The 144,179-nt window shown below is 37.2% G+C and overlaps 2 pseudogenes; both read left to right on the top strand.

The window, feature by feature from the left end:
* Positions 1-61,711: 61,711 nt before the first annotated feature.
* On the top strand, positions 61,712-116,413 carry LOC149160642 (putative leucine-rich repeat receptor-like protein kinase IMK3; annotated as a pseudogene).
* Positions 111,297-112,025, top strand: LOC149160643 (uncharacterized; annotated as a pseudogene).
* Positions 116,414-144,179: the final 27,766 nt, after the last annotated feature.

Genomic DNA, 144,179 nt, shown 5'->3' with positions numbered 1-144,179 from the left:
GATTAATTTCATATATCTGTCAAAAACCTCCCTCAAACTAATGGTTCAAGATGTAATGGATGAGATCATAGACAACCACATTATTTGAATCCCACAAAAAGTTCTATAGTGAAGAAAAAGCTTAAATGCATCAAATTAGAATCTGAATTGATGTAGACTTCATCCTTTTCACCTAGAAAAGATATATTCTCATAATATTTTCCCGATGAACAATTCCATATCAAGATAATTCTCCATGAAACTCCTAAGGCACCCTTAAAAGAGGAAGGCAATTGTTTGGAAGAAATGGCCCACAAAGCTAAGAATTGATAGTCCTTTTCTTAATTCCCCATAAAATAATTGGAGGAAACCAAGATTAAAAATATTTCACATTTACCCTTGTCAAATTTTCATAGTCTCTCAAAAGAGAATCTCTACACTTTTATTTTCAATTTCAATGTGCTTTGTAGGAGTGACGACTACGTCTCTAATGCATATTAGTTGAAAATATTTTCTACTACCCTTAAATACACTACACTATGATGGTTTATGGACTTGGTGCAAGAGAGTATCATAACATGGGTGCAAATGAAAAAGAAGTCCTTAGAAAAATATCAATATTACTACAAGGACAAGGAGTAAAAAGCAAACATCTTTTGAATGACCAAAAATCAAGACAAAATAATTGAGGACTAAGTTCAGAGATGTGGATATAATATGCCAAGAGAAAGGAAAGAGGACTTCCCCTAGAGACATGTTTTGTCTTATTATTACGAGGGATTAGATATGAATGTATGGAACTCCTCAACCTAATGACTAGAGAAGATATCTTATAGCAAGATTATGATGGCATTGTGGACCTCTATTAGCAAATACTCTTGAGGAACTTCCAAGAATAGAAAATGACCATAAGACATGTTGTCGATGATGAATAAGATGACTAGTGGGGGAATCAAAAGACAAAAAATTAGTCACATACTGGAAAAATTCATAGCTAATATATTAAGCACACTGGTCTCTGAGCTAGACACTTTGTAGGAGCAGAAAAATCAAGAGGAGGTAGAATTAGCACTAGAAATATTTTGCACAAAATGTAAAAGAAATCATGCACAAAAGGAGTGTCCATTAGATCTAATTAAAATTTGTTCCACATGTATAAAATAGCATCCTATGAGTATCTTTCCATATCTATCTAGACTAAAGGTTGTCTATCAAGAAGTGGAAGAGTTGTAACAAAAACAAATCATTACATATTGTGGTCACAAAAGATAGAGGGCATGATTTAAGATCCATCTCAAAGTTATAGTTCTTATTGGGCTAATAATTTAATATTATGTCCCTCTCATCAATCTTATCTTACCAACCTTGGATGACTCCTCCTATCCCTAAGTAGATTTGGAAGTAAGTGTGGAGAAATATTATGTATGGAGGCCCTTAGTAGGCCCCGATGTAGACAACCATGCATATCCTCCTTTCTCCTTAATGAAAGCATCTACATCTACCCCTTGGTGATTTCAGTTACTCAATCACTCATAGATAACCCTAATAATTATAGGTTGACTCAACCAAAAGATTTTTTTTGTGATTAAAACCTACCCAGTCTACTCCATACCTTCCCTAGACTACCATAATATTCATCTTACATCACAAATGACACCGACTAAAGAGAAATTTCCCATGCCCATTGAAGATATTGATGATAAAGCTTGAACTCAAGAACCTAAGGAGTAGTTATCTTCTAAACCGTTAGGATGAGATAACATAAGACCTAAACTCCAAGATATTACCTTGAAAGGCTAAGCAAGAAAAACTTGTAACTCAACTAAAAGTTAATTCCTTGTGTGAGCTCAAGAATGTGTTTCTTCACCATCTAATTTTTTCAATCTATTAAATACATTCCATTTCACTCAAAATTAGTTATGGAACTCTATTTAAGAATGATTGTCTAATGAATAAAAAATCTCCATATATTCTATGTCATGGGAAAAATATTTGGTCTAATAATAGGGGGAGTCGTTGAAGAAAATATTCCAATCTCAAAAACCTAGTTTTTAACATGAAAATTAATAATATTATTATTCGAAACTCGTTAATCAACATGGTTCCCATCATTAATGTTATAATACGAGAAATTATGGAATCATTAGGGATTTTTTGCCTCAGAAAAAACCCCATTGTGTTACAAATAGCTTTTGGGTTAGTAATTAAACTAGAAGGAATTCTAGAGGACATGGTCATATCCATACACTGATAGGAATATCTCATTGATTTGATGTTCCTCCAACCTAAATCCTCCCTCGGGGGATATCCTATAATTCATGGGTGGCCATGTTTAAGATCACAACGGCTAATTTTTTTCCAAAGTAGATGGTTTATTACATAGACATAATATTTTCAAAGATAGATTATGACATATGGAGGTGAAATTATAGCAATATAGGATGGGTATGAGATACATAGGTGCTGAAATATTCCAACATGACTCATTATGGTTTTAAATAGACTCTGTGGGACATAATGGTGACTCATCTCTAATTCTTAAAAAAATGGTGACTTAATGATGTTGACACTAACTGAACCAAGTATAGGTAGTACAAGGTCATCTTTTGGTGGACCAAGAGGCTATAAGAGGGGGGCATCTAGGGGGACATGAGTTTTCATCATGAAAATGAAATTGAAAATGAAAATGATGCTGTCTTGAGTATGAAGACAAACTAGACTCCCAATTTGGAGGGGATTGAATGCCATAGGAACCAAAATGAAAAATGGTATCATGTTGGAGTTCCCATGTGGTGAAGGTTGTAACACTTGATAGGTGGAAAATGCAAGAGATGAATGGGCTGGTCCACTTATTGAATTTTTGGGGCCCCTAAGGTGATATTCATTGAAAGATAGGAAAGTTCATAGGGAATGGGTTCAAAGGATATGTCATAAACATGATTAATTATTGGTTACACGATATAAAAATAGACACATGAGTCGATAGGTGCAAAGAAAAGGTGGCGTGAAAGTATGAGCAAGAAATATGAAAAAAAATTATTTAAACAAGAGGGGATTTGACAAATCTAAAAAATATATGATAAATAAATTATAGAACTGGAAAATAACTTTCCAATGATGTTAACAGTGTATTAAATAGAGCTAGGATGATCCTATAAAGCCTAATTGAAAAATGGTGGATTTTTATTATATACAGTGTTTTCCTTCCAATACCAATTAATTTGTGCATTTCGTTGGTCGAGAAATTGGAGGAGGAGAAGGCCCTAAATATTGATGAGATCATAGTGGAATAGCTAATTGTCATAATTCATATATGTTGGCCAGTGGTTGTCATTGGTGTCAACCAAAGAAGCACCAGGGGCTCTCGCTATCTTGCATGGGCATTTTGTATTGACAACTCATTTTATTATGAGTCAAGGATCTTTTGGATGGATTCTAATCATCGAGATGCTTTCATTGATATGTGGCATGCCATGTAGTTTTTCATGGTTTGGGATATATTCATGTTTGAAGTTAGCAACCCGAGTTGGTGGGCTAAAACCCCATGGGGTTGTGGCATGGAAATCATCATTGGTTGTGGTAATTGAATAGTCAATAATTAATAATTTTTTATGCTCCTAAAATCCCTCCAAAGTTGACTTGTTGAGGACCCTCTCAACTCAAGGCATTTCTATAAATAGTGACCCTCATATCCTCCTCTAGCAAGCACTTTTCAACGAACTATCTTGTGAGAAGACCTCTATAAATTTTCAGCCCTCATGGGATTCTAATGCAGGACTTGTTGTAGGGAGTTTAAGGTTTCATTGAGGTCTAGTTAGGGAACAAAATTATGATAAAGTTTGAAGGTTTGTTTTGAAGCAACTTTAGACCCTTCGATTCTAGGATTTCGGTGCTTCAAACAAGTCATCATGGAAGTGTCGCTATAAATTTTCTTCTATGAAGATTATAAAGCGTAAAACAAAACCCATTTGCGAAGAAATGTTGATGGGCCTCATGATCACATTTAAGATCTTGGTTCACTATATTTTATGGGATATGATCTAAGGAAGTTATGGTTTTTTCAGGCTCCTAAATTCCATGTAAAACATGTCACCTTGGGAAAATTGTCATACCTTTCTCTCTGAGAATTGTATTCAAATTTCATAAATAGTGATAGAAATAGGATGGACTATAGTTTTTTGGGGATCGTTTTCAGGGTCAAAGGTCAAAACATTGAGATGTGACACTTTGCACAAATTCGCTCTACTGAACTATTCTATAATCATGACTTCATGGGAGATTGGGCATAACTAGTTCTTGAATGATCCAATATGTATGAGAATTATGGGGATGGAAAGAGGACTTAAAGGGCCACCATAAGACGAAATTCCAGACCTTGGAGATCCAAAATTACATAGATACAACAGATTCACTATAGAGATCCTAGAAGGCAAGAAAAAGGATCACTGTAGTAAGGACCAAACATCAGCAATCAAGGGTAAGTCTGCTACAACAAGGTATGCATGATTAGTGTTTGCATTTGAATTTTGAATATCATCTTTGACATGTGTTTTTACAAGACATTGTAAGTATTTTGTTTGTGTATTGGTTTGGGTCTTCTTCATTAATTCATGTGTAGGAAGGAGGACACTTGAGGAAAACTCAGACACATACTAGAAGGACATGTAGAACCAAAGTACCATTACTTAAAGAAAACACAACAATACCTCAACAGCTGAAAGTGATCCAAGAAGCCGTATCAAGTCAAGGGCCAATTCTTGTCAAGACTTAGTATTGTAAAAGATCATCATTGTAAAATTTTAAAAGAGTCATTATTATAAAAAGTCAATATTCCTAGAGTTGAAGAGGCATTGTTGGGAGGTATAGGATTTGTTAGAGTCGGTCTGGTCATCCCTCCGTCAGAGATCATTTCTCTTATTGCATTTCATTTTTAGGTGTCTCGCTCGATTCACTCGGCTGCATTCCACTAGGATCATGCCATAATCTGACGGAAGGGCCTTGTCACTCATTTCCCTCATGTTATCTGCCTTCTGGCTCTTCATTTAACAATCTTTTCATCAAAGTTGCAAAAGTTGTCTTTAGGGTTTTAGTGTCAAGTAGGTCTATGGTTTCATTAGGGTTTTGTCAATAAATGCTCAGAGTGTCCGATAATCACCAGCAGGCCATGAGGATGTTCTATCGCCAATAAATTTTCTTAAAATGTGTTCTAAATGTTTTTTTCCTCAAAACTCTGTTTTGAGGAAAAAACAGAGTATTCAGCTTTATTCGTACAAAATCATGTAAATTTTTTTCTTTTCATTGTAAATTTCTTCACCTGTACCCTGGTTCTTTTCCTTAGCCTAAGAAGCTCCCTAACCTGAAAAAACAAGCCAAGCTTGGGTCATTTTTCTCATTACAAAGTGAAAAAGCAATGAAAAAGTCCAAAACAAAGGTTGAAATAAAGGTCATCTGCAAAACATTACAAAAACGGGTTTTTGATAAATTAATTTGAAAAGCCAATGTATAAAGCATGTCTCCATGTTTTGAAAATTCATTTTCTTTCCAAGAACAAAGAGGAGGCAACTCAAAGTCATTTTGTAGAACGAGTGAGAAATTGGGCAAAAAATCGTTGCAACTTACCGGCGCGGCGCACTGGGTAGAAGGCGCGGCGCACCGGGGAGGCGCGGCGCACTGGGAGCAATCGCGTAGTGCATTTTTGAACAGGCGCGGTGCACTGGGAAGGTGCGGCGTGTTGGGCAAGCTGTGCGACGCATACAGCTGAGTGGCCCAAAAAGTTCCAGAACAGTCTCCAATTGCCAAAACCGCATGCATTCTCTTGATTTCAAGTAGGTTGAGCTCCACTTTTGTTGTTCATCCATCCAAGTTTAAGGTGTATATTATGTGGTTTGATGTGGTGAATGCCTAAACAAAAACTCAAACCCTACCATGTCAAAATCCTCACATGAAGATTGTTGTTTAGGGTTTCAAATTTATTGTTTGTCACCAAATTCATTCCCCCATCCCATTTCTCCCTTATTTTCATCATTCCTAAGTTTCCCTACTCCCTAAAATCATCAAACCCCTATCCCAAATTCTTTGTCCCAATTCTCAAACTCCAAAACCCTAAACCATATTCCCACATATAAATCCCAAACACTCTCCCATATTTCCCTAACAAATCTATCCCAATAGTCCCTAATCACTTACTATTTTTCCCCTTCCTAACAGTCCCTTGTTTCATTTGTTTTCCCCTTGGTGGCAGCGTTTAGGCACATCACAAAAGAGCAGTCCAACACAGTTTTTATACATCAGCAATCAGTTTTCTCCAAGGCATTTTGTACAGTAGTCATGTCATCTGGTCATTCATCTCATTATGGAATGGAAACCCAAAGTGACTCACCCATGGAGGAACATGCACCCCGAAGGCCTCATAAAAGTGGCAGACATATCAGAGAAGAACCAATCACCCTCACTGAATTACAGGCCTGCCCTCTAGCCATCTTCTATTTTTAGCATCAGTCATGTTATGAGTTTTGTGAGAAGGTGGCTAATTTTCAATTTCATCATGAGTTGGCTCATCTCTTTGTATTCGATTTACATGGATATCATGTTACTTTGGCTGGTGTCACCTTCACACTTACACTAGAATCTATCTCACTCGCAACCGGCATACCAAACATTGGAGAACCATGGAACAAGAGGAAGAAGATTGACCGACAGCATTATGAGCCATATATTAAAACCAGTTTCTTGAGGCAGCTCAAGAGAGTGTTTCCCTTAAGATATCTTAAGGACGAATATGCTCCACTAATGAAATTAATCATGAAGTATTTCAGCTGTGAGGGACAGTTCTCTCGTTTATATGCTTATCACATCAGGTTGCTCATGCATTTCACCCGGGTAGGGATGATGAACATTTCGTATTTCATTTGCCGGAACATAGAGAGGATGACCACCCTTGTGCAGTAGAAAACCCCTCAGCAGCAACTTAACAGTGTTTATCATTTTGCTCTTATTAAGATTTTGGTGGTTCATCAGCTTGGATTACAGGGCATCACTTGGGATGATTTCATCTCCCGTGATTTATTTAGAGCTTCACATGGGCTTTCAGAGGTTGGGAATGAGACAGCTAGACCTTCTCATCAGTATGAGCACCATGAGACCGTTAGTGTGCCGGTATTCATCACATATCAGAGGGGCACTAGACCTTTGTTTGCAGCAGCAAAGTGAGTGTTATCTCCACCCGATGTGGAATGGGCCTCGCTTCCACATTAGCACCATAGGTATAGGACAAAGGCAAGAGGCCAATGCAGGATGAGGGGCCCTCAGGTGAACGAGAGACCGACTTCATTCTCATTCATGATGATGACACAGGCATGGGCCCGGAAAGTGCCAAACTAAGAGATATCATCCAGGAGCAGCAGACAGAGATCAAAGCCTTGTCCCTTGACTTGGAGAGGGCTAAGTGGAATATTAAATACTTGGAGCAAAGGAATAAGCAGCTTGAAGATCAGCAGGTGATTATGGAATTACAAAACATCAGGGAGAATCGCCAAGCTGCCCAAAGGAGGAGGATTGAACTCTCTTCATTGGAGCAAGAGATTAATGATGATCAGGAGTCTTGGCTCGAGAGAGTCAACATCCACCTAGAGGTACTTCTTCTGATAGAGACAAAGCATTTCTGAGACACATGGCTTTCCACTACATGGCGTGGAACAAGGTTTGCAAGGCACGAATAAGGAATTTAAAGGCAAAATTAAAGAAGGCAATAAGGAAGAAAAAGAGGCAAAAGGAGCATGATCGTCTTTGGATATTGGCCGAAGCCTCTTTAGCCTAGCATGACACTTGCTAAAGAAGGTCCAGCCCAAATTTCAAGAAATTTGGGGCAATTTTTGACATTTTGGAATTTTTTGCACTAAAAAACAAGTTTTGCTTCCCTATGCGTCGCGCCACGTGGCGCTCGCTTTTGCTAGGGGGCTCCAAATTACAAAAACTTTGAATTTTTGGGTTTGGCATGAAAATTATGGTTTTTGTGCATGGCCAAGAAATTTGGGCAAGTTTTGAGTCCTCAAGAGGCCACAAACACTAAAAAAATGACCTCACTACCCCTATTTTGACACACAGGAAGCAGTCTTCGGAGATTGTTGTTTTGGAGGGGAAAATGACATCCAAATTTAGAAATTCCACTTGGGTTGGAAAGTAGACAGGAAGGGCTTTCCAACAAGCACACTTGGGCTCAATTTGGAATTGAGGAAGTGCCTCAAAATTAGCTCCAAATTGGCGTGACACATAGAGAATCAGGCGCGACGCATAGAGGATTTTTGCCTATTTTTCACTGTTTAGCTCAGAAATTCGCCCAGTTTTGACCAGTTTTTCTTTTTGATGTTACTCTTGATCCACCATGATGTAATTTCATAACCATGATGTAATTTTTGTACATTTTTACTTGTCCTAGAGGATTCATTCACTAAAAAGTGAAAATTTAATGAATGAATCAGTTTCCTAGCATATAGGGGTAAGTTGTTTGACTACATAGATTTCAGTTCCTTGTTTAGAATTGGTTCAAACAGCTCCTAGAATGATGAGCTTGACCCCTAGAGTCATGTGAAGGATTTAGTCTTGTCTATATCATGTAATTTCTCAGTCATTTTCAGGGTTGGACACTTGGGATTGCTTGGCACTCTATTGTACATTTCATTTCTACAATTTTGGCAAAGGAAAGACCAGGGTTTTGTAGCACTTGTTGGGATCCATGTGGCTCTGTGTTTTGATGGTGTGTTTCTCTAAGTAATTGTAAGTTCATTGATGTTTATGTGTATCATTTTCTCTTCTCTTTTCTTCTGCAATTAAACAAATGAGTGATTAAGGTAGAATTCATTGGATTGTTATGCTCTGCCTTGATATTTTGTTTAATTCTTCATGTTTTCATCTATTTGAGGAGGAATCTTGAGACCTTCTTACCCTCCTTGGCTCCTCACCAGTCTAATCCATCCATTCTTTCAATCCAAAGCATCAAAACTACTGCCTATCTTGCCCCTACCTAAACTCTGCAAAAATCTGGCCTCATCCCCGAACCCAAATTTGCCTTTCCCTTTTTTCCAACAAAACCCTCAAAAATCAAATCAAATCCTTTGCACTTCATACCTAGCCTAAAATTAGTTGGTTTTTCAGTCATCTCCAACCCCATTGATTATCTTTCGCTGAGATTGACCCAGAGAGAGCCCTCTCCTGTCCTCGTAGGGCTAGCTATGAGGCTGAGTGTGGTTTGATGTGGATCTAGAACCTTGCCTTTTCAGCCTGAGGCAAATCTAGGCTCTATCATAGTGGCGACTCCACTGGGGAAGAAAATGGTTTGATTGTTGATGTCATTTGTTTTATAAGCTACAAACAGAGCCTGGAGTTATGCCAGGTAGCCTTTGAAACGATTTTTCTTTACATTAGCGCGAGTAGATAAATGCTACTTCAGTCAATCTCCAATCTAGCTTTTAATCGTGACACTTGACTTGTAAATCACCCTAGTACATCTGAGAATTCTAAGCTTTTGGATGATAAGTTTAGAATTTGAAAGGTTGAACAAGTTGTTTATGTCCCTTTGATTTCTTGAAATAATATCACACTAGCTTCCAGAAGACATACCAGAGCAAATCCAGTTCCTGATCCCCCTCCTATTTACGAAAATCCCAATCTGATTCCAAGAATTGTTCGCCAAGGAAGTTCTATCATTCCCGTGTTCAAAGCTCAGTCGTGTCTTGTCAATTTTGAGTATCTTGAGGATCAATAATTTGATGAGCAATTTGAGTTGTCTCTATTTGAAACCAAATCTGAAAGTGTTGTCACTTCCACTGCCTTAAATCCTGAGTTTGTTTGAAATCTTGAAACTGAAAGGGCTAATAAATCCATTGATGATTACATTTTAAATCATCTCCAAACTTCAATTACGGCTTCTAATATTGTTGATTTCTTAGAGACTGCTTCTGCAACCCTTGGGTCATCCGCAATTGCGTCTAGTTCAAGAATTCCCACCAAACCTCCCTTCATTCCCACCCTTCCCCCACAACCTACTATTTCTGATAAAAAATGTGCAGTTGTATCGCCTCCGTCTACTCCTTCTACTCCTAAAATACCCAAAATTGCTTCACCTCTGCATACACCTCCTCGCATACCTCACACATCAGCTGCATCCACTCCCCCAACTTCACCAAGACCGATTGCAAATGCACCAACAGCAATGGTTGCTCGATTTGCACCTCTCGCGCTGCCTCAAGTTTTGGGTGACATGCCCGCAGATTATCAAAGTAAAATTCCTTTTTTTGATGGCATTCCTCATGGAACCACAGTTCAGCAACATGTCGAAAAAATGACGGATTTCTTTGAGCTTCATGAGATTGATGCAGAAAACGTGACCATGAGATTATTCGTGCAGACTTTCGTAGCTGAGGTAAGAAAATGGTTCAGAGCTTTGACAACTAGAAGTATTCCCACATTAGAAGAGCTTCAAAGACATTTCTTGGATCGTTGGGAAGTAAAGAAAGATCCTCTTCAAATCACTTCTGAATATACCAAGATCAAGCAGAATGCTGGTGAGTCCGTGCAAGACTATTGTATTAGATTTAATGCGGTTTATAATGCAATTCCTAATGATTTAAGGCCATTTAGAAAGTTAGCTTTGCTTAAGTTCCCGAATGGTTTTGATCCGGACATGGCTTATCAATTAAAAGAGAGAGATCTAGCTACCTTAGAAGAAATGTAGAAAATTGTCGTTAGTGTTGAGGCAAATTTGAATGACAAGAGAGCTAGATTGAAAGTTGAGAAGAGAGTCTCAATAAAGGAAGAAGCTTCTACCTCAAATCAAGTGCTCCACAAGGTAGAAAAGATTATTGTAATGTTAACACTTGATAAGCATGAACTGCAAATTCAGAATCCTAATTTCCGTGGACAGTAGAAACCTCAATTCAGGATCAAACAACATGAGCAGCGAGCACAAGAACCAGCATCACAATAGCAGCAAGTAAAGACACCTCTTCAGCAGAATTTTGTTGGGCCTGAATCTGATGATGAAGACAATGTAATAGGAGAATAAAATCACTTCTTTACTCCTGATGATATGCCCACCTTTATCACTGAAGATGATGAGTATGCAGAAAGTCCAGTTGTGCAGTACGATGCAGATTTTATCTTGGCAAATGACACAACTCTTGAAGAAGAGTTGGATGAGTATCAGAGAGGTTATATGCATGCTTTGTCCACCCAGCAGTGTCAGTATTCACTTAGAAATAGAAATGTCCCCATCAATCCAATCCAGAAGAGAAAGGAAGTTCCAGCATCTAAGAATGAGCCACTTGTTGTACCAAATAAAGGAAAAGAAGTTGTTGATCCTACTCCTAGCAAATCTCCACCAGCAAATGAAAGAGTCAATCAGCCAATTGTATCAAAAGATAAAGCTGAAAAGAAAGATGTTCCAGCCAAAGAGGTAGAAAAGACTTCTGCTTTTAGTTTAGAAAATGAAATTTCTAAATTGAAGGTATCCATTCCCTTGACTGAACTGATGAGGAACAACAAATATAGAGGTCAGGTTTCCAAAATTTTGAATTTTGATCCAATGTCTGATATGGAGAGTGTGGAAGATGATCAACCTTAACTGATTTTTGGACCAGCATTAAACGGTGAGTCTCCAGACAGTGATGTGTCTCCTTTTTATATCAGTTTGAGAGTGCATGATTTTGTGTTGCACAATGCTATGTTTAACTCCAGCACTTCCCACAATCTTATGCCGAAGGCTATCATGGAGAAGTTGGGTTTGGACATCACTAGCAAATACCATGATCTTTATTCATTTGATTCTAGCAGGGTGATATGTATTGGGCTCATTAATGACTTGGTGGTCAGTTTGGATCAGATTCCGGCAAAAAACGTTTTGATGGATGTGGTGGTAGTAGATATACCTCCTAGATTTGGAATGCTTCTTTCCAGATCTTGGGCATCAAAGATTAAAGGAACAATGCAACTTGATTTCTCCTATGCAACGATTCATGTGTTTGGCCAAATGAGAAAACTTTATCGAGAGCAAAAAATGAAATACATGATTACAAGCAAGGAGAAACCAATTAATCATCCGATTAATTATGTACATGCAGATTTAGAGTCTTTTGTTTTGTATTCAGATAGTTTCAATGAGATTGATAGTCAGTTAGTTGCAGTAGATGATATTCCAGAAATAGCAGAGAATTTCAGAGAAGTTTTGAATAAAGAAAGTCAAGAACAAGACAATACCATTCAGCGATCAGGAAAAGATAATGGACAGCAAGAAAAAAAAATATAGCAAACAGAGTTTCAACACTTGGAAGAAGAGGAAGATGGTCTATGGACCATGGATTTCGATGGAGCAGTGGGAAATGATGGTGTTGGAATTGGTATTTGGGTACGTAGTCCTTTTTCTGCTCTGAACAAAGTGCCTAGTAATGTGCGGGTATGTTCTTACAAACTTGCTTTTGATTGCTCAAGCAATGAGGCTGAGTGCGAAGCTTTGATTGTTGGCTTAAAAATCCTAAGAAAGTTGAATGCTAAGAGGATTGTTGTATATGGCGACTCCGAATTGGTGATTAAGCAAGTTAAAGGCGAATATCAAGCAAAGCATCCTTGGATGCGGGCATACTGGAATGCTGTTCTAGACATCTTGAAGCTATTTTCAGATTATACCTTGACGTGTGTGCCTCGTATTCAAAATAGTATTGCAGATGCACTTGCTAAGGCAGCGAGTAATTTGAAGATTCCTATGAAATCAAGTAATAAATTTGAAATCCATGTGAAACATCGTCCGACTGTCCCGGACAATCAGAGATATTGGCAAGTTTTCCAAGATGATGAGGAGATTGATGATTTTCTGCAAAACAAAGGTAAGTTTAAAGACACCTCAATTGATGTAGAATATAGCGATGGAAAAGATGATGTGCAAATCAATCAAATGGAAGTGTTGCAGCTCAAGGATAATGTGATTCCTAAAGGCTTGATACCTTTAGAAGAACTCTTTGATCATGATGACGTATCCCGCAAACCAACATTGCAGCCAACAGAGAAGGGAGTCGAAGAGGTGAATATTGGAATAGATGAACATCCGAAGATGGTTATTTCAGGTATTTACTTGTAATTGTTAAATGGATGGATGCAAGACCTAATTGATGATATAATAGTTCAATGGAGAAGGAGGCGATCCTTCTAGTTATGTTTCATAAGTTCTTTCAGTCATTTATGATTTGTCTTATATCCTAGACTTGTCGGTTACATTGATGCCAAGTGTTTGACAGAATGTCAGTCCTCGTTGGGGATGCTCAGGCCTAGTCCTGAGGTTGATTTTTTATTTTTTAATATTGTCATCATGTCTTCAATGGATACTAAAGGTTATAAAAAAATTTGGGCAAAGTTGGGATTCTGGGCTAGAAAAGTGGCTCAAGTCTTGGGGACGCTAGCATAGATCTGTTGGGAAAAGTCCAGGGATGTTGGCACACAGGCATATGAGAGAGACTTTGGATTTTTGTCATTGTCTTGCATATAGCATTAGAGTGACCATGGGTTAAAATGCTTAAATAATTAGTGAGACTTAAGGTCACCAAGGAAGTTGAATCCCTAATTGTAGCCTCTCTCATCGTATGTTTACCCCGGCTGACCGGTTGCTTGGGTGGAACAATGATCCAAGTGGATGTTGGTGGTCACCCACCTATTCCACTGGCACCCTTGCCACTATCTCTTTCAATTTTCTAGTTTCCCTTGCCACTATCTCTTTCAATTTTCTATTTCCCTTAATTGTAGCATAGTTTACTATTTTTGGCAGTTGTTCGATTCTTGAATTTTTGGAGTCGTTTTGAGGCCCTAAACAACATTTTTTGGGGAAAACTGAGGGCTAATGAGATTTTTTTCCAGCGTTGGATAGTCAAGTTGTAGTCCTTGGATAGATATATCTAACAATGTATTGTGTACATCAAATAGAGATCTTCTGCCAAAGTTACGACCTGGGAAGTTGATGTACCGATTTACTTAAATGGGGCCCATAGTTTTGGTGCTTCATCTCCTAGGGTTATGGTTTTTGATGTTTAGGGTTTTCCATTGTTTCTCAATAATAAATAGGCCTTCGAGCCTCATTGTAACATATTTCTGAGGCATTTAGCCTCCACATCTCTTCTCAGAGATAAGTTACCATCCCCCAATCTAGTCTTATTTCCATTCTATTTGTAAGCAAATTTTAGTATTTGATATTAATGAAATGAAGTATTATTTCTACTTCATCTCTCTATTTATGGTTATATTTCTAATTTTTTGTGTTCTTATTTAAGTTCAGATCAACCTAGGAGGAGGGGGTGTTACAGATTGGTATCCGAGCGTGGTTGCGCTCTCCTTGGGTGAAGGTACTTGGTCATGCATGCATGTCATTTGCATGTGTGTCTCTTACAGTTTCATTCCATGTGCTTGTTGCATTTCATCATGTTGATCATAATTGTAGCAAGCTTGTCATGAGCAAATTGATGTGATTTTGTGGGTTTCATTGTCAGAAGTATATGACTCGTTTCATATGGTTATATGTCGATTACATGTTGATTATATGTTTCTTGAATATTTCATTGTATGTCAGGTGCATTCTTGAATTCTTTGATTACATGTATCAGTCTTGTAGGTTGATTACCAGAATTGGTTGCTTATGCTTGACTACATGCATTGATACGTATGTGTAGTTGATCAGGCATTACTTATGCATGTTGATGGTTGCATGTGGCAATGTGTACATTGGAGTAATGGTTGTTGTCATGCTTGAAGTCATAGCATGCATTGTTGATATGGCCTTGCATTGATCACTAGACCCTAGCTAGAATGGTGTTCATGCATTGATACACGTATTCAATATATGTCTAGATGTTGTTATGAATATGTTATACATGTATCACACTGATTTTTTGATCTTACAAACAAGGCATCCTCCCCGAATTATGCTAAGGTATGTTGGGTTATTGTGATTTGGTTTTATTGACATAGTATGCGTTGCAGGAAAGAGATCAGATGGCTAGCATGGTGGTAGACTACATAGAATCTCCCTATGCATCAGATGGGCAGTGTGGTGTGGGGCACTCTTCTGACCTGACAGACACATTGAGAAGCATGAAGGAAAAATAAGGAGTTGAAAAGTAGGCAATGATAAAATCAAGGAGGCATAAGAGAAACAAGTAGAGGTGAATGCAATACTACTTCAGAGTTTGTCATATTCGTAGCGACAGGGACCACTTCGAATCAGCCATGGACATGAGGAAAAAACTAATGTGGCATATGGGAATAGTTCGTCTAGTAGACATGGGTCAAATAGATCTGAGACGATCAAATATGGTAGGTTGTTGGACACTCCAAATAGGAGAGGTGATCGATACAGGTGTTATTCTAGTTATGGCTCTAACAAGCATCATGGTCATCATCATTATCATCCTTATAGGGGGAGTGATAGGGGATACTTTCAAGGTGAGTTTAATACGACAAAGAAACCTACCTTTTTTGGAGAGATGAAGAAATCATAGGATGCAGAAGCATGGTTGCTTGGTATGAAGAAATTCTTTTGATTCCATGATTATTCAGAAAACATGAAATCAAAGATAGCCACTTTCAGTCTCAAAGGTAAAGAGGATATTTTGTGGGAAGAGGTGAATAATGTCAAAGGTATACATGAGGAGAATTTCACTTGGCATGCATTTGAAAGGCTATTCAAGAAGAATTAATTGTCTGAGAGGTATTATGGTGACAGGGCTAAGGCATTTTATGAGTTGTGGATGGGTTTTATGACATATGATGGGTATACTAGCATGTTTTTCGAGCTGTTGAGGTATGTCCCTTACCTCAAGGAGGAGAAGTCCAAGGTTCAGAGATTCATCAATGGATTTCTCACTACATAGAGATATCGAATTGAGTTCGATGAGCCTAGATCATTGCAGGAGGCCATCCGAAAGTTGAGACATTGTTATGAGCAGTCGAAACGAAAATTTGAGCCCAAGAATGACTTGAAAAGAAATGAGAAATCTAAATGAAAATTCCCACCAAAGAGAGGAAGACCTCAAGATGCAAGTGAGAAATAAAATACAGTTCCTTACAATAGGTTGAATAGAGCTGAGAAGAGACATGGAGAGAAGAAAGCTAGAGGCGGTGGTAGGGAACCATTGCAGTGTTGGATATGTGGTAAGGATCAGTGTAAGAGGGATTGTCTATAGTATCAGGGTGGTGGTAGACCCAATATCTACAGTGTTCAAGAGGTGCATATAGTTGGTGATGTTGGTCATAACATTCCTAAGATCTATGCAGTTGTGGACAATAGGTAGGCGGATCACCAGGCATGAATCATTGAGATGGACGGTAAGCTCTATGATAATGTTGTTTCTATTTTGATTGATCCTTGATCTAACTATAGTTATATTAATTGTAACCTAGTGGATAAGTTTGGTTTGAGAAAATAAGTGCATGCACAGTCGTCGTTGGTACACTAGGCTACACGTACAAAGAAGCAAGTTCACCATTCGGTAACAGCTTGTGCATTTTAGTTAAATGGTATGCCTACAACAACACATTTGAATGCATTTCCATTGGGATCATATAGTATTCTTTTAGGTATGGATTGGCTATAACTTCACAAAACCAAAGTGGATTGCTTCGGCAAGGCCATTAAGTGCATGGATGATAGTGTGGAAAAGAGGAATTTGTGAGGGAAGAAGAAGCATACATCAATGAGGATGGTTACCGCTATGCAGGCTAAGCATAGTGGTAGAAAAGGTTGTGTGATTTTTGTAGTACACATTTCTATTGACAAGGGTAAGGAGGTTGAGGGTGTCGATGTGTTATTCACGTACCCACTTTTTCAGCAATTTTAGGATGTATTCCCCGAGGACATTACAAAGTTTCCACCTTAGAGGGAGGTAGAATATTTGATTGTAGTGGTGCTAGGGGTAGCTCTAGCATCAAAAGCACCTTATAGGATGAGCACACCTGATTTGGTTGAGTTAGAGTTGCAACTGAAGGAAATGTTGGACAAGCGATACATTAGGCCAAGTGTATCACCTTTGGGCGCACCAATGTTGTTCATGAAGAAGGAAAATGGTAATCTCAGATTGTGCATTTTCTACAGGCAGCTGAACAAAGTAACGATCAAGAATATGTACCTTCACATCTGAACAAAGTAACGATCAATAATAGGTAACTTCATTGCTGAATAAAGTAATGATCAAGAATAGGTACCCTTTGCTGAGGATTGATTATTTTTTTATCATTTGAAGGGAGCAACAATGTTCTCTAAGGTCGACTTGAGATCAGGATACCATCATGGCCACATAAAGGAAGATGATATCTTCAAGGATACGTTCATGATTGAGTATGGGAATTATGAGTTGGTTGTTGTTCCATTCTATTTAAATAATAGTGTGTTGCGTCCTTATCTGGACAAGTTTATTATTGTATTCATTGATTGGATACTCGAATGTTCTAAGAATGAGGAAGAACATGCCAGGAATTCAGCAGTAGTGTTGAGATTTCTAAGACAACATCAATTGTCACCTAGACTTAGCAATTTCATCTTATGTTAGACTAAGGTACATTATTTAGGGCATGTTGTCTCCAAGGATGGCATAGCGGTGGATCCAGAAAAAATAAAGGCCAACATGGAGTGGGAAGCTCCTAAGAATGTGGATGAGGTGAGATCATTTATGAGATTAGAAGGTTACTACGAGAGGTTCATCAGGAACTTCTCACGCATTTCATACCCTATCACATCGTCATAGAGGAAATGTAAAAAGTTTGAATGGAAATAAGAATGTGAGGCTTGTTTTGAGTAGATGACGCAATTGTTGACGCATGCACCAATGCTAAAGGTTGTGGATATGAACAAGGAGTTTGTAGTGTGTACAGATGCTTCAAGAGAGAACTTGGTGGAGTTCTCATGGAATAAGGACATGTAGTGTGCTATGAGTCACGAAAAATGAATGAGCATGAGCATAGCTACCCGATGCATGATCTTGAGCTAGGACGAATTATACATTCATTGAACATGTGGAGACACTATTTTTTGGGTAGGAGGCTTCCATTCATGAGCAATCACAGTGGGTTGAGATATTTGTTTGATAACCTGAATTTAAATTCTAGGAAAGCTAGATGGTTGGCTACCCTGAGTGAGTTTGACTTCGAGATAATATACATCACAGAGAAGGAGAATTGGGTTGTAGATGCTCTTAACAAGACAGTAGAGGTAAATCATATAGCAACAATGAGCCCTTATGGGATAGAGTTATAGGATAGGATCTTTGAGGAAGGATAGTGGGATGAGAAACACATGGATATTATGCATAGGTTATAAGAGAGCACAAGTTTTGATATAGGTGCAGGTACATGTACTGGTGATCGGGATGCAAACTATCACCTCACGACAAATCGTTTGGTGAGATTTGGAGACAAGATATATGTTCTGAATTGAAGTGACCTAAAGAAGATTATCTTGAGTGAGTTTCACTCCAATCCATACTTGAGTCATCCAAGATATAAGAAGACGTTGAAGACAGTAAAGAAGTTCTACTATTGGCTAAATCTGAAGAAGGAAGTGGTAGAGTTCATGGCTAGATGTTTAGATTGTCAGTTGTTCACGGCAAAATGTAAGCATCCAGGTGGATTACTACAAATTATAGTGATATTGGAATGGAAATGGGAGGGAATTTCCATGTATTTCATTATAGGTCCTCCAAGGATAGTGATACAGCATGATTCTATTATGGTCATGGTCAATAGGTTAAGAAAGGTAGCTCACTTCATTCCAGTAAAGACTACATATTCAGCTGGTGAGGTAGCATAGGTATTCATCCGAGAGATAGTGAGACTACATGTGTTCCAAATAAAATTGTGTCAGACAAGGATGCAAAGTTCACTTCCAAGTTTTGGAAGGAGCTATTTGAAGGCTTGGGTACAAATTTGGCCTTCATTACAACTTATCATATACAAAAATATGGACAAACAAAGAGGGTCAATAGGATCTTGGAGTATATGTTAAGGATGTACATGATGCACCAATAGAGGAACTGGAGGAGTATCTTCCATTGGTTGAGTTCACATAGAACAATGGTTATTAGGAGTCATTGAGGATGAGTCCTTTTGAGGCATTGTATGGGCAGAGTTGTAACACTCTCATAAGCTAGAGTGATCCAGTAAACAAGGTACTTATTGGACTGCACATGTTTGCAGAAATGGAGCTAGAAATGTAGGTTATAAATAAGAATCTAAACGCAGCACAAGATAGAAAAAAGAGTTATGAAAATCAGCACAAGGTGCTCAAGGAGTTTCAGGTTGGGGAGAATGTGTATTTGTGCATCAAGCCCAAGAACATAACTTTGACGATTGTTTCATGTGCCAAGTTGGAAACATGGGATTGCAGACTTTCTGAGAGCCTTGAGAAGATTTCACCAATGGCATATCGACGTGCACTGCCTCCAACATTGAATGTTCATGATTGTTTCTATATTTCCTTACTTAAGAAGTATATAAAGGATGTTGATCATTTTATTGATTGGTTTGTATTGCAGGTGCAATAAGAAGGAGAGTTCCATTCGGAGCATCAGTGCATATTGCAGCAGAAACATCTCATGCTCAGGAATAGAGCCGTAAAGAAAGTTAAATTGGAGTGGAAACACTTTGGGCCTAAAGAAGCTACATGGGAGATGGAGGATCATATGTGGGGCCTATATCCTTCATTGTTTCCCGGTTGAGGGAAAGAAATTTTATTTGATGTTGGTAGGTGTTTCGCATATGTTTTGTTGATGTTTAGGTATGTGTACGTATATTTATATGGATGTAAATACTACCATGAGATATGTTACAAATATCCATTAAGAGGTATGGGTGTCATGTTATTATGGCTGTTATATTTGCATCTTGTCATGATGTTTTTCACTTTTAGCGGTGTTGTGTTCTACAACAACCCCCCATTTCATACCATTTTTATTCACAAAACTATAATATGAAATGGGTCCCTTTTTATTTTTTAATTGGTATCAACTTTGTATCATTCAAAAAGGTCCGAAAACAAAATGAAAACATTACAAAAAACCTTTTTAACAAACCAATTATTTGGTCTTATAATATAAATGATTAATCTTTTATCATTGCGATAAAGCGATCGCAAGATCGCATATAGCAATGACAAAAGAGGCATAACTTAAAGGCCCATTTGGTTTTCTTCGAAGTGATAACATGCAATAGGCTATCGGATATCGGCAATCATAAGTTCCCATAACTAAAATGCCTTTCGCTCCGACGTTATGCGATAAAGTCCCGTTCGCCTCGATGCGATGCGATATCGCTATCGGCGATTGGGGATATACCATGCATGATTTTTAAAATGCCCCAGTCAATACTCCCGATGCAATGCGATATCGCTATCGGCGATCAGGGATTCCAAAAGGTGTCAATATAAAGATTTAAGTTTTCCTCGATGCCGGATTGCGATAAAGCCAAAAGCGCAAACTTCAAAAAACTGTTAAAGCAGGGATATTACGATTAATTCGTATTAAAGGCCTTATCTTTCAAACAGTGATTCACCTGCGCTCAACCGCCAAAACATCCAAGGCACGCTTAAACAAATCATTCGGCCGATAAGCGATATGATGGGCATTTAAAGGATTGGCAGGTTTTAACGGCCATTTAATGAAATAGTAAATTTAAAAAAATCTTCTCATAGATTGTATCCGCGGCCACTTTAAGTTAATCCTTCATCGTGCATTGATCAATATATCTCACTCGTATTTGGTTTTCGCTACCAATTCTCTGTGTTACGCTTATTTCCACTACTGTGCAGAATTCTTCCGAAGTAATAGATTCAAGCAGAATGGGGAAGAAGTCTAAGAAAACCGCAATCGCTTCCGCTGCACCAGCCACAGGACAAGCCGTCGCTGATCCAGCAACTAAAAATAAAGGATTGATATCTGATACTACATGTTTAGGACTTGGCGAGCCCACTTGGCAAAGTACCTATAATTTGATCGAGGTCGAAGAACCAAAGGTGACGGCAGTACAAGCTACAGCGGGTTCCAATCGAAAATCTGATGGTACTTTAAAAGACTTGGCCGACTCTTTCCTTCATCGGATAGCAGCTCGGGAACAAATTCTCCCATATACGGATGTAGTGAGGTGGGCAATTGAGGAAATCCCAATCACAGACAATACCTTCTGCACCAGAGATGGGAGAATCTTCAGTTCATTCAAGGCTAATGATTTGAGGAAAATGTATCATTTTCCTGAGCCAGAGAAGAAGTACAACAAGGAATTTCTGAAGAAATTCCGAAGTGAGAACAAAACTGAATCCGAACCCATTCGGGATTGGAGGCAAAATCCAACGAAACACAAGCATGAAACTTCCGGTAAGTACTCTGTTGATTCTCTATGTTCTCCGTATTGTTATGCTGGGATAATGATGTGTAGATTATGGGGGTTGCACGATTCCGCTAATTTCACTATAGAAATGGTTCCCTTGATGGAAGCGGTGTGTAACAATGAAATAATGGATTGGGCACTTATATTGTTAGATAATCTAACGACAGCAGTTCTTAATTTTAGAACTAAAACTTCCGTCTCCGAAAGGCTTATTCCCCCATTCTACTACAATGCTTATATACTAGATACCCTGTGTTTTAATTCTGAGTTTTCTGTACTCGGCTGGAGGTGGACTGCTCAAGACCCCACGCCTACTCACATATACCATCAGAAATTGTGGAAGAATTCCTATAAGAACCATTTATACCAAGTCTGCAACGGCTTCATGTTACCCGTTCATTACTCTATTTTTAATAAACCTGCTCCCAAAATTTCTTACCAAGCAGGGATTGATTTCACATCAATAGGAAGATGGTTCGGAGAGGAGAGATTTACTTATATAAGAATTTTCGGCAGCCAAGCTGAACCTCATGTCCTTCCTTTGTACATACCTGATAAACTGCTGGCAAGAGAGATAGCCTATCAGATTATTGCCGAAGGAGTTACACAAACTCTGAAGAAAAATAAGAAGCAGGTCTGGCCCTCTTTTCCTCTGAGATGTGGTGTCTACACTTTGCATGATTTCAAACATGCAGAAAAAGAAGCTACGAAGATGAAGTCATTAACTCTAGCGACTCTCCCTAACAGGTGATTTGATCCCAACAAAGTCGCCTATAATGCACTTGAACAGGCCAAATTGACAAAGTTTGATCATATAGAAGATAAATTTGATGACCTGTTCTCCTCAGGTGAATCAATGTATCAAGTTAGATCGTTGGCCATAATGGAATACAAAGATGAAGGGTTAGTTGAATTCAACAGACTTAGAGAACAGAGGTTGCAAACTCTGCCTCTAGATCTGTTACCGACAACCCCAGCAACAGGAAAAAGCGAGCCTGAACAACAACATCCTAAGGAACCTCCGGTTACAACAGAAGAACAGGAGAAAGTGCAAGAGGAAACCCAGACTAAAGAGCAGGAAGGGCAATATAGAGGCAAATGTAGACACTCAAATTGATCCCAAATTGCTCCAGGAATGGCAGCAATTTGACTCAATTATCAGTAGTCTTGAATGCTCAAAGGACACTGAAACTTCAAAAGCGGCAGATACACAGGAGACCACTTCAAAACAAGTTCCAAGTGGAACCAGCAGCCTACCCAGTTCGAAGGAAGCATAAATAATCCCAAAGGATCCCTCCGATCAAATTATTTTGCAGATAGAAGAAATTCCTCCCTTGGATGTCTTCTATAGCCCAAGACACAAAGCTGTGGTAAAACAATAGAGGAAGAGGAGAAGGACTGATCAACCTTCCCTATTCCCAGAACAAACGATCACGGGCAATGTGGTTTGGAAGGAGGAATTTGACCCCTCCGATGACCTAACAAAACAATCACAATATGATGGAGCCTATTCGGCAGCAACAATAGATAAGGCATCAGAGGTGAGTCTTTTATTAAAAGCAAAAGACCAGGAGATATTTTTATTGCAAGCACAACTAACAGAAGCACAGTAGAAGGCAGAGCAGGAAAAACGGCAATTGTTGACACAACAACAAATAAATAATCAATTAACTCAACAATTGCAGGAAGAGAAACAGAGAATTGATCACAGCGCAGTCCAGAAGCAGAAAGAGTTGTCTGAGGCATTGGCACAACTGAGAATAGCGAATGAACAAATGCTGAAATTAAAAGATGAGCAGATTGCTCAACTATCAGCCCAGCTAGAGAAGACAAAGAATCTTCCACAGATAGCCGAATTCAAATCAGAAGCATTACAGATAAATAAGGCATTAATAACACAGATCAAGCTTTTATGCCAACAAATCACCCAGGCGGAACCATTATGCGATTTAACGACATCAATAAGTAAACAATCAGAAAAATCTAGAACAGACTTGGATCAAGCTGATGAAACATTAACTGAGTTTCTTGAGTGGCAAGATACTGATCAGGGACAGGCGGCAAATTTACCAAGGATTTTAGAATCACATAAAGAAATATTATTTACAGAATGGCAGTCCCAGTTAATGAAAGCAAAGAGGGCAATTTCAAGATGCAAATCAACCACAAGTAATTTGGTTGAATTGGTTAATAATACTCTCTACTTGTCTAACATGATTTCCCAATGCACTCCAGGTAAATTGACAGCGGAAAAAACATTGGAGCAGTCATGTTATCCAGATCTAGAGAAAAATAGGAGATTAATCGCTGGAATTAACAGTTTAACATGGGACGCCTATTGGTTCTTCTTGGTAAAACCGCACAGTCAAAGAGCCGCCCTCAAAAGCCTTACAAATGCAATCGGGTATATTATTCCCGATATTCAGGATGCCACCTATGCCGCCCAGCTCAACTCTCGCCTCAACAAACCGCCCGAAGTGGAGCCAATGCTTGCGATAAGTCAGCTCAGGTTTAAAGGAAAACAGCCTACATGATGATTCATGCCGCCGACTGCCAGATTGCTGAGAAGGAGATATTCAAGATCATTTGATACCAATTAAGTAGGATTTCAGTTTCATAGATAGTTAGTTTAATTCAGTATTTATAGACCCTTTCATTGTTTTGGAAAGGGTCGTAAAGTTTTGTACTTGACTTTAAGCCTGAAGTTGCACTACTGTACTTCAGGCATATTCTTTTATAAAACTGGACCAATTATTCTAATTTTGGCAAGGAAACTTTTATGCAAATGTGCACTATTGTCTTTTTTTGAAATTATTTCTGCGTTGGAAGAAGAATCTCAAATAGCGATTGATATCGGGAGTGACTAGCAGCTCATATGGTATTATTATCTATGTCTGAATTCATTCCTTTTATATGAATTTTCGTTTGATCTCCTTTGCTATTATCGAATATATGTATGTGATTTAACAACATTTCCTTATTTCCTCCACTATTGGATGTTTATGGTGATGCTTTTCTTTTGATCATATATGTATTGATGATATAAATGATAAGTGTAGCAATGTTGCGTTAATCACTTTGTTTAACTATTTAAGCAAAGTAATCCTTGAATGAATAAATTTCCATGTTTATTAGATGGAATCATCTATATGCCTGTCAATATACATAGATCATCAAGCGTTATACTTCAAAGTACAATAGTTCCCGGGATTAGTAGTAGCTCTTTTATTTTGTTGGTAGATTAATTTATTCGCCTATCATTAGATTAGAAAATCAATCATTCATCCATCCCGTTTATTCATTCTGGGAAACTGGTCCCATTATCCCCAGTTGGAGCCACCATTCCAAACGGAAAAGGAGTTGTATTAAGGTCCGTACCGGGTGGTTATACCCCAATGTTGATACAACGATTTTCGGGGCATCAACATTTCTGGCGCTAGAAGGAGGGCCTCAACTGTGAATGGAAACCAAACCCAAATCTACAAACCATTCTAAGAGTAATTGTCCCTCAGTATCACCTCGTACTTCCCAATTGCATGCTGGTTCTCTAGTATCCATACAAGAAGAAGAGGAATCAACTACCACTGCTCAAACCCATCATACTTCAGAACAATTAAGTCTTGAATCCCCTGAAGTCCAGTCTCTTATCCATAAACTTCAGAGCTTTTCAATATCACCACAGAAATCTGAAGTATCTCAAAGCAGTGCGACTTCGCAGTTCAATTTACCTCACCCTCTCTCCAGACTTCAGAGTGGAAAGCTCGGTATTGAACCTATTGATTTCCCTTTACCCAAAAGGAAAAAGGCAAAGAAAAACACTGAAGGATCTGACAGTGAAGAACTTTCATCCACATCCTCCATCTCACCTTCCCCCGTGCGAAGTCAAACATCCACTCCCTCATCACACATTGTTGTTCATCAGGGATTAGCAACTGCAATATCCCAAACTACGCAATCCTTAATATTAACTCCTTCCCAGGCTTCTGTAAGTTCAACAGTAATATCATCCACTACTGCGGTTACAATGGCAGATCCATGGACCAGGCCTGGTGCAGTCAATATGCTTGCTCCATTGCATGCATTACCTGATACACCTGAAAAATGGCTGCCCAAGTTTAATCTAGATGATGGAACACAAGCTGAGGAACATATTAATAACTTCATGTTGGCAGTTAATTTGAAGGGAGTAACAGAGCAAGATGTTGTCGTTAGGCTTTTCCCTTATACCTTGCAAGGATTAGCAGGATCCTGGTATTTTTCTTTACCTTCTGGTTCCATTACCAGTTGGACGACTTGCCAAGAACAGTTTCTTACTAAATATGGTGATGATAGGTCTTTGGATACACTAATAAATGATCTCTCCAATCTTAGGATAGAGCATAGGGAACCAATTAAAAAATTTAATGCACGATTCAATAAACTCTTGAACAAAATCCCAACGGCCTCCAAATCAAGTGAGCAAATCCGAAGCGAGTGGTATATAACTGGCCTACCTACCAATATAGTTATTTTTGTAGACAGGGCTGGAAAACCAACTTTAGCTGAAAACATGAAAGAAGCACTTGCTGTGGAGAAACGTATTAATGCTCTAGAGAAGAAAGCTGCTCTTGAAGATAGAAAAGCCAAAAATGTTTCTTTCAAAGATGATTCAAAAAAGAAAACCCCTAAAGATCCGTATGACATGGAGGGTCTACAAAAGGTCCTCAAAACTATGTCAAATGAAATGGTTGAAATCAAAAAACAGGTAGCTGAAACCTCAACCAAAAGACCCTTTAGGAATTACAAAAAAACTGAATCAAAACCACCAAATGTTATATCAAATGCAGATTCAGATCTTGAAGAAGGAGAAGAAGAAACAGCTACACCAACTGATGAATAAGAGGAATTTGTTGAATGTCATGGAATGTGGGATTTTATATTGCCTAACTCCGATACATAAAACAAAGAAGAAGCATTTCCTGTCACTACCAGGAGTAAAGGTACCTTCGAACCTGTTTAGACAACTTCGAAGAAAAGAAGTGTAGGTGCTGCTACAACAAAGGAAAAGGTACCCCCAAAGAAGCCACCTGTAACAATCCCACAAAACCAACCTTCAACCCAAAAAATCCCATCAACATCTAAGACATTGGTAGTGTCTGATTCAATGGATTACAATATTGTTGATGACATGAAAAAGACCAAGGCAAACATTACCGTGTTTGAACTTAGTAAATTGAAACATCAGCAAAAATTGATTCTCAAAGAATTAAATGCAGTTCCTACTTCTCCCCTTCCCAGTGCTAAAGCTGCAAATGATACAGGTCAACCACCTTCTGGTATGGTCGAAGCTACTGATGCAATTTTAATAAGAGATAGATCAAATTCTCATACTCCATCTTTCCTTCTAACCTATGAGATCTACAATAGAAACCTGCATAATTGTTTGATCGACTCAGGGGAATCTTCTAACATAATGCCAGCTTCAGTTTGTTCCAAACTGAACATTGAACCCCAGAAGTCCGCTATTCATATTGTGCAGTTGGACAGAACTAAAGTACAGCTTTTGGGAGAAATCAACTCCGTAACTATCAGGCTATCTACTGATCCCAGAGTAGTACAAAGGATTGATATCTTGATCGCCGATATACCTGAATTTTATGGTTTGATCTTGAGTAGGGATTGGTCTAAAAAACTACATGGGTATATTTATACCGATTGGTCACATATGTGGCTTCCCTATAAGGGTAAGCCAAATCAAATAAGAATCGATCGGGAAAAGCATATGACCCATACAGTTACTAAATTTGAACAAGAAAACCAACCAATAGCATTTAATAACAACATTTTGGGGAATTATTCATCAGAGTCATTCTTTGGCAACTTCGCTGCCCAACCATCCCCTTTCTCAGTAAACCATTCTACATCTCAGATTGAAAATTATTCACAGACAGATAGGTCAAGATGTTTTAATGATACTGAGGAAACTGTAAATAAAATTGTTAATACTTCTTTATTTTGGTCATTATATTTCGATGGGTCCAAATCTAGTGAGGGCTCAGGAGCAGGATGTATTTTGATTAGCCCACAAGGAGAAAAAACAATGCTATCTTGTAGGTTAGAGTTTGAATGCACAAATAATACAACAGAATATGAAGCCTTAGTCCAAGGACTATATAAAGCTATTGGCCTCAAGGTCCAATATTTGAAAGTGTTTGGAGATTCTGAAATTATTATCAAACAGGTAAGGAATACAATTCATTGTCTTTCCACCCATCTCAAACATTATCAATCGCTGGTGCAGGAACTCACCTCCCACTTTTCGGCATTCAATATTTCTTCCATTCCCAGGTCTCAAAATTCGGCAGCTGGCCTGCTAGTCAATGTTGCTTCCAAGCTCCTACCCTCCGAAGACTATAGCCCAAATAGATTTTCAGTAGAATTACTTTTTAGGCCATCGATTCCTGACAATGTCACTAATTGGAGAGTATTCAACCACGATGAAGACATTTTATAGTTTTTAACTTCCGAAAAGTCCTATGATGATCAAATCATTGAGGAAAACAAGCATGACCTTCAAATGAGAGGTAAACCGGAGGAGAATTCAATCCCTAAGCCTGTGGTGAAGCTTGAAGATCTTTACGATATTAAAGACAAGTTTAAACCTGTGACCAATACAAAGCTCCAAAGTTCTACCTTAAGGTTTGAATTGATAAACCTTGGCACTGAGCAAACTCCTCAAAACATTAATTTAGGATTAGGACTTTCCGTCGAAGAGAAGGAAACATTTATTAGACTGTTACGAAAAAATAAACAGGTTTTTGCTTGGAAATATGACGATTTAAAGACATATGATACATCCATCATCCAGCATACCATTCCAATGCTTCCCGAACAGAAACCAATTCAGCAGAAGTTGAGAAAAATACATCCGAACTTAGAGAGTCAAATAAAATCAGAACTTAATAAACTCTTGAAAGCTAAGATTATTTTTCCCGTTCGGCACTCAAACTGGGTCTCCAATATGGTGCCAGTCAGAAAGAAAAATGGCAACATTAGGATTTGTATATATTTCAGAAATTTGAATAAGGCAAGCCTAAAAGATAATTTCCCATTACCTACTATGGAGCAGATACTCCAATCAGTAGCAGGCTCTGAGTTAATGTCCTTTCTAGACGGTTTTTCAGGATATAACCAAGTCTTGGTCCATCCTAATGACCAACTTAAAACCACATTCAGAACAAAATGGGGAACATATGCGTATCAGAAAATGCCTTTCGGACTTATTAATGCAGGAGCCACATTCCAAAGAGCGATGGATATAGCTTTTAAAGGATTGATTAACAAAACAGTAGTCGTCTATTTAGACGATATTATTGTATCTTCAAAAGATAAGTCCAATCATTTGCATGATTTAAATCAAATTTTTCAACACTGCAAAAGGTATGGTATTTCACTTAATCCTAAAAAATCTTTCTTCGCTTTTGACCAAGGAAAGCTCTTAGGCTTTATTGTTTCTAAAGATGGCATTTATATTGATCCCAGTAGGATCAAAGAAATATCTGAAATCCCTTTCCCTCATTATAAAAAATCCATGCAGTCATTTTTAGGCCAAATCAATTTTGTCAAAAGATTCGTTCCAGACTTTTCTCAAATCATTTTTCCACTTCAAACTATGATTAAGAAAAATTCAGTCTCTAAGTGGGGATCAACAGAAAAGGAAGCGTTTGATTTAATCAAACAATCAATAATTAATGCCCACGCCTTAAATACCCCTAATTTTTCTAATCATTTCACATTGTATACTATCGCATCTGATTTTTACTATGCAGCAGTACTCACACAGATTAATGATCACAATTCGGAAGCACCCATTTCATTCTATAGTTCAAATCTTCAGGGTGTTGAGTTGAATTACTCTGAAGTAGAAAAACAAGCCTTTGTTGTATATAAAGCTATCAAACATTACAGACCCTTCCTTTTAAAAGCCCATACAAAAGTTATAGTTCCTTTCCCTGCAGTAAGGCAACTATTAATCCAAAGAGAGCTAGGTGAAAAAAGGGAAAACTAGGTTACAGCACTTCAAGAATATGATTTAGAAATTAAACCAGCAAAGATTGTTAGAGGCCAAGGTTTTTGCACGTTATTGGTAGGAGCATCCAACATTCCAGAATCAGGTGATATAGATCAAACAGAAGAAATCAACCAGATAAGTATTGCTAATTCTGAATCACAATATGCTGACTTAATCTTTTATTTGAAAAATGGATATGCACCTCCTGACATGTCTTACAAAAACAAAAGGGCCATTAGATTAAAAGCAAAAAATTTCACAATTATTGATGATGTGCTTTTTAGGCAAAATTATGATTCAATATTATTAAGATGCCTAGAAAAACCTGAAGCACAAAAGGTCTTGCAGGAATTACATGATGGACCAGCAGGAGGACATTTTGGAGCTGATACAACAACCCACAAAATCATTCATGCTGGATATTATTGGCCCACTCTGTTTAGAAATGCTCATGAATATGTAAGGAAATGCCGAAACTGTCAAACTTCTAGTGGAAGACAAAGAAAACCAGCTTTCCCTTTGCAACCAATCAACATTGAACAACCATTTGAGCAATGGGGATTGGATATCATTGGGGAAATTACTCCACATTCTTCCAAACAACATAAGTATATCCTTACCGCCACCGATTATTTTACTAAATGGGTTGAAGCAATTCCTTTTAAGACAACAAATTCTGAGGTAATCATTGAATTCATAGATCAATTCATCATTACCAAGTTTGGTGTCCCAAATTCTCTTGTTTTTGATAATGCATCTTATTTCTTAGGCAATTCTATGTTTGATTTCGCTATTAAAAGGGGATTTAAATTAAAATATTCTGCTAATTACTATCCCCAGGGTAATGGTTTAGCAGAGTCTACAAATAAAAATCTGATTAAAATTATTAAGCGAACCATCGAACAGAATCATAAAAAATGGCACAAATCCTTAATATTCGCACTATGGGCTGATAGGATAACGCAAAAGGCTTCCATAGGTTCTTCTCCGTTCAACCTTGTGTATGGAAAAGAAGCAGTGCTACCAACAAATCTTGTTCTTCCTTCTCTAGCCCTAGTTCAGTTTATTGAGGAAAGCCCTTCTTCTTCTATTCAACTTAGACATGACCAAATTTTAAAATTAGAAGAGGAAAGAGAAAAAGCCAAGGTTATTCATGCAAAACATCAGCAAATCATCAAGTCATCCTTTGATTCAGTCTCATCCGGTTCAAAACAATTTCAAGTCGGTGATTTAGTTCTGGAATGGGACAAAGCCCATGAGGACAAAGGAAAGCACACCAAGTTCCAGAAGATGTGGCTTGGGCCATTTCAGATCTGTGAGAAGATAGGCCATTCGACCTTTATATTACAAGATTTATCAGGTTTGAGAGATTCTCTCCCTGTTAATGGCCTCATCTTAAAGAAATTCTTCAGTTGAGAAGGTAACCCCTTCTCCCTTTTTTAGAATTTTTTAGTTTGTAGGATCATTAGAAAATAAAGTTGTGAGATATCCTCCATTGACCTTCGCTGTACTTGAAAGTTGCTCAAAACAAGTAGGGTTGATATTTACTTTTAAAATAATAGAAGTCTTAAACAAAAAGGATAATTTCTGGGAAATTAGGTGTAATTGCATTCTGAAACTACACTTCAATTTTTGTGAACGCTTCTCAAAGTTTAGAAATTGTGTAAATCATTTTATGTTTTCAAATTGGTCACAAGAAGGTTATCAATATCAAAATAGAAACTAATCCAACTTCAACATCTTTAACTCTTGCCTTGTCATCCATTTACTCTTAAGGATAAAATTATCCATCCTACTCACCAAAGCTTATGATTACTCAAAGTGTAATTCTAAAATATTTGATATAAAAGATAAGAGGTCTTATTACAAGCCTTCTTACCATGATCATAGGAAAATAGTTTAACCGACATTACCAATACTGCATACCAAAACAGGGTAATGGCTTAAAATTATAAGACAAGGGGTCTCATCACAAGCCAGCTTGTTCGGTTAAATTACTACCAGTGAATGGCATTGTCACTAAGCTGGTCACCAAACCAGGACAATGGCTTTTTATCTTACAAAACAACAGAAAAGTGGAAAATAAATGCAAAATATGAAAAGCATTTTTTGAATTCATTCTGTTAATCATACTTTGAAATGAGCAGGACAATGGACAATAGCATGGTTAAAAAGGTATCCCTATCGAAACTATGGACATTTGCTGGCAGTAGAGGCTCTACCTATGACAAAGGAGTCAATTCTAAAAGCTAATTTGGAAAGGTTTTCTGTTTTATCACTATCAACCAATGAAGGCCAATTTAAAACTTAGAATGTATCTAATTTTAAAACAAGAGAGGAAATTAGCAAAGATAGTTTCATTTTATTTGGAATGCATATATACCTAGTTATATTAGAATTTTCCCCTTTGATGAGAATACTATTTTGAAAAAGTTTAAGTATTTCCATACTTTTCAGAGATAATTGTTTCTTCCAGCGAATCGCCAATTGTTGTGTTCTACAACAACCCACCATTTCATACCATTTTTATTCACAAAACTATAATATGAAATGGGTCCCTTTTTATTTTTTAATTGGTATCAACTTTGTATCATTCAAAAAGGTCCGAAAACAAAATGAAAACATTACAAAAAACCTTTTTAACAAACCAATTATTTGGTCTTATAATATAAATGATTAATCTTTTATCATTGCGATAAAGTGATCGCAAGATCGCATATAGCAATGACAAAAGAGGCATAACTTAAAGGCCCATTTGGTTTTCTCCGACGCGATGACATGCAATAGGCGATCGGATATCGGCAATCATAAGTTCCCATAACTAAAATGCCTTTCGCTCCGACGCGATGCGATAAAGTCCCATTCGCCCTGATGCGATGCGATATCGCTATCGGCGATCGGGGATATACCATGCATGCTTTTTAAAATGCCCCAGTCAATACTCCTGATGCGATGCAATATCGCTATCGACGATCGGGGATTCCAAAAGGTGTCAATATAAAGATTTAAGTTTTCCCCGATCCCCGATTGCGATAAAGCCAAAAGCGCAAACTTCAAAAAACTGTTAAAGTAGGGATATTACGATTATTTCGTATTAAAGGCCTTATCTTTCAAACAGTGATTCACCTGCGCTCAACCGCCAAAACATCCAAGGCACGTTTAAACAAATCAATCGGCCGATAAGCGATATGATGGGAATTTAAAGGATTGGCAGGTTTTAACGACCATTTAATGAAATAGTAAATTTAAAAAAATCTTCTCATAGATTGTATCAGCGGCCACTTTAAGTTAATCCTTCATCATGCATTGATCAATATATCTCACTCGTATTTGGTTTCGCTACCAATTCTCTGTGTTACGCTTATTTCCACTGCTGTGCAGAATTCTTCTGAAGTAATAGATTCAAGCAGAATGGGGAAGAAGTCTAAGAAAACCGCAATCGCTTCCGCTGCACCACCCACAAGACAAGTCGTCGTTGATCCAGCAACTAAAAATAAAGGATTGATATCTGATACTACATGTTCAGGACTTGGCAAGACCACTTGGCAAAGTACCTATAATTTGATCGAGGCCGAAGAACCAAAAGTGATGGCAGTACAAGCTACAGCGGGTTCCAATCGAAAATCTAATGGTACTTTAAAAGACTTGGCCAACTCTTTCCTTCATCGGATAGCAGCTCGGGAACAAATTCTCCCATATACGGATGTAGTGAGGTGGGCAATTGAGGAAATCCCAATCGTAGACAGGACCTTCTGCACCAGAGATGGGAGAATCTTCGGTTCATTCAAGGCTAATGATTTGAGGCAAATGTATCATTTGCCTGAGCCAGAGAAGAAGTACAACAAGGCATTTCTGGAGAAATTCTGAAGTGAGAACGAAACTGAATCTGAACCCATTCGGGATTGGAGGCAAAATCCGACGAAACACAAGCATGAAACTTCCGGTAAGTACTCTGTTGATTCTCTATGTTCTCCGTATTGTTATGCTGGGATAATGATGTGTAGATTATGGGGGTTGCACGATTCCACTAATTTCACTATAGAAATGGTTCCCTTGATGGAAGCGGCGTGTAATAGTGAAATAATGGATTGGGCACTTATATTGTCAGATAAGCTAGCGACAACAGTTCTTAATTTTAGAACTAAAACTTCCGTCTCCGAAAGGCTTATTCCCCCATTCTACTACAGTGCTTATATACTAGATACCCTGTGTTTTAATTCTGAGTTTCCTGTACTTGGCTGGAGGTGGACTGCTCAAGACCCCACATCTATTCACATATACCATCAGAAATTGTGGAAGACTTCCTATAAGCACCATTTATACCAAGTCTGCAACGGCTTCATGTTACCCATTCATTACTCTATTTTTACTAAACCTGCTCCCAAAATTTCTTACCAAGCAGGGATTGATTTGACATCAATAGGAAGATGGTTCGGAGAGGAGAAATTTACTTATATAAGAATTTTCGGCAGCCAAGTCGAACCTCATGTCCTTCCTTTGTACATACCTAATAAACTATTGGCAAGAGAGATATCCTATCAGATTATTGCCGAAGGAGTTACACAAACTCTGAAGAAAAATAAGAAGCAGGTCTGGCCCTCTTTTCCTCTGAGATGTGGTGTCTACACTTTGCATGATTTCAAACATGCAGAAAAAGAAGCTGCGAAGATGAAGTCATTAACTCTAGCAACTCTCCCTAACAGGCGATTTGATCCCAACAAAGTCACCTATAATGCACTTGAACAGGCCAAATTGACAAAGTTTGATCATATAGAAGATAAATTTGATGACCTGTTCTCCTCAGCTGAATCAATGTATCAAGTTAGATCGCTGGCCATAATGGAATACAAAGATGAAGGGTTAGTTGAATTCAACAGACTTAGAGAACAGAGGTTGCAAACTCTGCCTCTAGATCTGTTAGCGACAACCCCAGCAACAGGACCAAGCGAGCATGAACAGCAACATCCTAAGGAACCTCTGGTTACAATAGAAGAACAAGAGAAAGTGCAAGAGGAAACCCAGACTAAAGAGCAGGAACAGAGCAATATAGAGGTAAATGTAGACACTCAAATTGATCCCAAATTGCTCCAGGAATGGCAGCAATTTGATTCAATTATCAGTAGTCTTGAATGCTCAAAGGACACCGAAACTTCAAAAGCGGCAGATACATAGGAGACCACTTCAAAACAGGTTCCAAGTGGAACCAGTGGCCTACCCAGTTCGAAGGAAGCAGAAATAATCCCAAAGGATCCCTCCGATCAAATTATTTTGCAGATAGAATAAATTCCTCCCTTGGATGTCTTCTATAGCCCAAGACACAAAGCTATGGTAAAACGACAGAGGAAGAGGAGAAGGACTGATCAACCTTCCCTATTCCCAGAACAAACGATCATGGGCAATGTGGTTTGGAAGGAGGAATTTGACCCCTCTGATGACCTAAAAAAACTATCACAATATGCTGGAGCCTATTCGGCAGAAGCAATAGATAAGGCATTAGAGGTGAGTCTTTTATTAAAAACAAAAGACCAGGAGATCTTTTTATTGCAAGCACAACTAACAGAAGAACATTAGAAGGTAGAGCAGGCAGAACAGCAATTGTTGACACAACAACAAATAAATAATCAATTAACTCAACAATTGCATGAAGAGAAACAGAGAATTGATCACAGCGCAGTCCAGAAGCATAAAGAGTTGTCTAAGGCATTGGCACAACTGAGAATAGCGAATGAACAAATGCTGAAATTAAAAGATGAGCATATTGCTCAACTATCAGCCCAGCTAGAGAAGACAAAGAATCTTCCACAGATAGCCAAATTCAAATCAGAAGCATTATAGATAAATAAGGCATTAATAACACATGTCAAGCTTTTATGCCAACAAATCGCCCAGGCGGAACCATTATGTGATTTAACGACATCAATAAGTAAACAATCAGAAAAAGCTAGAATATACTTGGATCAAGCTGACGAAACATTAACTGAGTTTCTTGAGTGGCAAGATATTGATCAGGGACAGGCGGCAAATTTACCAAGGATTTTAGAATCACATAAAGAAATATTATTTACAGAATGGCAGTCCCAGTTAATGAAAGCAGAGAGGGCAATTTCAAGATGCAAATCAACCACAAGTAATTTGGTTGAATTGGTTAATAATACTCTCTACTTATCTAACATGATTTACCAATGCACTCCAGGTAAATTGACAGCGGCAAAAACATTGGAGCAGTCCTGTTATCCAGATCTAGAGAAAAATGGGAGATTAATCGCTGGAATTAACAGTTTAACATGGGACGCCTATTGGTTCTTCTTGGTAAAACCACACAGTCAAAGAGCCGCCCTCAAATGCCTTACAGATGCAATGGGTATATTATTCCCGATATTCAGGATGCCACCTATGCCGCCCAGCTCAACTCCCGCCTCAACAGACCGCCTGAAGTGAAGCCAATGCTTGCGATAAGTCAGCTCAGGTTTAAAGGCAAACAGCCTACATGATGATTCATGTTGCCGACTGCCAGATTGCTGAGAACGAGATATTCAAGATCGTTTGATACCAATTAAGTAGGATTTTAGTTTCATAGATAGTTAGTTTAATTCAGTATTTATAGACCCTTTCATTGTTTTGGAAAGGGTCATAAAGTTTTGTACTTGACTTTAAGCCTGAAGTTGCACTACTGTACTTCAGGCATATTCTTTTATAAAACTGGACCAATTATTCTAATTTTGGCAATGAAACTTTTATGCAAATGTGCACTACTGTCTTTGTTTGAAAGTATTTCTACGTTGGAAGAAGAATCTCAAATAGCGATTGATATCGGGAGTGACTAGCAGCTCATATGGTACTATTATCTATGTCTGAATTCATTCCTTTTATATGAATTGTCGTTTGATCGCCTTTGCTATTATCAAATATATGTATGTGTTTTAACAGCATTTCTTTATTTCCTCCACTATTGGATGTTTATGGTGATGCTTTTCTTTTGATCATATATGTATTGATGATATAAATGATAAGTGTAGCAATATTGCATTAATCACTTTGTTTAACTATTTAAGCAAAGTAATCCTTGAATGAATAAATGTCCATGTTTATTAGATGGAGTCATCTATATGCCTGTCAATAAACATAGATCATCAAGCGCTATACTTCAAAGTACAATAGTTCCCGGGATTAGTAGTAGCTCTTTTATTTTGTTGGTAGATTAAGTTATTCGCCTATCATTAGATTAGACAATCAATCATTCATCCATCCCGTTTATTCATTCTGGGAAACTGGTCCCATTATCCCCAGTCGGAGCCACCATTCCAAACGGAAAAGGAGTTGTATTAAGGTCCGGACCGGGTGGTTATCCCCCAATGTTGATACAACGATTTTCGAGGCATCAACAAGCGGGTATTTCATTGTAAATATTGCATCGAGCTAAATTATAAATCTCCATGGGTAGTATGTTTACTTTTCAGCAAATTTTCTCAGGTCTTGGTGTGGTTTAACATCGAGGAAAATGTTCCCTAGGGGAGGTCTCTCTAACAACCCTAGTGAAAATTTCATGTAATAAAAGTTAATAAAGGAAAAATAAGACCATGGTTAAGGAACACTTATTCTAAGTTGAATGTTGGGAAAATATGTCCTAGTGGGAATCCCTAGATGTGTATTTTGGCTAAGGAAAATAGGAAATGGCTAAGGACAAGGAATTAAAAGGAAAAAGGACATTTTTGGCACATTTATTTATGAAAATAAGGAAATAAGGAGAAAATTAAGGTATAAGGTAACAGGAGAGTGTAATAATTATGATATTTTGGTAGAGTGCTCTGATAGCAGACGCAGGTGAAAAGTTAGGGTTTCCAGGCTTCTGCAGGTGTTGATCTCCATGGAAGGGTGAAAAGGAGGGAGCTCCACTCCCTCCTACAAGCAGGTTGTGGCCAACAGAGGCAAGAAACCAATAGAAAATGATAGAGGTCCTTCAGAAGAAGGAAAAAGGAACATTAAAGAGGAGCAAGATTGTACCAAAGCAAGGAAGAATAATAGCACAAAAGACAATGGGGAAGAAGACAACGAACAGGGAACAAAAGACAAAGCACAAAAGGGACCATGTAAACCCAAAGCTGAGATCACACCCAGAGTAGTTTTAAATGATCCTGCTCTGCAGGCGCACAGTGTTATGAAACCAGCTCACAAAAAGATAGAAAAGATAGATCAACACCTTAGAATTCAACCTCTTCGAGGGGGCAACCTCCTTTACATTACACAAATGAATTATTCCTTGATGATTCAAATGACAAAACCTCCTTTCTATATATAGGAGTCTAAGGAGTCACAATATAACCCATCCGACCTAACAATAATAATATAAAGGCACAAAAATAACAATAGAGGGATTCTATGGGGCACAGTAATAACAATATGGGGACAATAGGGGCACAACATTATTAATAAGGGATACAAATACAATAGTAATGGGGTAATCACTAGTATTATAGGGACCTAACATGCCCCTCTCCTTCAAAAAAGTGTTGTCCTCAACGCTTGAGTAGTTCTAGATGCTTCTGTATAAAATTCTCATCCTCCCATGTGGAATCTTCAGCGGATAAGTTCTTCCACTTGATGAGATACTCCGAAATTGATCGATTTCGTAGTTGTCGAGTTCTTGTTTCTGTGACTGCTTTCGATTCCAATATAATTTTTCCTTCCTCGTTAAGTTCTGGCAATATTGTTTGAACTGGGAGCTTGTCGCCTATAACCTTCTTTAAACATGAAACATGGAAAACTAGGTGCACTCGAGAAGTTGCAGGAAGCTCCAATTTGTATGCCATAGTACTAATCTTTTGCAACACCTTGTACGGACCATAATACTTTGGTGATAATTTATTATCCTTCTTAGCTTACTTGAGGGACATTTGTTTATATAGTTGTAGTCGTAGGAATACCCAATCACCTACATTAAAACTTCTTTCGTTGCGATGTTGATCTGCCTGTTGTTTCATTCTATTATGTGCCAACACAAGGTTATCCTTTAAGAGTTGGAGGACTTGTTGTTGATGCTTGATGTGATGTTCCACTACTTGAACCTTAGAATTTTCTTTTAAATATGATGTGATGGATGGTGGCTAATATCCATAAAGTGCCATAAATGGGGTCATTGTTGTTGTTGTATGGAAGGAAGTGTTATACCACCATTTAGCCAGAGGCAACCATTTGACCCATTATGTATGTTTATCAAATACAAAGCAACAAAGATATCCTTCCAAAAATTTGTTTACTATCTTAGTTTGCCCATCATATTGAGGATGATAAGATGAGATATGAGCTAACTGAGTATCGAGACAAGAAAATAATTCTGTCAAAAAATTTCCAGTGAAAATGGGATCTCTGTCACTTACAATAATCTTTGGGTTTCCATGTAGCTTTTGAAGTGTTCCCGTAAATGAAGTAGAAACTGTACTGGCTTTAAATGGATGTGATAATGCACAAAAGTGTGCATACTTGGTAAGTCTATCAACTACCACCATGATGACACTCTTTCCCTCAGACTTGGGTAAACCTATATTAAAATCCATTGAAACCTCCTCCCAATGTTGGCTTGGAATGGATAAAGGTTGTAATAGACCCAGGGTCTTAATTGTTTCAACTTTATTTTGTTGGCAAACCAAACATTCTGCCACAAACTTTTGAATAACCGATTTAAGGCCATCCCAAAAAAATTCCTTCTTAACCCTGTGGTAAGTTTTTAAAAATCCTGAGTGCCCTCCTAAGGGAGAAGTGTGCAATTCCATAAGAATCTTTTGCTTGAGTTGGGAATTCTTACAGAGGTATAAGCGATCTTTGTACCATAACGAATCATTTTTCCAGCTAAATGTATCATATGTACTGGAATGTTGTTGTAACTTTCGAATAAGTGCCCACACTTCTTCATCATTCTTCCATTCCTCCCTTGCTTTGTTTATCCAATCTAGTTTGATAATAAAAATGGTGCACAATAATGCTTCCACATCCTCATCCTTTCTTGAGAGTGCATCTGCCACCACATTTTGCTCCCATTTTTTGTAGATGATTTCAAAGTCATAACCCAACATCTTTGTGACCCACTTTTGTTGCTCTTTATAGGATAATCTTTGTTCTAAAAAGTATTTAAGGCTATCATGATCCGTTTTTACCTTGAAGTGTCTTCCCATTAGGTAGGGTCGCCATTTTTTAAGTGAATGTAGTATTGCCAACATTTCCTTCTCATAAATAGCTTTGTGTAAAAACTTTCCCTTCATTGGATGACTTTCAAAACCAATGGGTCTTTCATCTTGCATTAAAACACCACCAATTCCATTTCCTGAAGCATCACATTCCACAATAAATGTTTTTTTGAAATCTGGTGTAGCTAAGACCGGTGCTTGGACATTGCCTCTTTAAGATGTTCGAAGGCCTTTGTTGCTTCTCGAGTCCATGAAAATGCATCTTTCTTCAATAATGTTGTTAGAGGTGCTATTATTCTCCCATAATTCTTAACAAACTTGCGATAATACCCTGTCAACCCGAGAAATCCTCGCAGATGCTTTATGGATGTGGGGATTTTCCATTCCTTAATGGCTTTAATTTTGCTAGGGTCTACCTTAACTCCTTCATGAGATACAATATGACCCAGATATTCCAACTCTTGTACTCCAAAGAAACATTTGAATCTTTTTGCATATAATTGTTTATCCTCCAATATTTGTAGCGCCCTGTCAACATGTTCAAGATGATCCTTTCAAGACTTGTTGTAGATTAGTATATCATCAAAAACTACTAACACAAATTTTCTAAGGAAGGGTTTGAAAATGGAATTCATCAAACCTTGAAATGTAGAAGGTGCATTGGTAAGGCCAAAAGGCATGACCAAAAATTCATAATGACCCTCATGAGTTCTAAATGTTGTTTTTGGAATGTCTTCAGTCTTCATTCTGATTTGATGATATCCTGAACGAAGATCCAACTTGGTGAAGTAAATTGATCTATGCAACTCATCTGGTAATTCATCAATGACATGAATGGGAAACTTATCTTTAATAGTGAGCTTGTTGAGCTCCCTATAATCCGGACACATGTGCCATGATCCCTCCTTCTTGTGCACCAATACTACTGGAGCAGAGAAAGAACTTTGACTAGGTTGAAGTATACCAGCCTCTAGCATTTCTGTAACCATACGTTCAATTTCACTCTTTTGGGCATAGGGATATCTGTACGACCTGATGTTTGGAGGAACACTTCCTAGAATCAGATGAATAACATGATCATGATCACAAATAAGTGGGAGACCTTTGGGAGTCTCAAATACCTTGGAATGATTGTCCAAGACATTTTGGAGATCTAGAGAAATATATGATTTCGATGTGGAAACATCTAGCGAACATAATTGTGCAATTACACCTCTTTGTTCCTTTTTTAGAAGCTTTGTCATACCGTTAGAGCTTATTATCTTTCCTGGTTTCCCTGCAATACCCCTTAATTCAACTTCCTTTCCTTCCACAGAAAATTTCATGAAAAGTTCTTGAAAATTAAAAGCTATTGTACCCAAGGATTGTAGCCATTGGACTCCTAGTACAACATCAGCACCTCCCATTGGAATGGAAAGCATTGGGATAGTCAATATATATTCTCCCATGGATAGCTTGATATTATGGCACCTTCTAGAGAAATTTATTGTTCCTCCATTTGCAACCATCACTTGACACTCTGGTGCTAGATATAGGAATCAATTCAATTCTTTTGTTACCTTACAATGAATAAAATTGTGGGTACTTCCTGAATCAATCAACACTATTACCTTTTTCTTCTTGATTTGTCCTTATATATTGATGGTTTGAGGAGTGGTAATTCCAGCCAATGCATTACAAGATATGGTTGGATTCATTTCTTCTTTATCTAGGCTTTGTTCCTGGATTATATCCTCTTCTTTTGACCTTTCTTGCTCCTTTTCTTCTTCCTCTTCACAATCTATGTAGAATAATTTCTTCTCAGCACACTTATGACCTTTAGTGTATTTGCTATCACAACTGTAACAAAGCCCTTTTGCTATTTTTTCTTCCAATTGTTGTGGTGTCAACCTTATAGGTTGTGGAAGACTAGGGGCAAAAACACTTCCATCTTTATAGTTGCGAGTGGTATGCTTCCTGGTTGCCATAATTTTGCTTTCCATTTTTCTTGCTAACCTGAATGCCTTCTCTAATGAATCAGGTTCCCAAAGGCGAACATAATGTTGGATATTATCCTTTAAAGTCCCTAGGAACACATCAATCATATGCTCCTCTAGAATATATTTTACCCTTATGTTCAATTTTTGGAACTCCTCAATGTGCTCCATTATTGAACCCTTTGTTTGAGACTTATCAATTGGCTAAAAAAAGTGTTGCTTTTTGTATCCTCATAATGTGCTGTCAATTCTTTCATAAAAATTGCCCAAGTGATAATTTTTTTACTAGAGAAAAGCCATTGATACCATACACACTGATTTGGTTCCAAATATAAAGTTGCAATACGTACCTTTTGTGTGTGTTGCACATTATTGAGATTGAAAAACTGCTCCATCTATAATATCCATGTTGCGGGATCCTTGCCATCAAACTTCCTCATATCGATTTTTGGAATATGGTGGGTCTTCAATCCAACATTAGAGTCTATTAAATCATGATTAACATTCCTTTTGTTCGCATTATGAGTTTCCTTTACTACCCTTTCACCATTAGTAAGTATTTCTTTTAGAAAATTTGTCAAATTTGTCTTCAAATCTGCCATGCCTGTCTTCAAATTTGTGTTCAAATCTATCTTCAAATTGTCCATCTTAGCTTCCATGCCATTCATCTTAGCTTCCATGCCATTTATCTTAGCTTCTGTTATCTTTTGTGAGAGTGACATTTGTTGCACTTGGTCTTGTAATTTTGATATATCATGTAGCATTTCTTCCTCTTCTTCATGAGTCATGCTAGAGCTTTCAGGTTACTTACTAGGTGTTTGAATTTTCTCTCCTACGGGCATTAGTTACCGATAATAATGCTCTACTATGCCCTTTGAATTCCTTCAAAATAATTTTTCAAACCAAGCTTAAGCAAGAATTTAAAAAAATCTACACACCTTTTTTCACTTTGTAGGAGCTCAATATTCCCTCTGATGTATCTCTGTAATTTCGGATCATCCAGTTTTGAAATTGTGACCTATAGTATCCCTCTGTGTCCTCTTTCCAATTCCACCAGCCTAATCCAAATTGGATTCTCCAAGGAAGAATTATGCCAAATCTACCACAGTGACCTGATTATAGACTAGTTCAGTAGAGTGAAATTGTACGACGTGCCACGTGTCCCTGTTTCGACCTTTGGCTCTGTTGTGCCCTACAACAACCCCCCATTTCATATCATCTGTATTTATAAACAATCAACATATGAAATGGGTCCCTTTTAAAAAATTAATTGGTATTAATGAATTTGTTCGAAGAAGGAATGATAATCAAAAGTGTTTGTGAATTGGAGCCTTTTTCGAATAACAATGTTCCCAAAGTAAAACAATCTTTTATTATTGCGATAAAGCGATCGCAAGATCGCATATCGCAATAACAAAAGAGACGCATTTAAATGACACTTCGGTCTTTGCCGATGCGATATCGCTATCGGCGATCAGCGGTATTCAATGCATACACAAAAAAAAGCACATATCTTATACCCCGATGCGACGCTATATCGGCAATCGGCTATCGGCACTGCCTCCTGTGGGAAAACCCTATAAGTGACAAACCCCGACCCGATGCGCTATCGCTATTGGCCGTCGGTGGTATCCCATGCACTCTCATAAGGCGCTCAGGTCTTTCCCCGATGCGATGCGATATCGCCATCGGAAGTCGGCAAATCACTTAATATGCATCTGGTAATGTGTTCACATGCTAGTCCGATGCGATGTCGCAATCGGCGTTCGCCAAGACTACTTTCAAACGATAATGCAACTCTTTCCCCGATGCGATGCGATATTGTTCATCGGTAATCGGCATCTTCAAAAAATGATTGCTTTAAGCTTTAAAGTTATATTTAAATCCGGTTGATAAAGCGCAGATTTCAAAATGCCGTTAAATGCAGGGATAAGGTAATGCATGCGTATTTAATAACTTTGCCCCTTCGATTAACGAATACTTGCGTCTAAGGCATTATCATATCTGTTGCACGCGTTAGGAGGTCATTCAACTGAATAACAGCGTAAAGGTCATTTAATGGGTAGCAGGCCTTAAAAACACCATTAATGCATATGCGATCTCTTACCAGTGATTGGATCCGCAGCCACTTTTTGAAAATTAATATCACCACGCTTCAAGTGATATATATCTTTCCCTTTATGCTTTGTCTTGATTATTTCTCGTGTTACGATTTCTCTTGCACTTGTGTAGAGTTCGTTTGTTGAGAAAAGCCTGAACATGATGGGGAAGAAAAATAAGAGGAGTTATGGTTCTACTACAACACCTATTGCAGGTCAAGCTGCTTCAATTTCGAAGAAAGGCCTAATCTCGGACACTACGTGCACTGGTCTTGCTAGGACCACATGGCAGGGCACATATAATCTATTGGAGGCCGAGCAACCAAAAGTGACAGTGAGAACGACTAGTGTAGATGTACTAAGGAAGTCTGATGCAACTCTCAAAGACTTAGCCGACTCCTTTTTACACAGAATAGTGGCCAGAGAGCAGGTTCTCCCTTATACAGATGTGGTGCGCTGGGCAATTGAAGAAATCCCCATCACTGATAGAACTTTTCATACAAGGGACGCAAGGATTTTCGGGTCATTCAAGCCTGATGACCTGAGGCGAATGTATCATCTGCCTGAACCGGAGCTAGTCTACAACAGAGCCTTCGTGGAGAAATTCGCAAAAGAAAATGAATCACCATCCGAACCCCTCCGAGATTGGAGGCAGAACCCAGCCAAGCACAAGCATGAAAGTTCGGGTAAGTACTCCAACGTTTCTTTGGCTTCTCCCTATTGCTATGCGCGGATTATGATGTGTAGATTGTGGGGATTACATGACTCTGTTAATATCAATATTGACATGGTTCCCCTAATGGAAGCGGCTATCAATAGTATAATCATGGATTGGGCCACTTTTCTTTTTGATAAGTTGGTCATAGTTGTTCGTGAATTTAGAGCCAAAACTATAGTCACCGAAAGGAAAATCCCGCCATTTTATTATTCTGCTTACATTATGGATACCCTGTGTCTTAATTCTGAGTTTCCTGTCCTCGGTTGGAGATGGACCACCCAAGATCCAACACCCATTCATTTATACCATCAGAAATTGTGGAAGTCCTCTTACAAGGACCATCTGTACCAAATTTGTAATGGTTTCATGGTACCCATTTACTATTCTATTTATGACAAACCCATTTCCAAAATTTCCTATGAAGCTTCTTTTGACTTACCAGCCGTAGCAAGTTGGTTCGGGGAAGAGTATTTCACCTATATCAGAGTTTTTGGGAGTAAGGCTAGGCCACATGTCCTCCCTTTATATATCCCAGACAAGCTGTTAGCCCGGGAAATCTGCTACCAGATTATGGCCGAGAGTGTCACACAAACTCTCAAAGAAGAGAAGAAGAAAGGTTGGCCCTCTTTTCCTTTAAGAATTGGGGTTTTTACTCTACTTAATTACAAGCATGCAGAAAAAGAAGCGACAAAACTCCAAACTTTATCCCTGGCAACTATCCCAAGCAGACTCTATGATCCAAAGCAAACTGCCTACATTTCCCTAGAACAAGCAAAATTAACAAAAGTTGATCATCAAGAGGATATGTTTGATGACCTGTTCGTAGGTGCCGAGACAATAAGCCAAGCCAAACAGCTTGCAATAATGAAATACAATGATGAGGCGTTGACAGAGTTTAATAAACTTAGGGAGCAGAGGTTGCAAACTCTGCCCCTAGAGTTATTATCCACAACCCCATCGTCTTCCTCAAGCGAGCCTGGTTGGCAACAGATACATTCACCTCCTGTTACAACTAAAGAACAGGATAAACAACAAGAGGAAAGACAGAAGAAGCTGCAGGCTGAGAAGCAAAGAAAAGAGCAAGCAGAGAGGCAGAGAAAGGAGCAGATAGAAAGGCAGCAAAAGGCACAGAAGGAAGAAGAGCAGAGGAAGAAGAAGGAAGAAGAGAAGCTAAAGAAAGAACTAGTAGATAGGCAGAAAAAGGAATTGGAGGAGCGGCAGCGAAAAGCACTTGAAGAACAGCAGAAGTTAGAACAAGAAAAAGAACAGAGAAAAACCCATACAGAACAACATAAGCAAACCTCCATCGATCCTGAATTGATTAAACAATGGAACCAATTCGATTCCATTATTAGTGGTAAAGAAGGCTCCAAAGACACAGACGCCTCTAAAACAAGCAATGCACCCGATACCACTTCTTCTCAGGTTCTTGGAGGAACCAGCGGCCCACCCATTTCACAGGATGTCGAGATAATCAATAAGGACCCTTCCGATCAAATTGTTCTCCAGGTGGAAGAAATTCCTCCCCTGGATATTTTTTACAGCCCAAAGCATAGAGCCGTTATTAAGCGCTCTAAGAAAAGACGAAGGCTTGATCAACCTTCTATCTTGCCTGAGCAAACAGTCACGGGCAATATCGTTTGGAAGGAGGATTTGGATCCCTCCGATGATCTAACAAAACTGTCTCAATTCGCGGGAGCTTATTCTGCAGCAACTATCGACAAAGCATCGGAGGTAAGTCTTCTGTTGAAGACTAAAGATCATGAAATATATGCATTACAGGCAGAGGTAATTGAAGTGAAAAACAAAGCAGCACAGGTGGAAGAGCAGTTGCTGGCTCAACAACAGGAAAACAATTTGTTAATCCAGCAACTGCAAATTGAAAGACAAAGGATAAACCAAAGTGAAACGCAAAAGGCAAAAGAATTGTCGGAGGCATTGTCACAGTTGAAAGCATCAAATGAGCTGATGATGAAATCGAAAGATGAGCGAATAGCTCAACTATCAACACAGCTCGAAGGTATCAAGAGCACACAGAATGTGAAAATTTTCAGAGCAGAGGCAACTCAAATAAATGGTGCATTACTGTCTCAGATCATACTTCTATGTCAACAACTTGCTAAGGCTGAGCCATTATGCGAAATATCTACAACAGTGTGTGAGCAAATAGAGAAGGCCAGAAATGAGCTAGATCAGGCCGAAGATGCCATATCCGAATATGTTGAGTGGCAAGACACTGAAGAAGGGAAAGCGGCGAATTTGCCCCGAATCCATGAAACGTACAAGGACATACTCTTCACGGAATGGAATACTCAGGTAATGAAAGCAGAAAGGGCGGCTTCCAGGTGTAAAATAATTGCCAGCAATATGATCGACCTAGTCAATGATACACTTTATTTGGCAAACATGATCTCCAAGTGCACACCTGGAAGCATAACAACGGCGGATATGCTTGAACAAGCAAGTTATCATGTCTTGGAGGAACAGAGGAAGTTAATTACCGGAGTAAATACTTTAACCTCTGAAGCATATTGGCTCTTTCTAGTCAAGCCACATACTCAAAGGTCTGCTCTCAAGTGTTTAACAGATGCCCTCGGATGCCTGATCCCCGACATTCAAGATGCTACATATGACGCCCAGCTAACTTCGCGTCTCAACACTCCACCAGAAGTAGAGCCAATGCTGGCGATATGTCAGCTAAGGACTAAAGGCAAAGAACCCACCGAATGAAGCATTGCCGCCAACTGCCAGATCACCTAGAAAGATGGAAAAAAACATTTATTGATGCCAATTTAATAGCTTTTCAGTTGTTTAGATATTTAGATTACTATAGTATTTATAGACCCTTTCATTGTTTTGGAAAGGGTCGTAAAATTTTGTAATAGACTTAAAGGCTGAAGTTTGCACTATTGTGCTTCAGTCTATATTTTTTTTGTGAAATTCGACCAACGGTTCTTAATTTTGATTAGAAGGCTGTTTTACACAATTGCGCACGACTGTCTGTTGTTTGGAATGCTTTTCTGATTTGAAGGAAGGACTGCGACATAGTGATTAATATACTGGATTGATCGAGCAGCTTACATTGTACTATTATCTGTATCTGTGTTCTCTCTTATTATATGAATTACTGTGTTATTATCTTTGCTATTGTTGAATGTATGTATGCAATATAACAACGAATCTTCATTTCGTTTCACTATTGAATGTTTTGATGATTTGTTATCTCTTTCACCCATGCATGTATCAATGATATGAATGATTAAGTGTAGTAATTCGCTCTAATCGCTCTGCATAACTAATTATGCAGAGCAATTTTAAATGGTTTAAACATCTATGCTTAAAGTGTTAGAGTCATCTATATGCCTGCCTTAAAGCATAGATCATCAAACGCTACGCTTTACCAAGTGATAAGTCCCGGGATTAAATTATAGTTATTACATTTCGCTTATAGTTTAGCTGTCCGTTTATTACCATCTTATGTCATAAGTCATTCATCCATCCCGTTTACTTATAATTCTTGGGAAACTGGTCCCATTATCCCCAGTCGGAACCACTATTCCAAACGGAAAAGGAGCTGCACTAAGGTCCGGACCGGGTGGTTTCCCCAATGTTGTTGCAACGATTTTCGGGGCATCAACATTTTTGGCGCTAGAAGGAGGGCCTTGACTGTGAATGGCAAGAAGGCCCAAATCGGCAAGTCATTCTAAGAGTAATTCTCCCTCCAAACCTCCTCGTTCTTCTCAATTACATGCTGGTTCGCCAGTCCATAACCAAGAAGAAGAGGAATCTACCACCACTGCTCAATCCCATCATATCCCAGAACAGCTAAGTCTTGAATCTCCTGAAGTCTAGTCTCTAATCCATAAACTTCAGAGCTTCTCGATCTCACCACAGAAATCTGAGATATCAGAAAGCAGTGCGACTTCGCAGTTCAACCTCACTCATCCTCTTACCAGACTTCAGAGCGAAAAACTTGGTATTGAACCCACTGAGTTTCCTTTACCCAAAAGGAAAAAGCCAAAGAAAAATACTGAAGGATCTGATAGTAGGGATTTTTCTTCCACATCCTCCATTTCATCTCCTCATCTGCAAAGTCAACCACCCACTCCTCCATTACAAATTGTTGTTCATCAGGGAACAGAAGCCTCAATATTCCAACCTATTCACTCTTCATCTTTATTACCTCACCAAACATCTGGAATCCCGACAGTAGTGAGAACCACTGTCGCTAGCATAATGGCAGATCCATGGACTAGGCCGGGTGCAGTCAACATGCCTGGACCATTGCACGATCTACCAGATGCTCCCGAAAAATGGCTGCCTAAATTTAATCCAGATAATGGAACCCAAGCTGAAGAACACATCAACAACTTCATGTTAGCAGTTAACCTAAAAGGAGTGACAGAGCAAGATGTTGTTGTAAGACTTTTCCCCTACACTTTACAAGGATCAACAGGATCTTGGTATTTTTCCTTACCTTCTGGTTCGATAACCAGTTGGAATACATGCCAGGAGCAGTTTCTCACCAAATATGGAGATGATAGGTCCCTAGCAACTTTAATAAATGACCTCTCCAATTTGAGAATAGAGCACAGGGAACCAATAAAGGAGTTTAATGCCAGATTTAATAAACTACTGAATAAAATCCCTACCACTTCTAAACCATGTGAGAAAATCCGAAGCGAATGGTACATCACTGCCCTACCTGCCAACATAGCCATCTTTGTAGACAGGGCTGGCAAACCTACCTTAGCTGAAAATATGAGAGAAGCACTTGCCGTTGAAAAGCGCATCAATGCTCTTGAAAAGAAAGCTGCTTTAGAAGATAGAAAAGCTAAAAAAGTCTCGTTTAAATAAGATTCCAAGAAGAAAACCCCAAAGGACCCATATGATATGGAAGGTTTACAAAAGGTCCTTAAAACTTTGTCTAATGAAATGGTTGAGATTAAAAAGCAGGTGGCCGAAACTTCAAGCAAAAGACCATTTAGGACTTTTAAGAAAACCGAATCAAAGCCACCTAATGTTATATCTAACGCCGATTCAGACCAAGAAGAAGAGGAAGAGGAAACACCTTCACAGACCGATGATGAAGAAGAAGTAGCTGAATGTCACGGAATGTGGGATTTTATACTCCCAAACTCTGATACTCAGAATGAAGAAGAAGCCTTTCCGGTTACTACAAGAAGTAAAATTACTTCTGAACTTCCCCAGGCAACTTCAAAGAAGAGGAGCGCAGGCGCTACTACAGCAAAGGAAAGAGTTCCCCCAAAGAAGTCACCTGTGGTAGTTCCTCAAAACCAGCCTTCAACTTCTAGTTCTCCTTCAACATCCAAGACTCTAGTGGTATCCGATTCAACGGAATATAACATTGTTGATGATATGAAGAAAACCAAGGCAAATATAACCATGTTTGAACTTAGTAAACTGAAACATCAGCAAAAGCTACTTCTCAAAGAATTAAATGTTGTTCCCTCTATTCCCCTTCCCAATGGAAGAGCTGCCAACGACTCAGGCCAGCCTCCTGCAGGCATGGTTGAAATTACCGATTCAGTCTTAATCGGAGATAAATCAAATTCTCACACTCCACCCTTCCTGCTCACTTATGCGATTTATAATAGAAACCTACACAACTGTTTAATAGATTCAGGGGCCTCATCTAATATAATGCCAGCTTCAGTTTGCTCTAAGCTGAACATTGAACCCCAGAAGTCTGCCATTCATATTGTACAGTTGGATAGAACTAAAGTGCAGGTTGTGGGAGAAATTAATTCTGTAACCATCAGGTTGTCAGCCGACCCCAGAATTGTCCAGAGAATTGACATCTTAATCGCTGACATACCTGAATTTTATGGTTTAATATTAAGCAGAGGTTGGTCCGAAAAACTGCACGGGTATATTTCTACAGATTGGTCACACATGTGGCTTCCCTACAAGGGAAAGCCAAATCAAATAAGGATCGATCGTGAGAAACATATGACCCACACAGTTACTGAATTCGAGCAAGAAAACCAACCTGTGGCATTCAACAACAACATTTTGGGGAACTATTCGGCAGAATCATTATTTGGCAACTTTGTTGCCCAACCATCTCCTTTTTCAGTCAATCATTTTACATCTCAAATAGAAATTTTTTCACAAACTGACAGGTCCAGATGTTTTAATGATGCTGAGAAAAATGTAGATACTTTTGTTAATATTCCTTTATTTTGGTCTCTGTATTTTGATGGCTCTACGTCCTCTAAGGGTTCAGGAGCTGGATGTGTATTGGTTAGTCCGCAAGGAGAAAAGACAATGTTGTCTTGTAGGTTAGAGTTTGAGTGCACTAATAATACAGCCGAATATGAGGCTTTAATCCAAGGATTATACAAAGCAATCGGCCTGGAGGTGCGATATCTAAAGGTATTCGGCGATTCAGAAATCATTGTCAAACAGGTTAGAAATGCAATTCATTGCCTTTCGACTCACCTTAAACATTACCAATCGCTCGTCCAAGAGCTTACCTCACACTTTTTGGCATTCAACATTTCTTCTATACCTCGATCTCAAAATTCAGCCGCAGATTTACTAGCCAATGTAGCTTCAAAGCTTCTGCCTTCTGAAGACTACAACCTTGATAGATTTTCTGTAGAATTACTTTTCAGACCTTCAATTCCTGACAATGTCACTAATTGGAGAGTATTTAATCATGATGATGATATTTTGCAATTTTTAACTTCTGAGAATTCTTATGATAAGCAAGTTATTGAGGAAGATGATCATGATTCCCAAATGAAAGAAGTGCCCAAAGAAAATTTGATCCCTAAACCAGTGGTAAAATTAGAAGATCTTTATGATATCAAAGACAGGTTTAAACCTGTAATTAATACAAAGCTTCAGAGTTCTACCCTTAGGTTTGAATTGATAAATCTAGGAACCAACGAGTCTCCTCAAAACATCAATTTAGGAACAGGACTATCTCAGAATGAAAAGGAAGCATTTATTAAATTGTTAAGAAAAAACAAACACGTTTTTGCTTGGAAATATGATGACTTAAAGACATATGATACATCTATTATCCAGCATACCATTCCTATGCTTCCTGATAAAAAACCAATTCAGCAAAAATTAAGAAAAATACACCCAAATTTGGAGAGCCAGATTAAGTCGGAGCTTAATAAGCTCTTGAAAGCCAAAATTATTTTTCCAGTCCGACATTCAAACTGGGTCTCTAATATGGTGCCAGTCAGAAAGAAAAATGGCGACATACGAATTTGTATTGATTTCAGGAATTTGAACAAAGCGAGCTTAAAAGACAACTTCCCATTGCCTACTATGGAGCAAATTCTCCAATCGGTGGCAGGTTCTGAATTGATGTCTTTTCTAGATGGTTTTTCAGGGTACAATCAAGTTCTGGTACATCCTGATGACCAGCTTAAAACTACATTCAGAACAAAATGGGGAACCTACGCATATCAGAAAATGCCTTTTGGTCTTATAAATGCCGGAGCGACATTTCAGAGAGCTATGGATATGGCCTTCAGAGGGTTAATTAATCGATCAGTAGTCGTCTATCTAGATGATATTACTGTGTATTCTAAGAAGAGAGATAATCATTTGCACGACTTAAATCAGATCTTTCAGCGATGCAAAAGATATGGTATTTCTTTAAACCCAAAAAAGTCCTTCTTTGCTCTTGACCAAGGAAAACTCTTAGGCTTTATAGTATCCAAAGATGGTATTTATATTGATCCTGATCGGATTAATGAAATTTCTGAAATCCCTTTCCCACATAATAAAAAATCAATGCAGTCATTTTTGGGTCAGATTAATTTTGTCAAACGATTTGTTCCAGATTTTTCGCAGATTGTATTACCACTTCAGACAATGATCAAGAAGAATTCAGTCTTCAAATGGGGATCAGAAGAAAAACAAGCTTTTGACATTATCAAATAGTCAATAATCAATGCCCCAGCCTTGAATACTCCAAATTTTTCTAATCATTTTACACTATATACTATTGCATCCAACACTTCATATGCCGCAGTACTCACACAACTGAATGATAACAACTTAGAAGCACCCATATCATTTTTCAGTTCAAATCTTCAAGGTGCCGAATTGAATTATTCTGATGTGGAGAAACAAGCCTTTTCTGTGTTCAAAGCAGTCAAACATTATAGACCCTTCCTTTTGAAAACCCACACGAAAGTTATAGTTCCTTTCCCAGCGGTAAGACAACTATTAATTCAGAAAGAATTGGGTGAAAAAAGAGCCAATTGGGTTACAGCGCTTCAAGAGTATGACTTAGAAATAAAGCCAGCAAAGATTGTTAGGGGCCAAGGTTTTTGCAGGATATTGGCAGGAGCATCAAATATTCATGAATCAAGCGATGAGGATCAGATTGAATCCATCAATCAGATAAGTATCACTGACTCTGATTCTCAATATGCTGATTTGATATTTTATTTGAAGAACGGTTATGCTCCTCCAAATTTATCTTACAAGAATAAAAGGGCCATTAGGTTAAAAGCTAAGAATTTCACTCTCATTGATGATGTGTTGTTTAAACAAAATTATGATTCTATCCTGTTAAGATGTCTTGAGAAACCTGAAGCTCAAAAGGTTTTGCAGGAGCTACATGATGGACCAGTTGGGGGACATTTTGGAGCTGACACAACAGCTCATAAGATTATTCATGCTGGATATTATTGGCCTACTCTATTTAGAGATTGCCATGAGTACGTAAGAAAATGCCTTAATTTCCAAACATCTGGTGGAAGACAACGAAAATCAGCTTTCCCTCTGCAACCTGTCAACATTGAACAGCCATTTGAACAATGGGGATTAGATATCATCGGGGAAATTACTCCACCATCTTCCAAACAACATAGGTATATCCTTACCGCTACTGATTATTTTACTAAATGGGTAGAGGCTATTCCTTTGAAGGCGGCAAACGCAGAGGCAATCATCGAGTTCATTGACCAGTTCATCATTACCAGGTTTGGTGTTCCAAACGCTCTTGTTTTTTATAATGCTTCCTATTTCTCAGGAAACGCAATATATGATTTTGCTATTAAAAGGGGGTTTAAACTGAAATATTCTTCCAATTATTATCCCCAGGGAAACGGTTTAGCCGAATCTACTAATAAGAATCTCATCAAAATCATTAAGCGAACTGTTGAACAGAATCATAGAAACTGGCATAAATCTTTGGTCTTTGCATTATGGGCTGATAGAATAACACAAAAGGCTTCTATAGGGACCTCCCCTTTCAATTTGGTATATGGAAAAGAAGCTGTGTTGCCTACAAATCTGGTTCTTCCATCTTTAGCCCTAGTACAGCACATTGAAGAGACTCCGTCTTCTTCTATCCAACTTAGACATGACCAAATTCTCAAATTAGAAGAAGAAAGGGAAAAGGCCAGAATCACTCATGCCAAACATCAACAAATCATCAAAGCATCTTTTCACTCAGCATCATCCGATTCCAAACAACTTCAAGTTGGTGACTTAGTTCTCAAATGGGACAAGGCCCATGAGGATAAAGGTAAGCATACCAAATTTCAGAAAATGTGGCTTGGACCATTTCAGATCTGTGAAAAGATAGGCCATTCAACTTTTATATTGCAAGACTTATCAGGGTTGAGAGATTCTCTCCCCGTCAATGGCCTGATCCTGAAGAAATTCTTTAATTGAGAAGGTAACCCCTTCTCCTTTTGTAGATTTGTGTAGTTTGTAGGATTGGTAGGAAATAAAACTGTCGAGTATCTCCATTGACCTTTTGTTGTGTTTGAGAAAGCTGTCTCACAAAAAATAATATAAATATTTGTTTTTAGATAATAGAACCCTCAATCAAAAGAAATAGTTTCTAGGAAATTAGATATCCTTGTGTTCTGAAATTATAATCTAAATTTTGAAGACTCCTCTCAAGAGGTAAAAGTTCTGAATCATTTTCTGTTTTCAAAACTAGTCTCCAAAGGTTATCTGTTAAAAGATAGAAGCTAACCCATTTTCAGTATCTCCAACTCTTCATCTGTCATCCATTTGCTCTTAAGGAGAAAATTGTTCACCCCATTCACTAAAGAGTATGATTATTCAGAGTGTAATTCTAAAATATAAAAGATTAAAGATAAGAGGCCTTATCATAAGCCTGCTTACCATGTTCATAGGGAAATAAGTTAACTGACATTACCAATACTGCCTATCAAAACAGGGTAATGGCTTGAAATTTCAAGACAAGGGGTCTCATCACAAGCCAGCTTGATCAGTTAAATTATTACCAGTGAATGGCATTGTCATAAGCTGGCTACCAAACCAGGACAATGGCTTTTTATCTTATTAATTACAAAGAAAAACAGATGAAAAAATAAAATATGAAAACATTTTATGGATTCATTCTGTTAATCACACTCTTATGTGAATGGAAAAGTAGACAATACTATGGTTAAAAGGTATCCCTGTCGAGACTATAAATGTTTGCTGGCAACAGAGGCTCTACCTATGACAAAGGAGTTAATTATAAAAGCTGATTTGGGAAAGTTTTCTATTTTATCACTATAAACCAATAAAGACTTATTTTAGAAACTTATTATGTTTTCAGTTTCTTGAAACTAAATGGGACGAAGTTAACAAAATGGAATTCACTTAACTCAGAACACATGAATATCTAGTTATATTAGAAATTTCTCCTTCTGATTGAGTTTCTATTTTTGGAAAAGTTTGAGTGTTTATATTAATTTCAGAGATAACTGGTTCTACCAACAAATCGCCAATTGTTGTGCCCTAGAACAACCCCCCATTTCATATCATCTGTATTTATAAACAATCAACATATGAAATGGGTCCCTTTTAAAAAATTAATTGGTATTAATGAATTTGTTCGAAGAAGGAATGATAATCAAAAGTGTTTGTGAATTGGAGCATTTTTCGAATAACAATGTTCCCAAAGTAAAACAATCTTTTATTATTGCGATAAAGCGATCGCAAGATCGCATATCGCAATAACAAAAGAGACGCATTTAAATGGCACTTCGGTCTTTGCCGATGTGATATCGCTATCGGCGATCGGCGGTATTCAATGCATACACAAAAAAAAAGCACATATCTTATACCCCGATGCGACGCTATATCGGCAATCGGCTATCGGCACTACCTCCTGTGGGAAAACGCTTTAAGTTACAAACCCCAACCCGATGCGATATCACTATCGACCGTCGGCGGTATCCCATGCACTCTCATAAGGCGCTCAGGTCTTTCCCCGATGCGATGCGATATCGCCATCGGAAGTCGGCAAATCACTTAATATGCATCTGGTAATGTGTTCACATGCTAGTCCGATGCGATGTCGCAATCGGCGTTCGCCAAGACTACTTTCAAACGATAATGCAACTCTTTCCCCGATGCGATGCGATATTGTTCATCGGTAATCGGCATCTTCAAAAAATGATTGCTTTAAGCTTTAAAGTTATATTTAAATCTGGTTGATAAAGCGCAGATTTCAAAATGCCGTTAAATGCAGGGATAAGGTAATGCATGCATATTTAATAACTTTTCCCCTTCGATTAACGAATACTTGCATCTAAGGCATTATCATATCTGTTGCACGCGTTAGGAGGTCATTCAACTGAATAACAACGTAAAGGTCATTTAATGGGTAGCAGGCCTTAAAAACACCATTAATGCATATGCGATCTCTTACCAGTGATTGGATCCGCAGCCACTTTTTGAAAATTAATATCACCACGCTTCAAGTGATATATATGTTTCCCTTTATGCTTTGTCTTGATTATTTCTCGTGTTACGATTTATCTTGCACTTGTGTAGAGTTCGTTTGTTGAGAAAAGCCTGAACATGATGGGGAAGAAAAATAAGAGGAGTTCTGGTTCTACTACAACACCTATTGCACGTCAAGCTGCTTCAATTTCGAAGAAAGGCCTAATCTCGGACACTACGTGCACTGGTCTTGCTAGGACCACATGGCAGGGCACATATAATCTGTTGGAGGCCGAGCAACCAAAAGTGACAGTGAGAACGGCTAGTGTAGATGTACTAAGGAAGTCTGATGCAACTCTCAAAGACTTAGCCGACTCCTTTTTACACAGAATAGCGGCCAGAGAGCAGGTTCTCCCTTATACAGATGTGGTGCGCTGGGCAATTGAAGAAATCCCCATCACTGATACAACTTTTCATACAAGGGACGGAAGGATTTTCGGGTCATTCAAGCCTGATGACCTGAGGCGAATGTATCATCTGCCTGAACCGGAGCTAGTCTACAACAGAGCCTTCGTGGAGAAATTCGCAAAAGAAAATGAATCACCATCTAAACCCCTCCGAGATTGGAGGCAGAACCTAGCCAAGCACAAGCATGAAAGTTCGGGTAAGTACTCCAACGTTTCTTTGGCTTCTCCCTATTGCTATGCGGGGATTATGATGTGTAGATTGTGGGGATTACATGACTCTGTTAATATCAATATTGACATGGTTCCCCTAATGGAAGCGGCTATCAATAGTATAATCATGGATTGGGCCACTATTCTTTCTGATAAGTTGGTCGTAGCTGTTCGTAAATTTAGAGCCAAAACTATAGTCACCGAAAGGAAAATCCCGCCATTTTATTATTTTTCTTACATTATGGATACCCTGTGTCTTAATTCTGAGTTTCCTGTCCTCGGTTGGAGATGGACCACCCAAGATCCAACACCCATTCATTTATACCATCAGAAATTGTGGAAGTCCTCTTACAAGGACCATCTGTACCAAATTTGTAATGGTTTCATGGTACCCATTTACTATTCTATTTATGACAAACCCATTTCCAGAATTTCCTATGAAGCTTCTTTTGACTTACCAGCCGTAGCAAGTTGGTTCGGGGAAGAGTATTTCACCTATATCAGAGTTTTTGGGAGTAAGGCTAGGCCACATGTCCTCCCTTTATATATATCCTAGACAAGCTGTTAGCCCGGGAAATCTGCTACCAGATTATGGCCGAGAGTGTCACACAAACTCTCAAAGAAGAGAAGAAGAAAGGTTGGCCCTCTTTTCCTTTAAGAATTGGGGTTTTTACTCTGCTTAATTACAAGCATGCAGAAAAAGAAGCGACAAAACTCCAAACTTTATCCCTGGCAACTATCCCAAGCAGACTCTATGATCCAAAGCAAACTGCCTACATTTCCCTAGAACAAGCAAAATTAACAAAAGTTGATCATCAAGAGGATATGTTTGATGACCTGTTCGTAGGTGCCGAGACAATAAGCCAAGCCAAACAGCTTGCAATAATGAAATACAATGATGAGGCGTTGACAGAGTTTAATAAACTTAGGGAGCAGAGGTTGCAAACTCTACCCCTAGAGTTATTATCCACAACCCCAGCGTCTTCCTCAAGCGAGCCTGGTCGGCAACAGATACATTCACCTCTTGTTACAACTAAAGAACAGGATAAACAACAGGAGGAAAGACAGAAGAAGCTGCAGGCTGAGAAGCAAAGAAAAGAGCAAGCAGAGAGGCAGAGAAAGATGCAGATAGAAAGGCAGCAAAAGGCACAGAAGGAAGAAGAGCAGAGGAAGAAGAAGGAAGAAGAGAAGCTAAAGAAAGAACTAGCAGATAGGCAGAAAAAGGAATTGGAGGAGCAGCAGCGAAAAGCACTTGAAGAACAGCAGAAGTTAGAACAAGAAAAAGAACGGAGCAAAACCCATACAGAACAACATAAGCAAACCTCCATCGATCCTGAATTGATTAAACAATGGAACCAATTCGATTCCATTATTAGTGGTAAAGAAGGCTCCAAAGACACAGACGCCTCTAAAACAAGCAATGCACCCGATACCACTTCTTCTCAGGTTCTTGGAGGAACCAACAGCCCACCCATTTCACAGGATGTCGAGATAATCAATAAGGACCCTTCCGATCAAATTGTTCTCCAGGTGGAAGAAATTCCTCCCCTGGATATTTTTTACAGCCCAAAGCATAGAGTCGTTATTAAGCGCTCTAAGAAAAGACGAAGGCTTGATCAACCTTCTATCTTGCCTGAGCAAACAGTCACGGGCAATATGGTCTGGAAGGAGGATTTGGATCCCTCCGATGATCTAACAAAACTGTCTCAATTCGCGGGAGCTTATTCTGCAGAAACTATCGACGAAGCATCGGAGGTAAGTCTTCTGTTGAAGACTAAAGATCATGAAATATATGCATTACAGGCAGAGGTAATTGAAGCGAAAAACAAAGCAGCACAGGTGGAAGAGCAGTTGCTGGCTCAACAATAGGAAAACAATTTGTTAATCCAGCAACTGCAAATTGAAAGACAAAGGATAAACCAAAGTGAAACGCAGAAGGCAAAAGAATTGTCGGAGGCATTGTCATAGTTGAAAGCATCAAATGAGCTGATGATGAAATCGAAAGATGAGCGAATAGCTCAACTATCAACACAGCTCGAAGGTATCAAGAGCACACAGAATGTGAAAAATTTCAGAGCAGAGGCAACTCAAATAAATGGTGCATTACTGTCTCAGATTATACTTCTATGTCAACTACTTGCTAAGGCTGAGCCATTATGCGAAATATCTACAACAGTGTGTGAGCAAATAGAGAAGGCCAGAAATGAGCTAGATCAGGCCGAAGATGCCATATCCGAATATGTTGAGTGGCAAGACACTGAAGAAGGGAAAGCGGCGAATTTGTCCCGAATCCATGAAACGTACAAGGACATACTCTTCACGGAATGGAATACTCAGGTAATGAAAGCAGAAAGGGTGGCTTCCAGGTGTAAAATAATTGCCAGCAATATGATCGACCTAGTCAATGATACACTTTATTTGGCAAACATGATCTCCAAGTGCACACCTGGAAGCATAACAACAGCGGATATGCTTGAACAAGCAAGTTATCATGGCTTGGAGGAACAGAGGAAGTTAATTACCGGAGTAAATACTTTAACCTCTGAAGCATATTGGCTCTTTCTAGTCAAGCCACATACTCAAAGACCTGCTCTCAAGTGTTTAACAGATGCCCTCGGATGCCTGATCCCCGACATTCAAGATGCTACATATGACGCCCAGCTAACTTCGCGTCTCAACACTCCACCAGAAATAGAGCCAATGCTGGCGATATGTCAGCTAAGGAGTAAAGGCAAAGAACCCACCGAATGAAGCATTGCCGCCAACTGCCAGATCGCCAAGAAAGATGGAAAAAAACATTTATTGATGCCAATTTAATAGCTTTTCAGTTGTTTAGATATTTAGATTACTATAGTATTTATAGACGCTTTCATTGTTTTGGAAAGGGTCGTAAAATTTTGTAATAGACTTAAAGGCTGAAGTTTGCACTATTGTGCTTCAGTCTATATTTTTTTTGTGAAATTCGACCAACGGTTCTTAATTTTGATTAGAAGGTTGTTTTACACAATTGCGCACGACTGTCTGTTGTTTGGAATGCTTTTCTGATTTGAAGGAAGGACTGCGACATAGTGATTAATATACTGGATTGATCGAGCAGCTTACATGGTACTATTATCTGTATCTGTGTTCTCTCTTATTATATGAATTACTGTGTTATTATCTTTGCTATTGTTGAATGTATGTATGCGATATAACAACGAATCTTCATTTCGTTTCACTATTGAATGTTTTGATGATTTGTTATCTCTTTCACCCATGCATGTATCAATGATATGAATGATTAAGTGTAGTAATTCGCTCTAATCGCTCTGCATAACTAATTATGCAGAGCAATTTTAAATGGTTTAAACATCTATGCTTAAAGTGTTAGAGTCATCTATATGCCTGCCTTAAAGCACAGATCATCAAACGCTACGCTTTACCAAGTGATAAGTCCCAGGATTAAATTATAGTTATTACATTTCGCTTATAGTTTAGCTGTCCGTTTATTACCATCTTATGTCATAAGTCATTCATCCATCCCGTTTACTTATAATTTTTGGAAACTGGTCCCATTATCCCCAGTCGGAACCACTATTCCAAACGGAAAAGGAGCTGCACTAAGGTCCGGACCGGGTGGTTTCCCCAATGTTGTTGCAACGATTTTCGGGGCATCAACAAGCTCTAAAAAATATACACAAGAAACTAAATTCCATCCTATTTTTGTACCTTCTTATGAAATTTCAATCTGATGCTCAGAGAGAAAGTTATGACGATTTTCCCCAGGTCACCTGTTTGGAATGTAATTCAGGAGTCTGCAAAAAGACAAACTTCCTCAGATCATATCTCCGCAAATATAGCGCGAAAAGCTCTAAAATTCAGACCCAAGGTTCAGTGTGATTTCGTCTCAAATGGGTTTGTTTTTTGCCTCTAATACGTTGCAGAAAAAAAAATTATAGCGAAAATTCCCAATGACCTATTTGGAGTAGCGAAACCCTAGAATCCAAAGGCTCTAATACCAAATGTTATGAAACCAGCTCACAAAAAGATAGAAAAGATAGATCAATGCCTTAGAATTCAGCCTCTTCAAGGGGGAAACCTCCTTTACATTACACAAATGAATGATTCCTTGATGATTCAAATGACAAAACCTCCTTTCTAGATATAGGAGTCTAAGGAGTCACAATATAACCCAGCTGACCTAACAATAATAATATAAAGGCACAAAAATAACAATAGAGGGACTCTATGGGGCACAGTAATAACAATATGGGGACAATAGGGGCACAACAATATTAATAAGGAATACAAATACAATAGTAATGGGGTAATCACTAGTATTATAGGAACCTAACACACAGGGACCACATGCGGACATATGCAATCATTTGTAAATTCATGGGATTATGGCCCACTGAAAAATCTTTACAGACATGGATTAAATACCACTGGAAACCAAAAGGAAGCATAGACCTACATCTTGGGTCAAAGGGATTCTTTACTGTGGTCTTTACAAATATTGAAGATAAAGACAGAGTGTTTGAAGGAGGGCCCTACTTCTATGCAGCAGCAGGCCTCTATATGCGGCCATGGATTATGAATTTTGTCCCAGAGTGTGAGACTTTTACTTCGGTCTCGGTCTGGGTAAGACTCTACTCTCTACCTCTTGATTACTGGCAAACAGAATCATTATCTGCCATAGGAAATAAATTAGGGCATTTTGTCAAAGCTTCTGAGGCCACCAGAAGGGGAAAATACACTTCCTTTGCAAGAATATGTGTGGAGATGGATCTCTCTGGAGCTCTACCGGATGAGGTAATCTTGGAATTTTTTGATGAATAATGGGTGCAAATAGTAGATTATGAACATATTCCATTTAGATTCCACAGATGCCATGAGCATGGGCACCTATTCAAAGACTGCCCTCTTAGTAAAATAGAGAACAAGAGTAAGGCTAACACAATGAAAGATACTGAAAGCTTTCGCAAAGTGGTACACAGAGGAAAAGGGGGCAAAAGGGGGCCAAAGAAACATCAAGCAGCAGGGCAACAGGCTAGTGAAAGCAAGTTCCAAGTACTCGAAGAAGAAGAATCGATACCAAAAGTAGATCAGGCAATGGGAGGAAGTCCAGTGGAGAAGGAGAAAGAAGACGACCGTGAACAAACATAGGATATTAATAAATAGAAAGACACTATGATGAGAAATGTAGAACTAGAAATGGACCAGGAAATGACCCAGAGTGAGATGGAAATGGAGGACCACGAACTACAGGAGATTCTTGATAGAGAACACCTAGATCTGGAAGGGTTCTTGAAACAGGGAACCATGGGAGGGGTAGACTCGTTACCTCAAGAAGATTTCAATAGAGTACAACAGCTGTTCATATGGAAAACTTAGGCTAAAGGGCTGGAGAGGCAAAGAAACAATGAAAGGCAGGGTAACAAAGGTGTGAAAACTATGAAAACCACACCAGGATTAGCACCTAGAAACCCAGGAAAGAAAAGAGGCAAGAAAAAACAAAACGAGCTATTGATGGAATGTGGAAAGCTGATGATAGATTCAGGTAAGATGAAAGACCTAACTAGCTACTCCTTTACAAATCTTTAATAATGAAGTTCACATCTTGGAATATCAGGGGTCTAGGTAGTAAAAGAAAACAAAGATTACTTAGTAATAGAATGAAACAAGCAGCTTCGGATATGATCTTCATCCAGGAAACTAAATGTTCCATTCAAAAAATAAAAGAAATACATAGCAAATGGCTCAATCGATTTGAGTTTCTAGAAGTCAAAGCAGAGAATACAACAGGAGGCATACTCACTCTTTGGAACCCCCAAAAGATTGGCATAATAGATGCTGAGGCATCTAGGAATTATTTATCAGTGGTTATTCAGCCAGTGGGAGATAGTGAGACCTATCTGGTCATGAATGTTTATGGCCCTCAAAGAATGGATGATAAACTCAGGTTTCTAGATTCTCTTGTGGATCTCAGAGACAGACATGCAGGAATACCATGGATCATGGGGGGGGGGGGGGGGGACTTCAACATGATCAAATCACAATAATGAATTGTAGATTTATGTGGTTCGGTTTTTTAGAATTTACACTCAGAGAAAAAAGGGGGAACTAGAACTCTAAGCAAAGACTCTTTAGCATTTCAAACTTTTATAGACAGTTTGAAGTTAGCTGACATTGATATGAGTAATGGTCTCTTTACTTAGAACAATAAAAGAGGAGGAGAGTCTCAAGTAGCATCAAAGTTAGACAGATTCATAATCTCACAGGCCCTTATGCTCATTGACAAGGAAATGATAGCTAAATTTCTCCCCTTTGGAGGCTCAAATCACTGGTCGGTTCAACTAGAGGTTCAGGGCATTGGTACCCCTAGGAATAAACCTTTTAGATTTGAGAACATCTTGGTCACCCACCCAGATTTCATTAGCAACATTGCAAATTGGTGGTCGGAAGATTTGCATATTCAGGGTACAAGAATGTTCCTTCTACACAAAAGACTAAAGCACATCAAGCTCAGGCTCAAAGAATGGAACAAGAATGAATTTGGCAATATTTTTGAAGAAAACAAATCTATTGAAGATAAAATGCAGGAACTCAACCAAGCCCTTATCACGAATGGGTTTGGTAAAGTCAGAAGTGATCAAGTCACCAAACATCATCAAGACTGGGAGAATTTATGTAAACAAGAGGAAATTTTTTGGAGACAAAAATCTAGAGTTCAATGGCTAAAAGGAGAGCGAAACACTATATTTTTCCATAGATCCACCATGGCAAACAGAGCTCATAATAGGATCTCTTCGATCAAGGACGAGGGAGGGAATCTTCTTAATTCCCATGAGGAAATAGAAGCTGTGTTAGTTCAGCACTTTCGAGGTATAGCAAAGGAAACCATTTCAGATAGAGGGCATTTCATTAGGGACTTAACAAGATAGATACCTAGGCTAGTGTCTAGAGAGGATAATTTCAACCTTAATAAGCCAGTGACTAAAGAGGAAGTTAGAGAGGTCCTCAAAGAAATGCAAAATGGTAAAGCGCCAGGCCCTGATGGTTTCAATGTGGATTTCTTTAAAGCTTGCTGGAATATTGTTAAACAGGACATTCTGAATGTAGTGGAAGATTCCAGGATGAACAGAACTATTTTGAAGGTGCTCAATACCTCCTTCATCTCCCTGATCCCTAAACAGGACAATGCTCAAACTCCAGACAGGTTTAGACCCATAGCTTTGTGCAATGTGGTATACAAGATAATATCCAAGGTTGTGGCCAATAGACTCAAACCTCTTCTTCCCACACTAGTTTCTGTGGAAAAATCTGGTTATGTGGAAGGCAGACAAATTCTCAATAACATCATTCAAGCACATGAGGTGGTGCACTCATTGACTAGCAATAGGAAGGCTGGAATGATCATGCAATTGGACCTAGCCAAAGCTTATGATAAGTTGAATTGGACCTATATCAGGAAGGTTCTTATTGCTTTTGGGTTTAATCATAACTAGGTTATATGGGTCATGGCCCTAGTAACTTCTTCCAACTTTTCAATATTGGTTAATGGTTCTCCCTCCGAGACTTTTATTCCTTCAAGAGGCCTCAGGCAGGGAGACCTACTCTCTCCCTTTCTCTTCATCCTCATGATGGAAGGACTTGGTCGGTCTATCAAGCATGCAAAATAAGTTGGTAAGATTAAGGGTCTCCAACTTTCTAAGAATGGACAGGCCTTGACTCATCAACAATTTGTTGATGATACCATGCTACAGGGAATCCCCACATTCAAAGAATCTCTTGCGTATAAACAAATCCTGAGTGACTTTTCCATGGCTACAGGTATGGAAGTTAATCTCTCCAAATCTAAGATTTTTTTCTTTAATACCAATATTTTTATTCAGAGGAATATCTCTAGAATTCTAGGCTTTCAAAGGGATGTCCTCCCCTCAAAATATTTGGGAGTTCCTCTAACTGCTAAACCTTTGCACAAGAGCATTTGGGAGCCAGTGATTAATAAAATGCATGATAAAATCAGGAAATGGACTATTAGAGCTTTAAACTTGGTTGGTAGGTTGGTGCTTACAAAGGTTGTTCTTCAATCAATCCCAATCTTCATGCTATCAGCACTCCCAACACCAAAGGGAGCCTTGCAACAATTCATAACCATCCAAAGAGATTTTCTTTTGGGTAAGGGGGAGGAAAGAAGGAAATGGGCCTTGATAGCCTGGGAAAAAATCTGCGAACCCAAAAATGATGGGGGTCTTGGTTTGGATGATCCAGAGATTCTAAGCAAGGTTTTAGGGGAAAAATTATGGTGGCAGTGGGTAAAAGACCCAAAGGTTCAGTGGGCTAGTATCTGGAAAGAAAAATATGGAAACACTTGGAAAAACAATGATCACATAAGGATTTTTGGAAGTATAAAGGGCTCACACATCTGGAATAAGGCCTGGGAGAACAGAGGCCTTGTACAAAACAACAGCTTCTGGGAAATCAGAGAGGGAGATCTAGCTTTATTTTGGGAGGATAAATGGTAGCAAGAACCTATACTATTAAAAGAGGACTTTCTAGACCTCAAGAAAGAGACAAACACCAAAGGGTTATCTAAAGTAAAATATTTTTGGGATCAAACCAACAGTATAGGAAAATGGGAACGTGGAGGAATATTGAGTACAGGGATGACAGCCCCTTGAAAGAAAAAGCATAGGCACTTATGTAAATGTTGGAACAAAGGAAGATTTTAGTGATGGGGGGCATGACCAACTTAGATGGGGCAACAATAATGAGGGTACCTTTAATCCTAAGGAGGCAAAACGCATTCCCCTTGAGCTGGATTCCCATGTTCCGGATAGGATTTGGCAGAACCTATGGAGGCATCAAGGTTGGATGAAGATTAAACTATTCATGTGGCTGGTTCATCATAAGAAAATTTTGACTTGGGATAACATTAAGAAGAGGGGTGTTCTGGGGCCTTCCAGATGCCAGCTCTGTGAAGCCCAAGAGGAAACAATGGAGCACCTTCTCAATAGTTGCATTTTCACCTCCAAGTTGTGGGATACTTTTGCCACCATTTTCCAACAAACCGACAAGGACAAAGGGAGTATTATCAATACCCTAAACAATTGGAGATGAAACTTTTCTGATTATGAAATTCTTGGCTCAGCTTGGGCTCTTACACCAAGCTTCATTATATGGAATGTCTGGAAAGAAAGGAACAATAGAATCTTCAAAAATGAAAAGAGTCCCTCCCAACGCCTTTTTGAGTAGATCTTAAAACAGCTTAAGGAGACAGTTGGCACTACAGTGCGAAATCCCCCTAAGAATCCACCTTCAGAAGCTGAAATGTGGATTCTCCGTCAGCTGGGTATGCAGGGGCTTATTCCTCAGGGCCTGGATAGGAAGGTAATGAAAATGGATACTGAGCAGGATTTTTGGCATCCTCCCCCTCAGGGTTTTTTGAAATACAACATTGATGGGGCTTCAAAAGGCAACCCGGGTACTGCTAGCTTTGGAGGGGCGTTAAGGGATGAAGATGGAAGTATTATTTTCATCTTCCATTTCCATTTAGGAAGAGCCACTAACAATATGGCAGAATTAATGGCTCTGGAGCAATGTTTAGATTTCCTGGAGCAGGATAACTGCCAAAATGTGATTGTCGAAGTTGATTCTGAGTTAATCATTAACTCGATCAAAAGAATAAGTTGTGGCACGGTGCTGGAAAAAGTCTCAAAACATTGGAGGCTGATCCAGGTCTTTCAACGGATTCAGCTTCACCTCCAGTGCCTTCGTACAGTAAGTTTTAACCATGTGCGAAGAACAGCCAATAAATTGGCGGATATTCTGGCCAATCAAGGAGTGATCTGTTCTGAAAGTAGGGTCGTGATGGGTTGGTAAGAGATGCCTTAGGATAGATTAAAGGCGCATTGTCACGACAAGGCAGATGAAGACAGGATGGTGTTTCGAAATAGAGCCATGGAGGCGGGGTCTAGATGACTTGGATTCATTATGAATTGCTGTTTTTTTCACAGACTGGTCTTTTGTGGGATGCAGGCCATTGTCGGCCTCTGCAACCCTGGTAAGTACAAACACAGAGGCTCCAGGTGGAAGCTGCTCGACAGAATCTATTTATCTGAGGTTTGGCCGGATGGATAGAGTATCATCTTACAATGCTTCAAGTACAGGAGTAGAGGGGAGGGTGCAAGGGGCCAGAATCCTGGCTTTCTCGGCGGCCTTAACACCCCCGATTTTCTTTCTATGGACGTAAAACCACTCTCGTGGTGGTATATGGTTCATCGCAGGCCTTTCAAGCGGGAAGCATTTTTTCCGAAATGGAAGCGATTCCACTTATCAAGCTACACATGGCCAAGGGGAAGGATTAATTACCGCCCTCATTATGTGCTATTGTTCGGTGCTATAGACCCGTGCGATATGATCCTCGGCCATCGAATTAAGCAAGGCAAATCTATGGTCAGGAACGATTGAGCATGTAGGTGGGTCCAGGTCGTTAAATGTTGTGCTGCTACACACTGCAAAATCTTCCACTGCCATTGGATCAGGCGTGGAAATTTGACGGTTGAGATTAAGGATGCAAGTCTGGATGAGGAATATATTCCGTGCTCGTTTCGTTTCATGGTGGGAATCGATGATTCTCGCACGTTCTACAAGTTCATGGGATAATCCCCTTTTGGACCCAAAATCCTTTTAGATTGGTTCCTTTTTCCTCTTAAGGTCTGATTCTAAATTTAAAGTGTGTACTTGTTGTCGGCCCGAGTTGAATCTCATTCGTAGGTTTTATGTGGCAAAATCATACGGCCTCAGCATGGTCTATCTTTTGAGGGGGCCTGAGCTGAATAGTTTTTCCTTGGTCCACAGTTCCTCATGGAATAGTGTATTCTATGTAATTTCTTTTCCGATTTAATGAATTAGAAGGTACGACTCTTGCTTCAGCAAAAAAAAATAAGGTATAAGGTCACAGGTTGCATGTGAGGAAGAATTAAAGGAAAATAATGGAAAATGAAGAAAATAGAGGCCTCATTAATAAAAAGGCTTTTGAAGATCACTTGGTCACCTTTTCTCAGTTAAATTTTAGAGCTCTCTTATTATTCACTCTCTCTCTCTTACTCTTGGTCACTTGGCACTCTAGATTTGGATCAAGAAAGGAAAAGCAAGGAAAGCGAAAGGAAGGAAAGAAAGGATCAAGGAAAGGAGATAAGGATCAAGCAACTTCAACAGGAATACTTGCAAGTGACCTTTTTCATATGTGATTTCCTAGCTGGTTTAGACATGCATGGATTTTCATGTTGGTGTATGGTTCTCTTGTTATCTGTGTCATGGTTTTGTCAGGTTCTGAAAGTGATTTTCAACCTAGCCTTTCCTCTTTCCGGATTCCATGTTATGTTGGCATTTTTATCTCAGTTTTAAGCTTTGGTTTTCCATATGGATTGTGTAATCGGGAAGTGGTCTCTCATTTCATTCCCAAAGGCCTACGAATCACTTGACTATTTTTGGTGGGATACATGGTAAATCCTGAGGGAAAAGCCTCCATTTAGGACCTAGTGATCCATGTTTGGATTGTGGTAAAGACTGAGAGATTGGTTTCATTTTATGGCCTACTGATCTGGGATAAGATTGATGTAAGTTCTAAGAGACAAGGGGATGAAAAGTTTCTCAATGCTAGTGATGGATTCCAGATGAAATTCCAAGTTTGGTTCAGTTGTGATTGGAGCATCGGTTTTGGTGTGATCATAGTTTGATGAGGGTGGAGATGGTTTAACCTCTCGATTCCCTTGGTTTTTCATGGATGGGTTGTGTTATGAGATCCCACATTCGTGCTTGCAATATGGCATGGTGTTGCCTGGCTGAAAGAAATATTTGGTTCGGCCATGTATACGGTCCAGTGGTACGTGGAAGTCCCAAACCTAGTCAGACTTGAGTATAATTAATAAAATCTAAGTTCTCTTACATTTTCACTAGTTTATATGTGAATTTAATGGCTATCACATCTCTGATATTTATATGGTTTTATGAGGGGAATAAGCATGGTTAAATAACTGGTTCATATCATGGTTATTTCATGCATTTACCTGTAATTGTTAAATGGATGGGTGCAAGATCTGATTGATGATATAATAGCTCAATGGAAAAGGAGGTGATCCTTCTGGTTATGTTTCATAAGTTATTTTAGTCATTTATGCTCTACCTTGTATCCTAGACCTATAGGTTGCATTGATGCCAAGTGTTTGACAGAATGTTAGTCCTGTTTAGGGATGCTCAAGCCTAGTCCTGAGGTTGATTTTTTATCTGTTTATATTTCATCACGTCTTTGATTGATTTTGAAGGTTATAACAAATTCTGGGCATAGGTTGGGACTGTGGGCTAGAAAAGTGGCTCAAATATTGGGGACGCTAGCACAGGTCTACTGGAAAAAGTCCAAGGACACTGGCCGTTATAGACATTTTTGTGCCTTACAGCATGAAGCATGAAATGTCAATAATCTAAGGGATCCAAAGTCCCTAAACATGTTGTTCCTACCCCTAGAGGAACAAGGCCAAGTAACCACAGCAATCCAAATAAGTTCTCCACTGAAAATTACTCAAAAACAAGGGAATTCTGGATCATGTCAACTGCTACACTGGCTACCTGCACTGAATGTCAACTGCTACACTGGCTACCTGCGCTGAATGTCAACTCCAACACTAGCTACCTGCGCTGAACGAGTTTGGACATGTGGCAGACTCATTCCTCAAGGTGTCAGAGCCCAGGAAGCTTCCAAAGTGACACTTGGATCAAGGAATTCGACTGGTGATGAGTAAGAGGGTCTAGATCTCCAAGTGGAAGCAAGAACCTCCAAGTGGACTCAAGAACTGAAGAATAACTGAAGTGGGAGAGGACACTAGTCAGCTTCATGCCAGCCTCAAGCTGACTCATCCTTTCTCCAAAACTCCTATATATAGAGCTCTCTCATGAGGTCTATGGAGGCTGGAATCTTGTGACTGTAAGGAAGTGTTGTTGGTTTGAGTATAGAACTATAGGGTGATTGCTTTGAAGGAGGTGAAGAGGAGATTTCTTTCTGCTGGGAGGTGTTGCTGGATTGGGCCTCTTATGGTTGTAACACTCTCAGAACATTACTTCTTCCATTAATAAAGCATTTGAGGTTCTTCTATATGCATGTGTCTCCATGGCGTATTGATACTTGTATATTTGATTTATTCTAATCCTTGAATCAATTATGAATGTATGCTTCTTGTAGTTTCCCTCTCTTGTCATTTTGCAGGATCTTGGTGTAGCTGGGCCAGTAAAAGAGCAAGGAGCTGGGAGCAAACAGCAAAGAGGGAAGATTGGATCAATCATTAGTGGAAGATAACGGTTAGTGGATCTCTTTCCCCCCTCTCTTACATCTCATAAAGAAGTAATCTCGAATAGCTTTGCTTTGATTGTTGCTGAGGTACTATCACCCTTAGAGTGGTATAGGGTCATTCTGTATTGGATACTTTACCCAACAACAAATTTGCGACTCCACTGGGGATCGAACCCAGAATCTCTCCTAGAGAACAACCATATGGGATTTTACAACAAAGTTCAGGTCAAACTGGAATTACATCCAGCGGTTGGGTACCAATACTGCCTCGACAACCAGGGGTTGTATAGTCAATGCAACCAGTACACCCTGTGTCGGATATTCCCACCACACCTGCTATGGTGAATGTGTCGCTAGTACAAGCGCTACCTGTTGTATGTCAACCCCAAGTTTCTCAGGTTGCAATACAAAAGCCTCTTGTCTCAACGACTCAATCACAATCTCAGGGTAGTGCCTCCTTATCTGGAGCGACTCAGGCTCAAACAAGTACTGTGACTCCTCATCTTGGTCAATCATCCAGTATTGGTCAACAGCAAATGGTCCAACAACTAGAGCTGGTTCAATCTCAACAACCGCCGTTCCAACAATCATATCAAGGACCTGAGCAACAAGTCTTTGTAAGTAATGGGCAACCATGCTATAATGGTTATGCCCATCAACCTTGTCAAAGTTGCCAGCATTATGCTGGTCTGCAAAGACCCATTGCTCAGGCGATACCATCTTATCCTGGATATGCTTCGCCTAACCTGAACCAACAGTTTCCCTTTGCAGCATCTCTAGAATTACCAGATCTAAACCGGCTGACGAATAATCCAATTGCTTATGCTCCTTGGTGGCCAGCAATTCCGCATAAAATTCCGTCAGATATTCCTAAATTTAATGGAAATCCGGGTGAAGATCCGTCGAATCATGTGATGACATTCCATCTATGGTGTTCATCGAACACCCTGAATGATGATTCGATAAGACTTCGCCTCTTTCAGAGGACGTTAACGGGTCCAGTGGCAAAATGGTACATTGAATTGCCTAGAGCTTCGTTCGACAACTTCACTACCTTAGCCACAACCTTTTTAACCCATTTTCAATTACCGATAAGGTATGAAATGGGAACAGAACTCCTTACCAACTTCAAACAGACGACTGCCACCCACATATCTGATCATATACATGAGTGGCGTCGTCGTCGTAGGATGGTGAAAACATATGTTCCCGATCAGCTGTTAGCTGAATGGTTTATAAAGTCGTTACTTCCTGCTATAACGGAAGATGTGGCCAAGGGGGGAGTTGTAACAGAGGAGCAAGTTATCGCTCGTGCACAGTATTTGGACTTAGTTTATACTCAGTCCGGCATGCTCTACGACAAAATACCCGACGCTCCTAGACCGGAATTTTCAATTCCTCCTCCTCCTAAATCAAACAATGACTCTCACGTCGGCGATGGCGTGATTGGCAAGCACAAAATTTATAGTCAAAATGAAAATGAAGAACTTATTACCTCAGAAGTAAACGCCATGTCGACCGACAAGGGCAAACAACTGAAGCAACCAGGGGGCAAGAAGAAAAAGAAAGGGAGAAAAAGGAAAACCCCAGCAAGGTGTCATATATGGGATGAGGATCATTGGACGAAAGATTGTCCACATATAGCTGAAGTTAAGAAACTCTTTAAGAGTTCAAAAACCCCAGCAGTATTGACTGATCCGTTTCCTAATCCAGGTCAAAATCTGGTTGCTAATCAAAATGCTTCCCGATCCCAAGTGCTTATGTTGTCTACCTCAAAGCAACAGAATGATGCTTTGACAAGGAATAAAGATTACGGGAATCCACAGCGGTCGAATAACAAGGCTGATGAACAACCTAGTAGTTCGACGACAACTTTGACCAAAGTTGTGCCACCCATCGTTCTTGAACAGATGATAAAGTCGCCAAAGGGAGTAGTACCCAAATTGACACTTAATCCTCGTGCAAAAATAGCACAGAATTATAATATAATAGAGGACCTGGCTCAATCGTCGTCCGCTATGTCGACACTCGAGGTACCGCAAAATTACCCCTCCCAAGAGCAAGCTTTATTATCAGCAATAGGTGCCATTGGCCCAATGGATTCCAATCTCGTGGCCTTTGATCATAAAGGATATGACCCTCAGTTACCAGCTCAACTAGCTTTCCTTATTCAAGTGAAAGCCCTCAACAAAACTGTTCATCGGACAATTATTGATGAGGGGGCATCTACATGTCTTATGTCGATGAGTTGCTGGAAAAATTTAGGCTCACCACCCTTGTCGAAATCGTTGACGATGTTAAAAGCATTTGATGGACAATCATACACTCCATACGGGATTTAAGTAACTTGCAAGTTGAGCTGGGGGGCAAAACAGTAGAAGTTGATGTTGAAGTAATCGACGGAAACCTCGATTACAACATCCTACTGGGAAGGCCCTAGATATATGCCATGGCCGCAGTTGTGTCGACCTACCTCCGGAAGATTGCATTTCCCTTTCAAGGAGGAATTACAGTCGTCGACCAACAAACTTTCCTCCCCGATAGTTCACAAGTTGCAGGAAGCATTCCAATGATCCATGGAAGCAATCATTCGCTTCAAAATATTTGAGTAGGCCTCCTAAAAGACCCTGCCTTAATGGGTACTTTTGCCCTACCGCCTGCAAGTAATCTGATGCAAGTGGCCACAGTGGAAACCTACAATATGAAATCTTCTATATCTAATGGATATAAAAATACTGTAAATAGAAATATTGTAAATACAGTGGGCTCCGAGGACGGCTCTTATCTCGTGTCAACCTCGTTAAAAAATGAAACAAGGAGTCATGAGGATAGTTCATTTACTATGTCAACCTCATTAAAAAATGAAAACAATCCCCTTTCCAAATCTCAAAGGTAAACCTTCATTCCAACCACCAAGTTGAATGCAATGAAGCTTGGGGGGCATGCACCTCGATTTGCATTGTTATACTGGGGGCATGCAAACATTCGAGCAGTTTTAGCATAAAGTTCATGCTTGTTAAAAAATAAACGCAAGATCCGAGCAGTTTTAGCACATAGTTCATGCTCGTTAAAAAATAAACATAAGATTGAGCAAGGTTTTGGCGCATTCAAGCTCGTTAAAAAATGAACCTATCCCGGTAAATAACCACTGTGATCGTAAATTTATCAGCCATAAAAAGCCATTGGTCGTGTTTTGCACCTGCCACCTCCACTTTCATTTGGCCGATCGTTCACCTCCATATGATTGTTTACCCATTTTGAGGAACAACTGCGAAGAGTGATTTCACCTAGCCATCCTTGTGACACTGCCGTTATTGGAAAATTCCAACCTGTACCTGGAATCTGCTGCTATCCCTGTTTATCACTCGTTCCTCAAAAGAGGAGTCTTCTTTAAGCTCTTTTCAACTGACTCGTAAAATATGAAAAGTTTGCCGAGTTTTGGCCCTCCAGCTCATTAAAAGGACTGGAAGAGCTATCCCTCCTCTAGATTTTAATCTTTTTGGACCTGAGGGATTATTGCACAAAAAGGTCGAACGCTTGTTTTATTCGGCTCGTTAAAGTTATCGAAAACTCATCCCTTTTGTATTGTTTTATACTTTTTCGGACTTAAGGGATTAGATGACGAAAAAGGAATTTTGGAGTTAACTTTATGTACCTTTTCAGACTCTCTAAAAATGAAAAGGACCGAGTTTTCCTTGTCGTTAGACTCGTTAAAATGATTAAATAGCGACAAACTTGTCTTTAGATGAGAACGAGTTTCCCTATCGCTAGGCTCGTTAAAACATAGCGATGGGCTTGCCCGAAGGGTAGGTTATAGAACAAGCATATGTTATCCTCCTCAAGCTTGACAAAAATAAAGAGGTACTGGTCAGAAATGATTGGGGAAAAATTGGGAGAACCTCAAAGCTTTAATGGTAGCAAGTCGCTCTTGAACATGACACTTTTTCTCCGCATCGCATCGGGTTGGGTTGTTTCATTCACCGGTCTCATCACCATGGTCTCGCCAAACCATCCACATTTGGGGTAATGCTACCGATCCATCGCATCAGTGTCGTTATATGTTCAAGAGATGTTGTTCAGAAAGAGTCAACCGTGTCCCATCCACTGCCATACATTATCCTTCATCCATTCATGACCGCCACCCTGAATCATATGTCACAGATTGTTTTCACCTCTGCTAAAATCATTAGCTCCGTTCCGTGTCACTGATGTGGGATTCATTAAGGCCCTCCTTTGACGGATCACTTCTTGTCGACTTCAGCTCATTATCCAAGAAGTTGATCTGGGAACAACCCCTTCAGTACTTTGAAGCTTGCATGCCTCAATGGCAAGTTTCTCACTTCCGGCGACAGGTATACATCAATGACCTTCGACCAGAAGATTTTGCGTGGTGTTCGACACCAAGTCCTTTATTCACACCACGTGAATTGTACTGCAGTACCTTGAGGGTCATTATCATTATCGGTGATTCCTCTCGCGCTTGTTAACGGTTTACATCATTGACAGATAATCAAGCGATGTCTTTCCATGTTCGACTTCAACGCAATTCTCACATGGATCGACTTGTACTTAGAGTGAAGATCGAACGAGTTTGAAGACCCCGGATCTAGTTTCATCCATCCGGGCTGCGATATATATTCAGGAAATATAAAGAAATTTGACATGTACATCATTGCAGCAGATGATCATCCTACTCAAAGGATGATAATTTTCACCAAAATTATCAGTCTACCATCAGACAATCGTCTGTCCTATGTACCAAAATGAATTTGTAAAGCTAAGCATGGGAATGCCCGCCTCAGCTAGATCATGAAAGCAGAATGAAAAATAATGTATTGTATTGTATTTTATTACAGGTCACCTCTCAACGATTGAATGAACTTCGGATCCTCCCGATAAAGCATTTCACCTGATAAACGACCTCATACTTTAGGGGGCAACTGTTATAGACATTTTTGTGCCTTACAGCATGAAGCATGAAATGTCAATAATCTAAGGGATCCAAAGTCCCTAAACATGTTGTTCCTACCCCTAGAGGAACAAGGCCAAGTAACCACAGCAATCCAAATAAGTTCTCCACTGAAAATTACTCAAAAACAAGGCAATTCTGGATCATGTCAACTACTACACTGGCTACCTGCACTGAATGTCAACTGCTACACTGGCTACCTGCGCTGAATGTCAACTCCAACACTAGCTACCTGCACTGAACGAGTTTGGACATGTGGCAGAATCATTCCTCAAGGTGTCAGAGCCCAGGAAGCTTCCAAAGTGACACTTGGATCAAGGAATTCGACTGGTGATGAGTAAGAGGGTCTAGATCTCCAAGTGGAAGCAAGAACCTCCAAGTGGACTCAAGAGCTGAAGAATAACTGAAGTGGGAGAGGACACTAGTCAGCTTCATGCCAGCCTCAAGCTGACTCATCCTTTCTCCAAAACTCCTATATATAGAGCTCTCTCATGAGGTCTATGGAGGCTGGAATCTTGTGACTGTAAGGAAGTGTTGTTGGTTTGAGTATAGAACTATTGGGTGATTGCTTTGAAGGAGGTGAAGAGGAGATTTCTTTCTGCTGGGAGGTGTTGTTGGATTGGGCCTCTTATGGTTGTAACACTCTCAGAACTTTACTTCTTCCATTAATAAAGCATTTGAGGTTCTTCTATATGCATGTGTCTCCATGGCGTATTGATACTTGTATATTTGATTTATTCTAATCCTTGAATCAATTATGAATGTATGCTTCTTGTAGTTTCCCTCTCTTGTCATTTTGCTGGATCTTGGTGTAGCTGGGCCAGTAAAAGAGCAAGGAGTTGGGAGCAAACAGCAAAGAGGGAAGATTGGATCAATCATTAGCGGAAGATAACGGTTAGTGGATCTCTTTCCCCCCTCTCTTACATCTCATAAAGAAGTAATCCCGAATAGCTTTGCTTTGATTGTTGCTGAGGTAATATCACCCTTAGAGTGGGATAGGGTCATTCCGTATTGGATACTTTTCCCAACAACACTGGCACACATGCCTATCAAAGTGACTTTGGCTTCTGGTTGTTGTCTTTCATATAGGCTGAGAGAAACCAACAGTTAAATTTCTTAAATCATCCATGGGCCTCAGGGACAAGATGTATGAGTTTCTAACATGTCTCTTGAGGGTGGTGTCGCTAATGTGGATGGGTTTATTTGATATGTTCTATCAGTTCCATTTCCTTAAGGTCACTAAGGAAGTTGAATACCTTATAGTAGCCTCTCTCGTCGCATGTTTAACCCGGATGGACAGTTTCTTGGGTGGACGTGGGTTGGGGGGGGGGGGGGTGTTACACATATTTCATGGCATTGTACATGAAAGTCTTCATTATTTTTATGGGAGACTTTACCAGATTCATATTGCTATGGGAAAAAGGGACAAGAAGGATCTATGAAGTCTTTTATTGTTTGGGTTTGTCATAAGAAGGAGTATGAGAAAAGCCCCTTTATTTTTGTGTGGCCAATGTGAGTTTGACCAATAGGGTCCCTAATGGTTTTCACATACCCTAAATATTTTTCTCTTTACAATTTAATAGATTGGAATTTTCCTGCCTGCATGGATATGGTGGATCCAAGGTCGATGGAGCTCCATTGAGACTGATTCAAAGTGGATTAGGCAACAAATATTATTAATATAAGTTTTCATGAATCAATGGGGTTTTTGTAATACCCACTTCTAATGGATAGATTTTCATTCTCTCCTGGCTAACGTATGGGTGTTGCCATTAATTTTAAAACTATAAAATATTACAAAGGTCATTGAATTAATCCTCCCTAGATCAAAATACCTCTGAATGAGAAATTGGATCCAGAGAATAATTTCCAGATTTTTGTTAAAAACCTAAGTGGAAAATCAATCCTCATATGGTTCAGGGTTCAAATCTATTGGAATATTTTAAGAAGATCATTCAAAATAACCTAGGTATACTAGTGTTTTTACAAAGCTTGATTTTTTATTGAAAATTACTACAAGAGGCCATATAGTTGAAATATCATGGCGTAAAGAGTAACTCCACCATGTATTAAATATGTGACTGAGTGGTAGGGTTCCAAGTATCAAAATATCTAATGGAACAATCTCATTCAAGGATGTAGAGAAAGGAAAATATGCCTCTCCTATATTTTGGATCCAAAATTTGCCAAGACCTTATATAGTTAAACAAGTGGAAAAGCATCAGTAATGGATGTTAAACCCTCATAGGAAAAATCTCTTTTTACTTATCTAAAATATAAGGAATTAATATGTAGGTTTAATGGCTTCTTGGCAAGGTTGGAAGACTTATATCAATGGGTATTTTCTTCTTAAACACCCAACCGCGATCTCTACTTATGTTCCAAGGGTTTCTTCATAGTTCAATTTGCACACAAAAATATATTGAGAATGTCATAAATGAGAAGCCATGGTTATGAGGTAGAGATGGGATTTGTATTACATCACAATATCCAGAATTTGCTGCTACAATCTCCCTCCCTTAAACATAGTCCTAATATCCATGTTTTCCAACTAAATCCATCAAGTTTCCTAGTCTAGAAGAAATACTTAGGTTTATTCATTGATGGATGAGAAGGGATCAATTAATCATTTTATTATTATTATGTATATTAAATGTTTTATTTAATTGGTTGTTTTTGGCATTATCATGTATTTTATTTTTTGTAGAAAGGATCTGGTTTAAATATATAAGAGGATGTAGGAGCATCCCACTTCCAAGTCAAAATCCATTTTGACTAGAACTAGGGGTTTCCATTTACCAAGGGAGTTGGTTCCCTAATTGAGTGTAATGATATTTAATTGTATGTTTTCATGAGAAATGTACATAAGTGATGAGAATGAGGAATATTGTAACTATATCTCTCTTTTAGAAGAAAAATCTCGAGAATATTTGAGAGAGTTAGAGAGAAATGAGGGAAGTTATATTGTTGAAATATTTATGGATCTAGGAATCCTAGAATAGGGGTTTAGGTGAGGATTTTGTGGATCTGAACTAGAATATAGTTTAGAATCCTTATGTATAAATATGTAGCTAAAATAGGATTATGTAGAGGGGTGTGTGTGAGAAAGAGATAGTGTCGAGAGTAAATTTCAGGGAAAGTAAGGCCACAAGGCCGAAAGGGATTTTATTGTAAACCTCATTGAGAGGGCCTTTTGTAAATATTACGTTTGCACTTTAATAGAGTTTAATCAGTTTAAGTAAATCATGTTATTGTATGAGATGATTCTTGTGATTTTTTTATTAGATGCATTGCAGGTATGACCAAATCTCATGAGGGATCAACACACACACACACACACACACAAAGATATATATATATATATATATATATATATATGTATATACATATGCTAATTGTTCCAGTATCAAAGTAGTGCAGAGGAAGCATGGATATTGCATAGGATCGTAGGATTCAATACGTTTGAAGTGATATAAATTTTTTATAATGGGAGTGAGGTTGTTCATCATTGGTCAACTCTATGATCAATGATCATGAGTTAACTAGAATCAGCAAGTAAGAGTAATATTGACTAATGAATTTATTATAGTTGTACAATATAGGCATAAGAGAGGGCACACTAGAAGCGTATAAGATGTGTAAGAATGCAAAAATATAGTAGAGGAAGTAGATAGAGAAATGATAATAGAGGAATACATAAAGGAGCCACAGAGGAGCTAGAAGCTACAAAACCAAGTTAGAGGTGGAGTCGAACGTAGAGGAGCCCAACACTTAGTCAATTTTCGTTTTTCGGCGAAATTCATTAATTAACAAAACTCGGGACTATCAATTGATGAAACGCATAACTTATATTACTAGAGATAAGAATTCTTGTGAGGTTTATGAATTTATATTTTTATAAATCGTTGAGCATTAGGGATTCAACTGCTGATGGAAACTGTAGGAGACAAGCAAATTTCCCCTTAACCTGAAATATCAAACTTGAAAGCGAATTAAATTGAATGTTGGGAGCGCAAGTGGGAACAAAAAGTGAAGTTTCATTACAAGTGGTTGACAGGTGGATAAGTGGGCCAGCTAGAAGGATAACAAGCGTAGAGGTTTTCAAAGCTTTAAGTCTTAAGGCCAATGGGTTCCATACCCAGAAGCCGAGAGGTCCAGAAGTCCAGAACCTATTTTAATTGTGTTGGGTATGAAAGGGACTTGACCAGGATGATGGAGCATAAGGTTATAATGAAAGGTTCAAAGGCAGTGAAAGAGGAGAAAATATCAGGCTAGAGTGTTGGGAATTGATAACATCATCAGTCTCATCATATTGAGGTTGTGGCATTATCTTGGCTCTGGTGGCTGTTAGATAAAGGAAAAGGTCTTAGATAAACGTATGTGCACCTATTTAAAAATCTAAGGGCTGAGGCTATGAGACTTGGATATATAGGAAGGGTTGATACCCTTCAGCTCCTCCCACTATTATCTAAATCCTTCAACTGTAATTTATATAAAGGGTTTTGTAAATCCCATAAAGCGATGGTGAGTAGGGATTGAAGGAGTCTCCTTCACAGAGTAGTTGGAAACTATGGGTTTTTAAAGAAGGCAGAAAATTGGGCTTGCATCATAAAACTAAAGTCATAAAATAAATTTTATATTATAAAGTTTGAATTTTTTTTATTTGATATTTAATATATAAAAAAAAAATTAAAAAAAAAATTATTAGGACATTATTAATTTAATTGAATTATATTTTAAAATAAAATCATTATAATATGAAAAAAGAGAAAATTTAAAATGTTGTAATATTAAAAATAAAAATAAAATATATTTTTTAACAATATTTGCATCGAGAGGCACTCTTGAAAAAAATATGGTATAATTGTTGTAATGTAATGTAAACATTTTGACTTAGTCAAATTACATTAAAAAATAAAAATAAAAAATATATAAATGTTGTAAAATATAAATTATTTGTGTTTGTACTTGATATTTTTTAGTGTTGTAATCAACTTATGAGAATTTGCATGATTCACATGTGTTTTCATATTAAATGAGCACAAATATTGTATGGTGTTTTTTTAATATAGTCATAAAATCATACTAATTCATTTATGTAGATTAATAATGAACACAAAGAAAATGAGTATACAATGACTAAATTAGTTGTTTATATTGATTACTAATGAAAGCAAATGAAATGAAATGAAATACACTACTAAATTAGTCATTTATAGAATGATATGAAACAAAAAAAAAATTAGATAAATGGCTATTGGAAATGATAAATTTGTGAATATGAAAGGTGACTACAATTTGCATATAAACAACTATTAGTGGCTAATTTACAATATTTTATCTCACGTCCAACATTTTGGTCATATTTATTTGGTCACTAATTAACAAATGATGACATAAATTTGCATGTAAAGGACTCTTAGTGGCTAATTTCTAGTATCTTCTCTCACAACTAACATTTTGGTCATATTTCTTTGGTCATTAATTGGTTTCATTGGGTAATCACGTAGTAATATATTTGGTTGTGTTTTTTTTCCATTAAAAGTGGCAATGAGTGACTAAATCAGTGCTGGGTGTGGAGCTTGATTATCTTCTTTATTCAGATGTATCGTCCCATTGGACCCCATTTAGTAATGGAGCGGAAACACTGCCTGTTTTTCACCGCTAGGGGGGGTGATGATGATTTTTATGACCCCCCTAGTGGGGGTTCATGAGTAGTATCCCGGAAGCTAAAAATAGATGTAAATTTGCCTTGTAAAATATTGTAATTTCATCGTCAATGTGGATCGTTCATTAGGTAGATGATCTAACGGTAGAAGTTATGTTTAATTTAGGGTTTTTTCCCTAGAAGGAAACCCCTTACTACATATGAGGGAATTGCATTGTGTCTGAATATATGTGTATTCTGAGAGAGAAAGAGAGAGGAGACTTTGTGAGAGCGAAGAGGAAATTACAGTTGATCGGTTGTAGGTTGTATCTCTTCATTTTGCTAGATAATATAAAAGGAAGGATTGGTTGTTTCTCTATGAACGTAGCCCATATTAGGTGAACCACTTATATCAGTGTCTCTCTCTTGTCTTATGCATTTTCTGTGTTTGTGTTTCTGTAATATTTTATGTGTTCTATTACTCTGTAATATATCATTTTTTAGCAATCAATGACTAATTCAATGCCCAAATTCACGACTAAATATACTAGTAGACGTTAAAATTGAGACATCCAATTAGCAATTAAGTCGAATATGGCTAAATTGGTCACAAGGATAAGATACTATAAATCAGGCCCTAATGGTCACATGACCAAACATAATAATTTATATGTGATTTTTATTAGTTTTTTTAGTCACTAATTTCTATTTTTCTACTAGCAATTGAAATTGTCCATGAACACAATTCTAGTTATTCAAGGCATCTTAGATTTACTACTAATTGTTTATGATAAAACACCAAGAAAATAAATTGTTATAAATTCCTAGAGTTGAAAATCCTATTGATATAAATAGTAACAAACATAAGCATCACCTAACTTCTTCATTGATTACTCACTAAATTAATAAGAAAAAATAATCTACTAGCATAAAAAATTGAGAAAAAATAATAATGGGTGTGAGGGTGAATTAAGAATAAGTACCTGAGGTTGTTGCGGAAAATAATGGGTGCCCAATGGATGCACACAAATATTGAATAGGAAGAAAAAGAAGATGACCTATAGATGGGTATTTATAGTATTAAACTGAGATAATTCATGTGAATGGTGGCATGTTTTACTAACATTGACAAATGCACTAAGAAAAGTATATAACTCAATACTTCAATGACATTGTGGTGGCACACTCCTACTATGGATTTAATTATGAGTGTGAACACATATTGACATCAATGGTTATTTCTACACTTCTCTTAGCATACCCAATGCCTCAAAAATTCAAACATTAACTAAGGGAGATAATACCCAATAAGGAAATATATTTTTAGAGATAAATTACTAATATGTTGTGATAACAAACAAAATATTATCCAACCTTTATCCTACAATTTTCTAGTAACTTATGATCGACCATTACTTTTACTAGAACACAAGTAATGATTCAATTTAATCAAGAATTCAGAGTAGTTGAACAAGATAGCTCAAATCCTCTCTTCCTATAGACTGACAAAAATATTCCAAACTAGAAATCCAAGGCCTCGCCAATGAAAGCACAAGGTATGACCAATATGGGCCTATTTTATAATTGTTTTGATGCCATTAACATCACTTCTTCCAAGGATCATTGTAGGTAAATTTACATAATGGAAATAATTGAACCAAACATGATGAACATACCAAAAATCCAATCTATATGCATGTCATCCAACCCATTGGGCCTTCCCTGTGAATTACCTTTTCAAAATATTCTAGATATATCTTTTACCTTCCCTCTTCAACCCTTATAGACCCACGTCAACTAGGGAAATAGGAATTCATAACATCACCCTTATATAGAAGAGAAATTTTGTAGTGAATATGAAGGATAAAGGGCCATTAACATGGCTTAACTATGATGATAGTAACAACAACCTTGAGCAAATTACCCTCGATGAGATATCACTAATCTTCTCTACGTGTTGTGTATAACCTGATTCCCTCGGTTGTCTTAAAATATTTCCGAAAATATTATTTGACCCTAACCAAAATGAATATGAACGAAGGCATGAATGACACCATAGGAAAGAACCATTACATATACAATTACATCAGAAAAAATTAGGAACCTTATGGTGGTGGTTGTTTATCCCAAGGAATTCATTTGAAAATATTGTCACAAATAACTAGGATCAAAAGATCCTGTATATTAGATATGATGAGCATTTTGACCCTTATAAATCGATAGTATAAATCCACTCCACCTTCCCCCCCTTACAAAAAGAATCATTGATATTAAGCTACACATGTAGTATGTCACATAACTTATAGCTTAATGCATGCTCAGAGTTTGTCACAACTAGAAGTTAATTAATCAGTGGATCTATGTTATTTAGTTTAATTAGTTTAGGATAAAATGTTACACAACATATTAATATGTAGTTTTTTATATTTCCCATGGCCTAACATGCGGTAAAACCCAACATTTGTCAATATTCTTTCAAGGTTCTAGTTTTGGAGTACTAGAGAAGGGATTAATTATCAATCAAACACCATGTTCTACGTTCAAGTGTAATCATAAAATCATTAGAGATTATTTTAATGCATTTTCCTATATTGGGAGATCAGGAAGAGTTGAGCAACTTGTTGGTTAGATCTCCTTCATTGAATTGTTGTTGTTAACCTGGCGACATCCATGGTTTCACAAATTTTATGGATCCATGGTGATCTAAGTTGCCATGAGTTAATGGTTTTTTCCATCTTATCACATTAATCAATTAGATTGTAAGCTTACGACCATGGTTGTGCACACTGATCCAAGTGGATCTTCAAAAAGTACGAGTGGCATGGTAAAAGGCTCAAAAATTCAAAGTGGCAAAATTTGGATAAACCTAGAATCAGATCGAAGTGCTTGTCATCCTAATTCTAGCGATGCCAATGACACTCAAATCCAAGTTCATATGAAGAAGTTAGAGCAAGTTAAATTTTATGTTTTACTTGTACATGTGGCAAGAGGAGATGACGTGGCAGATACTCTTAGCGAATGGGGAAGCGCCAAGTGGTAGGCTGCCACTGGTTCTAGATATTGCAGATCGAAGAAGGAAGAGGTGGCGACTTAAATAAAATCAGCCTAAGAAAGCCTTCGTTGCGATGCGATATATCACAATCGCAGAATTATGTTGATATTTGAGATTTGCGATATCTCAATCGTGTTTCAAAAAGGGGATGCAGTTGCATGTTGTACTACTTTTGGTTTCTGCCGATTACGATTTGCAATATGGACTCCCGAAACCAATATATTATATCTCATGATTAATAGTTCATCGGGTCTGTGGTTATCACAAGGTGCCTGATGTATGGGCTTTTAGTGTGTTCACCGATTGGAAACACCGATGGGAAAAATGCCAATAGTAAAATGTCGTCGGGTTAAATGCATGGTTAATATTTTTTCCATATTTATAAGGTTTTTTACCACATATTATGTGGAACCCGAGACCCTCTATATTAAAGAAAACTAACCCACCTGCTAAACTTGTCGTTCATTTAGAACTGCCCGGGAATTGAGAGATTTATCCCCATCATATATAAAGGACTATTTGATTCTGCATTAGAGAAAGGGAGAGGATTAGCAGAATAGTTCATAAAACATCATGAACAATATTAACCTGACCTAGGAGCATGTGAGGACCTCAACTTGAGCAGGAGAGAGATTCTGAGAGGGTGTAGAAAGCCCAATTATCCAAGTTGGGTGTTCAGATAGGCATTTTTGCATGACTTCCTGCCAGGATTTCGGTGATACTGACTATTTATGAAGACGAGCTCTCCATTCTTCGTCCATCTTCCAGCTTGGAGGTATAAGGATTGTAGTTGAATGTTTCTTGTACTTTTATCCCTTTTTATGCCACTTAATGAAAGAAGGCCTCCCCACTATTGAGCAGGGCCCAGAGACGTAGTCCAAATTAGACAAACTCCATAGTCAAATCTTTGTGTCATGGTTTCTTTCTTATCATGTTATTCCCACATTGTTTTATGTGATTTTAAGTTCCATGGTTTATAATCTTTGTTTCATGTAATTATGATGTATCTATAAGTAAAAGATCTTGGGTCACACACATAAACAAATTCCATTGCACCATTTGACAACAATATCAAGAAATATTCTCCCCAACCAAAGAACTCAAGCACATTATCATTCCTTGGATTGAATCGCCATGAAGGTAAATTAATTGGCTTTGTTGTCGTTGACCATTATGTAGCATAACTCTAATGGTATTTATAAGTTCCAAGGCTTCTCACTTTCATGTGCTTTTATTCATATTTTATTTCTCCATTTTTATAATGCTAGTGTTTTCTTTAACTAAAATTCATGGCAATATTTTGTTTCCATGAGATGTCACATAGTTATTTGTATTTCATATAATCTCAACAAGTTTATCAAAGGATTTGAAGGAAATTTTTTCCTACAAAACCTTGAAGCTTTAAATGCTCCACTATCTGCCAAACTCTAATAACTCATTAAATCCTGTGAAAACCCTTTTCCATGACTTCCCTAGCTCTTTTGTCTTACAAGAACATTAAAGGTTTCCTTATAATTTAATTCGCTACTTCCATATATTACCAACAAGTTCATTTGAAAAACTAGGGTTTCACTAAATATGCATGTTGCCTTTCTGCCCATTCAAACAACCTAGGTCATTACTACAACAAACACTCCAACCAGATGTTATACCATGGCTAGATGGATGATATATTTTAAGTCTTTTCACCGTAGTGATTAACATATTATTTTTATTTTATTGCCTCGAAAAGTGCAAATTCATTTATTGAATCGTCCCCGACCATTTAATAAGTTGATTCCCTTTAATCAACCGTCATCTCAAAACTATGTCGATACCAACCCATGCATCACTATGTCAATGCCAATCCATGCATCAATGTTGACTCACATGTGAAATGGTTTTCACTACTAGTTCTATTGTTTTTTATACTTTGTTGTGGTATTTCTATTAAATACTTTTGTATTTGGGTCAATTTGTGGATCAGTGGGATGTTAGGGTGCCTCGTACAAAAATGATCTAGGTTCATTCCCTACTTGACAAATGGTTGTATTAAAACATAGAAAGTGGAGGAACACGTGTTTTGGGGCTCTGCTGACAACATGTTCATAACTGAAATTCAACAATTAGGTTATGTTTTTTTAAATCTGATAAATCTAGAGATTGAATTTAATAGTTGGGTTTTATTATTTCAAATATGAAAAATCAGCAATTCGTTTCCTTTTTTCTCTACACTTTTCAATCAACATAAATTCAAGAAATAATTTCTCTTATATCTCTCGTATGAAATTAATTGACATTTGAGTTGTATTATATTTATAGATGGATGCTAATCAACGACTCAATTTAGCCAAAATTTGTGTTTTCTCTAATTTCTTGCAATCAATAAATACAAAAGAACGAGGAAGGGTTGTGGCTTCTTAACTAAAATATTGTCTAAAAGATCTTCTCATTTGAATTTGTACTAGTTCTTCAATAAAAATTATATAGAAACATTTACTAGCCAATTCTTCCTCCCTGGAATAAGTTAATAGGGTGAATTCATCCTTCATTCTTTGGTGCGCTCCTTTGTTTTATGCTATAATATTATTATACATTGATGAATTATTAATATAATTGATGATGAAGTAGTGTATTTGTGAAGCAATGGATTAAAGGGAAAGCTATGAAGTAGGAGACAAGATGTGCAGAACATGTGGCATCAGGGAAATGGAAGTGGCAACATGCTCGAATATGGGTAGGGATATAATTAAATACTTTAGATATGAAAAAATAATTAAAGACGAAATATGTATTCACGAACATTGGATATGCTAAAAAGAAAAGAAGAAATATTCCTAAAACTTGAGATTATCCGAAGTATGCAATTTAAAATAACATTGGGACATGCGAGATTTCTAATAAGACTCCAAATTTTAATGTGCCAATAAAAATCAACCTAATAAATTATCTATAAATTATATAAATAAAATATCTTGGTTACCTAAAAAAAACATTTTTCCTTAAACAAATTATTAATATGGCATATGCGTTCACGAAGTTTGGACATGCAGAAAAGAAAAGAAGAAATATTCCTAAAACTTGAGATTATCCGAAATATGCAATTTAAAATAACAATAAGACTCCAAATTTTAATGAACCAATAGAAAACAACATAATATTAATATTTAAAAATCATATAATAAAAATATATTAGTTATCTATATTAAAGTTAGGAAAAAAAAACATTTTTACTTAAACAACTTATTAATATTTAAGTATAAAAATTGTATGCCTTATTAATACAATTAAAAAATTTTAAACATATTTATTTTGACTCTTAAACATATCAATTTTCACTTTTGATTCAAGATCATCAAAATAGGAAAGATATAAGGGCCACAATCTCCCCCTAATGATGCTCATGAGAAGTGAAATGAGCAACTAAAATGTGGAAATATTTAGAGAAAGGCCCTTGACATGTTTATTAATAATAGAATATTCCTAATCTAACCAACATGACTAACCTTTGAAACTCCATTCGATAATTTAATTTCTCTTTATTAATATGGTCAAAATAAATGTTAAAAATAATAACACTAATTTTAATTTCATTCATTTTGAAAAGAAACATTGAAAATAATATAAAATATAAATATGATCCAAAAAAATTAAAAATATGAACACTGCTTTTAATTGTATTTTACATTTTTATTTAGTAAAGGGGGCCATATATGGTTTTTCCCTCCTATTTGATCATTAATTTTTTATTTTTGATATATTATTTCTTTCAATAATTATTACAATATATATTATAATATATAGTTTTGGAATCAATTTTCCCCTTATCACAAATTCTTGATATATTGAGAGAGTCATTTCTCATGTCATATATTTTGGAAAATTATTTAAAGCATGATCGAAATTATATCACATAAAATAATTGCTCATTTTAGTGTCTTCTTGAAAGTCTCTATCCAAACAAACCTAATCACTTGTAGAGTTGAGGCTTCTGTGATCCATATCAAGTGATGCATAGTGTCCCTGTGACCCTTAAGCACCTAAACACCATTTGTATGTCCCTCAGATCAATGAAGGATCCTATCGACCCTAAAGATATGAAAGGTGTGTATATGATCCCTTGTTCCTGTGGGACCCCCTATATTGGGGAGACTGGTCGCTCCATTAATCAAAGGATTAGTGAGCATGCAGCAGACCTTAAGCATAGGCGAACTAAGTCTTCCGCTTTAGCTGAGCATGCTGAGAAAACTAATCATCATGTTTGTATTGAGGAGGCTAGTGTTATTGCTAAGGTTTCGCACTTCCATCATCGGAAATTTAGGGAAGCGCTTGAGATTGAAAAGAGGCCGAGCAATCTCAATAGAGAAGATGGTTGGAAAATCAGTAGGTGTTGGGTCCCAACACTCTCTTCCTAGTCATTTTTTCTGCCCCCTTCCTCCTTTTTTTTTTAGTATATTCCATCTACTTTCTTAATTAATTTATTATTATTATAACCATCTACTTTCTTAACTAATTTATTATTTATTTATTTATTTTCTATTTTTATTTTTATTTTATTTTTTAAGATTTTTAAGTTAACTTAACTTTAGTTTCTCGTTTTTATTTATTCTTATCTATTTATTTATTTATTTATTTTTATTTTTATTTTTATTTTTTTAAGTTGACTTATATTATTCTCGTTATTTTTATTTTTATTATTATTTATTTATTTATTTTATTTTATTTTTTTTAACCATCTCTTTCTTATTCATTTATTTACTTTTTTAATTTAATTTTATTTATTTATTTTTCTAACTAACTTGTATATACATATAATTTATTCATATAGGAGAGGTCCTTTATAACTAATTTCCTTTTAAATACTAATTAACCTATAATTTTTAATTATTTATTAATACCTTTTAACTAACTATTATCACTAATTTAAATTATTTATATATTTATATATTTTTATTTATTAAGGGATTGGTCACCTATATAACTTATTTCCCTTATATTATTAAAAAAGTTTTGATCCTGGTCCAATAGTCAAAATTAGTTGTTGGTCAAGTTAGCTGTTGGAGGCTCTGCTCAGTCTATTTAACATGCTAAGATGGATCTGTTTCTTCAACTTGTCCTGACGATGAACCACACTGGTTGGTTCAAAACCCGTCGACAAATGATATTTCATGTGATCTTGGCCAAAAAATCTTTTATAAACCTAATCACTATAATAAATTTTAAAATAATTATATTATTGATTAATTAATATTTTATAATATTCAATTAATAAAAAATATTATTATGAAATATTTATTCATAATTATTATTAATTAAGTTTTTATAATTAAAATTAACTTGAATATTATGAAAAAAACATTTCATTAGCCATAATAAAATTATAATCTCTATTCTTTAAAATATAATTTATAAATTAATAATTTTGATTTATTTAAATTTACAAAATAACAATCTAAAATCACTATGTTTTATATATGTATTAAAAAAATATGAAAATTTAATGAATATTTGATATCATTATATTTTTTTTATTTTTTATTATCACATTTATTTCACTGCATCTTTTTTTAGTAGATTTAAATGTTATTAGTGTGAGTTTTTTTTGTTGATTTAAATGTTATTAGTGTGAGCGAGTTCCCTTTATATTGAGTTTGTGTCTTTATAACTTATATTGAGTTTGTGTCTTTATAACTTGTATGACTTGTTTAATCAAATGCACACCTTTACTTTAAGTGAAAGATTTGGGGGTGGGATTTAATCCACTTATATGTCCACAAGCCATCAATATAATTTCTATAGGTACAATTATGACTTTGACCAGTAATTCAAGGTTTTTCCATGGCTTTCCCCAAGTCTTCTAGGGTAAGTGTCCCGCACGAGAATTAAACCTTGTCCAATGATTGTCTAACTCATGTGGTTTGGAAAATTTCTTATGATACTCGTCACCCAAGTTTTTGTTCTTGTAGAGGGGCATATTGGCTTAATCTAATAAAGTTAGAAGAATAGACACCCCATGTGGGATGCCTCAACTCTTACCAAGTTGCAAATTTCTTACTAGGTGTCACCTTGCGAGTTGTTGGAACTACTCTAGGGGTTATAGTGGTAGTCAAAATTGAAGTGATTAGTTACTGATTTCTCTCTATAAAAACTAAAATACAATAATACTCTAGGATCACTTGTTTTCTTGTTGATGATTCACACTCTACACTCTGAAATGAGGACCATATTCCCACTTTGCATAATATGTCTATATATTCATGAATAAGAATCCAAAATTAATCTTAAAATTTTAACATTATGCAAATCATAATGTTGGAAAGAAAAATATTCATAAATTATGAAAGAGAAAACTAAGATCACAACTATCTAGAAATTTTTAAATTTGACAACTATTAGATAAAACAAATAAAACTTGAATGAGAAATCTCACATTAACAATTTTCATTGTTCTATCTTCACATAAAGATAACAAATAGATTGAGATATTTATTATTCCAAAGTTAACCTTTCTTCTATTACTTTATTGTTCAAACATTGTTGGATATATTTATGATTCCAAGATCAACCTCTCTTCTATTGATTTATTGTTGAGACATTCTTAAGGAAAGATGAGGTAAGAATTGGATTATTCAATTAGAAAATGGAGCCCAAATCTTTATACTAGTAGTGGCAACAAAGAAATTAATGTGTTAAATATTCTTATTGTCTCTTCAAATAAGAGACTATAGATTATTTTAAGGGAAAACACATGACGAAAGGAATAAATGAGGGATTAGGTTCTTAATAAAATGTTATTTATATTTCTCTTTATATTTCTTAATGTTTTTCATTTTAGTGAGGGGAAACAATGTTGAAAAATGTAAGTTGAAAAAATTAGAAATAATATTTTTATAAAATGTTGAGATGAGAAAATGCATATTTAATTTATAGGGTTGAAGCTATACACAAATTAATTATGAATGTGCATATTTTTGAGCAAATATTATTATTTAAAACAATTATTAGTTTTTTTAGGTTTTTTTAATTAAAGTTGTTATCTAATTTATTGTTTATAGTTTATGGAGGGGTATTCAAAAAGTTTTCCATTTACAGAATTATGGTTGATTAAATTATAGTATTTAAAAGGAAACAAAATCAGTTATAATAATTTAATTTAAGGGTCAAGAAGCTTTGTGTGTTTTACAAATGAGTATGACAAGTGGCACATCTAATTTTAATTTATTATTTAAAATAAATTTAAAAAATAACAAATTAGATGAGATGCATATTAATAACGAGCATTTTCATATATATATATATATATATATATATATATATGAAATGGTCTTTTTCCCTAGTATCTAGCAAAATTGAGATTTTTTTGTTGTTTAATATACATTTTTGAATGAATAAATAAAATTAGCACTCTCAAAAACCCTTGCACTTAGATTTTCTGGATTAAACAACTTAAAAGGGATCCCATTATGAGTATCCCCAATTCAACCTAGCTATATAATAATAATAATGACAATAATAATAATAATAATAATTTTTTTTTAAGGTTATGACAAGTCTGACATCAAGGGATCCCATTATGAGTAGATTTCCTTTTCATCCAATAGATAGGTAGGTCCAACTCAGGTTAATTACAAAAAAAATAAAAAAAATAATGGAACAAGGGATCACGATCCCATAATGGGTAGATTTACCTTTCGTCCAATACACAAGTAAGTCCAACTCAAGTAGGTTTTTAGCTAGGGGCTTGTCAAGAAGCAATGTGTCGCATAAAAAATACGTTAAAACAATTTTCTTTCTTTCTTATATAAAAAAATAAAAACAACAATAATAATTTGTTTAAGTTTTTGACCAAGTCCCACAATATATTGGTGTGATTCCCTTATTTATGGGACAAGGGATCTCCCATTAACTAAACAACAATAATAATTTGTTAAACAAAGTCTTTCGATAAAAATCACATGAGAAAATTTTTTGACCGACACGTTTAGAACCAACAAATGTGATTTATCACAAAAACTTATGACCAAGTTCCACAATATATTGGTGTCGTGTCTTAAATTCCCTTATTTATGAGACAACTACGGATTCTACGGATTTTACTAGATTTTTAAGAAGATGTCACTCACTGGAAAGTGTTTGCTCAGTAATATTGTAACCCATCCAGATTGGAAATTAAGCGCACTAACATAATTGTGGGAAATTCCATTACACGCCGGAGTAAAAAGGAAGTGCACTGGCTCCCACTCTACCCCAACCTTGCAAGCCACAAGTCTACCAATTCTTATGGGATCAAAATAGAAAGCAATTACAGAGATATAAATAATCGACGCCTTGTAAGTTTAGATTTTAGATTCTAACTCAACTCAGATATTTTAAAGTTAAAAAGGAGATTGCTGCTCAATTTCTTTTCAATCTTTCTCGCAGATTTGTGTTTAACAGCTACCATATTTGTGCTTAACCGCTACTATCGACATTTGGTGATTTCAATTGCATGTCATAGCAGCTTTGTGAGAAAGCGCACTGCAGATTTCTATAATTGGTATTCTTTCAAAGAAAGATCGTTTCAGAGATCAACCGCCTCTACGCTGCAGATTTCTATAATTGGTATTCTTTCAAAGAAAGATCGTTTCAGAGATCAACCGCCTCTACGCTCCAAGGTATGTAGAGCAAAATTTTCTTTCTTTTCTATAAACTCACGCATGGCTAGACGAAAATACGCTGTCCTCTATGGTGACACATAACCCCCATATTTGCGTGTCGGCCTTTTGATTCAAGCACTTTCATCCAAATGGATTTTCAGATTATTTAGGCATGCTACGGTTGCTTTTATTCTTTTCTCTCGTCCACTGTGGGCCTCAATCACTCATTTTACACAGTAATACTCATTTCCAAATGCGCCATAGCGCTATCGCCAAATTCTGTAAACATCGTTCAGTCTCGGGCCCTTGTGATAATATGTACATAATGCCTACTCTGTCCCTTTGTCCACAGCTCATGTGTAGCGCTTCGGAACCAATAGCTTAGCTTTCTCCTCCTTATCGTTGGGTTCCTTTAGGTTAAAATCATTTAGCCCCAAACCATGCCCTCATTTCTCTTCTGCAAGATTCAATTGGTCAGGATCGAGATGAGTTCGGGTTTCCCTCGAAAAATGCTGGCAAAGGATCCACTGTGAAATCGGCTCTTTCGCAGTGGATGTTACGCTATTCGGGCCTTTCGAACTTATAATTAAAACAATGAAGGCCGATAGAACGTTGAACACTTAAACCGACCAGCTACAACCCCTGGTTCAGGTTTGAATAGTAAGTTCAGGTTTTGAATAACTTATAACTGTCTGGCTCCAGAGTCCAGGGGGTCCAGGGTTTTGGCTAGAATATTCTTACTAAGTTTTCTTTTTTATTTAAGTTTAAATTTCTGGATGATTTCGTTGATCAAATGAGCTGGTGTTCAGCCCCAATATGATTTCTCCATTGTGGTTCCTGCTCCGTCTCACTGGCACGAACCCCTTTTCAGGCTTGTCAAACTATAACACATATAGATTTGGTTTCCCAGGTCTCTCTCAAAACTATGTATTTTTGAGCTATGTTTGTACCTCTGACTCCTGAAAGCTGCTACAGGCACATTTTTTCTCAAAACCATACCTCTGAGAGCTGCTCCAAAACATTTTCTTCCATTAGAACAAATCATCTTTTCTTTAAAAGTGTAATACTGCTGCAGTTCCTAAACATTCAGGATCGACTTTCATAACCACAATCCAATGGTTACTTAGAGAGATTTGGTTTCCCAGGTCTGGGGTCTAATCTCTCTCAAGACTATGTATTTTGAGAGCTGCTCCAAGTATATTTTCTTATGAAAACTATGTACCTCTATGTTTATACCTCTTACTCCTGAGAGCTGCTCCAGGCACATTTTCTTCTCAAAACTATATACCTCTGAGAGCTACTCCAAACATATTTTCTTCCATTTAAAAAAATAATCTTCTCTAAATAAGGTGTAACATTCCTGCATGATCCTAAACGTTCAGGTTCGACTTGCATCACCACAATTGAGTGCAGAGATGGACCCTTCTGTCAGCGTTCAACACGTATTCAGCCACAGAAAACTTCAATTCTATTTTGGTAGCCTCGGATATCCTCCTACCGAGACCTAATCCCCAAAACTCTCTATCTCTCTCACCTCTATATGCATTTTAAAATATTTTACTAGAAAATTGCAACTTAAAAATAAAACGGTAAACTATAACTATATGCATTTTAAAATATTTTACTAGAAAATTGCAACTTAAAAATAAAACGGTAAACTATAACTATGCGAAACATCATAGAATTACATATTGGTAATGTTATCAAGTGCAGTAAAATAGACAATTTCTTATATGTAAAAAATTATTAAAAATCTAGAATAATTAGAAACTAAACAAAAATAGTTTTATATTAAAATATACCAAACTCAAAACCTAAAGAACGGCATCCCGGTAAAACAGAACAATGCGTTCCATTTGGTTCGGAATTCTGCATTACCTTCCGAATTAAGTTATAATTCCTGCATTACTTATAGACCATTTAAATTATGTTATAATTTCGAGATCATTTACGTACAGATTTCAAATGATTTCTAATTTCTTACTGCATGCCTTACTGACAGAGCTGATGCCTGCATGCAGGTTCAAAGGACGATGCCTCCAACATTTTATGATTGGATTTCTAATCTTCCACCAACGTCGGCTTGGGAGGAATCTCAGTCAGACGTGGACATTTCTTCTCTAGATTTCGCCGATTCCCCCTACCTGACACTCACAAGTTCGCTTCCCCACAACAAGAAAATCAAAATTGATAAATTTGTTATGAAAAGAGTTGATGAATCAGGGCTGCTCCACTTGCAAGTGGAGATGTCATTCTACGCAAACATTGATTCTCCCTTTGGACTAATCTACAGTCTGGGAAGTATGCCTCTCGCAAATTGGGACCATTGCAACATCAAGCCCCTCCACTTCTTAGCGATTATGATAGAATATATATTTTCAGATACATATAGGATTTCCAGGGTTTCTATACTTGAACTCCTCACCCATTCAGTCGTTCTTCAGATTCAACGTCTTTTCAGCTCTGCGTTTCTAGCCGCATGCACCATCGCCCACAGGAAAGGAAATTTGGTCGGAATGTTACAGTTTCCCGAAGAAGAGCTGGACAGAGCCATTATGGGAAGCAAACTCGATTTTCTGACAGCCATGGGCAACGATGGCGTAGATGAGCTCATGCTCATGGTGGCATCCACTTTCACACAAGACTATTATCATGGCAACCGTGACGATGAGGCACATGCAGTCATGAAACCATTTTCATTCTCAAAGAGCTTAAAATCTGATCCTGGGTCTTGGATGATAAGAACCTACACTCCCCTTCTTCTCATGGATTTTATGGGATGTAACAAGGAGTCCTGCGACCAGAAAAAGGACAAGTTGCTTCACTATGCCTTAACCCTAAATCATCTGCAGGCCGTTATTCAGCTCCGATACACCGTTGAAATATTTCCAGATTGGATAGATGTGGAGATTCACATCCATAATGTGGAGTGCGACATTACTCCATTTTCATTTCATCAGTACCCAGAGAGAGAGAAAGAACTGAAAGAGTTAGGGTTAAAAAGCGAACGCCATTTTCCGTCACAGATCTTGCTATCAATTTCTCCCTTACCTGACCAATCCAATATCCTAAATTTTTCGCGGACTAAATCGTGCCAAGATCCCGGAACCATTAGATATCAGTCTGAGCAATCCATGGGAATCCGGAACTGCAGCTGGAAATTTTACCAGTCAGAGGAAAAAGCAAATAGTACTGGAAAGCTTGGATGGGCTCTCCACGATAACGGTACAGGAAAGAAGATTGTGTCCATGACAGAGCCAAATATGGACAGCATAAATTTGAACAGGTTCAAGCAAAGCCATGCATGGTTCAGACATGAGAATTGCTCCTCTTTGACAAAGAAAGTGGGTGTAGCGTTCACAGATGATTGTGGGCATTCCTTCACTACAACTCCCCCCACTACAACTCCCCTTACTTCACCCAATGTGGATGCATTAGTGTCCCTGGCTACAACTCCCCTTGCTTCATCCACTGCTACAAAACACCCCTTGTCTCATCGACTTTCGTTGCACCAGCCTACCCTACTACAACTCCCCTTGTCTCATGACTTTGGTTGCACCAACCCACCCTACTACAACTCCCTTTGTTTCATCCACTATGGCTACACTAGAAAACCCTACTACAACTCCCTTTGTTCCATCCACTTTTGTTCAACCAACATCCCCCACTACAACTCACATTATTCCATCCAATGTTGTTGCACGAATCTCCAATACCATGACTCCCCTTGTTTCATCCACTATGGTTGCACTAGCCCCCGTGCAACAACTTCCCTTGTCTCATCCACTACGGTTGCACCAACCTCCCCTACTACAACTCCCCTTGCTTCACTCAGTGCGGTTGCAATAGTGTCCCCTACTACAACTCCCCTTGCTTCATCCACTACTACAACAACTCACCTTGTCTCATCGAATTTGGTTGCACCAAGCCACCCTACTACAACTCCCCTTGTTTCGTCCACTATGGCTACACTAGAAATCCCTACTACAACTCCACTTTTTCCATCCACTTTGGTTGAACCAACCTTCCCCACTACAACTCACATTATTTCATCCCTTTTGGCTGCACTTGTTGACCCTGCACTTTATGACAATATACCTAATGAGCCTACACCAGTTGTTGCCTCAGAGCAACTTATCAAGTCGAGTGCACAGTCTACTAGTCAATCTCCATCATCACCTAAGTTAACCAAGGTGAGATAATGTGTTGATGAAATATTTATCTATCATGAATGGAATTTATTTTAGTATTTTTTATTAAATTTCATGCTTTGATTATTGTAATTGTTGTAGGAAAACGTTGAAAAGAGGTTAAGGAAGCGAGAGGGCGCAAGAACCTCACAACATCTAGCTTCATCTATAGTAAGTTTTCTTGGCTTGAATTATAAAATATCATTTTGTAAGCGTGTTAATTTATTGTGGAAAAATATTATATGAATGTTCTTTCTTTTTTTTAATCTCTCAAGTGATAGGTATCTCCATTATGTAGCAATATTTAAATATTTATTAGGAGTGGGAGGAGGATAATTTTCTTGGCACCTAGTAGCTATGAGGGAGGAATCAATCAATGAGTGACCTATTATGTATCTTAGCCATGATGTTCCATTTTTTCCCATGAGGTGTAATTTTATATCCAAGGTACCGAATGCCATCCTTCCATGTTTGGGATATATGTGTTTTGATTGTTTGGTGGAGCAATGATTTCGATCAACAAGCAATAAAATATGTTTTTTTTTGTTGAATACACATGTATATTTTATGGTTTCTACTCATGTCTATAAGGAGGTCATTTGGCTTAAAAACATCATTAGAAGTGGGGCTAGGTCATAGAGTTGTTATGTGGTTTAATGTGCCAGTAAAAGTGCATTTCTTCTTTTAAGAATTTGAATTTCCGTGCAAAGAAAAAATCATATGGCTATCCAATACCATTTCATGAGGTCCATGGTATAGGATAGAAATGTGATATTAGATAAAGTTGGCACTTTATAGAATTTTTCATATGCATTGATGAAATCAATGTATATGCATCAATGTATATGCATTGATGAAATCAATGTGTACATGTAAATTCAAATGTTGATGTGAATCCAGACGTTGTCCCCCTAGAAATTATCTCATAGTTTCATCCATTCTCCCTTATCCTCATGCAAGGTATATAAAAAATGGGATAAGGTTATGACATGTGTCACACACCTTGTACTTTTGTAGAAGATAAATTAATGATTACTAAGTTGTAGCATGTAAAAAATGTTGGTTAGTAATAGGGAATAATTGTTTAAAGATGGGGAATAAATGTAGATTGTTAGCAAGAAATGAATATTAACTAGCATTAGTTGGCCAAATAAATGGCACTAGCTTTCATCATGTTGAATTAGAAAACCATAAATGGCTTATGGTTTTGTAATTCTTATTTATTGAGTGCTAGGGTTTGAGGAAAACAAAATGTGTGAGTTGATTATTATGTGAAAAAAAAAATCTTCATAATCCTTATGTTGTTGCTAAAAAATGTTGGTGAGAGAAAAGTAACATATATCACATTATAACCATTTAGTGGTTAAATAATGAATTGGGCATGCTTTAAAGTGTGCATTTTTTTCTTCTTTCAAAGATATTTCTCTATGAAAACATTGTATAATCTTTCTCTATTTATTTCATTTGTTTTTTACATTTCATTTGCAACTATTAATTTAAATTTCCACCACATTCTTCTCTCAATAATTAGTGTAAAAGATATATTCCTCATGCTTCCTTTGAATGGAAGTATATTACTTTAAACTATATTGGTTCATTGCACAGGCATACTCAAGTTAATATCACTTGACTTCCATTTGTGTAGATTCATTCCAAAATTCAAACTTTTTCATGGTAGTTGCCATATACATCGATATTATATTGGTGAGCCAAATAGGTTGACTAAATTTCCCATGGTAGTGGCAATATACATTGATCTTATAATTGGTGAACCAAATACAAGGTTGATTTTCAATTGGTAGAGTGTCTTTTTTTAATTTTCAGTGGAATTATATCTAATCAAATAAATATATTGGTGAGCCAAATAGGTTGACTAAATTTCCCATGGTAGTGGCAATATACATTGATCTTATAATTGGTGGGTAGAGTGTCTTTTTTGAATTTTCAGTGGAATTATATCTAATCAAATAAATATATTGGTGAGCCAAATAGGTTGACTAAATTTCCCATGGTAGTGGCAATATACATTGATCTTATAATTGGTGAACCAAATACAAGGTTGATTTTCAATTGGTAGTGTCTTTTTTGAATTTTCAGTGGAATTATATCTAATCAAATAAATAAAAGAAATTATTGATGATTCATAACCTGAAATGGAAATTTTAGTTTTTTTTTTTTAAATGAATTAATAAATGGAAAACTAAGTTTCTTTTAAATAGTTTACAGTTTCTTTGGTAAAGTTAAATTTTGGTTTGATTTACTTATTTTCGAATGAGTAAGTAAATTCAATTTTTTGAATATATATATATATATAATTACTTTCTATATTATAGTTTACTATTCTGTGTATGAGCCTTCTAATATATAAATCATACTTTTTATAAAAGTTATACCTTCCACTAAATTCTAGGAATTTTAACAATGTTCATATCCACTAAAAATTACCACCCCTCCTTTTTTGGTCTCTAGAAACACAAATAACTTAAATATGTAAGAAGATTTGAGTTTTTTTTTGGAGTAAGGAGTGGTTGATTTTCTTGGGGATGTACCTTGTAGCTCTGAGGGTTGAAGCAATTAACGAGTGGCATTTTATGTAACTTTTTCATGGTGTGCCATTTTTCCATGACGTGTTATTTTGTATCTAGGGTACTAAATACCATTCTTCAATGCTTGGGATATATATATGGTATAAATATTTATGAGTGAGTATTTATTTTGATTGTTTGGTGAGGCAATAATTTGGATTAAAAAAAAAACAATTTTCTTCATCAACTACAAATTTAGATTACATGGCAATTACTCATGCCTCTAAGGAGGTCATTTGGCTTATGAAATCATGTTTAGAATGTTCATAAGTAAGGCTAGGTTATATAGTTATTATTTGGTTTAATGTGTGGTAACAATGTTGTTCCTTTTGCTAGAAAATGAATTATCATGTGAGGAAAAAAATATAGATAACCAATATAATTTCATCAAAGGACATGGTAGATGATAGAAATGTGACATTGTATAAATCTGACACTTTTGGAATGTTGCAACTGCATTTTAAAAATCAATGAGAACTTGTGAATTCAAGTGGTGATGTGAGTATATGGACCTTATGGTCCCTAGAATTTAGCTCAAGTTCCATTCAATATATGTTATAGTTTGAGAAGGTGTATGACAAGGGGGAGAATGTTGTGATATGTTGGTCATACACCTTGTATTTATGCAGTAGAGAAAATAATGATTACTAAGTTGTAGTAGAGAATAAATATTAAGTAGTACCATGGAATAATTTTTCAGTAGTGGATTAGAATAAATGTAGATTTCTAGCATGAAACAAACATTAAGTAGTAGACTTGTATTTTTTATCTTGTGGAACTATAAATCTATAAATGGTTTATCGTTTTGTAATTCCTGTTTATTGAGGAAAACAAGTGTGTGAGATTTGACTCATCGCTATGCTCACAAAATTTATTTACAAGTATTATGTTGTTGCTAAATAATGTTGTTGAAAGAGTAGACACTCTATAACCTACTATAACCATTTAGTCACTAAATAATGAATGGGGTATGTTCTAAAGTGTGTGTGTCTTTTTTTGTTTTTTGTTTTTTATTGGAAGTGTTTTCTCTATGAAATCATTATGTAATGGTTTGTTATTTATTTCATTTGCTAAAAATATTTTTTCATCAAACCACTCAAACTAAAATCCTTTAACCATTTTATAATATTTTAATTGAAAAATCTTTATTTATTTTTAAAAGTAAAATTGAAAACTTAGTGTATTAAAGGAAACTTCTGCCTAGTTAATATATGTAAAAATGAGAGTTTATATATTTCTTAAATAGTTAAAAATCCTTATAATTATACATTGTGAAATAAATATCTAATATTCTAATAAATTTGGTAAAGATAATTTACTTAATAAAAAAAACATAGTTTTTAATTGTATATTCCAAACCAACATAAGGGAATGAAATCCTTATTTCCAAGCTCCATATCCTCAATCAATTAGTGAACTATGTCTTTCTCCTTAGAATCTTCTCGAACCTATTGGATTAGTATTCTTTGGTTGAAGGCTCCTTTACTCAAATTGACAACCATATATGAGTTACTTTGTTCAAGTTAAAAAATTTAGAAAAAAGTTATTCATCATCTTTATAACTTTTATAATGATTAAAAATAAATTGAATAAAACTTTAATTTTCTCATCTATCTTTTTTATTTCATGGTTATATGTTTTGTTTGTTAGTTTATCTCTCACTGGTAAGATTAGTTATTGGTTAAGATGTCAAAGTCACTAATATCATCTATCAAAAGATAATATGATCAGATATTTGAACCTTAGATCACTTATCTACAAATTACAAATAACTTTCATATAAAAAAATATCTTAATAAAACAACCTATCACCAACTTTATATACTTTTATATATATATATATAATATTCATTATTAAATCAATACATCTCTATATTAGTTCTCAATTATATTATTTTTAAAATTATAAAAAATTTACTATATCATTTACACTTTCAAATTCCAAATAAAATATTTTAAATTTACAATTATTTAGTTAAAATAATATTTTGTATATTACAACATATTTTACATACTACAGCATTCCTCGGACAAAACTATACGCCATGAATTTTCTTAAACATAATGAATTTAGACTGGTAAGGACCCCATTTTTCTAGTTATTTGTACCATGTACTCCAGATGTATATGAAAACCCAGACGTATAAGAAATTATTAAAGTGCTTTTTGTCATGATATTGTTCTCTTTACATTGGAATTTCTGCATAGGCCGCGATTAATTTTACTGAGAGGGAATAATTTGAATTATCTTCTGTTTACTGTATTTGTATTTGATGGTACGGAGTTTCCATGTTTATATTTTATATTTGAATTATTTTCTGTTTACTGTATTTGTATTTGATGGTACGGAATCACGTAGTCTAATTAGTTTTTCGGAAATTTTTGGAAATTTCGGATATATTTAGAGAAACTTTGACAAGGATTTTTGTAAATTTAAGTTATTGTTTTTAAATTTCAAAGGTTTTTAAAAAAATCTTGTAAATGCATTTAAATTTTGTAAATGTTTTTCAATTTCGTTGTAAATGTTTTTAAACAATGAATTTACAAGATTTTTTTAATTTTTTTTATCGGAATTCAGTCACTTTTAACTATCGAGACAATTCCTCCACGTCGTTAGATGATTCCATACAAAATTTCCATGTTTATAATTTTTCTTTTGTCAGTAATTTATTCCAGGAATTTATTCGAGGCAAGTCGTTTCAAATCATCATGTGAAGAGCACTCTGTTTAATTTATTCACATAACATATTTAAGTTAAAGAAATCATCACTTTTTTCATTAAATAATTTAGATATAAAAATTACAACGAAAACAGAAAAAAGCGTCTAATTTATTTATATAAAAATAAATTATATAGAGGTTATAGATTTGCCATTGATACAGATTTTATAGAATAATTAAATCTAGAAATTTTTGGAGTCTTTTTAAGAAGTTGATGGATAAAATTGTGATAATGAGTTCCCCATTGTTACACATTGATAAATATAAGCACATTCAACAAGTGCAGCCAAAAGGGATGAAATAATGTGAGTTGTAGTGGGGGAGGTTGGTTCAACCAAAGTGGATGGAAAAAGTGGAGTTGTAGTAGGGATTTCTAGTGCAGCCATAGTGGACGAAACAAGGGGAGTTGTAGTAGGGTGGCTTGGTGCAACCAAATTCGATGAGACAAGGTGAGTTGTTGTAGTAGTGGATGAAGCAAGGGGAGTTGTAGTAGGGGACACTATTGCAACCGCAGTGGGTGAAGCAAGGGGAGTTGTAGTAGGGGAGGTTGGTGCAACCGTAGTGGATGAGACAAGGGAAGTTGTTGCAGGGGGGGCTAGTGCAACCATAGTGGATGAAACAAGGGGAGTCATGGTATTGGAGATTCGTGCAACAACATTGGATGGAATAATGTGAGTTGTAGTGGGGGATGTTGGTTGAACAAAAGTGGATGGAACAAAGGGAGTTGTAGTAGGGTTTTCTAGTGTAGCCATAGTGGATGAAACAAGGGGAGTTGTAGTAGGGTGGGTTGGTGCAACGAAAGTCGATGAGACAAGGGGAGTTGTAGTAGGGTGGGCTGGTGCAACGAAATTCGATGAGACAAGGGGTGTTGTTGTAGCAGTGGATGAAGCAAGGGGAGTTGTAGCAAGGGACACTAATGCATCCACATTGGGTGAAGTAAGGGGAGTTGTAGTGGGGGGTGTTGTAGTGAAGGAATGCCCACAATCATCTGGGCAATGGTCAGGGGAAAGGAAGCATGCATCGTTAATTTTTCTTTCCATTTATTTGTTATTTAGTTTATTATATTTTTTACTTTTGGTCTCATACTAAAATATATATGTTTACTTTGTATAGTGTGTGATTATAGCTGTACAATGTAAGGTGGTCAGGTGGTGAAGATAGTTTATACACTTTGCAAATGTAGTAGAGAGGATGGGTAAGTCATGCTTTCCTCTTAATAATTAATCTTTTTCTTCAACCCATTGAAATATCTGTTTTTCGTACAATGATTTATCCTTTTGTCATGGTTTCATGGTATATCATCTTGTTAGTGGGTGTGATATTATTGCTTCTCCTAGTACTTTGATTAAAAATAAATAAATTAATTGGGGTTCACATTTTCAAGGTCTATTATTCATCGTTGTCATTGCTATAATGTTGATAAATCCATGATGAACCGTGAGTATTATCATTTGGTTAATTGTTTGAGGTTGAAAATTACCATGTAAACTTGTTAAAGCAGTGTTCATTTTCAAATATGTCTAAAATTTTTAATCCTTGGTGCTGAAACAAATTTGTTCAATGGACTTTCAAGAAAATTGGAATCTACCCAATACTATTTCTAGGAAATCTCTGTTCAATGGACTTTCAAGTAATTGGAAATCTGCCCAGTACTATTTCTAGGAAAACTCAAGAATGTAAGCACGCCAAAGACTTTACACGTACACTATTCCGGAGCCCCTTAAGGAAAGTTCTATCTTAATACACAGATCTGAAAGTTACTTTTATTGCAACGGAAATATAATATTGACAATTCAGAGCTTTGAAAAGCGTAGTTTTAAAAACTAGAATCGCTGACCGGACCAGTCCACCTAATAAACCGGGTTTCAAACCGCAACTGGTCAAACTGGGACTGGTCAGATCTCAATGAACCAGTTTAAAAAAAAAACATGAAATAATTAATTTTTAATGAAAAAACTTAAGATTTAAAAATTAAAACCATGATTCTAAACCAATAGAGACAAAATATGCAAAATTTTCTCATCTATATACCATGTAAACGTGAATATATCAAAATGACACCCAATGCAATGCATATCATCGACAAAATACATAAGCAATGAGGTTCTAAATGGACTATAAAGTCCAAAATCAATGCTACAAGCTATGGGACCATTGGCCTACAGTCTACTACAGTCTACTACTAGTTCAGTGACTTGAGTCTCAAACTTCTGAAGGTATTTTGCCTTATTACTTCATTTGGTGCTCCACATGGCTTTACATGGCCTCCTATCCTAGCCAAGTGTTTCTTGAACCTGTTAATACCCCCTCCTTCAATAGATTTTTGGCAATATTTGTAGGTCATTTTTCCATCAATCATATCACCATGAGCCCATACAATATCCTTGGCTTTTGGAGGCATGGTGGCTAGTACTTAGCTCAAAATCTTTGTTGTTCCACTAATCTAGCAAAAACTCAACACTTTCCAAGCTCCCAATGAAACTGACAAGAACTCCAAATGAGATGTGTGAGACAAATGAGGGGGTTGATCTCCTTTTAAAGGCTTGGAGAGGGTGTTTTTGGAGGGAAACAACCCTTACTTTTCCTTCAAAACACCCAGGAAGCTTCCAAAAAGAGTTTGTGTGGGTCTGTCACTGTCCGTCGCGACCTTGGTAATGAGCTATCCAGTTTATGACAGAACCATCCGGTTTGAACATAAATCGATTGGTTTCGTAAAAAACCGGCCAGTTTGGTCTGGTTGTTGTGATTTTTTGGCGAAGTTAGCCCTTAAATTGAGTTTTTTGCCTGGTTCGACTTGGTTGCCTAATGAATTGGTCAGTTTGGTCGGTTTTTGATTTGTCCCAACCGGTTTTAAAACTATGGCTACAACAACATAGGGATCAACTTTGCTGTCCCAATAAATTAGCATACTAAAACAACCTTTACAGTTCCTCCTCGATTCATGAGAAAAATCAGACCAATGATGACAATTATAGCACATGAATCAAAAAATTAGACCAATGATGACAAATATAATACAACAATGATATGCCACCTACATTGCAAGGCGTGACAAGACAAGATAGACTTATCCAACCTTCATTACACACACGGCCAAACAACTTGTCGCATGAATGAGAACATAAATGTGGAGCAGGTAACCATATTAATGCTTTAACCAATCAATTAGTATGGTAATGATTCACTTACTTTTCTCTATGGCTAATGATTCCATGGGTGTGGGCAATGGTCATGAGAAGGGAGGCATGCATGGTTAATTCGTCATTCCATTTGTTTGTGATTTAGTGTATTATATCTTTCATTTTCGGTCTCATACTAAATTATATTTGTTCACTTTGTATAGTGAGCGACTATAGTTGTATAGTGTGAAAAGGTTAGGTGGTGAAGATACTGTATACTCTGTGTAAATGTAGTGGACAGGATGGGTAACTCATGCTTTTCTCATAAATAAAGTACTTACATTATCAATCCTCATATATCGCTTCAATCATCAAAGTAGTATGATTGATAGAAAAAATTTCTATTTGATGAAATTCTTTCCTATCCATAACTTTATGGAACTTGGAAATGAAACACCGGAAGAATATTTAAAGCCTTTCTCTCAAAATTGGTTGAGATTTCCGCATCTTTTATTATCTTCCTTCAACCCGTTGAAATATTTGTTGTTCACACAATGTCATGGTTTCATGGTATTATCCAATGTTGCATGTACTCGTATAAGACTCGTCTGGCTATTGACACAACGACTCGTATAAGAATTGGGAACAACCCATATAAAACTCTTATAAGACTCAACAAAATACAGACTCCCTCCATTTTCCCTTTCCCTCCACCTGATCTTGTTAAACACAACTGTGGCGAAGACAAAAGATATGAAGGATCAGCCTTGAATGCATTATTATTCACAATGATACATATTTATACGAGTCTAGTGACCCTTGATTTCACATTCCAAGTGGTCTCTTGGACTCTTGTTAACTGTTCAACTTCCACACCAACCCTTAGAGGATTACGTGTCCAACATATCCCCCCCTTAATCTGAAGGGGTATGTATGAGTCCAAGAAGAGAGCTGTAATACAAAATGTGCAAAAATGTATGGCAACATTAGGCTGAATGTGCTCTCTGAAATGTTGGTATAAGGTGATGGTTTAAATATGACCACCAACATTGGAACACTTAGTGCAGTTCCTGGAACTCTTCCAAATCTGGCAAGAAGTTGAAGCTATGTTGCACAAAATTTCTAGGGACCCGACGTTTTGAGACATACCCGTACTTGAAGCTGCGAAACTCGACCGTAATGTAATCATATATGAGAGTCAATATAGACTTGGTTTTCCTTCTATAATTTCATCTATGGGTCTTATTCCCTTTTTTCTTGCAAAATATTATGTTATTCACTTTATATATATATATATATATATATATATATATATATATATATATGACATTTCAGCCAATGTTTCCATTTTTGGGAGGTGATGTTTCTAAACATACCCATTTCAGAAACTTCGAAATATTTTGGCGCTTCATGCAACTTAGAGCTGAAGTGTTCTACTAGAGGAAGTGTCCCTAATGCTTTGGAAAGGGAGACCTTCAACTTGGAAGAAGGGAGGTCTACAACCCGCGGTGGTTTAAGGATGACCACCAACTCTAGAATTCTTAATGCAATTCTTGAAACTCTTCCAGAAATGGCAAGAAGCTGAAGTCTTATGCTAGAGGAAGTGTCCCCAATTATTTGAAGAGGGAGAAGCTCAACTTGAAAAAGGAGGTCTCAACCCCACATAGATGGTTTAAGGCTAACCACCAACCAAAGGTATGCTCAAGGGCATCTCTGTCTCTGGCTACAACTCTGAATATGGTATGGAAAGTTGTGGCTCGTGCTCGCTTGATGTGGCTTTGAAGCTTGTATATGACCATCACCCCCCCTGTCAGAGACAAGGTGAGAAGATGGAGAAAAGTCAACTGCAAGATTGTTCAATACTCTAGAACAAGTTCTGACATATGACTGAAATATCTTCTTGGTTGTTGAAGCCCATTGCCAAGAAGCGGTTCATCCAAGACGAATTTTTGTTCTTGCAGGAGGCTTGTTTTGAAGCGTCTGTTTGAAGAATGAGTGGTTTTATGATAGTGCTCACATGGATGAAGATCAAAACAATGATCTTTCATATGGCCAAATTTGTCACAATGTTGACATGTAACAATTTGTTGTGGTTGTTGTGGAAGAGGACCAGAACCTAGAACAACTGAAGGTGAATTGTCATGAATAAACCCAACACTATAGAACTGGATGGGCTTTGAGTAATCTGGAATATGAAAGGACACATCCTTGTGATACCCAAGACCAATTTTGTGCTTGTTATGCACAAGTTCTTTCCAAGGACTGATGATTGGGTTGGGAAGTGAACGTTGAATTTCCACACCTGTATGCAAAGCTGCTTCTAAAATGGGCACTTGATCTAAATCAACCTCAACTTTATTGACTTGATGACTTGGTTGCTGCTCATAGTATCCTATTTCGAAGTCAAATAGGGGATTGTTCTGAACAAAAACAAGTTCAGAAGGATGCCTTTTCTACTGTAACTCATCTTGCTGAAGCTGAGACTCCTACTGCAAAAAATCAATGTTTTCTTGTGCATTTTGTAAACAAATTTTGATGTCAAAAAGAGTTCCCTAACTGACTTTTACCATCCCGTCAACAGTGCAATAAATTAGAGTATTCAAGAACTTTAATGCATCATCAATTCAATCCATTTGACAATAATGCTTGAACTACAAATGCACTTGCTTAGAATGTAAAGTGAACTTACGAACATATATCTTAGATAATGCCAAATTGCTTCAACTTTAAAGAACATAAACAGTGCCTAATTCTTATGAAAGTTGTGCACCAAGATCATTAACGCGTGGGGTTCTAGGATCACTAATAGGAGTAACAATCTCACTTTGAAATACTTACTAAACTTGTGGAAACATAGAGGAGCATCAATATTATACTAGTTAGAGAAGCTTTCCAGAGTATCAAATTTGAAAATTCGGCCTGTGCGCAATATGGTTGCAAGTAGAAACCTGAACTCTGTTGTTCCCTTGGACTTCAACGATACAATAACCAATGTTGAGATGCGAGCTTATAAAAGCCTGAGATCCAAGCTTATGAAACGAGCTTGTCTTCATTGAAAATACTTGCACTGTATATAGTAAGTCGACTGGACATACTCATTGCATTTACTAGAGTTTAAATGCTTCATAATAAACGATTCTTCATAATCAAGTCGACGTAAAACCCTTTGTAGGAGAGGGTCTGCATAGTAGTTTTCAGTTGGCACATCCACTATCAGCTTTCGATACTCTGCCTCTAACAACAAGTCTTCAAAAATTGATCGCTCACTAGTCTCACCTCAGAGCTCTTGGCTACACCCTCCTAGTCGTAGCAAAAGTATTGATCGATATATTAAACACAAAAAACGTTGAAGCTGATTTTAATTCTCCGAAGGAAAGTCCACGTAGCTTGCTACCTTACTTTGTGATATCATCAATGATGTGCTGCTTAAAAATAGGTTGCTCTCAAATGGTAAAGCCTCATGAACATGCAAATGCCTTGTCACCAAATTCAAGTGGTTTATTACTGGAAGTTCAAGCAGACTATTGTTTCAATGCTTCCAGTAGCGAGAATGTTTATAATTTCATCGCCGGATGTAGATGGAGGCGGACAACTTCCACCGATGTGCGGTGTGACCTATTCGTGCACTTTATGTGCGCTTTGCCTGCTGCATATGTGTTGTGTGAGTTATGAGCGCGCTCTTAGACCATTAATGCTTGATGTTGAAGGATTGGAATCTTCTGCCGCTACAGCCAGGGACACACTAAAATGTCAGAACATCCTACTTCTCTTCATCAAAATATTGAAGCTGAAAGAGTCCCATTTTTGGGATCAATATCTGCAACATCTACACAGTCACTAGTTCACGAAGTTGAAGAAATAGTGCCACCCAGATTAGTTAGTTCTCTAATAAGGGAACAAGACGAATTTTCAAGATCTTTGCCATCGGTTGTCAATATCAGAGTTTCCAGGTCTCCGCCACTAGCACCAAGAACTAGTAGAACATCTTCACATATGATGGTTGATGGAGTTGAAGAAAGAACACTGTTGCGATTGGAGACTTCTCTAGAAAAACACACAGAAGCAATGGTAAGGCATTTGGCATTTCTTTGGCATATTAGAGCAGATAGGTTCCCATCACTGCAAACTATTTGAGCATGCAGAAATAGCGACATTGACAACATAGAGAAAAAGAAATCATTTTAATCCTAGTTACAGTATTCAACTTATTATAAGGTAAATGCATAAGAACAGCTTGAAACTTTGCACAGAGAATATGAATCGATGCACAAAGAATGAGGACTGCGTGTGTACATTGTCTGAAATCAAAATCGATTTTAGCTAGCTATCCCTGACCTCATTGTCTGAAATCAAAATCGATTTTAGCTATCCCTACCTCAGTCGCATAGAGAGGAAACAAATGGATTTCCTGACAGAGGCTAAATTGATGGAGGGTTATGAGGTAATGGAAAACCTGAGAAATGAAAGGACTGAGCTTATGCCAAGATTGATAATTATCAGGTGAATTAATATGTCACCGTTGGCGTTTCTCAAAGCTGCCATATAACTGGACAAAAATCGCAACTAGAATATAACTGACATTCGCAACTAGAATATAACTGACAGGATTTGCTCTGAGGTAAATGTAACGTTTCTGCAAGGAGGAGGACAATGCAGAAGGCAGAGAGGGCAGCGAAAATAGTGCACAAAGAGTCAGATATTTAACGGTCGAATGGCAGAGCACCTAGTTTGAAAAAGACCACACAACTAATGGTGGGAAAAGGCCACAAATTGTGGCTTGATACCATGTTAAACCCAACAATGGCGAAGAAATGAAGGATCAACCTTGAATAATAATATACATTATTATTCACAATGATACATATTTATACAAGTCTAGTGACCCTTGGTTTCATATTCCAAGTGGTCTGTTGGACTCCCTCTAACTGTTCAGCTTCCACACCAACCCTTAGAGGATCAACACGTAGAAGATTACAAGTACAACAAATCTAAAAAAAATGAATTTTGTTTCCAGGGATAGGTCTTATATGGGTTCATATGAGTTCGCTGCAAGTTGTATGCGAGTCAATGGGTCAACACGAGTCAGCATAGGTAAGGGTCTTATGTGTGGGTTCTATGAGAGTGACTCGTTTTGGCCTATGAATTGTCAAGACCCGTGAGTCTCGAAGGGTCATGCTTCACTAGTATTATTATCTTGTTAAAGGGTGTGATATTCGAGTTTCTCCCATAACTTTGATTAAAAACAATTATATTGCAATTCACATCTTTAGGGCTTATTGTTCTGTTCATGGTTGTCATTGCAATAATGTTGATGAATCCACGACGATATCCCAAGTATTATCACTTGGTTAATTGTTTGACGTTGAAAATTACCATGTAAAGTTGTTAAAGCAGTGTTTGTTTTCAAATATGTTGAAATTTATTGAATTTTACCAATCTAAAATTTACAGCTCACCTCTATGAGGTCATGGTTCTACTTCGAGATTTTTTAATCCTTGTTGCTGAAAATAATTTGTTCAATGATAATCTTTCAAGAAACTTGAAATCTGCCCAATACTATTTCTAGGCAATCTCAAGAATGTAAACACGACAAATACCTTCCACGTACATTATTGCAAGATCGTTCACCCACCAATCAATGGCTAGATCTGTAGTTTACCACATCTAGTCCAAATTTGAAAGCGTGGGAGTTTATCACAACTGGCCCAGGTTCTATCCTCAGTGCATTGCTATATGGGTTTGGGGGTTTACCTGAGAATCACCTAATCCACATGCCCAAGAAGTTTCAAATCTTCGGTTAAAAGAAATGGTGTTTTGATTTTTGGTATAGAATGACTAGATTGGTATTGCAGAAGCAGTACATGCTTCAGTTTTTGTGATCAATGTATTGCAGAAGCAATGTATATGTATTTAATGCTCAAGCAATATCTTTCTGAAGACAGGAAAATGCATTGCTCATTTTGATTTATTTTGGATATGGAGGGATTAACAGAGACAACATATTACTATATTAGCTGTTATTGTTGGTGTTGCTGTAAAGCTGATCTCTTGTTTTGAATTGTTTTTGTAAAGCAGGTTGGAGCTGTAATTTCTTAATCTGTGCTTGTAGGTTTGCATATTGTCCCTGAAGGGTCTAGTGGAGCTATAGTGCTTAAAGCTCTTTTGGGAAGACTATGGGAAAAGAGAGGAAGAAACTAGCGGTGGTAGGCTGGTGATGTTGGTTCCTCACACTTTTGCTGACTGTTTCAGGGCAATATGATGGGATGATTGTCACGCAGCAGGATAATCAGGCTTGCCGAGTGTTTCAGGGCATTATAATGGGATGATTGTCACACAGCAGGATAATAAGGCATTTCGGGCCTTCAAGCGTGCCCTTGATGATCCTCGAGGTGTTTAGAAGAGCTGGAATGACAGTGGGATTGGAGCATGCTCTCAAGGATGACTTGGAATCAAATGTGTTAATGGCCAAGTGATCTCTATACAGATTCCATGGAGGGGTTTGGGAGGTCGAATTACTGAGCAAGTGGGTTAGCTCACTATGAGAAAGCTGAATCTGCATGACAATGTCTTAGCCGGTGCAGTGTCAAGTTCCATGGCTGTTCCGAGGAACCTAAGGGGCGTGTAACTCTTTAACAACAAGCTCTCTGGTACCATTCCACGAGGGATTGGTAATTCTCGTCCCCTTCAAGCTTTGGATCTGAGTAACGATTTATTTAGTGGGGCTATTCCTCTTGGATTGGAAGTTCAAGCAACCTATCTAGAGTTAACTTGAGCATCAACAACCTCACTGGATCATCTCCTGTAGACCTGGCTCAAAATCCTTCTCTGACATTTCTAAACCTCCAGAATAACGATCTCCAGGGCTCATTGCCTAATACATGGGGTGAAGGAAAGCAGGAGTACCAGCTCCAGTACTTGAATGTCGAGAACAATGCATTTGCTGGAAGCGTTCCCCCTCACTGGGAAATCTGATGATGGGATGATGGCATTATGATGGGATGATTGTCACACAACAGGATCATCAGGCTCTTGGGGCCTTCAAGCGTGCCCTTGATGATCCTCGAGGTGTTTTGAAGAGCTGGAGTGACAGTGGGATTGGAGCATGCTCTGAAGGATGGCTTGGAATCAAATGTGTTAATGGCCAAGTGATCTCAATACAGATTCCATGGAGGGGTTTGGGAGGTCGTATTACTGAGCAAGTGGGTTAGCTCACTACACAGAGAAAGCTGAATCTGCATGACAATGTCTTAGCCGGTGCAGTGCCAAGTTCCCTGGCTGTTATGAGGAACCTAAGCGGGTGTAACTCTTTAACAACAAGCTCTCTGGTACCATTCCACAAGGGATTGGTGATTTTCCTTCCCTTCAAGATCTGGATCTGAGTAACAATTTATTCAGTGGGGCTATTCCTCTTGGGATTGGAAGTTCAAGCAACCTATATAGAGTTAACTTGAGCATCAACAACCTCACTGGATCATTTCCTGCAGACCTGGCTCAGAATCCTTCTCTGACATTTCGAAACCTCCAGAATAATGATCTCCAGAGCTCATTGGCTAATACACAGGGTGAAGGAAAGCAGGAGTACCAGCTCCAGTACTTGAATATTGAGAACTATGCATTTGCTGGAAGCATTCCCCCTCACCGGCAAATCTGAGAAAGCTTCAGCAACTTAACCTGAGTCACAATCAACTTCAAGGACACAATCCGAATGAGCTTGGCAATCTTAAACAGTTCCAAGCCCTTGACCTATCCTATAATAGATTGAATGGAAGTTTCAGAACACCTCAGCAATCCTACTTCTCTTAACCAATTAGATTTAGGTCACAATATAATTAGCGATACCATTCCCAGCAAAATAGGAAATCTTCAGAAAATGGTAGCCCCTGTGTCTGAGACACAACAATTCGACTGGACAGATTCCACTGTCCATTGGAGATATCACTGGCCTGTCATTACTTGATTTATCAATTAACAAGCTGAATGGCGTCATACCATCTACTCTAGTAAGGCTGAGCAATCTTAAGAGCTTCAATGTCTCTGACAATCGGTTTCGTGGTCCTGCCCCATCGTATTTGCCAAGAAAATCCAATGCTACCTCTTTTGCAGGGAATTTGGGTCTCTGTGGATACGATATTACAACCCCTTGTAATCAGTCCTTATCACCAAGTGGGTCTCCAGCAGTATCTCAATCGAACTAACCGTGAAAGAAGGGAAGAATACTTAAAATTATATGGCTCATTTTAATTATTATTGGGAGCGTTCTTGGCTTGATGATGATCATTGGTTTAGTTCTCCTCTTCTGTTTCTTGGGTCGGAATTCTATTGGCAAAGTTGTGGGAGAGAAGGGCACTGCTGCTGTGGTCGAAGGAGGAAAGCTTATACACTTTGATGGTTGTCTGGTATTCACAGCAGATGACCTTCTTTGTGCAACTGCATATATAATGGGCAAGAGCACTTATGGAACTGTGTAAAAGGCTGCTTTGGAGGACAGGAATCAAGTTGCAGTGAAGAAGCTGAGGGAGCGAATAGCAAAGAGTCAAAGAGAATTTGAGACAGAAGCTAATGCTCTTGGGAAGATCAGGTATCTTAATTTGCTTGCTTCTGGGAGCTTATTACTGGAGACCTAAAGATGAAAAACTCTTGGTCTTTGACTTCATGCCTGGTGGAAGCCTTGCAACATTCCTTCATGGTATTTTTCTTACTCAAATAAGAGCACAGTTTGATAAACTTAGGTTTGCATTAAAATGTGGTTTATGCAAATGAAATTAGTTCACTTTTTATTGATATATGGCCCAATCCTGAGGAAATGCACCCCGAACGAATTGTGTTTTATATCACTCAAAATTACTTGGGAATCTCTGATGGATACTGTTTTCTTGTTTTCTTCTCCTTGGCAGCAAGAGGCTCAGAGACACCTTTGAATTGGCACACAAGGATGGAAATTGCATTTGGTGCAGGGCAAGGACTAGCTTATCTACGCAGCAATGAGAACATCATTCAGGGAAATGTCACTTCCAGCAACATCCTGCTTGATGCAAACATGAATGCCAAGATTGCAGATTTTGGCTTGTCTAGGTTGATGACAATTGCTGCTAATTCCAATGTGATTGCATTGAATGCCAAGATTGCAGATTTTGGCTTGTCTAGGTTGATGACAATTGCTTCCATTTCCAATGTGATTGCCACAGCAGATGGTTGTCTGGTATTCACAGCAGATGACCTACTTTGTGCAACTGCAGAATTAATGGGCAAGATCACTTATGGAACTGTGTATAAGGCTACTTCGGAGGACGGGAAATCAAGTTGCAGTGAAGAAGCTGAGGGAGCGAATAACAAAGAGTCAAAGAGAATTTGAGACAGAAGCTAATGCTCTTGGGAATATCAGGCATCTTAATTTGCTTGCTTCTGAGAGCTTATTACTGGGGACCTAAAGATGAAAAACTCTTGGTCTTTGACTTCATGTCTGGTGAAAAACTTGCAGCATTCCTTCATGGTATTTTTCTTACCCAAATAAGAGCACAGTTTGATAAACTTAGGCTTGCATTAAAATGTGGTTTATGTAAATGAAATTAGTTCACTTTTTATTGGTATATGGCCCAATCCAGAGAAATGCATCCCAAACGAATTTGGTCTTATATCACTCAAAATTACTCAGAAATCTCTGATTGATACTGTTTTCTTCTCCTTGGCAGCAAGAGGCTCACAGACAAGACACCTTTGAATTGGCACACCAGGATGGAAATTGCAATTGGTGCATGGCAAGGACTTGCTTATCTACGCAGCAATGAGAACACCATTCATGGAAATTGCAATTGGTGCATGACAAGGACTTGCTTAGCTACGCAGCAATGAGAAAATTATTCATGGAAATTGCAATTGGTGCATGGCGAGGACTTGCTTATCTACGCCGCAATGAGAACATCATTCATGGAAATTGCAATTGGTGCACGGGCAGGACTTGCTTATCTGCGCAGTAATGAGAACATCATTCATGGAAATCTCACTTCCAGCAACATCCTGCTTGATGCAATCATGAATGACAAGATTACAGATTCTGGCTCGTCTAGGTTGATGACAACTGCTGCCAATTCCAATGTAGTTGCCACAACAGATGGTTGTCAGGTATTCACAGCAATACCACAGTGGATGGCCGACTTTGTGCAACTGCAGAAGTAATGGGCAAGAGCACTTATGGAACTGTGTAAAAGGCTACTTTGGAGGACGGGAATCAAGTGGCAGTGAAGAAGCTAAGGGAGCGAATAAGAAAGAATCAAAGAAAATTTGAGACAGAAGCTAATGTTCTTGGGAAGATCAGGCATCATAATTTGACTTCATGCCTAGTGGAAACCTTGCAGCATTCCTTCATGGTATTTTTCTTACCCAAATAAGAGCACAATTTGATAAAGTTAGGTTTACATTAAAATGTGGTTTATGTAAATGAAATCAGTTCACCTTTTATCGGTATATGGCCCAATACTGAGGAAATGCACCCTAAACGATTTGGGTCTTATATCACTCAAAATTACTCAGAAATAATGATTTCTTCTCCTTGGCAGCAAGAGGCACAGAGACACCTTTGAATTGGCACACCAGAATGGAAGTTGCAATTCGTGCAGCGCAAGGACTTGCTTATCTACACATCAATGAGAACATCATTCATGGAAATGTCACTTCCAGCAACATCCTGTTTGATGCAAACTTGAATGCCAAGATTGCAGATTTTGGCTTGTCTAGGTTGATGACAACTGCTGCCAATTCTAATGTGATTGCCACAGCAGGGGCTCCTGAACTCACAAAACTGAAGAAAGCCACCACCATGACAGATGTATACAGCTTTAGGATTGTCTTGCTGGAGCTTCTGGCTGGCGAGGCACCACGTGAACCCACGACCGCAGACTGTGAGATGGACCTTCCTGATTGGGTTGCTTTGAAAGAAGAGTGGACTAATGAAGCTTTTGACCTGGAATTGATGAATTTTTTTTCCAATTATGGTGATGAGTTAACGCTTTGCAACTGGCTATGCATTGTGTGGACCCTGCACCTTTTGCAAGGCCAAGGCCAGACATGGATGAGGTTGTTTATCAGCTGGAGGAAATAGAACCTGAATTTTGTCACTCCACAGCAGTAGATATAGGACTCATACGTATGATATCATAGCAACAATAATTAGAAAAAACGGATTATGCTTTACCATCGCTACATTCAAAGTATTAACAAAGGGATTGATTAACAGCAAGAAATGTAACATGTAATAATGCGATTGGTTTAGCTGAGTAGTTTTTGCTTAACCATCGCTACATTCAAAGTACTAACAAAGGGATTGATTAACAGCAAGAAATGTAACATGTAATAATGCGATTGGTTTAGCTGAGTAGTTTTTTCCTTATTGGCTATAAAAGATACTGATATTTTCCCTTATTTGCTATAAAAACTGTGATTTCAAAAAGATCAAAGATGAATGCTATGAGGTGATCAATTGCCATGCCTACTAATGAATCTTTCCTCTTGAACTCAACTTCATATTCGTTTAAAATTGTATGAACTAAATTGGAGGCTATAAAAACTGTGATTTCAAAAAGATCACAGATGAATGCTACGAGGTGATCAATTACCATGCCTACCAATGAATCTTTCCTCTTGAACTCAACTTCATATTCGTTTAAAATTGTATTATGAATGAACTAAATTGGAGGAAAGAGAGGTTCCACTTCTAGTTGATCAGATTTGGTACTATCTTCAACTTAAATTGAATTCTGGTATTATTATTATTTAATCTCAGGTTTAATAGTTTTAAATTTTATCATTTGATAATGTTATATTTTTTTGTTTTTAATTTTTGGTTTTGTGACTCACACGCATAAAACCCTCATACATGATATCATATAATAACTATACAATACAATACTTTACTATTACTGTATGCTGCTTTTGGGTACACAGTCATTCGTTGATTCTACAATATAGTACTGTATGCTGCTTTTGGGTACACAGTTGTTATTCGTTTATTCTTTTGATTTTATGGTCATGTATTATAGTCTCCTGAATTTGAATGATTTAGAGTGTGTTTTTTTCCTGTCTACCTAGTTCAAAAGAAGAGAAGAGCAGAGCATTTGGTCTGTTTTTTTTCTTTAATGGAAGGCATATTATTATGGAATTAAAATCATTAAAATTACGTAAAAAATTAAAATCATTAAAATCATATAAAAAAATATTTGTAATCAGGATTGGTGGTTTATTTTTTTTACATATATCTATATGTAAAAATAAATCTTCGAAACTTTGTTATATTGTTTTTTTTTCTTCAATAAAAGTATTATTATTGAAAAAAATCATGTAAAAAATTATTTGTATTCATGATTTATGGTTTATTTTTTATATGTATCTATAAATCTTGGAAACTTTGTAGTAGATGTGCAAAGAATAGACTTTTGCTAGTGATTAATCATTTTTTCAAATTCATTAAACTTAAAATCGATCTGTTCTAGTCGTTAAATATACACACATTTAATTGATATCTAGGTTTCGAAATTATAGAAAAATTCATGATGTCAAATTTATTAAATTTAAAATTGATCGATCTGTTCTAGTCATTAAATTTACACACATTTAATTGATATCTAGGTTTCGAAATTATAGAAAATTTCATGATGTCAAAATTATAAGAAAATATGTGTAAAAAGTAGAATTGATATCTAGGTTTCAAAATTATAAAAAATTCATGATTTCAAAATTATAAGAAAAGATGTATAAAAAGTAGATTTTTGCTGGGGAATAATTACTTTTTCAAATTCATTAAATTTAAACTTGAAATAGATATGTTCTAGTTATTAAATTTACACACATTTAATTATCTACGTATCAAAATTATAGAAAAATTTATGATATCAAAATTATAAGAAATCTAATGTTGTATTTAGAAAATAATGGAATAATCATATTAAAATTATAGAAAATTCATCATATCAAAATTATAAGAAAATCCAATGTTGTATGTAAAAAATTATGGAATAATCAAAATTATTAGAAATATAGTTTTAAATATATTAAATTTCAAATTATTCAATATATATTGAATCTATATGTAATTTTATTGATTTTTAATAGATTTATTTATTTTTTACTGTGAAATATATGTAATGTAATGTAATTTAATTTAATTTTATTGATTTTTAATATATTTATTTATTTTTTACTATGGATAAACTGGAATAATGGTTTTTAGGGTAAACAGGATTGGTCAAGCTTTTGACATTTGAATTTTTTGACATAGGTTTAAGCCCTAAATAAATAAAACATGTAGAAAAATCATATAAAAATGATATTATATAATAAAATAAAATTTATTAAACAATTATTATTATTATTATTTTATTGTTATAGATCAAGTATTACATTGGCCAATTGACCATTTGAGTGTTGTAATAATAAGTTGAGGATGATCCGAGGAGATGATGGAAAAGGCGTCGCTTACGAAGCAAAGTATTGTCCTTTGGAATCCCCCTTCTCATTGACGACTCTGCAACTTTGTCCATGGAGTAAAGCATCTGATGGTGTCTAGCTATTCTACGTAGAACCTGCAACTTTGGCCATGGAGTAAAGCATCCGATGGTGTCTAGCTAATCTAACCATCACTGACAAGTGTTGGCCTCTCAGGGGCCCAATCTGTGACAAGTGTCGACCTCTCAGGTGTCCGATATTCCTAGACGGAGGGCACAGGTTCAATCCACTCCCGACATTGTTTTTTCTTAGTACAATGCATTCGACATTGTTTTTTCTTAGTATAATGCATTCGACTAGGTATTAGTTTGTCTTTGACCAAAAAATTAAGACGCTTATCCATAATTTAACATTAGAAATTCAAATTTTATTATTATTGAAATTTATTTATTTGTAAGGTGATTGGTTGAGCTCTTATTATTGGTTGTTTAGTAATTTCCATTTCTAATAGTTACTAATTTTTGTTTATTGAATTTAGGGTTTTGTGATCCATGTAAGTTTTTTTGAGAAGAGTCTTTGGCGGAAATCACATAATAAAACATTTGTCAACAAACCTACAAATGTGGTTCATCGTCAAAACAAGTTGTTTTTAGTTTATCTATTTATTTTTTTTCCTTTTTCTATTTTTTTCATTTTCATGAATAATAATTTTTTCACCATATTTTCGCTTTAATATGATTTATTATTATATTAAAAACATATTCTAATAAATTTAATTATATACACTTATATATATTAATAAAACGAAATATATATATATATATATATATATATATATATATATATATATATATATATATATATATATTTTCTCCATTAAAAATCTGTATAGCCATTGTTTTTATTACATTTTCAAACATAAAGAAATTCCACTTTAGTGCACATCCACCTTAGTGGTCAAGTTGCAAGAGATTATTAAATTTACAGATATAAAACAATTCCATTTTACTACGCATCCAGCTCAGTGCTCTATGTTGCCAGAGTTGAGTTATAATTTATTTTTCAGTTAATATGGTCGAGTGGCCAAAGTTGATTTGTCGTGCATTATTCTCTTCAAACGGTTAAGGCGCTAAACTCTGGATCCTTCGATTGAGGGTAAGTCGCCAGACTTGAGTTGTGGTCATCTAGTTTTGCTCCTTAACTGAGGGCGTGGACTGGACTCAAATTGCACTCTATTTTCCCAATTTTTATTTTCACACTCTTGCGGATGAATTGCGTATGCGTTACATGTTAAGCGCAACAACGATCAACAACTACCAACGCTGTATGGGGGTAGTTCTAGAGTAGCATATCTACACCCTTGCCATTCCAAAACCCCAGTGGAACAACAAATCAACAAATAAATACGTCAACATACGTTACGTTGTTGCAGAAGAATAATGAAATTAACAATGCAGATGATATATCCCACATATATGATTAACGACTCTTTATAAATCTGTCGGTGCAAAGAAAATATAGTGTTTTGCGTTAATTTGTCGGAGAGGTTACCACTTTTCAGCCATCCGATTACCAGATCGGGAGGGTTAGAAGCCAACACTTGTCGAAGATCTGTTGGCCAGATCCGGAGCCAGAGAGGCCGCCACTTGTCATAGGCCTGATGGCCATATTGGCCGCCACTTGCCACAGATCTGATAACCAGATCCGACGCCTCACAGGTTGCCACTTGTCATAGATCGGGCACGAGAGTCCGCCACTTTTCATGCCCTCTACGGCACAGATCTCCCCATTGGACGGCCTCCACTTGTCACGTCCTCAATGGGACAGATCTGGGTTGTTGAAGGGATGACACGTGACGCTCATCCGATGGCCAGATCTGGGCCGTTGTAGGCGTGACACGTGGCGCCCATCCGATATGGGCCATTGAAAGTATGACACGTGGCACCCATCCGATGGCCAGATCTAGGCCGTTGAAGGGATGACACGTGGCACTCATCCGATGGGCACATCTGGGCCGTTGCAGGCGTCACACATGGCGCCCATTCGATGGCCACATCTGGGCCGTTGAAATCGAGACACGTGGCCGTTGAAATTGTGACATGTGGCACCCATCCGATGGCCAGATCTGGGCCGTTGAAGGCGTGACACGTGGCGCCCATCCCACGGCCAAATCTGGGCCGTTGAAAGCATGACACGTGGCACCCATCTGATGGCCAGATCTGGGCCGTTGAAGGGATGACACGTGGCGCTCATCCGATGGGCACATCTGGGCCGTTGAAGGCGTCACATGTGGTGCCCATCCGATGGCCAGATCTGGGCCGTTGAAATCGAGATACGTGGCGCCCATCGGATGGCCAAATCTGGGCCGTTGAAATCGTGACATGTGGCGCCCATCCGATGTCCAGATCTGGGCCGCTGAAGGCATGCCACGTGGTGCCCATCCGATGGCCAGATTTGGGTCGTTGAAGGCATGACACATGGCGCCCATCCGGTGGGCACATCTGGGTCGTTGCAGGCGTGACACGTGGCGCCCATCCGATGGCCAGATCTGGGCCGTTGAAATCGTGACATGTGGCGCCAATCCGATGGCCAAATCTGTGCCGTTGAAATTGTGACAGGTGGCGCCCATCCGATGGCCAGATCTGGGCCGTTGAAGGCGTGACATGTGGCGCCCATCCCACAGCCAAATCTGGGCCGTTGAAAGCCTGACACGTGGCGCCCATCCGATGGCCAGATCTAGGCCGTTGAATGGATGACACGTGGCGCCCATCCGATGGTTACATTTGGGCCGTTGCAGGCGAGACACGTGGCACCCATCCGATGGACAGATTTGGGCCGTTGAAATCGTGACACGTGGCGCCGATCCGATGGCCAAATCTGGGCCGTTGAAATCGTGACACGTGGCGCCCATCCGATGGCTAGATCTGGGCCGTTGAAATCGTGACACGTGGCGCCGATCGGATGGCCAGATCTAGGCCGTTGAAGGCATGACACGTGGCATCCATCCCACGGCCAGATCTGGGCCATCGAAAGCATGACACGTGGCGCCCATCTGATGGCCAGATCTGGGCCGTTGGAGGGATGACACTGTTAGGATATTCTGACACATAGGATATAGTTAAGTTCAACTTGGTCTAGTATAGAGTTAGGTTAAAGTGTGTTTCTTTACCGTTGTACATTTTGTAACTTACAAACCGACGATCACGATATGTAGTGATCTGACGGTTCATTCTCTCCTCGGTATTACCGACACTTGATCCGTGGCTTGACACCCGATTGGTCCATGAGTTCTATTTATAGCGCATGGAGGGTCATTGTTCGGGTAATCCGTGCATGAGAGAAGCTTATGTAAATTTTCATTCTTTGATTAATAAATTGCCTGTAGTACCCACGTTGGGACAGGCCGTGGACTGTTTCCCTCCTTGCACTTTGAGGGTTTTAACCACGTCAAAAATACTGGTGTATTGATCTGCAATCTGGTTGTGAGCGGTGTCCTTTTGGTATTCTTTCTGAGGAACTTACCCTATAAATTCCTACATGGTATCAGAGCTATTTGAGGGCCGCGTCTGTTGGTGATCCAAATCTGAAGCCAGTAGAACTGCATGCGGCTGTCGTTTCCTAGATCTGCTGTTTCTGACTGCTTTCGGGCCGAGAGGACTGCTCTGTTGCGTTCGGAGCATCTGTTCCAATGAGGAACCCCTTTTGTTTCACGCGAAAAGGTTTCCGGTAGCCCTAGCTGCGTCATTTTTCAGATCGGGAGGTATACAGTGTTTTTTTTGCAGTTTACTGTTATTTTCTCTCTGCTTATTTCGGTTTCGGTTTATTTAGCCCTTTTTTTTTAACCGGATCTATACCTTTCATTTCTACGTATGCTCTTTGCCCTGCGACTCTGTGCGATCTAGGCAAATCAGAAACAGAAAGGAATATTTCTACTTCTTAGAATAATTTGGAACAATCTCACCTATAATATATATCCCCCGTTGTTCGAATGGCTCCTCAATATTAACTAGTTGTAAAGGAAATGTTATTTACTTCTATTTTCCTCAAGCGGTCTGGAGGACGTTCCATTTTCTCACATAAGAATGAGTGTCCTTGAACAAGGTGGGCCAGTAATATCTAGCATGGAGGATTTTGTGGCTAGTAGTATCTCCACTATAATGTCCTCCAACTGGTCCATCATGTAATTCCTACAACACCATTTCAGCTTCAGGTTTCTCTAAAGATCTAAGCAAGATAGAGTCATAATTCTTTTGGAACAAAACATTATTAATGAGTTGATATTGATTGAATTTTGGTCTCAACACTATTTTCTTTTTGAATCCAGTTCAATAGGTGCATAGCCATCTTTTAGATAGAAAATTAAATCAACATAGTGAGATTCAATATCAATAGGACATACCTCTAAAACTTGAATTCTTTTACCTTAATCATCTTCCAATGTATTATTAGTTACACTAGTCACCACCTACAAAAACCTTGTCCTTAAAAAGATTATCTTTTTTTATTTCAAGATCAAATTCCTGTAAAGACCTCACCCAATTACCTCTCTTCGAATAAGTAATTTCCTTACTGCTGGGAAAGGTACAATCACTTTTGTGTGTGATTTTAAGAGAAAAGGTCTAAAATATTTAATGGATTTGAAAAATGTGAAACCTTGATTATACTTCCGAATAATTTAATTTTTCTCCTTGTAAAGTAGAACTATAAAAAGCAATAGGAGCTTCAATTTGTTCTTGATTCTGTTGAGTTAAAATTGTTGCATAAGAATGATGAGAAGAAAAGGTGTATGGACCAAATTTCGTAGAATAATACCTAGATGATATTGTATGGGAATTAATAATGGCTTGCGTAATTGATTCAAATGATGTTTTCTCATCTTATCCCCATTTGTAGATTGATTTCTTTCTGATCATATTTTGTAAAAGCATGGAAATTTGTGAAAAATTGGGAACAAAGCATTTAACAAAATTGATTTTACCAAGAAAAGAATGCATAGATTTCTTATTATGAGGCAAGAGAATTTAGGATATAGCCTTTACTCTCTCTTGACCTATATTGATTCCTTCATTTGAAACAATAAAGCCTAGAAGTTTTCCTTCACTAAGAGCAAAGAAATATTGTTTAGGATTTAAAGAAATTACAAATTTCCTACATCTTTCAAAGATTTGCATTAAGACATTTAGAGTATTACTCTTTTTCTTTAAATTGATTGTAATGTCATCTAAATAAACAACAACTGATTTATTAATCAAACCTTTGAAGGCAATATCCATAGTTCTTTCGAATGTAGCTCCAACATTAATTAAACCAAAAGGCATTTTTTGATAAGCATAGGTTCCCCATTTGGTTATAAAGGTTGTTTCCAATCTATCTGAAGGGTGAGCAATGTTCTGGTTATAACATGAAAAACCATATAAAAATGACATAAGTTCAGAACCTACGACAAATTGTAAGATTTGTTCTGTTGGACGAAGATGAAAATTGTCCTTTTCTTATGCTCCATTCAAATTTCTAAAATAAATAAAAATTCTAATGTAGCCATTTTTCTTTCTAACAAGAATGAGATTTGAGACCCACTTAAAATGTTTGACCAAAAAAATGATTTTATATTTAAGCCATTTAGTCATCTTGAACTTTATTTGTGATTCAAGATTGGGGTGTATTTTCTTAAGTTTCTTTTGAATGGTTTGAGATCACGCAACATGGGGATGGTATGTTGGATTATAGAGGTTTCATGTGTCTACATATCATCATTACTCTAGGAAAAAATATCTTTATATCTCCTTAATAATTGTATGAAGGAAATTCTTTCATCACGAGAGAGTCCAAGTCCTAAATTAATATTCTGAGGTTTTTCCTCAAACCCTAAATTAACAAGATAAAACATTAAGGTACTACTCTAAAGTTTACAGTTGGTGGGTATTTTGCCACCTATCCTTCAGATCATATAAATCTTCTAGCTTCACTACATTTTTTGGTAAATAATTTTCATCAGACGATTTATTGAGTTGCTTCTCATTTTCTTCCTCATCAATGATCTGAACTGTATAATAACTCTCAAAAGTAAAGAAACTTAGAATATCATTATCATCATTAAATACTCGATAATTCATAATGTTCTCGGGAATAGAAGGGAAAAAAATAAACTCTATAGAAAATCTATATTGGAAATATTCTCACTACTGAGGTTGGGGGGGGGGGGTGAATCAATAGTGACTGTGTTTTCTTAATTTTTGTATTATTTTGAATTTACTAAAACAAACTCACAAATTATGCCATTAGTATATTAACCATCAAATTAAACAAATATCATGATCATCATATGAAATACCATAACAATCACATGCATAGAGGAACACAAGGATCTTTGGTGGAAAACCCCCCTCTAGGGAAAAAATAACCCCTCGTTGTTGTTGTTTCTCTGCTCCTAATTTTATTAATCATGCAAATCAATTTACATCATAGCTGGCTATGTCCAAAAAGGAAGTTTCTCATATAAATCGACTAAGTGAACTCCTATCCCATAAAATCCTTGCCCAACTACCATTGGACTATGAGAATATCACTACCTTTTACTGGCTACCTACACCCATAGGAAAGTAAAACCTATACTTTATTCACCAAGCTAATTAGTTCTGCTGATCAATCTAGGGCCACATTTCAGAATGTTTCAAACTGGATCCCTGCACAACACAACAACAACTTCTCTCCTTGAAACGTTCAATACATCATCACAAACCAATGAAAAATGAACACTTATCAATCTCCCAACAATTCAACCAGCAACATATGTAGGTTATGGATCTCATAATTAATTCAACACACAAAACATCTCACGCATACAATTATGCTCATAATATAACTATTTCCACATACAAATCCACCTACAACATCATCAACATCCACTATCAATACAACTACTACAGTAGCATAGTAAATATGGCATTCAAACACAACCATGTAGTTCATAGATGAAATGATACAATCATTCACATAAAACATCAACCTTTGTAAACTATATGTTGCAGGTCCTCCAAAACTCTGTCACAATCAGCAGAATAAATTATGTATCTCCGAATACATGGATGGCCTCTCCATCATTCTCCTCCTTATATTAGCTAACAATATGATAACTATGTGTAATATTATCACTAAAATCAACCTCTGCAACATAACATGTTGTAGGAGGTTTCCCTCTGCTCTCTGCACAAAGATAAGCTCTAATTCCTCAACACAAATGTTTGATCTGCTCCTTCATTAAAAAAAAAAAAAAATCCACAAACTCCACTCATCACCTCATTAAGGCACTCACACGTCAAAAAACATCAAGACATGTTGATAAATTCAAATGAAGTAATCCATGAATATTCTAAAGAGGAAATGTCATAAAAACCAAATAATACATTCGTGGAGCACTATAAATGTGGCTAAAACCTATTTGTAGACCCAAACTCTCCCATGAAACATTGTGTGTGCATACAGGTCCTTAGACGCTCCCATGACACACTATGCCTATGTCCAGAGGATTCCATATGCTCCCATAAGCCTCGGTGCCTGCGTGCAGGGCTTAAGATCAACAAAAACATAGTATCCCTAATTAGACCTTGACGTAATTTCATCCACTACTTGTGAACCTTCTATAGGACCTCAGGGAATCATTGTAGCCAATCTAACATTCCAACAAACCACTGATCCTTCTACCTCAATAAAACAAGTCAAACAAGGTTAACTTGAATGTCATCAATTAACTACACGAGCATATAGGCCATCAAACTACTACAAAACTTGTCTAACACCTACACTAACATAACCTTCAACCACTGATGTAAGGTCTACAACATTAGGATCTTCCATAGCCACTATAGAGACCTATGACGATCAAGCATCATATACATGGATACCAAGTTAGTCAATAAACTATGAAAACTATCAAGCCCAAAATCAAAGGATCTACAGTACAAGCATATAACAACCATGCACAAGACAAAACAAATACATGAATATCATCAAGCTTATCACTCTACCATGTTGACATCAATGCCAACCTCACCACACCATTAATGAAACATCCAACACCATGCTACTAAGTTGACATCAACGTCAACCAAGCAACTTATCACAACATCAATGCCAACAATCTCCCCCTTTGGCATAGATGTCAACCCAATATGGGTCAACCAAATGCATCCTCATGGAAGACTGAACACTTCATTTTCTCCCCCTTTGACACCAATGAAAAAGGGAAGAACTCATTCGAATAATCATGGTTAAAATTCACTACTCCCCCTGGACATAAGTTGTGTCTTGATCAACAAAAATAACCATCCACATAGTGTGAGGAGAAACATACAATAATGCTCTACAATAGCAATGGAAACCAAAAACTCTCTCTCTCTCCCAAAGGAAAAACAACATGATCTCCATGCGCAACAATCTCAACTTTCAATAGAAATAGAAAAATCATCATCAATAACATAACATGAGTTGAAACAGTTGCTCCATAGTCATGACCATACTAACAACAACAAACGACAATTCCTTTAAGAAGCAAAAATATCCTCTGACCAATACACATATGGTGGAAAACATAGTAGCACCAAAAATTCTCCCTCAAGTAGCAACACATCATGAATGAAGATAAGAGTAAGGAATAAGCATGCTCCCCCTTAACAACATCATCCTATAACCAATGCCTTCTAATTTAAGGCTACACCTCAAAGACCATGGAATTACAATATAACATATGAATGACCAACACCCATCAACCCATATGAATGGCTTCCTTCATTAGTGAATAAGATACATTAATACTCTCTCTCCACATGACCATGACCAATGATATAAAAGTACATGACTATATCATGAAATACAAGGTTATCAAATGACTAAGACATGATGTAAAGTAGCCCAAAGATGGGTACAACAACTCATAACAATTCCAACAATCATGACTCATGACCTTCCAACTAATGACAACATAGACTCAATGGCATGAACACTTTGACTACATGACTTCATAGAAAAATGCATAACACTGTGAGTACATAATTGATGTGAGACATTATGAAAAAATACATCATCATCAATTCCTCATAGACATTAATACCATAATTGTACAATGTGAGACATGAGGTACAATCTCATATATGAGTCTTTGTTAACCAAAACTTCAAATGGAGAGAAATCAAACCATACATATATCATGAATGAGTATCATCAATAAACCTAAAAATCTTCAACATGTCAGCCAAATGTTGGGGAGGCATCAACAAATGTATCGTATAAATCCTTCTCTATTGCATAAAATGAGCCATATCATAGTGTTGTGGTATTCCACAACCCCCCCATTTGTTAATGATAGTAGTTAATATTACATTTATAAATGCAGACCCTTTAAAAAGTTTCATCCAAAAAACAAAACTTAGCATTTAGTCATTTCTTTTATTTTTTGAATAAAGCAAAGATAACAATCAAAACCTTTTTGGGAACTAATAAAGACTTACCTTTTCATATATCACATGTCTAAAACCCACCAAAGGACCTTTGTAAAAAACCTCCAAAATCAAGCAAAATGATTAAATAAGGGCTTCATGGTCTAAATTATCATAAAATACGATGAAAACAGAATTCCTTAAGCTTTTTAGGCTTAAGTATCGCATCACATATCACAACTTATAAAGAACTCCCTCTTAGAAACGATACAGTGAAATTTGCGAGATGCAAAACTGCGATGGCGCTTTGACTTTATCACACCGCATTTCGGGCATTCAAGCAAACGCATTGCACTTACCACCAGCCGATATTGCGAAATGTGATTAGCGCCCGGACCCACACCTTAGAATATTAAAAGTAAATATTTTGAGTCCGTCCAATCTATTGCATAAGATAAACCTAGCGATTAGCTATACGTCAAACAGCTAGTGGATGGCTCACATCTCACATCTCATAGAAACACAGAAGGAGGTAAGAATGCTAAAAGTCACATCTTGTGATATTGCGATCTGTGCTATTACTTCCCAAATCGCACAATCACTATCATCGCAGTAAAATGGCTCGCCACCCTAGAAGCTTTCATCCCGTTTTACGATGCAAACATTTATGAGCAATAAAGCTAATGGATAGTGAATCATTAGTGGGCATTAGTGGGAAATAACTACATTTATGTGTGAAAAGCCATTTATCTTGATACAATATCTTGTTTCGTGCATTCAAATAATGCTTCTTTTACCACCTTTACAAGCTATCTACATTATTTCATTTTTACGTTCATCTTTTTGTGTCCAATAGGTGTTGTTCTTCATTTCAGGAAAAACCCGTAGAGCAGAGCATTGAGAACAATGGGGAAGAAAGGCAAGGTTGTATCCTCTGAGAAGATAGAGATGACTCCCCTATTCATAGATACCACATGCAACAGAGAGGGAGGAACCTCTACATGGGAGGCTATGTACAACATACTGGAGGAGGAACAACTGAGGGTTATGGAAACAAACGTCACAGTTGACGAATGAGATTCCTCAGATGCTTCCATGCTAGAGACGACTTGCTCATTTTTGCACCACATAGCTACTCGGCCGAAGATAACACCTTATACCAACATGGTAAAATGGGTTATCGATGAAGTCGACATCTTAGATAGAGAATTCAAGACAAGAATCCAAGAGTTTATCGGATCTTTTACCCCAAACAACCTATGGCTTATGTACCACCTACCAGAGCCACAAGTCATCTACAATAGGAAATTCATAAAGAATTTTGCTAAAGAGAACATCGACCCAACGGATCGCACCCACACCTGGTCGAATAATGAAGAGAAAATCAAGAAAGACAAAATTGGTATGTACACTACTGCGTCTCTTTGTCCCCCTTATAGTTTTGGAGAGACTATGTTATGTAGATTGTTTGGCAAACCAGGTAGTACTAAGTTCTCCCCAGAGTGGTTTCCATTAATAGACGGAGTCGTTAACACAACTATAATGAATTGGGCCCAAATCTTGTCAGAAAATTTATCAAAACAATTATCGAGTATAGAAGGAGAAGAAGTATTGCTTTGAGGGTTTACCCTCCATTTTTTATGAACGCCTATGTTATGGATACTATTTGTTTTAGTTCAAAGTTCCCCATCATGGGATGGAAATGGACTATTCATAATCCACTTCCCATTCACATGTACCACAAGGTCATGTGGGAATCTAATTTTCAACCACATGTTTTCAAGTTTTCCATGGAGTTATGCTCCCTATTCACAAGCAACTTTATAATCGAGATGCCCCCAGGTTTTCCCAAGAAGCTAAAGTTGACATCCTCCTAGTGACTAGATGGTTCGGGGAGGAAACATTTACATATATCAGAGTTTTTGGTAGCATCACCTCCCCCCATATCCTCCCATATTATGTCCCAGAAAAATTGATGGCTAGGGAGATAGCCTATCAAACAGCTAGTGAGGGAGAAATGAGCCATACACTAAAAGACTCAAAAAAGGCCATTTAGCCTGCATTCCCTGTACAATGTGGAGCATTTGCACTACACGACCTAGGACACGCGTTGAAAGAAGCAGAGAACATGTTATCTCTACAATTACCCAAATTCCCTCGACGGTAGTATGACCCATTTGGCACGCTCAAGAATTTCACCACTTTGGTGAAAATAAAAGTATTCACTAATGAGGAGGATGTTTTTGATGATATCTTTTTGCAAAAAAACACCTTTACAAGGGTGGCGCATATGGCACAACTATTTTTTGACCATGAAGATCTGGAAAAGTTTTATAGTTATAGAGAAAGAATGCTGGCAATGGTCCCAATGGACCAATTATTAATTGAACCGATAAGGGAGCCTACTCCCAGTGTGACTATAGAAGGTGACTCCAAAGAAAATTCCAAATCTGATTCTGGCGCAAAGTCTCAAGAAAAATCTATTGGAGAATCGTGAGAGTCATCACAAAATTGGAAAAACAGAAGCATCGAGTCAATAAAGGATACAACCCAATCTACACAGAAGATAGCTGAAGAAGCTTCAGCTAGCAAGCAGGTTGAAATCCTTACTACCTCTGCACAACCAATAAAACCCATGGTAATTGACTTAGAGGAAGAGTGGGATAATTTTAATAAAAGTCTCAATATAGAGGAACAGGTGCCAGAGTTGCAAACTCCACAATAGAAAACAACTCCAGAAATAACGGTGGAAGAAACTGCAAATGAACAAGAAGTAGAGCATATCCCTATTACCCCCACCTCTGAAATAAGTTTAAGAATTGAAGAAATACCCCCTTTGGATGTACTCTATAGCCCACAGCATAAGGTCGTGGTGAAAAGGAAAATAAAGAAAAGAAAATTGGACTCTATAGTTGTTACTACCTGTGAAAATGAACCAATGGATGTTCTATGGAAGGACTCGCCTGTCGATTCATCCACCAACCTAACTAGACTCTCGCTGTTTGCAGGTGCTTATGCTAAAATGACCATAGACAAAGCAATAGAAGTCCAAATGTTTCTTAGAGAAAAGGAAAATAAAATAATGTCGCTTGAGCAACAATTACAGCAAGTCAAATCTGACCAACAGGCAGAGACACAGTTGGCCAAGCTTCAACCGGTATTGGAATAGATGCAAATAGAACATCAAACCAGCTTAGCCGAGAAGGAAGCACAGGTGAAAGAAATAACTGATCTACATAAAGATGATCCAAAAATTGATTATTTTATTATCGAAGCACTCAGACTTAATTCCCAGTTGACACATCAGAAATAATCACTATGCCAGAATATTTCACACTAGAAATCTTATTGCGAAACAAGAGATAAATTGACAAGTCAGGTCGTAGAAATGCAACTTGAGTATGATGAGATCTTTAAAAAGGTCTCTGATTTCATTGCCTAGAAAATTACAGAGGAGGGGAGAAAATCCAACCTGCCCAAGCTAGAAGAATCACATAAAGAAATTATGTTTGCAAGATGGGATTCTCGGCTTAAGGAAATAGAAAAGGAAATAACAGACATGGTGGTAGCAGCAAACATTATCATAGAAAAAGTCAATGAGAATTTTCGTGGCTCCAATCTAGTGGCAAGGTCCATTCTAGTGTTCCTTCCAGAGGTGAACAACTTGCACAACAATGGAAACAGGCAGCGGAAGAAAAATCATAAGTGATAAGGCAAATGACCAGCTAGACTATGAGGCGTATTGGCAACATTTGGTCAAGCCTCACAGCCAATGGATGACCCTGTGATGCCTAACCACTTCTGCCAAGAAAATGGCTCTAGCACTGACCAATTCCTTACTCAATGGAGAGTTGAATGCTGAAGTTGGCTAGCCTACAAAACTGAAGCCTATGGTGGATATTTATGATCTGAAGGATCAAATGCAACATAGTTAGTCACCTTCTTTACTTTAATTTTGATTTTATTTTTGCATAAATTGAGGTAGGCCGTTTAAACCTCCTCAACTATTTTTTTAATAATATATTTTTAGTTTTATAGTTTTAGTATTTAAACCCCTCTCATGCATTTATAGAGGGGTCCAGAATTTTATCAGAAACTCTCTTCAAAACATGCACTTCTATCCCTTTGAGGAAGTTCTGGTGAAATATGGAATAGGATTTATTTTTATCTGATTTAGCATCCTCTACTGAAATTGCACTTTTGTACTCTTAGATGATGTTGAATGGATTGAAGATAGAAATATTGTTGAAACACATGAGTAGGACGTGTTATAAATGGTACTTTTATCTCGTAATCCTTTTTACTTATGTATTAAGAAATCATTTCTTTTTGAATTATTTATGTATGCAAGTCTGAATTTTGATTACCATTATTGCACGTCTGTATGATGATGATATTTATTTTATGCTGAATATATGAATAACACTTTATGCGATATATTTCTCACAATCATTTCGGCTAACTTTTATATGAAATGATTATTGTTAAACCAGATTCACTTCTAATTGTAATTGAATGATATTTATTACCAATTGCTTTTAGAAATTATTATTAGATTGCATATATCATGTTTATCCCGAGTATATTATGATTAGATAGTTTTTAAAATTAGAATTTAAATGCATTTGTGATTGATTAGTTTAGACTAGATTAATGTTAGCTTAAACATTACTCTAAAACATCACACATCACCCCATTTAGCACAAGCATTAAAAAAATTGGGAAACTAGTCCCATTATCTGCGGTCAGAGCCCGAAAAAGGAGCTGCCAACCAAGGTCTAGACCACGTGGTTTTCCCCCATGTTGAGGCAACGATTTTTGAGGCTTCAACATTTTGGCGCTAGATGGAGGGCATGAACTGTGAATGGCAACTAAATCCAAATTAACAAGCCATTATAAGATTAAAACTCCCTTGCCCTCACCTCCAACTTCTCGAAATTCTTCCAAATCCCCTTATCCTAAGAAAGAAGTTGCACAAGATATTATACAGCCCGTTGCTAAAAACCCAATTGATCTAGAGCATTCTTCTCTTATTGAAGCCTGTGAAGTTCAATCTTTGATTCATAAATTACAGGGGATCTCACTATCACAAGAAGAATCTAAGATATCTCATGATAGTGTTACTTCTTAGTTCACTCCATCTGTGCCGTTAACTAGAGCACATAGTGAAATGTTCGGAATACCTTTGTTTGAATTTCCTCTTCTAAGCCAGAAGAAAGCTAAGAAGACACCATCCAAATCTCAAAGAGAGGTTTTATCATCATATTCATTCATTCCATCTATACCCTCACAAGATCAATCATCCATCCCACCGCTCAAGATCGTGATTTAGACAGGTAGAAGAGTTATATCTTCCTTTATCCAATCACCTTCAAACCCTACTACAACACCTCCCCCTACCCACATACCAGAAATGGCACAAAATCACCCACAAAATCCTCTAAGGCCATGGACAAACCCAATGGCTATTAGGATGGCTGGTCCTTTATAACAATTACCAGCACATCCAGAAAAATGGTTGCCCAAATTCAATCCTGATAATGGCCTATTGGCTAAGGAACATATAAATAATTTTATGTCGTCAATTAATTTGATTCAAGTAGAGGAGGAAGACACAGTTGTAAGACTATTCCCATATACTTTGCAGGGAGTCGTAGGATCATGGTACTTTTCATTACCATCAGGTTCTATTAATAGTTGGGATGCTTTTCAAGAGAAATTTTTAACAAAGTTTGGAGATGATAGATCTACAGCTACCTTAATTAATGATCTCTCCAATTTGAAAGTTGAACCAAGAGAACCCATAAAGGACTTCAACTCTCGCTTCAATAAACTATTAAATAAAATACTAGTGGCATCTAAGCCTAGAGATGAGGTCCAAAATGAGTGGTACATATTTTCTCTGTTGTCAAACACAACTATTTTTGTTGATAGAGCTGCCAAACCAACTTTGGCAGAAAATATGAAAGAGGCATTAGCTGTAGAAAATGCATCCTAGCCGTCAAAAAGAGAAATGCATTAGAAGAACAAAAATCTAAGAAAGTAACCTCCAGAGAGGAATCTAAGAAGAAACCACAGAAATATCCTTTTAATATTGAAGGGTTACAAAAAGTCCTCAAGGCCATGTCTAATGAAATGTTTGATATTAAGGAACAGGTAGCAGAGACTTCCTCTAAAAAAACTTTTAGACCATTCAAAAGGAATTCCCCCATTGATCATAAGCTTTCAAATGCGATATCAAATGTCAAGTTAGATGAGGATGAAGTTTCACCTAGCGAAGAACAAACAGATGATGAGGAAGTATCAAAGTTACAAGGGATGTGGGATTTTATACTTCCCAATGAAGAAACTCAAGAAGCCTTACCTGTTGCTACCCGAAGTAAAAATTGTGTCGAATTGTCACAAACAAATGTAAAACACAATGCTTCAATGCCACCCTCTAGGGATAAATAAATAGGTAATAAATTTGTACCAAAATCCACTTAGACTACACCTACTTAATTGGATCCTTCTCCTTCATCTAAAACTTTGATAGTTTCTGATGAAATGGAATATAATATTATTGATGACATGAAGAAAACTAGGGCAAACATTACATTTCATGAGCTTAGAAAATTGAAACATCAGCAGAAGTTACTTCTGAAAGAACTTAAAGCAGTACCTACTGCACCACTTCCTACTGTCGTAATCTCGAAAGCTGCCCAAGAAATGGGAAGACCCCCTAGTGCTTCTTTGAATAAGATAGATCCAACTGATATAGCTTTAATTGGAGGAAGATCAAAATCCCACACTCCGCCATTTCTTCTTAATTTTGAAGCCTTTAACAAAAACTTACACAACTGTCTTGTTGATTTTGGAGCTTCATCTAACATCTTGGCCAGAACAATTTGTGAGAAGTTAAGTGTTCAACCTCAAAAATTTGTTGTATGAATAGTTTAGTTAGATCACTCTCAAGTCGAAGTCGTCAGGGAACTTAATCAAGTAACCATCAAACTTCCATCAAACGCCAAAGTTTGCCAAGTCATTGACGTACTTGTCGTTGACATTCCTCAGTTCTATGGTTTAATCCTTAGTAGACACTAGTCAGAAAAACTTCATGGTTATTTCGCAACTGACTGGTCTCACTTGTGGCTTCCTTATAACAGTAAACCAAATCAAATAATTTTTTATCGCGAGAAACATTAGAAGTTCATAGTGACAAAATTAGAAGGAGAAAACAAACAAGTCGCGTATAGCAACAATATCATCGGAAATTATTTTATAGAATCATTTCTAGGAAATTTCAATGCTCATACTTCAACTTTCTTAGAAAACTCCGTTATCTCTCAAAATGAAACATTTTTCCCAAATAGACACTTCTAAATGTGTAAATTTTGTAGATAAACCTGTAGTTAAAACTTTATTTTGGAAATTATTTTTGATGGATCTAAATCCAACGATGGAGTAGGAGCAGGTTGCATATTAGTTAGCTCGGAGGGGGAGAAAGCTATGCTAGCATGCAAACTTGAATTTGATTGCACCAACAATACCGCTGAATATGAGGCACTAGTTCAAGTTCTGTATAAGGCAATTGGCCTTAATGTAAAATACCTCCAAGTATTTAGGGATTCATAAATTGTCATAAAACAGGTAAGAAACACTATACATTATTTATCATGACACTTGAAACATTATCTGTCGTTAGTTCAAGATCTGACTCTCGATTTTAATGCATTTAATATTTCCCCTATCCCAAGAATCCAAAATGCTAGTGTCGATATTCTAGCTAATGTCACTTCCAAGCTTATCCCTCCAGAAGATTATAGCCCAGATCGATTCTCCATTCAATTAATTTTTAGGCCTTCCATCCCTGATAATATCATCAACTGGAGAGTCTTTAATAACAATCCAGATATCATAAGCTTCCTGACCTCAGAAGGCTCATACGACGACCAGATAGTTGATGAAGACCAGCATGATAACTAACTTAAACAAGAAACAGTCATTAATGCTATACCAAAGTCCGTAGTTAAGTTGGAAGATTTATATGACCTTAAAGATAGATTTAAACAATCTACCAATTCAAAACTTCAGAGTTCAACTCTGAGGTTTGAATTGATCAATCTTGGGACTGATTTAAAACCTCAAAACATTAACTTAGGTCTACGTCTTACATCAGACGAAAAAGCAGCTTTTATAAGTTTGTTGAAAAAACATAAGAACATCTTTGCATGGAACTATGAAGATCTCAAGACATATGACACCTATATTATCCAACACACTATTCCTATGATATCTGACGAAAGACCTATTTGGAAAAAATTGAGGAAAATCCATCCTAATTTAGAAAGTCAAATTAAATCTAAGTTGAATAAACTACTGAAAGCCAAAATTATTTTTCCTATCAGACACTCTCGATGGGTTTCCAATCTTGTCCCAGTCAGGAAAAAGAAAGGCGATATTCAGATATGTATATATTTCCACAACCTCAATAAAGCTTGCCAAAATGACAATTTCCCATTACCCCCTATGGAACAGATTTTGCAATAAGTAGTGGGTTTTGAATTAATGTCTTTCCTGGATGGATTCTTAGGTTATAATCAAATCTTAGTACATCCAGATGACCAGCTAAAAACTACATTTAGGACAAAGTGGGGCACTTATGCTTATCAGAAGATGCCATTTGGACTCATCAACATTGGTGCTACATTCCAGAGAGCCATGGATATAGGCTTCAAAGGTTTGGTAAAGAATTCAGTAGTGATCTACTTAGATGATATAATAATATACTCCAAAAAACGCAGTAATCATCTAAGAGACTTGAAACGAATATTTGAACGTTGCCAAAGGTATGGAATTTATTTGAACCCCAAAAAGTATTTTTTCACATTAAGTGAAACAAAGCTCCTTGGATTCATTGTTTCCAAAGAAGGAATTCATATCGACCCTGACAGAATTAGAGAAGTTTCTAAAATACCTTTACCACATAACAAGAAATCAACGCAATCTTTCCTAGGTCAAATAAATTTTGTTAAAAGATTTGTCCCTGACTTCTCAAGAATTGTTTTACCTATTCAATCCATGATAAAGAAAAATTATTTGTTTAAATGGGGACATTCAGAACATGAAGCTTTTAGCTTGATAAAAGAAGAAATTATTAACGCCCCATCTCTAGCAACCCTCAATTTTTCCAATCATTTCATTTTATATAATTTCACTTCCAAGAAATCATATGCGTCATATTGACACAAGAAAATAAAGATAAGGTTGAAACTCCAATCTCTTTCTTTAGCTCCAATTTGCAAGGAGCTGAATTAAATACTCAGATGTTGAAAAATAGGCTTTCGCTATTTTCAAATCTATAAAACACTTCAGACCTTTTCTCAACAAAACCCACACTAAAGTCATAGTACCCTTCTCAGCAATGAGAAATATTTTAATACGAAGGGACGTAGGAGAAAAGAGAGAAAACTGGGCCACTACCCTGCAAGAATATGACATAGAAATTAAAATAGCTAAAATTGTAAAAGGTCAAGGTTTTTCCAGGATGTTGGCGGGCACTTCAAATCTATCAGAGTTGCAGCATTCAGGTGATGATGTACAAATCTATGAGGTAACCCTCAATGACACAGAATCAAGGTACGCTGATATCATATTTTACTTAAAAAATGGATATGCAACAGCCCAATTGAATTACACAAAGAAAAGAGCCTTGAGATCAAAAGCAAGGCAATATCATATTGTTAATGATGTACTTTTCAAAAGAAATTATGATTCTATTTTACTTAGATGTCTTGAAAATTTAGAGGCAGAGAAGGTGTTGCAGGAACTTCATGATGGACCAACTGGTGGTCACTTTGGAGGTGAAACTACAACACATAAAATCCTACATGTCGGCTATTACTAGCCAACTCTGTTCAATGATGCACAAAGTTATGTAAGAAGATGTAAGGTTTTTCAAATAGCTGCTAGAAGATAGAGAAAACCTGCACTACCATTACAACCTGTCAACATTGACCAACCATTTGAACAATGGGGATTGGACGTAATAGGTGAGATCGTTCCTCATTCTTCTAAACATCATAGATACATTCTTAAAACCTATAATTATTTCACCAAATGGGTAGAGGAAATCCCGCTGAAGGTAGCCAATTCAGAAAATATTATTGAATTTATAGATCAATTTATCATCACTAGATTTGGCCTACCATCGGCTTTAATGTTTGATAATGCATCTTATTTTTCACGCAATGCTATGACAAAATTTGCTCTTAAAAGAGGTTTTAAGCTTAAGTATTCGGAAAATTATTATCCGCAAGGAAATGGACTAGCTGAATCCAAAAACAAAAATATCATCAGGATTATTAAACCTACTATTGACCAAGGCCAACATAACTAGAATAAGTTTTTAGTGTTTGCTCTATGGGCAGATCGAATAACTCAGAAAGCCTCCATCGACACTTCTCCTTTTAATTTTTTCTGTGGGAAAGAAGCAATCTTACTAACAAACGCAGCCATTCCCTCCTTAGCCTTATTTCAATTCATTGGAGAAACCCCTTCCTCATCTATGTAGGTTAGACAATTACAAATTCTTAAGCTTGAAGAGGAAAGGGAAAAATTCAAGACCACGCATGAACATCATTAGCAATTAGTCAAAGCCTCCTTTGATTCAAATTTTGTAGCTTCAAAATATTTCAAACCCGGAGACATATTATTAAAATGGGATAAAGCCCATGAAGAGAAAGGTAAGAATACTAAGTTCCAACAAATGTGGCTGGGCCCTGTTAGGATATTCCGACACATAGGAAATAGTTAAGTCTAAATTGGTCTAGTGTAGAGTTAGGTAAAGTGTATTTCTTTACTATGTACTTTTGTAACTTACAATCCAACTGTAATGATATGTAGTGATCAGACAATTCAATCTCTCCTCAGTATTACCGACACTTGATCCGTGGCTTAAAACCTGATTGGTCCATGATCTCTATTTAAAGATCATGGAGGGTCATTTGTAGGGTAGCTATTCATGAGAGAAGCTTACGTAAATTTTCATTCTTTTATTAGTAAATTACCTGAAGTGGCCGCGTTGGCTCAAGCCGTGGACTGTTTCCCTCTTTAAGGGTTTTAACCATGTCAACAACATTGGTTTATTGATCTGTGATCTGTTTGTGAGCGGTCTAGTGTAGAGTTAGGTAAAGTGTATTTCTTTACTATGTACTTTTGTAACTTACAATCCAACTGTAATGATATGTAGTGATCAGACAGTTCAATCTCTCCTCGGTATTACCGACACTTGATCCCTGGCTTAAAACCCGATTGGTCCATGATCTCTATTTAAAGATCACGGAGGGTCATTTGTAGGGTAGCTATTCATGAGAGAAGCTTACGTAAATTTTCATTCTTTTATTAGTAAATTACCTGAAGTGGTCGCGTTGGCTCAAGCCATGGACTGTTTCCCTCTTTAAGGGTTTTAACCATGTCAACAACACTGGTTTATTGATCTGTGATCTGTTTGTGAGCAGTGTCCTTTGGTGTTCTGTCTGAGGAATTTTCCCTATAAATTCCTACATGGTTTCAAAGCTATTTGAGGTCCACATCCATTGGTAATCCAAATCTGAAGCCGGCAGAACTGCATCCAATTGTCGTTTCCTAGATCTACTATTACTGACTACTTTCAGGCCAAGAGGACCACTCTATTATGTTAGGATCATCTATTCCAGTGAGAAAGCCCTTTCGTTTGATGCGAAAAGGTTTCTGGTAGCCCTAGCTACATCATTTTTAAGATCTAGAGGTATACAATGTTTATTTGTAGTTTTTAGTTATTTTCTCTCTGTTTATTTCGGTTTATTTAGTTCTTTGTTTTTTTATTATCGGATCTATACCTTTTATTTTTTCGTATGCTCTTTTCCACCATGCCTTAGTGTGATCTCGGAAAATCAGAAAAATTGAGGAAAATATTTAGTTTCTGGCTAAAGCTAACTTCAAGTTGTAAGGTTTGTTTTTTTTTTATATGTCCCTGTTGGGTTTTGTGTTTTTTGTTTTGTAGGCAAAAAAGAGCTTTCTCAAGTAAGCCTACACCCCAAAACTTCAATGACTAAAAAAACCTTCCTCTTTTCCAAAAATTACTAGCCTTTTAACCTAGCTCACTTGGTCCAAAGCTACTTTATGAGAATAGAGGTCTTCAATTCAAGTCTTTCTTTTTATTGAGCTAATTAGATTAAGTTCGGAATGGGAGCAGATTTTTTTAAATATAACATTATCATTCATTTCTGCACATTGTCACACTTCATTAACATCTTCAACAACTTTTCTTCAAAAAGCCATAACTTCTTTATCCGGAAGCCATTTTTTTTAATCAGCCTAATTTTTCGAGATCTTTCCATTGGAACACTTAGTTTCAACTTCTATAGCTTCAATTTATGTTAAAATAGAAATTCCATGCCAAGTTATTCTTGATAGCATCAACTACTTCCAATGGTGGTCCTACGTTGTGGATTTACTTAGAAGTAAAGGTCTTTATAGAATAACCTCAGGCCAAGAAACCAAACCAAAAGATGAATATAAGGTAACCAAAAGGGAAAACAGGCAATATCAAGCATGTGGGTTGATAGGGATTTCTATTTCTCCAGACCTTAGATTCCATATCACAGAACTTGATACTCCTAATGAAGCAATGAAATAGATCACTAAATTTTTTGGAATAAAGAATGAACTTAGAGCCCATCAACTCGAAAATGAGTTGCTTACATTGGACCCCAATAATTTTTCTTCCATTGAAGATTTTTTGTCCAAGTTCAAGACCCTTAGACTTCTCTTGGAAGGTGTTAAGGTTAAGAAAGAAGATGTTAACCTTATCTATTCCATTCTTACTAAGTTGGGACCAGTGTACTCTATGTTTGTTTCCACCTTCCATTCTATAAGAGAAGCCTTCATTTCTCAAGGAAAAGACTACAAGTCCCTTTCCTTTGATGCCTTTTGTGATTCTTTAATAAGAGAACAAGAAAAACTCTTACATCTTGGTCTTCTTAATCTTGGAAACTCTTCTAAGAAAGCCTTAGCTGCTCAACAGCAACCAAATTCAAAGAATCCTAAGAAGCTGTATCCTAAAAGAATGGAACCAAACAATGGTCCTAAGCCATTTCAGTCTCAAAATGAAAAATCATTTCAACAAAATGATAAGGCAAATAAAAAAAGGGGAAGAAGACTCATAGAAATTGCCACTTTTGTAATCGAGATGTCCACTTATAATCCAAATGCTTTTAGAAGATGGAAGCCTTGGAAGCAGCAATGAAGAAGCATAATGTATCCATTTGGAGCACTCAACAACTTCAACTTCATCTTCAGGAATAGCACTTTATGCATGTGGTTTTCAAGCATCTCGGTTTGGATATGCACTAAATGTATATTTTTCTTCTCATTCTCATGAGTGGCTCATTGATTCTGGGGCTTCTTATCACATGGCCAAAAACAAAGCCATGTTTTCTTCTTTAAATGATTGTAACACAAAAAATTATATGTTTATGATGATAGATCTCTTAGTGTTGTAGGGATTGGAACTATTCATATAGAAAATGGTCAATTCAATGATGTATTATGTGTTCCAACCTTATCCTACAACCTCCTATCTATATATCAGATAACTCATTCAGGTGAAGGTAAAATCGTTGAATTTTCACCTCACGATGTTGTAATTAAGGACCTAAGATATCCTAGACATATTTTAGCTACTAGCATTGCTGATGATTCTACAAGTTTGTATAAGTTTAACAACTTTGGGTCATCAAATCTTCCCTAGGTATTTGTTGCTCATAATGATGAAGTGAGAAAACTTTGGCATGAGTGATTTGGTCACTTAAACTATCGCTCCTTTAAAAATCTATGTAAAGAAAATATGGTGATAGGTCTTCCAATGGTATCTTGCAGAGATAGTGTTTGTTCTGGATGTGTACTCGGAAAACATCATCGGGATAGTTTTGAAGAATGTGCCTCTTGGCATGCCTCAGCCCCTTTACAACTTGTGCATAGTGATTTGTGTCATCCACTTCTAGTTGTTTCATTCTCTGGCTACAATTATTTCTTAACTTTCATTGATGATTTCTCCAGATGCACTTGGGTATACTTCTTAAAACTCAAGGGTGAAGTATTTAACATGTTCTTGGCCTTTAAGGCCTTTCTTGAAAAACAATCTGGACATCAAATTCTTAAGCTAAGATCTGAAAATGGCGGAAAATATGTTAACAACAAATTCATCAACTTTTTCTCTGAGAATGGAATTCAAATGCAGCATACTGTTCCATCTACTCCACAACAAAATGGTGTAGCTGAAAGGAAGAATCGTGCGTTAAGGGAAATGGCTAATTTTATGCTTCAATCTAAAGGACTTAGTCTTAATTTTCAGGCAGAAGCAATTAACTGTGCAAATTACATAATAAATCACACTCCTACTAAGGTTTTAAAGAATAACACTCCAGAAGAAGCATGGAGCTCAATTAAACCAGATGTAAGTGACTTTCGTGTTTTTGGAAGTGAAGCATGGGCCCATATTCCATATGAGAAACATAAAGCTTTAGAACCTAAGAGTGAAAAATGTATTTTTGTTGGATATTCTGAAGATGTCAAAGGATACAGACTTATTCCACTTAAGTCCAAAAATGTTATCATTAGAAGAGATGTAAAGTTTGTTGGAAATATATCGTCCTACGAGCCTAGTTCGGCATATGTGCCACCTCTCCCTATCCCTTCTAATTCTGAAAATATTTCTTCTTTAGATGATGACAACAAGGATGACAATCCTCCCCCACGTTCTCAAGATTCTCCTTCAACTTCTCAGCTTCTAAAATGGGTCTATGCTACTCGGGATGCAACAAGTGCTCTTGCCAGTGATCCTACAGATCAATGACGTACACGTTCTCAATTCAATAGATCCTCAAGCTTCAGCTAATAAGGATCCTAACACCTTTGCAGAAGCTTCAGGCCATCCAGATTGGGACTCAGCTATGAATGAATAATAGCGTTCATTATTGGCAAATGATACATGGGATCTTGTTCGCCTTCTAAAGGGATGAAAACTTGTTAGATGCAAATGGGTTTACAGAACCAAGTATGGACCAGATGGAAAAGTTGATAAACATAAAGCTCATCTTGTTGCTAAGGTTTTTTACAAGTTGAAGGCATTGAGTATACTGAAACCTTCTCCCCTATTTCCAAAATGAACTCTATCCGCCTTATTCTTTCCCTTGCTGCCTCTTTCAAATGGGAAGTCCATCAGATGGATGTTAAATCTGCCTTCTTGCATGGGGACTTACATGAAGAAATCTATATGGAACAACCTACTGGCTTTATAAAAATAGACTCCAGCCTTGTATGTCGGCTTAAGAAATCCCTTTATGGTCTCAAGCAAGTCCCTCAGGCTTGGTATGGCAAAATGGATAGCTTTATTTTAGAAACTGGATTTTCCAGGTGTCATTCTGACAATACTGTCTACACCAACAAAGTGGGAAAGTATCTTATCATTCTTGTTCTTTATGTTGATGATCTTATCCTTATTGGTAGTGATCCCAACCTTATAAACCATGTGAAGTCCAGCCTTAAAAAGAAGTTTGAAATGACAAACTTAGGACAATTGCATTATTTTCTTGGCTTTCAAGTCTTGCAATCCAAGGAAGGTATTTCCCTTTCCCAGTCCAAGTATGCATGTGATCTTCTATTCCATTTTAACATGGAAGACTGTAAGCCAGCCCCTTCTCCCTTTTAGCCTGGAGCCAAACTTTCAGTCACTTGTACTTCCCCTAAAGTTGATGCTACCTTATATCGTCAACTTGTAGGAAAACTTTTGTATCTGACCCATACTCATCCTGACCTTTCCTTTGTTGTTGGCGTTATTGCTCGTTTTATGAAAAACCCACATGAAAGTCATTGGAACGCAACTAAAAGAATACTTCGTTATGTTTGAGGTACAATTCCGTTTGGGATTCATTACAGTGCAGAAGCATCTCCTCTATTTTTTGGTTTCACTGATTTTGATTCGGCTAGTGACCCTGATGATCGGAAGTCTATTGCAGGTTATGTGATCACTCTTGGTTCAAGACCTATTACATGGGCTTGCAAGAAAAAAAGTTCCATTTCTCTTTCTTCAGCAGAAGTAGAGTACCATGGTGCCGTAGAAGCTAGTAAGGAAGCCCTGTGGCTTTGTTAGATCCTGTCAGAGTTTGGCTTTCAACAACAACATCCAACTACACTTTGGTGTGATAATCAAAGTGCCATTCAACTATGCAAAGATCCAATCCAACATCAGCGCAACAAACGCATTGAAATGCACATGGACTTCATCTTAAAGCTCA

This window comes from Pinus tabuliformis, chromosome 5_2, assembly GCF_031772625.1.
Source record: "Pinus tabuliformis cultivar Carrire ecotype Pingquan chromosome 5_2, CPIR1, whole genome shotgun sequence".
NCBI lineage: Eukaryota > Viridiplantae > Streptophyta > Pinopsida > Pinales > Pinaceae > Pinus > Pinus tabuliformis.
The sequence above is the reverse complement of the archived record's forward strand: the minus strand, read 5'-3'. Positions and strand labels throughout refer to the sequence as shown.